The sequence below is a fragment of the Drosophila biarmipes genome, chromosome X, assembly GCF_025231255.1.
Source record: "Drosophila biarmipes strain raj3 chromosome X, RU_DBia_V1.1, whole genome shotgun sequence".
NCBI lineage: Eukaryota > Metazoa > Arthropoda > Insecta > Diptera > Drosophilidae > Drosophila > Drosophila biarmipes.
Genome location: NC_066611.1, coordinates 17,115,694 through 17,238,812, shown reverse-complemented (window position 1 = coordinate 17,238,812; position 123,119 = coordinate 17,115,694). Strand labels below are relative to the sequence as shown.

Sequence of the window (123,119 nt, the reverse complement as noted above, 5' to 3'; positions counted from 1 at the left end):
ACTCAAATCGGAGGGGGGCTTTATAGTGGGGGCTCGCTGTACCCAGAGGAACCGAGAGGGAAAGGCGCCGACGAGCGACCGAATGGCGCGCCTGTCGTGGTCGATCAAAATCAATGCGCCCCATGGAATTGCGAATCAATTGCCGGGGCCCGAAAGCCGAAAAAGCGTTGAGCATCGGCGACGTTTCGGTTTCGGTGTCAGATGCAACCTTAGTCTTAGCCACGGCCTGAGATGCAGATGCAAATCCGAGGGATACGGCGATACAACGGTATCGCCCAGACGACGTCGGATTCAGATTCAGCCGCAACTCACTGGAGTTTGAGCGGTCGTTCGGTCGCTTGGTCGTTCAGTCGATCAAAGACAAAGTCCCGGCGCTGCGATCCCGATCTGATGATCCGCTGTTTTCCAGCTCACAGCATCGGGAGTTGCGCGAGTCCCTGCTCCGAGCTCCCCACTGTACGTGTCCCCGATCCCCAGTTCCCGAGGCTCCGGCCGAGACAATGAGCCCTCCGATTGGGGCTGCGATGAAGACGACGCTCTTTTTTTGGCGACAGCGACAGCAACAGCGACACTGACAGGTCAACAAGGGGCTGCACTGAGGGAAACAGGGTGTAGTTCACAAAAAAAAAAGGTCCAGAACTTAACTATAGTATAGTATAGTAGTATAGTAGTAAATTCGCAAACTCAGGTAAAGAGCCATCTTTGAATTGACATTTTAAAGTTAGATAGCATTACTTAAAGATACTTTTAGATATTTTAAGATACTTTTGAAATCTTTTTCAAATGCCTTTCAAGAAACCCCTTTCTAGTTTTAGTTTTTGAAATAAACTAATTCAAGTATCTAACTTCCAGCTTTATTTGTTTTTAATAACTAAGAAAATGTTTTACACCTTAAAAATTCAATTTAAAAATCTGAATATATATTTTTTTAAATCCTAAAGAAATTTATCAGTCTCATATTTATTTAAATTTATATTTTATGACTTAGGATCTATAAATTGAAAGGTTTACCATTTTGAAGAACCAACTTTGGCTGAGTGCAGAGCTGGCCAAACAAATAGCACTGCGAATGCGAGTGCGAGTTCGGGAGTATTCAAATGGAGTCAGAGGCAAGATCTCAGCCTGGCGATTGTTTTTTTCTGGTATTCCTTTTTCAAAAAGTTGTTTCTTCTCTGTTTTTTTGTTGTGTCTGAACCCGCAGCTTCTGGTGCCTCACGTTTCGCCTTTCTCGTCGTGGCGCTTGCAACTTGATCGATGAATGGCCATTCGGCCGGTCCACCTCCTCCAGAGCCGCCGGAGCCTCCCGGTCCTCCAGGTTCCCCATCTCCGTCTCCAGAGACTGCGGCCGCGACTGCGTCTTCAGCGCCAAGTTGCGAATCCAAGCGCCGCTTTTGAGCCCGGCTCAACACAATCGCAATCACAATGGTGAGGCGAGCGCAGTCAGTGTCAGTCTTTGGGCTTGGGTTCTGGCCTGGCTCTGGCTCTGGGTTTGGGTTTGGGTTTCTGTTTTGGCCTCGTCTCTGGGCTCTGGAGCCAGTCTTAGCCGCATTCGCGATCTCTTTTCCATCCCAGCGCCAGTTGTTTTAGCCTCATTTTCGGAAGCGATCAGGTCGATCGGCACAGACCTAACAAAGCCCTACAGATACTCTGAAGAATAAGAAGCTTTTCGGAACCTTGAAAATAAAAATATACCAAAACCATCTTCCAAATAAAACCACATTTATTGAAAAAATATTTTATTAAATTTCTCTTTAATTTATAAGTAGTAAATGCATCATGCTTACATCCTTTATAATGTATTTATTGATACTACCTAAGTAACTTTATCCAACTTAAGTTCTAAACACCTGAACTCCTCCACAAACACAGCATAAATCATTTGCTAACCCTTTCCTCCGACCACAGCCGCCTTGGTCAACTGATCCCCTAATTAGAACGAGGTCCCCTAATTTTTGGGTGGGTGATTAGGCCTCATTAACCTGTTCTGGATCGCCGCAGGGTATTTGGCTTGGTGTCAGGCTGAGGCCCCTTTTGCGCCAAAGTCCGGGGAGCGGCGCAGGCGGGGCCCTGGTCATGTCCACTTTGTTTGCCTCCAAATGACAGCTGATTGCCTTTCAGCCTTTCGGGATCCGTTCCTTGAGATGGGATCGCCTCGGATCGGATCGGATCGGTTCGGTTGGGCTAGGCTGCTCCGGTTCCAGTCCAGTTCGATCGACCGTTCTCAGGTTCTGTGTAAGCCGGCGCCTTTAATTGGCATTTGAATGATGTGCACACACGCTGCCCGCTCCTTGTGCACTGGGAAAAAGTAAGAAAAACAAATTATAAAAAAAGATATTTGTTATATAAAATGATAATATAGGGTAGGATATGGTAGGATATGATAGGATATGATAGGATATGATAGGATATGATAGGATATGATAGGATATGATTTGAAAAAATATAAGTAAGATATAATAAGATATTATAGGATATGATGGGATTTCATAGGATATGATGTGACATAAGAGGATAGGATGGAAAATGATAGGATATGAAAAGATATAAAAAGATAATATAGGATTTGATAGGATTTGATAGGGTTTGATAGGATATGATGGAATTTGATAGGGTATGATAGAATATAATAGGATATGATAGGATATGTTAGGATATGATAAGACATGTTAAGATATGTTAGGATATGATAGGATATGGTAGTTCTACAAAGATATGAAAAGGTATAATAGGATATGATAAGATATGTTAAGACATGACATAATAATTCTGGACATCATATCACCTACAAGCAAAATTATAATAAAATGGTGCTGGGAAGTAAATATTTTATGAGTTGTATATGAAACGCTATGCTAAAGACAAGAAATTGTTCACTGTTTCTTCTGAGTGCACCTCCCTATAGCCGTCTCGCTCTTATCAGGCAGCGCCTTATCAAACTTGTCGATCGCCTCTGGCTGGCGCTTATCTGATGCTCGTTTTGGATAAACGCATCATTATTACTGTCGCCGCCACAGCGACGACGTTCTCAAAAAAAGGAAAACAAAGAAAGGGTTAAGACCGGGGCGGAACCACTGAAAAACCACTCGGAACAGTCGGTGGTCGCTGGTCGCTGGTCGGTGGCTCGGTGGCTCGGTGTTTCGTGTGCCTTGTGTGTTGTTGTGTTGTCATTATCGAGCGATCTCAATCGCTGCTAATTAATTTCTAGGGTATTTAAGTTAATTTACATACGGACAACAAGCACCCGCGTACAGCTGCCGCGAGCCACTCCAAAGGAATTCAAGAATTAAAATTTGGAATAATACAAGAATATTTTTTGGGGAAAGAGAGGCCCCGAGTGGGAGAACTTATGCCACGCACTGTGACCTTTGGTGCGTAGGCGTCGTCGTTTAATTTTCGTTAATTAAAACAAATGTCCGCACATTCCCTTCCCACGGACAACAGGGGAAAGGGATGGATATAGGGCAGTGCGAGTGAGAGGAAAAGCGCTCAACGATTTTCATTTCCGTGCCATTAAACAGGCCGTTAAACGGAACCCGCGATCGCAGCACTTTGAAAATTGGGAAAAACTACTCAATTGCATTTAGGGTGGGCGGCATTGAAGGGGGAAAATCTAAAGAAACTAGGTAAAATACAAAAAAAGAAAAAGGAGCTAAGAAGGCAGGGGAAATATCATCATTGCGAAAATGGGTCAAAAACAAAATTTTTTAGCTGTGAATGCCAATTGATTGCAAATTTTATTACGAGCTCAGCAAGGTGCGGCATTCTGTTTTTGGACCAATACTTTTCTTGTTTCGCCCAAAATACTGATTATTTTTTGGTGGAAAAAAAGAATCTTAGTTTTTTGGCGAAAATTCGATTTTTTTCGTTCACCTTTTTTGGTATAACTTAATCAAAAATGGTCCGAAACCTACAAGACGCACTGTTTTGGTCAGCTAACAAGCTAGACAATTAAACGCAGTCATTTTCTTGCAGATTCTAAAAAATTTTAATTTTTTCAAATTTTCGATTTTTTGGCAAGGGGTAGCATCGTCAATTTTTGCGAAAATGGGTCAAAATTATTTATTAGTAATTTATTACTAAAAAATGTATTTTAAATATTGATTTTATTAAATCAACTTAAAGTGCTTTATATAGACAAAAAATTATATTTATTTTGCCCAACTCCCTTAAAGTCCCTTAGATAGTGCCAAATCTTGGCCAAGAATTAAGTTGTACTGTCCTTGAAAGGGGGTCCGCAAAGTGGCCAAAACACATTACTGATTCGATCGAATCAAATCAACAACAACTACTTAATAACCAACTGCCAGACCCGCTCCAACCCCCTCGCAAAATAAGCAAATGCTTTTTTTTGGTAGAATCTTTCTCCATTGCGCGACGTTTGCGATAAAAACTTAATAAATAAATTGACTTTATGGTTATGGGGCGCACACAGCCTTGGCCATGGATAGATAGGGCCACAGATGCAGCCTGGGGTCGGGGTGGCGGCTATAGCCGCAGCTATAGCCAGGGCTATAAACATATGACGCTGCGGCGTACAAGGTCCTCGATGTCCCATCCTCACTATCATCCGAAATCCCCCTCCCGTTCTCATCCTAGTCGAGTCCTCGAGGCTCGTGGCAGGCTTTTGTGATGCCGCAAATAAAACCATAAATAAAACGCAAACGGCTGTCCGCTCGCCGTCGCAACGCACCCCCTCCGTAGCGAAAGGCCCCCGCCCCTGGAATTTCGAGCGTTCACTTTTATCAGGCGCAAAATGTATTCATGAGTAATTGTCACGCGGGGCGAGTGGAGGGGGCAATGCCTACGCACGGAGAGAAATTATTAGCAGGTCAATTAGCTGATTTTTCAGTGCCTAATTCACGCCGAGAAATTAAAAAATACCTATCTAAATACGAAATAATGTAATTAACGTTGAGTTCGTGTTCGTATTAATCAATTAAATGAGTAACTATGAAATATATATTTTCCATATAGCACATCCTAGTTTTATATTATATTTATGAAAGGCATACAATTTAAATAGTATTAAAAATGATTTTTAATTGCGCATATGAAACGTAAAAATTCTAAAGTAAAAACAATTAAATAAAAACTGAAAAAAAAATATATTATGTTATCCAAAATGTTAAATGAAATGTTCAAATATTTATTCATTTTATTTATTAATTTGAGGTTTAAAATTATGTTCTTGTAAAGGGTTTATTTCTCATAAAGCTAAAATTTCAAAATAATTTAAAGATGTAATAAATGTTTTTCAGTATAAAATATGTGCTCAAGATCTCTCAATATTTCCCTATAAATAACGTTTCTAGTTTTCCTATTTTTCTTTCACGCCAGACATACAGTTTTCCCAAGTGCCAGCGGACACTCACTAAGATGGTGAGCTGGTCAAACGGATGGATGACGGGATGGCTGGGGAATTGGATTCCGATTCCGAATCCGTCTCCGACTCCGAGTCCTCCTCCGCTTGTTGTTGTTGGCAGCGGACGGAAGCTATCGGCCGGGCGGAAGTGAACGGCCGCCGCTGGCGTTTTGGCCACGTGATCGGAAGGAAGCGCAACTTGCGAATTGAAACATCCGATGCAGACGACAAGGACATCTCGATGTCAGCGGCAGCGTGCTCCGTCCTTCGCATCCTCAAAAGTGCTCGGCCAAAGTGACACCAAATTGTCGGCTAATCTGTCGATGACTTTTCACCCCCGAAAACCCAAAAACCGAAAAACCCAACCCCTCAACTGTCAGCTGGGAAATTTAATTTGCACAGAAACACCCAACAGCAGTGTGACAACTCCTCTGAGTCGGAATACACTCCGCACGTTTTTAAATTATATGTCAACAGCATTAGGGTAAGCCGTAATCAACAACTTGAAAGTTTTTCAGAGATATATGGAGTGGAGTTAGCATATGTCTCTGTTTTGGGAGGACAGCCAATAGTTAAAGCTGCAATTTTTAATCACTTCATAGAAAGGTACATTTTTCAAATAAGTCAAAAACTAAATTCTCCTACAAGTGATGTAGATCGTTAGCAAATTTAGCAAGCTTTCCGAAACAGTCGGTCTTTTAGTTCTACGCCTTGATTTGGCTGAACTACCATCGAAAAACCGCCAAAAAATGCGTTTTTTTGACTAAAATCTGAAATTCAAAAAATTACGATACACCCCCTTAAAAAAATGAAAAATGGGTCAAAAAATAAATTTCCTTTTAATTGATGCAGATCGTCAGCAAATTTAGCAAGCTTTCCGAAACAGTCGGTCTTTTAGTTCTACGCCTTGGTTTGGCTGAACTACGATCGAAAAACCGCCAAAAAATGCGTTTTTTTGACTAAAATCTGAAATTCAAAAAATTACGATACACCCCCTTAAAAAAATGAAAAATGGGTCAAAAAATAAATTTCCTTTTAATTGATGCAGATCGTCAGCAAATTAAGCAAGCTTTCCGAAACAGTCGGTCTTTTAGTTCTACGCCTTGGTTTGGCTGAACTACGATCGAAAAACCGCCAAAAAATGCGTTTTTTGGACTAAAATCTGAAATTCCAAAATTTACGATAAACCCCCTTAAAAAAATGAAAAAATGGGTCAAAAAATAAATTCTCCTACAAGTGATGTAGATCGTCAGCAAATTTAGCAAGCTTTTCCAAACAGTCGGTCTTTTAGTTCTACGCCTTGATTTGGCTGAACTACGATCGAAAAACCGCAAAAAAATGCGTTTTTTTGATTAAAATCTGAAATTCAAAAAATTACGATACACCCCCTTAAAAAAATGAAAAAATGGGTCAAAAAATAAATTTCCTTTTAATTGATGCATATCGTCAGCAAATTAAGCAAGCTTTCCGAAACAGTCGGTCTTTTAGTTCTACGCCTTGATTTGGCTGAACTACCTTCGAAAAACCGCCAAAAAATGCGTTTTATTTACCAAAATGTGAAATCCAAAAAATTACGATATACCCCCTTAAAAAAATGAAAAAATGGGTCAAAAAATAAATTTCCTTTTAATTGATGCAGGTCGTTAGCAAATTAAGCAAGCTTTCCGAAACAGTCGGTCTTTTAGTTCTACGCCTTGATTTGGCTGAACTACCTTCGAAAAACCGCCAAAAAATGCGTTTTATTTACCAAAATGTGAAATCCAAAAAATTACGATATACCCCCTTAAAAAAATGAAAAATGGGTCAAAAAATAAATTTCCTTTTAATTGATGCAGATCGTCAGCAAATTTAGCAAGCTTTCCGAAACAGTCGGTCTTTTAGTTCTACGCCTTGGTTTGGCTGAACTACGATCGAAAAACCGCCAAAAAATGCGTTTTTTTGACTAAAATCTGAAATTCAAAAAATTACGATACACCCCCTTAAAAAAATGAAAAAATGGGTCAAAAAATAAATTTCCTTTTAATTGATGCAGATCGTCAGCAAATTTAGCAAGCTTTCCGAAACAGTCGGTCTTTTAGTTCTACGCCTTGATTTGGCTGAACTACGATCGAAAAACCGCCAAAAAATGCGTTTTATTTACCAAAATGTGAAATCCAAAAAATTACGATATACCCCCTTAAAAAAATGAAAAAATGGGTCAAAAAATAAATTTCCTTTTAATTGATGCAGATCGTCAGCAAATTTAGCAAGCTTTCCGAAACAGTCGGTCTTTTAGTTCTACGCCTTGATTTGGCTGAACTACGATCGAAAAACCGCCAAAAAATTCGTTTTTTTGACTAAAATCTGAAATTCAAAAAATTACGATACACCCCCTTAAAAAAATGAAAAAATGGGTCAAAAAATAAATTTCCTTTTAATTGATGCAGATCGTCAGCAAATTTAGCAAGCTTTCCGAAACAGTCGGTCTTTTAGTTCTACGCCTTGATTTGGCTGAACTACCTTCGAAAAACCGCCAAAAAATGCGTTTTATTTACCAAAATGTGAAATCCAAAAAATTACGATATACCCCCTTAAAAAAATGAAAAAATGGTCCAAAAAATAAATTCCCTTTTAATTGATGCAGATCGTCAGCAAATTTAGCAAGCTTTCCGAAACAGTCGGTCTTTTAGTTCTACGCCTTGATTTGGCTCTTTTCTGCCACAAAAAGTATTTTGTTTGGAACAAGTTAAACGGTCAGAATGCAGGGTGTCGCACCTCGTTGAGCTCGTTGTTTGGTGTCCAATCTATTGGCATTCAAATCTGAAAATATTGCACTTTTGCCAAATTTTCTCAAAAAACCTGATGTAACCCTATGCTGATACAGTTTTAGAGCCACTAGTTGCTGGTCGGTGGTTCTGCTCCTTAGTTCTGCTCCCTTTTCCAGCGGAGGCCAGTGTGTGTGTGCAGCGCCATTCATTGTTGTCTTGAAGGCCCGAAAGTTGTTGTATTCACTGCTGTTGTTGTTGCTGCCGCTGCTTACTTGCAGCATTTTGTTGCTGTTGTAGTTGTTGCACAAAAAATGTTTGACTGGCGCCACTTGAATAACTTTGCCGAAGATGTCGCTGGACGCAGGAAGAGGAGGGTTCCAAAAAAAAACCTCCGGAGGAAGGGGCATCTTTGCCGGCGTCGTTGTCTCAAAATAAAGACGATCCAATCCAAAAAAAAGAGGAAAAAGTACAAAATCGAAAGAGTGCACACTTAAATACAAAAGGTCATGAAATAAAAGCGACTTAAGGATTGCTTGAGTTGCTCCGGAGTGATCTGTCCTCAAGGAAAACCCTTTAAATTTATGTTAAAATATATTTGATAAATTTTAAAATATTTTAAAGCCAATAAATAAAATATATAAATAAAGTTATGTTAATCCAAGCAAGGTATTACAAGGTCTTGCTTACCTTTAAATAGAATAATCTAATTTTTATTAACCGTATCTAGTGCTATAAAATCGAATTTTCCCTGAGAGGACCACACATTTTCTTGCCGTGTGAAAACTCCACCTGAAAACTCCTCCTGAAAACCCCCTGAAACCCCCTTTTTATGTGGCTTGCTGGCTGCCAACGCGCTTTTGTCTCAGAGCCCTGGAACTGGCCGAATGTTGCTGTTGCTGTTGCTGTTGCTGCAGATGTTGTACCAGTGTTGTTGCCGGGCATTGAAGACGTTGCTTATAAACGTTTGATCAGAAGCCGATGCCGCCGCCTCGCTGAAGTTATGCGCTCCACAGTCCTTTTGGCCGCTCCGTTTTTTATTTGTCTTATTTTATTTCCCCCATGCCCGGCTACTTGAGGCGCCACCAGGCTTCTGGCCGGGCTCCGGGAAAAAAAATGCCATGTTCCTGCACTGCGTCGCCCCGTCTCTTTCGCGGCCGCACATGCCGTCTCTCTCTCCGCCGCCGGCTGTGTGTTGGCCGCAGCGCCTTTCGTTGGCGCTAAGCAACGCAGGCCAATTGGCGTCATCCTTCATGCCAGTGGGGATATATTTACTTATAGCATATATCTGGGCTATTGTTGTGTGTGTGGCGGCACTTGCCGCCTTCATCCTCATTTTGTGTGGGAGCACTGCGGAAAAATATCGGGAGTATCTATAAAAGGGGTGGCTAAAATGGGTAGGTTTGAACGTAAACTTTTCTAACTTAAATTAGAATATATGTTTCTTATTTGTTAGGAAAATTATGGTGTAGTTCCTAAGATGGGACTAAAATAATTTGTAAAATTGCAAAAGTCACTTAATCTTTTTGTATAGGATTTAGAAAATAATTAAAATTAATTTCTTGATCAAGAAAATGAGCAAATATTCGATTTTAGCAAGCTAAGATATATTTTTCTACCTCAAATTTGTTAGAAAAATTAAATTTACTTCTTAAGGATGAGGTACAATGTTAAATAAATGCAATTTTAATAAATGCAATAATAACTTTGTCATTTTATAAGTAATTTACAAATAATTAAAATTTACTTCCTGTTTAAAAAATTCTTAAATATTTAATTTGAGCAATTACCAGTTTATTCATAGCTATATAAATACAGTTTATTCATAGCTAATACATCTATTTTGCAAAATACCCCCTTTTGTATTTCCTTAAAAACTATTTCATACTTTAATAAATTTTTTGTGCCGTGTGCTCGCACAGGCAACCTCAGTAAATCAAAAAGCCGCCACAGCCGCCTTATGGGCAGGGGCGGTGGGCGGCTTGGGTCCAAAAACCTAGGCGGTGGTCCCTGGGATCCTTCGCTTGGGGTCTCCATAGCCGCTATACCTTCACAGCAACACAGAAAAGAGCAAAAACTGTCGGCATATTTCTTGTTTTCATTATGCCACATTTCATTTTTGTGAAACCCGCGCGCCTCCTGCGCATTTTGGCAATTTATTATATTTTGCAAGCAGCGCGATTATTATTATTATTATTATTGTGAGTGGTCCAGTGCTGCACAAACTATTTGTGGAGTTCTCACGAGGTCAAGTCGCATCAGTGGCTTTCAAACTGTGGAAATAATTTGATTTTTAAAGTTCCGTCTTTTTTTTATTAAATTGCTAGTTGACGTATTGTTTTGTATTTTATAAAAAATGTAAAATAATATTTTTAAGGGCTTTTACACTTTTTATTTTAAGTTATGAACGCAACCTGAGAGTAATAATAATATTAGTCAACAAATTTGGTTTATTTTTTTCTTAAATAACTCTTTTCATTATTTTCCCATATCATATCTCTTTTTTATCTCATTCAGATGACTTTTCCGGAAAACTGAAAGCAGCCGACATTCTTATCTTTGTTAGCTGAAAAGTTTATGGCAAACGAAGTGGAAAATATTTTGAGAGCCCCGGCTCGAATGTGTGACACAATCAGGTGCACTTCGGAATGGGCGGTGCTTTTAGAGGGCGGGGCAGGCGGTCCTGGGGGTGGGTTGGTGGTTCAAGTGGCAGAGTGGTTCGTACAGGAGCCGGGATAAATATTCTCCTGGCAGGCAGGCAATTAGCTTTGTGCCACACGTAGCCAAAGCTCCACGAGGAGCTGCAGCATCATCGTCGTAGTCGACAAAAAATAAAAGAACCAGGTCAAGTGCTGCTCCACGAAGAAGAAGCACAAGATGTCACCACCAGCAGCCACCCCCTATCCCCAGAACCCCCCTCACAATTCGGACAAGTGCGCCCATTAGGCAGCGACACAGAATTTTGAGGGGGAGCAAACAGCAGCAGTGAAAATCAAGTGGGGGGGCGAAAAGGATTCAGGATCATGGGAGGGGACAGGAGGGGGCACAAAAGGGTGGAGCCCCAGCTACATGACAAACATGGCAGGGCTGAAAGTTGGACAGGCGGCCGCCTCTAATGGGGAATACAATATGCACGGCAAGGAGCAGCCCGGTCGCCCGCTAGGTGGCGCTGCCACTGCCCTCGAGCTCCCTTTCGGACACAGAAGCTACATCCTGGAACACTGGACCACTGGAGCACTGGCCACGGCACCACTGGACCAGGGAGCCACTAGAAGGGATCCCCTTTCGCCCGGCGGCCAGCACATGTTTGCCTTCAATTAGAAGTTTTTCGGGCTGGCCAATGCCTTGGGCCTGTTTGTCTTGTCAGCTGCGAAAAGTGGAGCAGCAACACGGGTGCACTCGCAGAAAGTAGGAGAGCGGCAGTGGCCAAATTAGCTTTAAAAAATGTGTAACAAATAATAATTAAATTAATAAAATAAATAGAAATAAAAAAAAACAATAAAATTCAAATGCCAAGTACACCCAAAACACTGCGTTTTCTTTAACAAAATTATGGGTGACTCGGGACATAGTTGGGGAATTCGTCAAAAAATGATTAATTTTTTTAATTTATACTTTAAAAAAAAATTATAAGAAATTCGAAAATGGGCAAAAGAATGTGGTTTTGAACTAGTAAAAAGATGTAAAGCAAAATAGCAATGACAAATTGGTATTTAATACCAAATATATAGTTGGTATTAATACGTTTACACGTTAGATTTTATGGGTAATCTTAAGTACTTGATTTCCAGCTAAGCTTGAATGGTTTAAATATTTTCTTAAAATCCTAGCCATAGTTGGAAGATGTATATAAGGAAAAGGATTTTATGGAGATGCAAAAAAAAAGCAGACCATATTCTTTTACAGCCAAATTCTTAAATAAAACAATTTGCTTTGAAAGCAATGTCAAGGTTTCCATTTTTCTATTAAAATAACACGAATATCTAAATAATTTTTATACACCACCAGAAGAAACAGCCTGAGTAGGAGAATCGCAGACAGGTGCAAGAGCCCCAGGTGGGTGGCCCTTTGGCTCGGTTTATTGAACCTTGCGCTGGCCAATTGAGATATTAGTGGCACTGCCATCAAAGTGGAAGAAGATGCAGAGCACCACTGCCCCCCACCTCATCCCCGGGACCCCCCTGGACCGTCTTGACCCCCCTGTTGGCGGCCACCCATTAACCCTTAACTGGCCGGCTGGCAAGCCAAGTTGCAATTTGGCCAACACTCATTCATTATGTCTCACAGTTATTTGGCCCGACTCGTCTGCAATTGGATTCAATTTAGTTACGAGTCCGCTGATGGGATCGGCCCCTCCCACTTTTTTGGGGCGCGGCGGGGGAGGGGGTGGTGTGCGCGGGGCGGAGGGCGGTGGTTGGGCAAAACGTCCGAGACACGAACCACGCCAAAATCGATATGACTCGATTAACGTGCTCGGATCCTCTTGGTCTTGGTCTGGGCCTTGGTCTTGGTCTTCGTCGGTGGTGCTATTGATGCCTGTGGTCGGAGTGGTTGCAGTGGCTGGAGTGGAGCTGCAGCCTGGACCTGTGCGAGTCGGAGCCGATCTGCAGCCGCCGCCCCAAGCTGCTGCTGAATGTTGGTGGCGCCAGCCCAAGGCAGCTCGAGAAGTTCCAAGATACCATATAATACAATTCAATTTTTCTAATACATTATTTTTATAATTATTAGTTTTTTTAGAATTTTAAGTTATTATATACAAAAATAAAAGTGTCTTCAAGGTTTTAAAAATCAAAAATCATCACCAAATATTTTTTTTATTATGGTTGGTTGGTATATGTTGGTTTTTGCTCTTCTAAATAAATATTTATCTAATAAATATCTCTCTTACATCTTTTTTATAGCAAAGTAAGTGTGTTTATTTATCAAACAAATAGCTTTATTTTATTCCCCATGGTATATTATATATGTGATTTACTTAAAGTTCAAACAATCATGGCTTACAGCAGATAATAGAGTGTTTTTAAAGGCATGCACATACCAAAGGTTGGGTTATTAAATCAAAATAGCAGGGAAATATTTTTAAAAACAGCAATTCCCACCTTGTTCAGATCAAGTGTGCAATTAGTTTTGTTAACTATATCATTACGAGACATTGGTTGATATGTCAAAACCATTTTGTGACATCCGGCTGACATATTTTTATAATATCTTAATTAAAAGTAACCTTTCACAGTCAGGGATTGCGGAAAACAGTCAACCTATGTCTTTCTATTATTCCCCATTTTTCGATGTGAATAATAATATATTTTTTGATGTCATTCAGCAGACAGGGCCAGAACTCTTGGAGCCCCCCTCGCTTGCGAGGGCTCTCGATCGCACCGTCTGGAGCCAGGGCCCAGACTCCGACCTCGACTCCCAGATCGGGCAGCTACTTCTACTTTGCGTGGTCGCGTTCATCATTTTGGTGTCTTGTTTTGTGGGTTTCATGGCTCTCGAGGCCCCCGATCTGCGAGCCTCCTCCGGCGGCTCCTGCTCCTCGCCGGTTGTTAAATAGCTGGGCGGAACTTGATGAGATGATGGGCAATTATCTGCGGGAGGTCCCGCACACACGGGCACAGGGGCGGCGGCGCAGGGGGGGCGCCGGGGGTCTTACCAGCAACAAACTATGTCTTACAACGTTGTGCCAGCTCAACTTTATTTTTTCATTTTTTTTTTTTTGTATTTTTTTGCCTTGTTTTTGTTGGTTTTTGGCCCCGGCAATTGCGATTTTGTGGTTGCGTTGCGCATGCGCGCCAGCTTCAGCGCCATCGCCATCAACGCCTCACGATTCGCCAGCGAGTGCGAGCGAGGGGGCCGGAGGAGCGAGTGAGAGGTGGCTACTTTGCTCCTGTCCCCCAGTGGGTGCGACAGAGAGGGGCACACACTGGCTGGCTGCTTTTAGAGGGAGAAAGACACGCGTGCGCACTAACTAGCGACGACAGCTGAGATCAGTGCGAACGAAACGCAGCGAGGGGGGCTAAAGGGGGTCTTAAGGGGCTCCAGGGGGTGGTGCAGCGGGGGCAGGGTGGTGCTGGCATCTGGGCAGCAGCGGCAGCCAATCATTGCCTCAAGGCCAATTTGGGGCAACGCAAGAGCTGCAGTTGCGTAGATCCACTTAGCCATTTCGCCAGCCAGAGATGTCGGCGACTCACCTGGGGGACAGAAATCAGCTTCTAAAAATAAGTAAAATCTAAAAAAAATATTTATATTATTTTTTGCAACATTTTTTAGCACAAAGTCCAAAGCAACCTTTAGTTTATAGGATTTTGTACTAAAAATTCTTAAAGATCACAGTCCCATATGACCATATTTTGTACAGATAGTATAGTATTTTTTATCTTTAGTATTTTTTATTTAGTATTTTTATCAAAAACATAAATTTTACAGGTCCTTTATGGTAAACCCAGTCTATTATAAAGATAAATATATAGAATAAAGGTCAAACGATTTTTCAAACAAATGATAACCCATACAATTTCAGTTGGGATACTGGTAAAAAGGATTTTTAAGGGACTCTGCATTATAAATCTTATCTTTATATTTAAAATATAGTTTAAGTTCCATGTAAGACCTTCGGAAACATACCTACTTTTATAAGCAGATTCACATATCCTAGAGATATCTTGCCGGAAAACAGGCCAAATGGGCATCACTGTCACTCGGAGCGGCGGGGATCGCGTGGTGGTAGTGGTGCCGCTGGAGCTCGTGGTGGTGGTGCAGGCGGCGGCGGTGCTGGCGTCGCTGCGGTGGCGGCTCTGACGGCTCTGGCGGCCAAACAAACACGATGAGGCGTTGTTGGCGTCAGGGAAAACTGCAAGCTGAAACTGCAGACGGACCGAAAGTCCCGCTTCTCCCAACCGGCGGCGACGCCCTGGCGACGCTGGAGCGGTAGAATCTGCGAAGACTGCGGCCCGGGAGAAGCGGCAGAGTCGGAAGAGTCGGAGGGACCCGGAGAATCGGGAGTCGAGGCTGACACGCTGGCATTCGATAATTGCCTTGGAAAGTATGCGCTTCTCTCGGTTGCAGTCGCAGTCTTCGGGGCCGGGGCCCAGTCTTCCGTCCGATTCTTCTGGCCTCTCGCTTCGATTGGCTGTCCGTTTGGAGAATCACACAGCCGGGGACTGGGGGACCGGGGCACCGCATCCACTGGCAATTAATTACTTTTGCCCGGCCAACAATAGCTGTGAGAAATGATTTCATTTTGTGGCAGCGGCTAATTGGCCGCAGAAGGCGAGAGCTGGCGAAGAATCGGGGGGAGAATAGAGTGATCTTCATTGCCGATCTTTACCGTTCTCCGCAGCCAATATCGATCCATAATGGCCGAGCTTCATGAGATAGATTTAATGAGCTGGCTTAGGGGCAAAAGTGGGTTTTTATCGTTTATCGCCGGAGGGAAGGAGCTTTGGATTTCAGCGTGCCGAAGATTTAAGTCTTATATCTATAAGCTTGACTTGGGAACTAAGAAAATAATAGTACATTCTTATAATATATATATTATTTGTTTAATATTTAATATTTTCTATCATATTCAGCTTAGGTAGTAATACTCTTAAGAGTCCTTTTGGTTTCCTTAATGCACAGATCTTAAGATCATATATCCTTTTAATTAAAAAATCCCCTACGAAAGCAATTACCACAGGATCACAATTATTCAGATGTCAATCGGTGAGGCAGTAATTGCCAGATCCCGATCCTGCGATGCTCAGACGTCAATCCAATTGCCCCGCTTGAGGGACAAAGGATCGAAGGGTACTGCTTCCTTGCGATCATCCTGGGGGATTATCCCTATCCTGAGCCCATTGCTTATCTGGAATCAGCTGGGCAACTTCAACTTAATTACTGCACGCTCGAGCAACGCAAATCGGCGAACAAAGCCACTGGGCCACTTGAGGATGTCAACCCCGACTACCTTGCCCCCGCCTCACTTTACTCTAACCCCGTTCTACGAGATGCAGATGAGATGTAGATTCGGGAGCTGGAGAAATGGCAAGCAGCCAGTACGGAGAATGATGAATGACAGTCGCAGATTCACCGATTCGCGGACTCTGGTTCCCGAGAGCCGGAAGCCCGAGCAGTTGGCCATGTGGCAGCGCCGTCGGGCCTGTAGAAAGGAAGCCAGGACATGGGCACTGAAAAAAAAACCGATCCCACTAGCAACTGGTATAGATTCTTCCTTATTGTCAACTAAAAAATAATATGAAAATAAAATGTAACTTAATTTACTTTTATTTCAACTTTAAATTAAAATTTAAATTGTAAGTTCAAAAATCAAGATATATAAAAATGTACAACAGTTTTAGAGCAATTGTGCTTTTTTTGGCCCTGTTCAACACTGTGAGACTAGACTTACTCATGAATAACTTGGTTTTTTATTCGTTTTACAGCACATTAGTTACATTTTAAAATGAAATATTTAAAAAAAAAAATATCAAAGGAGTATACGGATATAATATAATTAGTTTTTTTTGCCTTGGTTATCACCATATAAAATGGCTTAGAAATTGCATTAATTTGCAATTTGATAATATTTGATAAATTACTTACCAACAGTTGCTTTAAAGCTGATATACTTTTGTATAAATACCCCATTTCTCCACGTGTATTTATCCATTTCGGCCAGCCTCGAGTGTGTGATTGCTATCAACAGCTTGATTTTAATTTCACCTCTCTTTCGCTGGCGGCAAACAAAGGCCTGTCCTTGTGTTTGTTTTTATTTTTGTTGTTCGGCTTGCTGTGTTTTTCCAACTGCTTAGCCAGCGTTTCGAGTCCTGCACTCTGCATTCTGCGTCCTACGATTTGGGCCCTGCACGGCACTTCCTTCTGGCGGCGTTCAGCGGAGCGGATGAGCCGCATAGTTGGCCAGCAAGGTGGAAAAATCAGAGCGCCAGGGGATCAGGACGGACTAAGGTCTAAGCACTGAGCACCGAGGACTGAGGACTGCGGCCTAAGGATGCAGGATATAGGATATGCCGCATAGTTGCTGCACAATGAGCTAGCTGAGGCTCAGCCCGAGGATAATTACTTTTGTGCAATTATGCGATTAGTTTATAGGCCAATAAGTTTGTTAGGAGCCTCCTGGCACAGTTGATGCCCTTAAAAGCGGTTAACAATGCCCGCCAAAGGAAGTGACACACGGAGAAAAACCAGAGGCCCTTTATCTGGGGTTTTTAGAAAGGTTCCATTGGGGGACAAACAAAAACATAATGGTTTTCAAATAAATTTGAAATTTGGAAAAACTGCGTTTGAAAAACCGCGAGAAAAGGAGTTTTTTTTGCTAAAATCTGAAATCCAAAAAATCATGATGAGACCCCTGAAAAAAATGCAAAAATGGGTCAAAAAATAGATTCTCCCAAAAATGATGCAGATCGATAGCAAATTAAGCAAGCTTTCCAAAACAGTCGGTCTTTTTGTTGTAAGCCCTGATTTGGAAAAACTACATTTGAAAAACCGCGAAAAAAGGAGTATTTTTGGCCAAAATCTGAAATCCTAAAAATCATGATGGGACCCCTGAAAAAAATGCGAAAATGGGTCAAAAAATAAATTCTGCCAAAAATGATGCAGATCAATAGCAAATTAAGCAAGCTTTCCAAAACAGTCGGTCTTTTTGCTGTACGCCCTGATTTGGAAAAACTACGTTTGAAAATCCGCGAAAAAAGGAGTTTTTTTTTGCTAAAATCTGAAATCCAAAAAATCATGATGAAACCCCAGAAAAAAAAGCAATAATATGAACCTTGGAAACTTAAGACAATGCTATAAACTTCTTATAAAGAAGATAATCCCTAGCCATTAACATTTCTATTTTTAGAAGGCCTATAATAAATCTTTATATTATTGTAAATAAATCTTAAAAAGATTTAATTTTATTACTAAATAAATCATATTACACCAATCATTTATTTATGAAATATCTCAAAATATCTCATATTCTCAATGCAGATCCCACGTTTGGCTCCCGAAAAGCCGTGACTCATCTGGCCAAGGATACAGCCCATGGACTGCAGACCTCGTCCTGGCCATCGATCTCGTCCTGGTCCTCTTTTTCATCCTCAAACTCATCCTCGTCCGCACTGATTCAATCAGCAAACTCGAGCGAGACTAACGCACAAATCGCCCATCGCTCGACCATCAATAAACCGCTATCAAAATTGGCTTAAGTGGTGCATGTGGGCGGTGGGTGGTGGGTGGTGCTCGGTGGGCGGAGTGGTGCAGCCACCTGCCTGGCGCCCTGGCATCCCGCCGCCGCCGAGTGATATATTTTTCACGCTCATAAAATAAATGTCAACCATAAACCGTGACTGAGTCGGGAGACAAACAAATTACTAAATAAACGCGCAGCGCAAACTGCATGGTGGCCATCCGCCGGTCGGGGGATTGGTGGTCCACTCTCATGTGGGATGGCAGGGGCGTCCTCGGAAGGGGGTTCAGCGAGTAGTTAGCCCTGAAAGATAGGATTTTGATATATAGGGGATGTTTAATATAATACAACAAAATACTTTGAGAAAATATGAAAATGAGTAAGTAGATTTTTAAGAAATCTCTTATATTAAATCCTCGCTTATATCCTTACAATATTATATGTATATCAAATCACAAATGCTAAAAAATCAATGGTATACTACATATAATTAGAACTAAGGCTAGGACGTTTAAAAACAATACATTTTGACTTATTCGTATTAAATAATAATAAAGGAATAGTTATATAACTTATTATAACCATTTAAAATATTTTTTCAAAAAGGATTATTATCCTAAAATCCGTAAAATTAAAAGGAAAGTTAATTATATAATAACAATATTGGATTTATAAACCAATTTTATATTTGTAACATATCCCCCTGAGTCCCTCGAAAACCACGTCCCTGTCCTCGACAAGTGTGCATCGCCAGCTGACGGACTCTCAGCCACCACCGATTAGATGGCCAGTAGCCAGTATCCAGTATCTAGATGCCACCATCTCCACCTCCACCTCCGCCTCCACCTCCAACTCCAGGCCAGCCAAAACACCCACATGCGAATCGAGACTCAGGCCTCATGCCCGCCGCATCCGCATCCAAAATGTAAATATTTAATTTTGAAACAGTGTAACTAAAGGGATTTGAGACGCGCGTGGCTGCAAATCAACGGAACCCGCAGGATTCGACATGGTCCATTTTATTATGGGTTGGCGAATCGCCCTCGTTGTGACATGTGAAATGTTGCAATTTGCTCGGCTGGATGGATTTTTTCTCAGGGCTGGAGGATTCGGTTTCAGCCGGCTGCAGAGTCCCCAAGATTGTACGGGCAGGGCATCTCGGTGTCGGCTTTCTTGGGGTTTTCCGGCTCCCTTGGCTTGTTTTGCATTCCAAATCCCTTGTTACACTCTGGAAATAAATAAAAAATATATATATTTAAAAAAGATATTAAAAAGGACAATTTTATTGGGATTGGTTTTATTTTTAGGTAAATATTGTGTTGAATTTAATTTCAAGAAACCATTTAAAAAATATATAATTTATGTAATAATGACATTATAAAAATTGAGTACTTCATCCTTCCTCTTAGGACTTTTCTTTAGAACACCTATATGATAAATAAAAAATATGTATATTTTAAAAAAGATATTAAAAAGGACAATTTTATTGGGTTTGGTTGTATATTCAGGTAGATATTATGTTGAATTTAATTTCAGGAAACCATTTAAACCCATTTTTAATAAGGACTTATAAAAATTGAGTACTTCATTCTTCCTCCTAGGACTTTTCTTTGGAACTTCTATGACTTTTCTGCGAGTGCTGTCCACTCCCTTGCCTAAACTGGCCAAATAACAAATGACATGTGTCCGTGTCCTTTTTTTATGGCCAAATAATATCGAGATAAGCGGCGCATTAGACAAAAGCCAGCCAGGCGACATCCTCGAGTCGGCTGCGGGTCCCTGGGGCGTCCTTCCGGCAGGACCTCGGCCTGGACACCATAGGTGGGCCACCATCATCCACCTCCACCTCCACTGCCACCTCTTCGACTTCCCTTTCAGACTCTAAACTTTGCCCTTTTTTAATCGATTGATTGCTGCGTGTTTAGTTTTTTATGCGGGACCTGGCTCAAATCCCCGTAGCCCGGGTGTTCGCTTGCCTCCGGATAAGATCTAATTGCAAATTGACTTGGGTTGCCGGTGAAACTTCCAGTTTGAAATCGAAGATTGCCCGGGCAGCTGACCACTGGAGGCCACTTTCTGCTGAGGGAAAACATTTTAAAGTAAAAGAGTTCTTAGTATTACAACATGTGTACACAACAAATACAATTAATACATTTATAAATTACGTTTTAAATATAAGTATCATCTTGCATATAAAAAATATAATATTTAACAATTCAAATAAAAATATAAATTGATAAATACTTAAAGAGTTTTTGTATTCATGTATTTGAAATGCAGTCACAAGCCTTGCAAGTTCTATGGGAAATTTGTAAAGAATTGGCTTAATTATGGTTTTTAATGATACTGAATGTTTTACGACTTGTTAAATTGTAATAATTGTTTGTATATAAATACAATAAAAAAATACTATACTACAAAAGTATAAATAAATAAGTCTTTTTATTTAATATATATTTTTTATAGTTAGCCATTAAAATATTTGAATATCTATAAGTTTATTGATTTTCTCTTTTTCTCTTCGATTTTCTAATACAGTTTAATGGATCTGGTTTTATTTTTCGAAACTCTTTAAGGCGAGATCGCTTCATTTTGTGGGAACCCCTTTTGCATGCCTGGCTTTTGTTTAAAATAAACATTTATTTAGGGCCCTCGGCCCGCAACTTTATGGAGATGTGATACTCCTCCCGGGCAATCAGAGCCCAACCCGACATCCTCGCATCCTGGGCCTCACCCTGCGGTATTATCCTGATGGCAATCAAATGTTTTGCTAAATGTTAAAGACCGCAGGCCCAGCGGGTGATGTGGCGGCTAAAGCAATAACATCGCTGGCTATATGGCTAGGTGGGTGGCGATGGCTGGCGGTGGGTGGCGCTGGGGGTTAGAGGTCACACCTCTCGGCCGGCTATGCAAATGCCACTGCTCTGGTTAATTTTGTATGCGATGACAACAATTTAATTTCCACAAGCCATAAAAATGAAATAAAATTTTCAATTGTAGCTGTTGGGCGTGGACTCGCCCCTCGCTTTCTGCTTGCTTTTGTTAGACATTCGGCGGATCTGTGGGGTGGCTGTGATTTGGATATGGGATTCGGTTCTGGTGGCTGCACTTGGCAGTGAGCAAAGTGACGCCGTCGACGCTGCCAATGACACTGTAATCGCAACCCTCGGCTCATCCTTCTCCCCCCTGGCCACCCCACTTTCTCCTGTCTCCACCCACCGCCCACCGCCCACCGCCCAGCGCCCTCCGCCTTCGTCCTTGGCATCCTGTTGACGCCTGCGACCGCCTGACTGGCTCAGCTTCCTCTGCTCGGCTGCCTTTTTGACTGCCGCTTCTATTCCACTTGCACGGCTCTGTGTGCTCGCTTTTTTGACTATTCATCGACCCCACCCGCCGCCCACCACCCACTCCCCTCGGCGGTGCGGCGGTGCAACCCTCTCGGGCATAAATCACAGTGACAAACTCGTCGCATGCAAAGGCGCGGAAAGCGAAGCGTGCCCTGTCACGGTGGTGTGGGTGGTTTGGGGGAGGGGGTGGGTCTGGGTGGTGCTGGTGGCGTCGCGGAAGCGGAGGTGGCTCACTTGGGTGGCCACAGTGTCCTTGAGCTTTCTAGAAAAAATTACAGATTTTTTAGGCATCTATAAAAACACTAAATAAGGGTTCAAATGCAAGTTGATTATGAGTCGAACTGACTTTAAAAGGATTTTTTAAAAATATTATATTATTATAATATTATTAAAAATTAATAAAATAATTAAAGAGTTTTGAAAAATAGTTGTGTTACTTGTAGAATATCCAATTTATAATTGGATATTGTATACATAAAAAATCTGCAATAAAGCCAGACACTTAAATTAATAATAATTAAAATTTTAGAACCAATCAAAAAGTTTGTAGAATTTAGTTTAAGGTGATTGGTTACAATATAAATCCAGGGAAAAAATAAAATAATACTTGTACTAAAAAGTATTTAATATAATGATAATTTGATAGTGTAACAGTAATTTTCTAAAAAATAAATAGAAAATGTACAAAGAAGCCAGACATTTAAATCAAAAATAAATTAATAAAGTAAAAAGGGTTTAGTAACCAATTAATATTTTATTAGGATTTCCTTTAAGGTGATTAGATGCAATTTATGTAGCTCCAAAGAAAATAGAATAATACTTAAACTAAAATGTATTTAATATAATATTAATTTAATAGTTGAACAGTTCAATATTAAAAAAAAAAAAACAAATAATTTAGGAATGTTAGGAGACATTTTAAAACATTGTAGACTTTTATTAACCTAACTTAAAATAAATTTAAAGAAATTTGCAATTTAAAAAAATGCAAATGAATGAATACAAACTAGATGTGGCAATGATTTTTAATGATTTGCGACCACTTTAAATATTCCTAGTTATTTCTTTTTTAATTTTTCTATTAGATTTTCTGACTTTTAAGGCACAGTAGGCAAAACTTTCGCGTTTTAAAATTTCAAACGAAAGTGGCTCGGCCTTGTCACCACATCTTCGCCACCCAGCCAAAGGAACCAATCCCAGGAGCCAAGATTCCACCGAATCCAAAGGCAATAAGAATGGCATAAACAAATTAGGATTGATTTTGGCAGAGAGAGAGATAGAGATTTTAGAGCCGGGTGGCTGGGCAATCAAAGGCTTAGGCACGGTCACTAATAAATTCTCGGAACGTGCCCGGCACTCCAAAGTTGTAATCCCAGTCCGAATCCCCCAGGAGCACCGAGTGGGGGGCATTGTCGCCGCATCCCCAGCTCCGAGCTCCGAGCTCCGAGGCCCGGACTTCTATTGACAGACAATCAACATCAACCACTTGAGCGACGGCAAACAGAAGGGAAAAATCAAAGCTGAACCGCAGATATCACAGATTTTCATTATGAAGCATTTAAGCCAGCCCAAAGGCCACCCACCCCCTGAGCACCAGCCGCCACCCACCCACCGGTCGTCCCGGGGGTTGACTTTTCCACTTCTTTTTTTTCGCCGGCTTCAGTTTCCCTTACGGTTTTTGGTCTTCGGCTTCGGCAAATTAAATTAGATGCTTAATATGCGGCGAACGTTTCATTTGTTTTGCGGCTAGAAAATCAACGTGGAAAATTAGGCAAACAAAGTCCGGACGGCATCCACATGGCCGAAGGCGGCGGAAAACCACGGAGCCGGTCGCCGGCAGCCGGGAGCTTAACCTCTAATGAGGCGCATTACTTTCGGCCAGAGATTTGAAATCATTATCCCATCGAAACTAATCCGGCCCATGGAGCCGGGCATTTGTTAATTTTGTGCAAACATCCGAAACCGAGACCAAGGCCCAGTGCTCCCCCTGACCTCTGACCTTCTGCATCCCCGGGATGGGCAAATATTGGGGCAGTGGACACGAGGACATGGGCACTGATTGCTGCGAAATGATTTGGCTTGGGTTTCGGTTGGGGAACAGGTCTCGATATGATTGGCATCGCCAAGAGAAGAGCCAAGAAACAGAGTTCACTTTTTAAACTTTACCAAAATAATTCAACAATTATGTATTCTATTTACTAAATCAAATTTGGGATGATAAAATGTACCATTTACACAGATACTTATTTATCAGATACAAGTACATGGAAGATTGAAGAACATTTATTTAAAATTTGATTATGATTGGTAAAGAATTTGCCCTATTTTGCCTTAATTAAAAATTTCCTTTTTTTACAATGACAAATATTTTATTTATAAGCATTCAACAAATAATTTACAAACATCATTAACTTCAATAAAACATTAGGTCTACAATCTTTATATCTCATTACTCAGGGAAAAATTATAACAAGGAAAATATAGGAAAAACATTTATCTATAATATTAATTGCATATAAATTGAGTACATAATTAGCTTTAGAAAAAATGGAAATTATTTTTAAGCAAATCTTAAAATGGCATTATCAAATAAATAGCAGAGCTCTGATATATAAAAACAAAGTTTATTGACTTGCCTATAAGTTAGCACCACCTTTCTCATTCCAAGGTTGTTCTGTCCGTCTTGGGGGGTCTAGAAAAATATTTAATTAATAAGTTTTGTTATAAAAAGATGGCCACTTAACAGCTAACTTAATAGCATGCAAAAATAAGAAAGGATATACCATTTATTGGTAGATGATGATGGTCTCCTCTCTGATATTATTTAAAATCTCCTCCTGTCATTTTGGCTCTTCACAACTTAACTTACATTCACAAAAACATTTTTAAACCCTTTGTAGCAATCCAATTTTGTACACAAAAAATTACAAACGATTCATTTGTAAACTTCAATCGAAAGCAGAAGAATTCCAAGAATTGTAGGACCATCACTTCAAATGTGAAAATACTAATTTGAGTTGCCAACTCTCAAAACGTATAACAGCGATTTTTATATATTCCGACTTCTGGTCTTATTTTAGGGATGGATTTGAGTTACTTATATATTTTTATTCTTACGTCAAAACATTAAAACTATTTTCCCATCGGATTATTTTATTTATCTGCTACTTATAAGAAGTATAAATATCTTTGCTTTAGGGTGTCTTAGAAATAAAATCATATTTTTCTATTATTATTATATTGTTTACATCAAAAATATGAATAGAACAAATATTGAAGACCATTTTCCCTTCCTTTATTATTCTGCAGGTTCATCAAATAGTAAACTATTACAGGTTTTTATTTCCCCAAGACAATTTATTTTTAAATCGTTAATTTATATATAGGGAAGATACAATAATAAGCTTTTTAATACCGTGACTTTGAGTAAACCATGGTAATCGATATTTGTAGAGTAGCCCGAAAACGGTGATGCCCATCAAATTCGAAGTAATGCCAATTAACTCCTGGGCTCTCCTCCCTAAGTCTTTCTTTCTGCGTCTGGCACTGGCCTCGTCAGGAGGTCTAAGTTTTCAATAAAATCAATTTAATTAACAAATAGAAATATGTCAAGAAAATGTGAGAGATATTATGTGGTAAGAAGTGGTAAAGTTCAAACAAAGAATTAAATGAAGAATGGACCTAAAAGAACATTTATCCTGATTTTATTAAACTGAAGTTCCAAGAACGTCAAAAAACCGCGTGTTAAACTTACACACACACTTACAAACGAAAATTTCTAGAACTATTCATAAAATTGAACATTTTTGAGTGCTTTTATACCGTTTCTGCAAATAGTAAAGGAAAATCGTAAAATTTCAATCGAGGCACGTGCGCCTGCGCAAAAACTTTTCCCTGCCATTTTTCATTAGCCAAGTGTCGAAATTTTCACATACAAGTGCACAAATTCCTGGAATCGCGTTTGACCAATTGATATTTTAACATTCGCATTCAACCATTGCCAAGAAGTTTTATACTATTTCGCAAGGGAAATCAAAGAATTTCACAACGACGTTTCTAGAACGTCGAAAAGCAACATACACAACCACAGGCACATTTAAGTGTCTATAAATAAAATGAATTAAAAATTTCAATTTAAGACAAATACAACCAAACTGTAAATGCTTTTATAGCGTTTCAGTAAATATTAAAAAGTTTTTAGAAGGATAAATAAGAGAAAGTATTTTAATCAAAGCACGTGCGCATGCGCAAAAGATTATGCCCGCCATTTTTCATCGAAATTATAGGGACAACATTAAAGTGAGTTTCAGTTTAAACTGAAACTAAAAGGTAAAGAAAAATACCTAAATTTTTTCGGCAGAATTTTAACGAAGTGAACATGCGTCTAAGGTTATGTCTGCCATTTTGTTTCATCGACATTTCTAGAAGAATAGTTTAGCACATTAGGTTATGTCCGCCATTTTTCATCTGTCAAATGCAGAATGTCAAGGAAGCAAGTAATAGTTATTTTTTACACACACTAAGTCCCTACAAAAGAATAAAACGGAGAGTTTTTTTTAAATATACGATTTTTCAAACTATTTCGTCAAATATTTTGTGACTAAATGCCTCGAATTTCATGCACGTTCTTGTGCATATGAATGGGGTTTTTCAGTATTTAAAATTCTAGAACATCAAGAAATATATATTGCAAATAAAAACTATTACAAAATAAAAAGTGTTTTTAAAATATTTTGCAAGTATGTGACTAATAACAGATCGCAAGGATAATCGCATAATTCCGAGCACGTGCGCGCATGCGCACAAGTTTTTCCCCGCGATTTATCATCAGTCAGAATTTTGATTGATTGCCTTGCCGAAATATTCCGTCCGACAGTATTTTTCCATATGTATAGCCCCGAATGGAGTCTCAAGCCTGCTTCCATTTTCCAGACCACAAATTGAAATTGACCCCAGACACGCGGTCCGGCCAGGAATTGCGACGACGATGGCGACTGGAGCTCAAAGTCGAAATCCAAATCAGTTGCTGCATCTGGAATCGCAGTCTGGATGGACCCAGGATGCCATGGGGCTGGGACATTTGTATGCAAATGTGTACGGTGATTGCTCGCCGCAGAAGACCGAACAGCCAAACCACAGGCAAGACGGTAGGAGCGACCACAATGAGCATAAATTACACGACCCGAAGGAGGAGCCACCACCAGACGGTGAGTACTTTTTCGGCGGGAGGGGCCCCCCGAGGGGCAGGGGGCCACAAAATTGATCATTTCTTGCCGGGATGTGGATGATGAAGAGCTGGCTAGCCGGCGCCATTGGAGTGCGGCGTTGCCACTTGAATTTTTGATTTAACAAATGCTCATTTGTAAAACGGCCCTTGCCAGTTGGGCTCCTCAAACCCATCCCTGCCCACACCCAGCCCCATCCTGGCCAAATTCAAATGGGCCACAGCCTGGGCCGAGCCACAGCAAACGCTCCAAAGTCCCTCGGATCAGAGCCAAACTTCTGCTCAACTGGCTGGCAACAATAATAATGTCACGTTTATCGTGTGCAGCTAATTACTAACAAAAAGATAGTTTGTAATCCTACACAACTGGGGGATTGGCGACTGGTGAACGGCGAACGGAGAACTTGGCCAGAAGAGTTAGCCAAGCGTGGCCAAAAGTGCCTCCAGGAGGAGGAAGGAGGAGGGTTAGAGCAACACAGACCGACCACCGGTAGCCTGTGTTCGGCATTCAGTATTCCGTATTCTGTATTTTTGGGGGAGCAAACTTTGCTAGCAAAGCACAAGCAAAGCAAAGGCGCAGGCCATCCCAGGCAGCCGTCGAAACTTGGCCAAAACATGTGCTGTGCAATCTGGGGAGCTGGGTTTTCTGGGCATTAGCACACGCCTGCCTGAATGTCTTGGCCGACCACCAAGAGCCAGCCGAATTCCAAGCGGAAAAGCCAACACACCCCGAGCCACGCAGCAGCTGCTCAACTTTTGCACAGCTCGGGGGGATCAACGTCTTACGCAGCTTGTGTAAACAGTTTATGTATTTGTATAAATATAGTACAATATGATTTATATAATATGGCGTGTGGCGCACACACTCGCACACCATAGTTTACAAAGTCAATCGTCTGGGTTAGTAAAAAAGTCAATCAAAACGTTCTCAAAAACTGCTCAAAAACATTACTCAGCTTTCGCTTATCTCAAATTTCATAAATCGTTTTTTTTAGTTAATTTATATATTTTTTTAGTTGGCCAAGTGAAGCAAAGCCAGCTTTGAGCAAAATTCTTAACATTTTTTGTGCAGTTTTCGCTTAACAATGTGCAAAACAATCTTCAATTATTCCAATATCACGGAAGATTCTTAGATATACAACGCTTTTATAGCCTATTTGCATATGTTTAATTGACACAACGCCTGACGGACGAACAAAACCGAAAATTAGAAGATAACATCATATAAATGGAACTCTCTCGGGTTTTAGTACGCATCATTTCGATGTTTACGTTAAAGCTTTTAGATTTAATGGTAACAAATATTTTAAATTATTACAAATATTTTTTCGATTTTAAAACCCAAGAAAGTCCTGTTTATCATGTCATATCCTTTAACAATATTTCATCAAATCAATCAACTTAAAGATTTTCCGAGTAACCATCACAAAATACACTCCTTCTAATGCACAAGAAACACAAAGTCCAGTCTTATTTTATAGGTTTTTGAATTCGTCGCGGTTTTAGGGTCAAATGCTCATTATAAAGTAATCTTATTGGCTAGAGGACCAGGTCTTGTGCCTCAAAGGCATCAGAACAAGTATATTTCGTGGCCTTTTCCTTTGGTTATTATAAACCATTTGCCTATCTCATATTCGCTCGATTTCCCTATCGTACTAAATCGAATAATATCGCTTTGCTTCTGAGACTCTCGAGTTGAACTAGAAATGAACGAAGTGCCTCTCGGCTTGGCACAGCCAGATGGCAGATGATGTGGCTCCGAGAAGCCCAGCTCCTGCGGCCACCTACAGTCCGTGCCCGTCAGTTGGCGTTCCAGTGCCCTTCACCATGGTCAAACCGCCGCCGAAGGACAGCAGGTCCTCCTGGTCCGGCTTGTCGCGCGTGGCATGGTAGGCCTCGCGTTCCCGATCCGGGAACTTGGTGGGCAGATTGGGCGAGTGCAGATTGACCTTGGCCTCAAAGCGCACGCCGGCCACCTCCACCTCGTAGTGGCCGGACAGCACGTACTCGTTGGTCACCGCCAGCTCGCGTCCCTCGGCATCAAAGTTGCGCACAAAGCCGAGGCAGACCTGCTTCTCGAACGTGTAGCCATAGCCGGTGGTGGTGGTCATGCCCACGTACAGGCCATCGCGATAGATGGGCTCGCCGCCCCAGCACCACATGTCCACCTCGTGGTCGTGGTCGTTCAGCAGCAGCTGCACATACATCCGCTTGACGCCCTCCTCGCGCTGCTTCAGCAGCGCCTGGCGGCCAATGAAGTCGATGGGTTTCTGTAAAGGCATTGTTCGATATTCATTTTTGGTCTGGCCGAACTTCGCTGGCTGTAACCCACATTCAACTTGACGCGCCAACTGCGTCCGCACTCCAGCGGCGTGGTAAAGGTGTCCAGATCCTGGCCCCAAAAGGCATAGAACTTCTCGATGCGCAGGGCTCGGGTGGCGTAGTAACCTGAAGTGGTCAGAGATGATATTACAAATGGAATAGAGAATTGGAAAATCTGTTTGCCACCCACCGGCATGCTGTATGTTGAACTTCTGGCCCGCCTGGTAGAGTCGCGAGTACACATGCAGGGCGTATTCGTTGGGAATATAGAGGACGTAGCCCAGTTCACCCGTGTGGGTGATGTTCAGCACTCGGATGCCGTCGGCCAGGCCCACATCCAGTTCCTGCAAGGGATTTGGTCATTGGTTATCAGCATTATCGACAAGCTATTCGAAGAAGGGTGGAGTTTCAGGGAAGTAGTACCCAGGCACTATATCACTAGGTGAAAACCTAATCTCCGAGAGACCTCCTTTGGGAGTAGTCACCTTGTAGGTGAAGAAGGGGAAGCTCTTGGGCGTGAGATCGGTGTCGGTGAGCTCGGAGAGCAGGATGCGCGAGTAGGGCCCCAGGATGCAGATGGCCGTGTACATGGAGGTCACGTCCGCCACGTTCACCTTGGCCCGCAGGTGGTCGGGCATGTGCTTGCGTATCCAGCACATGGAGCGCGTCTGCTGGATTGTGGGGGCAATCATCATGTAGCTGCGGGAATAAACAGCGTTAATAACCGAACATAAGGAGCCGTGGGAGACATCTACGCACTGCCGCTCGGAGAGACGGGCCAGGGAGCAGTCGTTCTCGTAGCCACCGTTGGGGTTCTGCATGCCCGTGTGTATGATCGAGCCCACGGCCACGTCCACGTCGTTGGAGCAGAGGTACTGCAGCAGGTCGACCACCTCGTTGCCCTTCGACCAGAAGTCGTACTTGGTGAAGGAGCTGTAGTCGGCGATGCCAATGCGCTCCCTGCAGGCCCGGTACTCGGAGGCCACGTGGTCGAACCACGGCGGCTTGCCGAAGGTCCGCGTTTGGGCGATCCGGAAGCGGGGCAGGCCAAATTCATCTTTAAAACATGGTGGGAGAGGAAAGGGATTAGTTAATCGGCTGTTAAACGTGACGATTAATAATTTAATGATTTATTTTGCCATATTTGTTAACATATTCTAAAAAGATCAATTTTTTTACAATATTAAACCATATTTCTTGTAAACGTTCCATTGATTTTATGATTGGTGCTGTACAAACTGTTGCAACAACTTAGTTTTATAGTTCCAATTATTGAATCAGTGCTACAATATCAACGCAGCACTCCCAAGATACAATATATTCCAGAATTTTTATAGGATACAATACAAAAAGAATATATCAACATCAACAGAATATATCAATATACGATATTTAGGACTTGTTTATATGTTTAAAAAAATAGTTAATTAAGTAAACCTATCAATAACTCCCTAGTTCCGATCACGGTCAACGCACAGTTCGAGAGTGTTTTATCGCGGTTGGAACTACTGAGTTATTGCAAGCAGGCAGCAAGGATTTATACATCTTATTAATGATATTTCAGAAGTACTTTTTAATACTTTAAAAGTCCGTTCCGTACTATTGCTTGTTTCAAAGCGGCAATACTGCGTTTCGGGCTTTTAAATTGTTGCTAACGATCAGCTAGATATGCAATAAAACAATACATTACACCTGTGTTCCAGGGATTTTATAATACGAATCACTTGTATGTGATATTACAGTCCATAAAATGTTTCGTATTATTAAATTGAGGTCAACATATTGCCATCTTAATTAGAGACCCTAAAAGTTCTACCAAGTAAAGTATTTACAAGTCTGTTGTTCCAGTTATTTAATAATGGAAACCCATTTTGTATAGCTTTAGATTTTATAAAAGGTTTTTCATTATTAAATTAAGGGTACATATTGCCATCTTAAATTGTGTGTAGTGTTTCAAACGCATTTCCAATCATTAGAAAGTTCGTTACGTACTATTTGCTCGGTTTAAAAACAAATAGTACGTGTCGGATTTTCAAATTATTGCTTACAATCAACATGCTCGAGAGCATTGAGATCTTTAAAACAAAGTGTTGTGCCTAAGTACCAGTGATTTTATAGCAGGAACCGTTCTTATGTGGTTTCAATAATTCATAAAATGGCTCGTACTATTAAATTAATGGGAACATTCGATTTTTGAGCCGCTTATAACACATACGCACCCTGCTTGTCCTGCTGATCGAAGTAGTTGGGTCGCTCGTAGCCCATCGACTGGCCGAAAACGGCGCCCGCCTCCTTCAGCTGCGGATAGATGGGCGACATGCGCAGGTTCCTGCCCGTCTGGAACTCCTCGAAGGGGTAGTTGATCTCGAAGTGCTTGCCGGGCGCCTCCTTGCAGCGGTCGCGCAGGAACTTTCGATTGTTGTGCAGCCCCAGGAACCGGCTGATGTCCAGGATGTGCAGGTCGAGGTAGGTGGAGCCCTTGGTTATCAGGTCGGTGAGCACGCGTCCAATGCCGCCGGATGCGGACACGCCCATGGTCTTGTTGCCGGCGGCCACATAGTAATTCTGTATCTCCGGTGCCTCTCCCAGGATCCACTTGCAGTCGGGCGAGAAGACCTGCAGCGAGTTGGTGAGCCTGTCCAGCGTGGCATCCCTGAAGGAGGGAACCCTCAGCAGCAGGGCGTCCAGCAGCTCGTGGAAGTGGTCCCAGTCCGGCGGATGTTGGCGCGCTGTCTGCGACAGGGGTATCACACCGTCCTCGTAGACCATCTTGGCCTCGCGCTCAAAGCCGCCGGCCAGGATGTGTCCCTCGCACTCGCGAAAGAAGATGCGCCCGTCGAAGTCCCGGACGAAGGGCGTGTCCGGACTGAGGCCCTCGATGGGCTTCGTGTGCAGATAGTGGTGCTCCACCGCCTTGAGCGGCACCTTCACCACCGGCTTGGACAGGGTGCCCACCTCGCGGGCCCAGAAGCCGGTGCAGTTGATAAAGTAGTCGCACTCCACATCGCCGGCCGTGGTCTCCACACCACGCACCTTGCCGTGCTCGCTGTGGATCTTCTTGATGGCGCAGTGCTCGACAATCCGCACGCCCAGTCGCTGGGCCTCGCTCATGTAGGCCTGGCACACCAGCTGGGGGTCACACACCCCGTCCTCGGGTATCCACAGGCCGCCTTCGATGCCGTCGAGGGACAGCAGCTCGCAGTGCTGGGCACACTGCTCCGGCGAGAGGATTTCGCAGCGCATGCCCCAGGCCAGGGCCTGGGATTTCATTCGATTGAAGGCGGTCATGCGGTCCCAGCTGCGGGCAAGATTGAGGCTGCCCACTGGCCGCCAACCGGTGGGCAGGCCGCTCTCCGCCAGCCGCTTGATCAGGTCAATCGAGTACTCGGCCAGCTTCAGTTCCGTGTAGCTGGGCTCGAAGCGCCCGGCCAGTCCGCAGGCGGTCCAGGGCAGCTCGCCACTCACGCGATCCTGCTCCACGAGCAGGGTCTCGCCGCCCCAGCCACTCAGGCCCAGGTGATAGGCCACCGAGGCTCCGGTTATGCCGCCGCCGCAGATGACGACGCGCGATTTGGTGGGCAGCTGGACGGCCAGCTCATCGCTGAGGTCCGCCGCCTTTTGCGGCTGGAACCTGCGCTTGCGCAGCACCTGCTCGTCCGCGGCATCCGCCTGACTGCCAGCCAGACGCACTGCGTCCGGAAAACCAGGCGAGCACCGCCGGGGAAGGCCAGCAACCGCACTTCCCGAGCGCCGCAGCACTTTCCACATCTTGTCCACCACAAACGATACGTGCGTATGAATCACAACCTCATGGAACACACCTAATCCTCTGCAGCTCCACAGGAATCGGGAAGAAGGCTATGTGGCTGTGAGATTGGGAAATTGGCCTTCGGAACAATAATATTGACGACAATCGGTATCGGAAGATGCAGTGCGACCGAGGTCTATCGCCAGTCGATAGCAGGTGGCCCGTCGACAGTCAGCTGTTGCCCTGCAGATGGCACGGAAACCGATAACACAGGGGTAAGCGTTATCGAAAATAAGCGGGGACACAAACCCGTGGCGCCAAATTCAAACTAGGCCTCTGCCTTTGGGAATAATTCCTGATTGCGGGACCTCTGTAAGAAAAATTACTCGTGCCTGGCACCCAATGTCCAGGGATTCTTATTTACCCATACACATAACGATCTTTGGACATTGTGAAGCGAATCGCGAAAACATTGCTGCGGTGCCGAATTAGGCCAAAGAAGAAATTTTAAAACTAAAAAAAGCACCAGTCATGTCTTGGAAATCATTTCTCTCATATTTGTTTTTTTTTATAATATGAAAGCTTTGGTTTCCAACTCGCGGTTGCGTAACCACATCTACATAAAATAAATTTATATAAACTATATGACTCAAATTCAAAAACATCTGCTTAAAAAATATGAACTTAAAAGACTACTTCGGAACACAACGATTCACTAATGTTTTAAGGGTGATCATCAAACAATTTGAGTTTCAATAAAAATTCTTTGACGATAGCCCTTAGATCACGATTGAAAACTTTCAGTGTTGTAAACTCATGTATGTGCAAACTATATATGATTTATTAAACCGCACTAAGTGCTCGATTCAAAGTGTTTAATCGAAATAACATACTTACGTTCCACTTATTTGATAATGCGAACCATTTCTATGTAGTTTTATAATTCATAAAGTGGGTTGTATTATTAAATTAAGGGGACTCATTGCAATCTTTGGTTCCTAATAATATTATAGTGCGATCCGTTTTCAGTGCTTGTTTCAAAACTGTTATTCGTGGAATTTTTATTTAAATACTTAAAATTGCTTTTTTTATAATATGATAGTTATGGCTTTCAATTGACGATAGCATACGCACTTATTAAGTTAATATAAATTAAATTTAATGTTTATACTATATACTGTGAAACCTTTTAATGTGATTTTATAATTCAATCTAATTTGCATTATTGAAATGAGGGAACCTATTGGTTTCTTCAATTGTGCTTCAAAAATATGTAATGTTCCAAATGTATTTTCCAATCATTTAAAAGTTCGTTACGCACTATTTGCTCGTTTTAAAATTGCAATAGTCCGTTTCGAACTTTTAAGTTCTTGGTATCAGGCAACTTGTTTGACAGCATGAGTATCTTTTTATTAGAACTTTATTTTATACGTATGTTTCAGTGACTTTTTTCTGCAAGCAAAATCACTCCTGCTTTGTACCCATTGTCCAGGGGTTGTTATTTGTAAATTCATAATAACCTCTGGACTTTGTGGAACGAATCATGATCATCACCATCAAGTTGCTACTGCACAAAGTCACCTCAAGCTAATATTGATAATAACAACCTCAGAAAAATAGCCCGTCGCGTTTTGAAAATCATTTGCCTTTTATTTTGTTTTGTTTTTAATAATAGGCCCCATCTATGGTTTTCAGACCACGATTGCAAAATAAATAATTTTAGTTTTACGATCTTTGCACACGATTAACCTATCTGTTATGTTTTGGGGGCCATTGTCAAAGAATTTGTATTCTAATCGAAATACTTTGGCACTGGCTCTTAGAGCATGACTGAATATTTTCCGCTAGTGATGTTGCCAAAAAGGATTCGCTTATTTTTTAAAGTGCATTTCCAAGATTTACATTTTTATTTGTGCAAAAATCTATCATGCATTAGAAAATGGAATCATCAGCTTGTTTTCATACATCAATCTCTTGGTTTTTAAATCGGATTATAAATATGTACGATGTACTGTAATTCCAAACACAATCAAAAAAGAGACGTCTTACCCTTTTTCATGTCTAACAGATCGTTTTCTTTGGCATGCTTCTATAGTTCATTCTAAGGACTATGATCTGTGGAACAAGTTCATAAGGTTCCGGCGAGAAAGTGCATTTATATTAAACATTTGTGCGAATCAATTATGCCTTGGAAAATGAAGTAATGAGACTTGATTGCAATGTTTTTTCACCTTCATTCATGTTTTACAGAACATTTTCTTTAGAATGCTTTTAAATTGCATGCTAAGGATTATGTTCAGTAAGAGAAGTTTGTATTATTTCAGCAACAAATGGATTTGCGAAATTAATCGTGAAATTTTTCGAAAGAAGGTGATATGGTCAAACATGTCTTACAGGGCATTTTTTGCAGAATGTTATTTAGTTTCTTCTGCGGATTATGCTCTGTATTACAAGTTTGTACTAATTTAGCAACGACCAAAGAAGCCACAAAGCCACAGCCATCGTGTCTAGGAAAAGGTAGTCACTAGATTGCTTTTAGTGCATCAATCTGGTGGTTATCTTTTTTCGAACAAGATGGCTTTCCCGCTGCAAATACAGATATTAAATATGTCACCCGAATATCACCACCTCCAAGTCCACCCATCGAGAAGACGAGACGCTTTCCATTTGAAGATTTATTTCCAATAACCACCAAAACACCCAGTAACTTCTTAGTTGTTATATCTTTTGTTTTGTTTTTACAATTCTGACGCAACCCGAAGGCCCTTCGTATTGAGTTGTATTTAATGTTTATTAACTAGTATGCCTATGCTCTCCGCCCGCTCCACAAGATCAACAAACGCACTCAGACCGAAATCATAGCAATCGGGAGTCCAAGTCCATCTAATCGTAGCTCTATATATTGGATATATAATGCATAGTGTGTGAGGCGCGCTGTTCTAACATTTAAGTTACATTTGGTATCGTTTCGCGTGAGGGTTCGCTACATCCGTTTAAACTAAACTAATTTTTACAGGGGACTCATAAGTAGCACATCCTTATCGATGGAGCTAAGGAGGGTACAGTGAAAGGAAAGATCAAGCTAATCAGGGAGAGTCTCTAGTCGCTTTAGAATAGAATTTATTGCAATCGAGGTTACGCGCAATCGGCAATCGTAATTGTAATCATAATAAGGATAATAATGGTAATCATAATAGTTTAATATATAGTTTATAGTATATAATCATAAGTTCATACGCAGCATTTTTAATATAAGTTAATTTCATCGATCATCGATCATTGATCACTGATCACTGATCAGCCGACGACCTCGCGACCTCTTTAAACTATTGATATAACATTACGTTCTCTCTCTATAATCATATTTATGCAGAGGTCCCTGTTTTTCCGGGACCTCTGCTCACAAAAACATAATCAATAAATACGTAGATAGTAGATACAATTACGAATTATCTCGCTACTGGCTACCGCTATTCATAATCATCATCTGGGGATTTGCTCTCACAGGCGTGCACATCCTGTAACAGTTTCGCTCTAGCGATTCTTCATAGACTACAACTTATTTAGACTAAAAAAAAAGAGAACAAAAACGAACAAAATTGACACATTTTTTCTCCCAGTGTAGACATCCTTGCAATTGGCGGGGTAAAACAGTTTATTGAAATTGACCTCTTATTTTTACTTCCTTCCTTCAGCGGGGCAATTCTCACATCGATCGGATTGTTTGGGCAAAAGTTATAGAGGATTGAAATTATATAAAATTGAAAAAAAATTCGTAACTCCTTGAAGCTTCTCCCCGAACAACTTCCTACCCTCGCCAATAGTATTTCGACTTTGGTGAGTGCTCTCGCCTTGGGGTCGAGGGTGTGCCAGAATTGAGGGCTTTCCGACTAAGAGGCTAGGCCTCTATCTAATGTATACATTATACATGAGAGTAAATAAATTAATTGCGATTTCAGTTAGACGAGGCTCACGTCACTTTCTTACTTTTGTTTTTGGTTAACATTGGGATTGGCACATTATATTACATATCATACAAAGCTTCGCATTCGTTTCGCTCTCCGCTCAACCTTCAACTCGTGCCCTTAGAAGAACAGAACAAAAAACCAGTGTTGGGTAAGGCGAAAGTATTGGGTTTGAAAAATAGTTGGGATTCGCTTTTGCTTGATTTCGCGTAATAAAATGTAACCGCTTATCACATTCATAAAACTTGATCGATTCTCTAAATACATAGTCGTAGGCGTAGGTTAAATATAGTACATCGTTAGTACAGTTACCTTGTATGAGTTAACTAAATGTTTTCGATTTGTTAATAGCACAGTGTAAACGCTTCTCCGTCCTCGATCCTTAGGGCACATATTCAAGTTTAAATTCAATTTAAAAAGGAAAGGGAAACTATAAATCTGCATGGAGTTTCTTTATCTTTGCCTTTCTCCCTATCATTTAGTTTTCTAGGTTTTTGGTTTTTCACTTTAATTCTTTTTAAATATATATGGTTTTTTTTTTGTTTTTTTTTTTGGTATTTTTGCAACAACTACAATACATGCAAAAAGCAACTTTCGAGTGCAACATAAACGGTCTTGACAGTTCGAACCGAAACTATCCGAAGTTCCGGTTTGTTCCTCTTGCTGTGGTATAATATTCACTAGATCTATGCATTACTTCGTGTTTCCGTGTATATAATGTATGTATATCATTTTTTTCGCTACTCTATGTGGTAGTAAAAATCGTAAAATCTTTATCTCGTTTTGGTTAAAAATTAAAAATTACATCGCAACTAATACGGAGCGGAAAAAGTTCACATTTCATGTAAAGTTAGGCCAATTTCGCCTTGGTATTCTCAGCTCAAAAATAATGAATATTCTTGGGTGTGTGTGGTGTGTATCTGTGTGTGCACATATAACTGCCGGTAGGGGTGTTTCATTGTTTGAGTTACACACTTAATACCTAGGTTCTCATAACTCTTGCTTTATAGACTATTTATTACTTTATGACTGAATGCTGTTCGCGGTTTTCGAGCAGTTTTTGGGTTTTGCTCCTCAAGTTTGGCAAAATAAATGCTTTTAGAAAAAAAACATGACGTTCCCCAGGTGCTATATATCCCGAAATACATAGATCTGCTGGGTTTTCTTGGTTAATTGTTAGTTGTGTGGGCTCCTCGGATTGCTTTGCTGGTTAATGGTTTCGGCTTACTGGTTAGTTAGTTGGCTAAGCTATTAGGTGGAGAATCGGAAACTCATGTAATTAGTTCTCTTGAAACGTTCGATTACGGGGGGCAGGGATGTGGGGCTCGTGTTATGTATACATTAGTGCTTGTGCACAGTGCGTTTCACCGCCCGAACGACCCACGGATGGTCCTTACAGCTCTGAAACGCACTGCCCATGTGGTCTAAACTTATCGGTGTACCGTTGTTATTGTGTTGTTAGCACAAAATACCTTTGAAGATTTTTGGTATTCTTTTTTTTTTTTAGGTTTTTCTTTAGTTTTTCAAAATAAATTACAATGGATTCGAGCGGGGAAAGTCCCCGTAAAATACACACATTCATGTGTGTGTGTGACCTTCTCACTTCAACTTGAACTTCATCTTCGACTTTTTCTTCTTCATCAGAATCTTAAATAAATATAAAGCACAAAGTGTTGACTTCTCAGTTTTGGATTCTAGTTAGTTGACAGGTGTGTGTAAGCCTATGCTCCTGCACAAAACACATAGGTAAATATTTTGAAGTAAAGTTAATACCTTAAAGATGTGGGCGAGTGTATGAGTGTGCTCGAGTTCTGGGCTGATGAGTGTGGTGTGTGTGTAGCGTGTGTAAATTCAGTATATAAAGAAGTATATATGTTAGCATCTTCATCTTGATCAGCGCTTTCCCGCTGGGCTTGCTCTAGTGTTACTTTAGTTTGGGTGTGACTTTTTGGTATCGCGGTGCTCTCCCTCTTTTGACCCTTGACCTGGGAGGCTTAGGCATAGAACTCCGTCTTTCCTTGCGTCTTATAGGCCTCCTCCTCGATTTTGTACATGTCCATAAGCTTTTTTTGGTTTTGGAAGCGTTGGCAGTTGGATTTTGGATGACAGACGGCAGCGTGTGAGACAGCAAATACAAAACATTTCGCAAAGTAAACAAATTGTGTGGTTTCGTGGTTTAAATGGCACAGAAAGAGACAGAGCATGGGCATGTGTACGTGTGTTGGAAAGAGAGGGGGAGAGAGGGAGAGAGAAAGAAAGAGCAAGAGAAAAATATAGAATTTTGTTTAGTTTTTCTCGGTTATTATTTTTTTCTTAGCTTTTTTGGGTTTAGGGCGACACAGCAAACGATAAATGACAAGGCGTTAGGGGCGTGTTGGATTGGGTTTTTAGACAGAGACAGGTTTAGAGAGTGAAAGAGAGAGAGAGAGAGGTATTTATATCCATAAAGTAGTTCGATAGTAGAGCTGCGAGCTTGGGATCTGGGGAGTTATGGGATTCAAGCCAAAAATTCGTAACACACACATAGGAAGGCAGAAAGGGGGACAGTCTGACACAGAGGGTTAGGGGACAACGTGAGTTCGACACCAGAGCACACAAAAATCACTTAATAAGCACATAAAGGCATTTTAAAGCGGAACATGTAAAGCCAACTAAGAAATCAAATGAAGATCAATGTGAAAACTATTCCAAGTGGAATGCATTTGACATTAAAAAATATTTGTAAGAACTTAAATTAATCTTTCTACATATAATTGTAAGCATTTCCTGTCTAACCGAAAACTTTAGTTCTTTTAAGGATATATATTTTCATTATTCTGATGTTTAAAATGCTAAAAAAAAAATTCGAAAGCCACAATATTAAAGTTCCAACTTAAAAGCGCAAAGCGAAACAAAGGAGCCACTTCGAACAGATCGCAAAACCATCGAAACAAGTCGAAAAGAAGGAAAAAATAGAGCACACGATGGAGCAACAAAATGTACGAGTACCAATAAATATATAATACATATATAGGAAATAGTAGATAATTACATCTTAGCAGTTAGTGTGAAAGATTAGCAGCTACTGACTGATCGATTACTTTTCAGGTTAGTACGGATGGGTACGGTTAGGTTGGGTTTTTGTTCGTGATCGGTTATTGTTTATCGGTTATCGGAAGATGCATCACCAGGCGATACTCTCTCTCTCTCTCGCTCACTCTCTCGATTGACAAGAAGGGGTTACGGCAACTACGATCGTATCTGGGATGCATATCTTCATATTGATTTCAGTTTCATTTTCTTTTTTTTTGTTTCTGGTTTGCTTTCGTTTCATTTTATCGGTTTCAGTTATCGGTTTTATCGTTTATCGTTTACGGTTTATCGCTCTCTAGCTATACAGGTGTGGTTGTCTAAAGTACAGTCTCAATACTGGTTATAGTGTCGGTCTGCGGCCGAGTTTCGTTCAGTACCTTTTGCACGTCGGTACTGAATTCCTCGATCTGCTTCGAGTGCGCCAGCTTCAGTTTCTCCATGGCGCGGCCCTGCTTAACACCGATTTGCTGTTGGAAATATAGACATGGATTAGATTCGTTTCAGAATTACGGATTGTAAAGAACGCACCTTCTTCTCCTCCATGAAGCGCTTGACGTTGTTCTGGCGCTTCTCACGCAACCGACGATCCTTCTCGTTCTTGGTCTTCAGGGTCTTGTCGTTCTGCACCTCCTTGGCGGTGTCCGCCGACATCTTAGCCTGCTTGGCATTCAGATCCTTGATGTCCCTGCAGGAATAACAAATTAAAATGGTTTTAGAAAACTAACAAATTATTTATGGGGCAAGGGGTTAAACCAAGCATTTGTTTGTGCGACGTTACGCATCTTGTCCGTTTTTTATAGTGCTTGCTTAGCTAATCATATCACCTGGCATGGCGATCCTCCAGCTGCTTAATCTGCGCCGCCTGCACGGTGAGCATCAGCGCCTTCATGGCGTCCTGCGAGTCCTGGACGTGCTGTCGCAGCATGTCCCACTCCTCCTTGCGGTGGCGGGCGATCATGTCCGTCCACTGCTTGGTCTGGTCATTGATCGAGTTCTTGATGTTGGCATCGTTGCGAATGTCGTCTTTGCTCTTGCCCTTGATCAGCTTGTCGATGGCCGCATTCTGGGTCTTCTGCACCGAGGTGCGCTCCTTGGCGTGCTTCTTGCGCAGCGTGTCTAACTCCTTGATCTGCTTCTTGCCCACCTTCTGGAAGCCCTTCTCCTGGCGCAGCGACTCCAGCGTGACGGGCTCGAAGACCAGCGGCGGCTCCTTCTTCTCCTCCTCCTTGGCCTTGCCAGCATCTCGGGCGGCACCGCCGCTCTGCTCCTCAATGCCCAGGGCCTTCATCTGTTCATTCTGCTGCTTGGCGGCGCCGGCGAATCCTCGCGGATCCGATAGCATGGCCATGAAGTCCTCAAAGCCATCAGGTACGTAGATCTTCAGCTCGATGTTCACAAACAACATGGGCAACGACATGGGGAAGTTGGCCTCCGTGCGCAGGGACACATGGCGGTAGCCAGCCTGCAGGCCGTCCAGCGGCAGGATGCGCTGTCCCAGGATCTTGCCGCTCTCCTCATAGACGCCAAATCGCAGCACCGCCAGGTCGGGCAGCACCACCTTGCGGAACACGAAGGGATCCTCGTTGTAGACCGGATTGAGGCCATTGTTGGCCACCAGACGGGTGCGGAACTCCTTCTTCACCGTGTCCGAGGGCAGGCCGAACATGTCCACCTCCACGTAGGTGCCCACCTTCTTGTCCGACAAGAACTGGCCGGCTATCACCTTCACGGAGCACTGGGCCGCAATCACACCGTCCACCGGCGCATCGGCGAATGGATCGAAATCCTTGTCGGCGCGGCGCATAAAGTCCGGCTTCAGCAGATAGCCGCAGCCGCCGTTGTACTCGAACTTGCCCTGGTTGAGCTGCATGGGCAAATCGGAGCTCTGGAAGTTGAGGGAGACCATCTGGCAGCCGGCGTTCCAGAACACCTGCGGCATGTAGTTCGAGGAGTCCGCCCGCGTGCCCTTCGGATAGATCCGCGACATCTGGCGCTTGTTATAATTGACGAAGTCGATGGAGCTCTGCTTCAGGTAGTTCATGCCCGCCGATTCCGCGAACGAGGACATGTTGTGGGCAATGTTTTTCTCTGTGTACGGACAGGGTAAATGTATTAGTAAATGAACTTACAAACATAGGAAAATATATATTCAGTTTTTATTCCTATGAGAGCTAATATATAACACCTTTTCCTAAAAATTCATTACATTACCTAAAATAAAATAGTAACCTATTTTCATTGTCTAAAATATTTAAAATATATATACAAATTTTAAAGAAACTTTCAGTATTTAATGTCCCTGGCAGCTATACCTATAAGTTCTATGGTTGATTTTCTTATTTTAAACATCTCTAACATAAATAAATAAATAAAATGTATCCCCCTCTCCTATGAAATCTTAGATTATATTTTAAACTTATAATGTGAAGAGAACTCTCAGACTGCAGGTGCGCCTGCAAAATCCTACTCCCACTTCTTAACAAAGGACCCGGGACAACCATGACCGCCCACTCTATGGCTTTCCCCCTCGATGGGAGTCTAAAAATAGGCCACAGGCACAATGGGCCCCTTACCGATTGCCTTGTCGAAGCCCTGGAACTTGATGGGCTGCGCGTAATTGACCATGGATGAGAGCCACGGGTGCACGTTGGTGGTGGAGCCACTGTAGTTGGCGGCGGCGGCCTCGGCCTCCGCCCCGCCACCCCCCTCGGCGGCACCCTCGGCGGCGGCGGCCGCCTCCGGGACGGGAGCGGGGGCGGCGGCTGCCTCCGGCGGCTTGCCCGCACTGGCGTCCTCCTCCGGATCGTCGTCCGTCTTCAGCTCGCCCTTGAGCCACAGCTCCAGCTCGACCTTCTCCACCTCCGGCTTCATCCGCTTGTTCTTGATGAGGATCTTGCGCTTCAGCTTGCACGGCGGCGGCAGCGGTAGCCCCGGATCCAACTGAAAAGGGATATCCATTATAATAAAATCAGGATAGAGATGGGTTCTGGCGGACGTACCGGGTGATCTGGGAGCGGCTCTTTGAGCAACAGATCGCCGAAGAAGTCATCACAGTATTTGGCCAACTTGTATTGCTGGGCGCGGTTGCAGTGGTTCTCGAAGGACAGGATCACCGGGTACTCGGAGGAGACGAAGGCGCAGTCCGCAATCGCCTGGATGCAGTCCTGCGGGATAAGTTAAAAAAATGAATAATATATATTATATTTCATGTGTAGATGGATACCAGCCTTATAAAATGAAGATAAAAATGAGAAAAGGTCTGGTAATTGTGTTAATAAACTGTATTGAATTGACTTTTCAAGAAATATATATTTGATATTTTAAAAAATTACAACAAATGTGAATGCCTAAAGATCTAACCTATTTAACTATTTTTTTCTTTATTTAGTTATAATAACATTTGTACCAGCTCACAGGTGTCTAAACTTTTTAAATGAAACCTATTACCTTTAATAGAAAAATCCAGTGTAGACATCTAAGCCAAATCTAAATGATTTCACCTGTTCAACGTGCCTTTCCGAAGCAATAGTTTTCGAACAGTTTGGTCAACAAAAACCATTCCCCAAGCTGTAATTAAGGCAAATTTGTATGTAATTTGTTTGCCACCCCAAAAGCTTCTAAACAATGCACCCATTTGGCCGGACGTACTGCATACATTAGATGCACGAAGCTGATTTGGGTTGACAATTAAGATTGCCGGCATAACATGCAGAGTTGAATGTTTCAATTAAAAGCCTATTTTACCAATTACCAACATTATCATCTAGCCTGTGCTGGTATTTCCAGCGTTTGGCTGCATTAAAATTACTGATAAATTAGAGGCTCGAATGTGGATTAACAATTTGGGAGTACATCAAGTTCTCTGTAGCAAAGCGAGTGAATTAAATGATTTTCTGCCCAGAACATTCCCAGAAATGTAATAAGGTGATTAAAATGATTTCCTGCCTAGGGAGTAACTCAGAATTTCTCAGAAGCCAAGGCAGCTCAGGATGCCCACCTTGAAGAGGATTTCCGTGCAGTAGGCGTGGCCGTGGGTGACGATCGGCTCCTCGTCCTCGCCCTTTCCGTTCCAGCAGTCCAGCTCCACGCAGCGACATCCCGCCAGCAGGGTCTGGCGGTACATCTCCACGGAACTCTTGCCGCCGATCTGGCGGCCGGAGAGATAGGTGTTGTGGGAGCTGTTGATGTAGTAGTGGGCCAGGGGCTGGTCCATCTCCATGTAGAAGTCCAGGCGGTCCAGGAACACCGGAGCGTTCTCGTCGGACATCAGGTAGCGCTTGAAGCCATCCAGCGAGAGTTGGACTGGGCGTGGGCAAAAAAATTGAATTAATACGAATATCCAGGGAATTATACAACCATATGCATATATGTTTTTGTAAAAATATTAGCTTTTCCAGCAAATAATCACATTCAAGCCCCAGAAGTGTTCTAGGAACATTCATAAAAAAAGCTCTCTACTCCTTGCAAAAATATATTTTAATTAATACACTTCTCCAGAGAATATTCACATTGAAGCAGCAGAAATGTGCCATATTGTCCATACTTTTTGGAAACAAATATTTTCATAAATATACTTTTCCAGACAATAATAATGACATTCAAACCCTATAAAACCCACACGTTAAAAAGAATGTTTCTAGTATTTGAAAAAATATTTTAATTAATTAACTTTTCCCGCGTATAATCACAGTGAAGCACCAAAAATATTCCAGCTCATGTGGTTTTTATACTTTTTGTTTAGAGTTCCCATCAAATTACAGAACTTTACTAATTGGTTTATGGTTAGAGCAAAGTAAAGTTCATAACCACCATTATAAGGCAAACTTTCTAAATTAGTTGTAAGCCACCTACAGTTTTTATTATTTTATTAAATGTGTTAGAAACAAACAAGCTTTGGCTTTCTAATGGGGCTTAACTAACATTTTGAGGACTTTCTTGGGTACAAAGGAATATTGCATTTATAGGACTCCTTACCATTCTTCTTTTTCTCCTCCTCCAACTCGTAATCGTTGATGATCTCAGTGCAGCGCTTCTCCTCGTAGAGAGGATACAGGATCTCATTCATTCGGGGATCGCGCTGTTTGTCGTTCATAAACTGGATGAACTGCTCCAGGCTGATAAAGTCCTGCTTGCCCTTGGTACTAAAAAGAAAAAACCAGACGTTTAATATAATGATAATAAGTAAAAAATGGGTTTTTATGATTCAGCTTTATGGTATTATATTATATGTTATTTTATTTGGTGGTAAGTGAAATATTATTCCATATATTATATTATATTTGATTATATTAAATATTTTATTAACTATTTTACAATATAACCCACACACTTACATGGAGGTGAAGAGCTCCTCGATGTCGTTGCGGGGACAGACCTTGTGGTACAGGGCGTAGAACTTGTCGAAGGTGAACTGCTCCTTGGTCATCGTGGCGTTCTTGTCGTCCGGCAGGCCGGCGTCCTTGATGCACGTGTACACCAGCTTCTCCGTCTTGCCGGAGGCGAAGGTCTTGGCCAGCGTTTTCACCGGAATCTTGCCGCTCTTCTCCACGCAGTAACTCAATCGCATCCAACTATTTTTGGGTTACAGAACGCCCACGGAGGGTCGGAATCAGTAATAATTGCACATTTCTCGCGGAATGAAACTGAGTCGTTTTCGGGGGCGTTGGGAAGATGCAATTAAAACGAGAATAGCGAGGGCAAAACGTTGGCATACAACAAATTTAACAGGAAGCAAAACAATCTCACCTACCTGCAGATTGGATTGCGAAATTCAACTGAATTTGTATTTATAACTACGGAGGTGTATTAAATGATGTGGTTAGTAGAGTTTTCTTCAATTTAAATGTTTTCCAAGTAAAATGAAACATGCAAGATGGGAAATATTGTTCCAAAAAGGCTTGCCTCTGACCTTGTTGCCTGTAAATCTAATTGAAAACCCTCCCACAAAGTGAAAAGTGAACTCAAATTCAAATGAATATTTCCCATTAGCAGCGGGAAATTGCCATGCAATTGCCCCGAGACCATGTCAGAGGTCACTGTCACTTCCTCTAACGACGGTTTGGCGGGCCAGGCTGACCGGTAATCGAATTAAATATTGATTAGCAATCAAGTTCAGGCGATCCATTACGCAGATGATTAACAACCTGCACTCTGCGCCCTGCACCCCATACGGAACCCATAACTAATTGAATCGAGTGCCCATCGCCTTTGTGGGCCCACTTGCATGGATCCGTGGGATACTTTGCACGTGCATCCTACATTTTCGGCTTCGGTTTGGGGTCAAGTGATTGCCAGCCCGTACTGCGCCGAATGACGCATAAATAATGCAATCAGAAACAAATTGCAAACTAGGACAACTAATTTACAATACAAACATGCAACTGCTACCGTGCCACGCCCACTCACGTGGCCGTAGCCACTTCCGCCGCCCATTTGGCCAAGGTGTTGGCTCCGTCGGTGGTTAACACGGTTGTTCGCCGAATGCACTTTGCAACTTTTTGCCACCCACCCCCGAAAGAGCACTAAAACATTTCGAAACTGAGAGAAAATATTGGTGGGAAATGGGCCTTTTTTTAGGGTATTAAAAAAAGAGTTATATAACAAATTTTAAATATGTAAAGAAAAAATAAAACGAATTTTCAAACAAATTCTAAGACTTTTTATAAGTATACCAACTTTTAAAAGTCCTAAACATAAAAATGTCTAAATAATACCACATAAAAGTGTGACCTTTTTCACTAACATTTGTAATAATACCTTTAATTTTCAACTCAAAAATATGCATATATTTTATTTGAGATATAAGAAAATATAATTTTGGTAAATGCAAAGTTTAATAAAGCAGGAAACTAATGTTATATTTTGAATGTGCCTAATACTGCTTTATTATTACTGTGCTACTACTGTTTATTATTTTACGCATTATTCCTCAGTGCATTCCCCATAAACACACCCATCAAGCCACCCGAAACACACTCGACTGGGCAGAGAGTTCACCGCAAGGCAACGCATATCCAATGAACCGCAGTTCAGTTGCCGCCTTTCATCTGGCCCACGGACATCGACCATCCACCGTTCACCATCCTCCATCCATAGTACCATCGACTATCCGCCATCGACCATTGGCCATGGAATGCATTCGTTTCACTTGTCTTTGGGCCGGGAATCGAGCAAACTTTTGGGCGGTTTAACCCAATTTCGGATGACGCGGCTGGAATTTTCATTGCAGCCAGCCATTCATTTAGAAAACACTTTAGAAATGGAAACGGAAAAGCCAGACATTTCGGAAATAAAATTCTGGAAAATCATTTATTAATATGCCAAAAATATTATACGATATGAAACTATTATATTTTGGATTAAAGATTACTATGGCACCAAAAACTATGGCACATTTCCCATTAGTTTTCCCATTTTCTCGAAGATTTTTCAAAGAGTCCCAAAGCTAAATATTTATTTTCGTCACTGCCGGATGCGAATTTCTTTGTGAATAATGATTGCTTTTATCCACGCTGTTTATGCTGTGGCACTCATAATTTCCTTATTTTTCAAAATGTGCTTCGCATAAGGTACGAAGCCCTTTGACCAAGCACACAGCACACACACCACTCCTGGAATTTTTCACGCTGACTTCGGGGGGAAAAGCCAAACGAATTTCCCGCCCTTCACATCGCTCTGTTCCTTGCCCATTTTGTGGGGCACAGGAAATGCAAATAAAATGAATTTATTTTGTGCTAAAAGTGAAGCGAAGCCATGAAAGGCAGCGGAAAGTCAACAACTATGGAATTGGGCGGAGTGGAAGGTCGGGTCCCTTGGCCAGGGATCGAATTGCAGCCGGGTTCCGGAATTCTGGGAATTGCGTAATCAGCAATCAGGAAATTAATAACGACAGAAGACGAGTAATTGACCCGCCAAAGCCCAGCGTTTTGGTGAAACAAGTGGGGAAACAAGTTTAACGGATGGAATTTCAGGCTTTCGATGTAGTAGCGGCGAATGGGGTTCCAATTAGTTATTTCTTGCATTTGATCGAAACGAAATTAGTGGCTAACTAATTATGGCAGTTATTAACGAGTGTGCAAGAGACATCACTTATATTATAAAGTTTACTTACCTAGTCAGGGAATATGCGCTCTGGCTTGAAATGCACTTCTGAACAAGCTCTCTTACTTATGACTGTATGACACTAGACCAAAAAGTGTATGATTAAATTTGTCTTACAATGTGGAACTTGAAATTATATTGTAAAGTTAACTAATATCACCTATATCAGAAGTATAGAATTAACCAAACTAAGTTGGGTTGTTTTATATATTCATTATAAGAAATTCTTGTTTCTTTCGAATTTTTAAAGAAATAATAGCAATTTTCAAATAATTTCCATGTCTGAACAGTTCATAACTATTTTTGTGTCTAGTGTGAGACAGGCATAATCGAATTAAGTGTGTGATCCTTTTCAGTGTGACCGTACTTACTGCTTCATCAGGTTGACGCGCGGGCACACGTTGGTGGCGCGATTGTTATGCGTGATGAGACGCAAGTTCTTCTGCCAGCTCTGTGCGAGTGAGACAGTTGAGCACACATATGCGTTTAGAGAGAGAGACAGTAGATAATCGTAAAGGACAAACGACACAAACAACAACAGTAACGAGTGGCAGTAGTAGTAGAAGAAAAAGAACAGCATGCAGAGCAGAGAGAACGGAACAATCGATGCAATTATGTACACAGTGTAATCGAGTGAGGTGCAGCCAGTGGAATTAATGTGGCCAGGCGAGAGGACATGGGACGAGGGACACAGGGTACAGGACATGGGTACAGGACAAAGGGAAGTACCGAGGCCGCTTGCCAAGCCGTGAATAAGACACAGCAAGTGGGTGAAAGGGCAAGGGATGAGGTAAGTGGTAAGTGGAGGCTGGTAAGTGGTGAGGTAAGTAGTGAACAGGCCCACTTACTGTTTCCGCAGACACATCATGGGGCAGATGTTGTTCGCTTTGACATTATGGGTTATTTTTCGTATGCCATCTAGCCAGATCTAAAAGAACAGAGAGAGTCGATAGAAGGATTGCTTGGTTGCGGTGAGTGATTTCAGTTTCAGTGTATTCGGGTGGACCTCAAAATATAATACATTTTTAAAATTTTAGCTCAGTATAGCATAGCTAATTTCAAAATAGTTGATTAAAAACTCTTTAACCTTAAAACAAATAATTTCTATAATTTTAAAAAATAATTTCTAAGTTTTTAACAGAACAGAACAAAATTTATTTTTTTAAAACTCATTTACGTTAGAATACAGTGTGTGAGTTTTCTTTTAAAACAGAGTAATTATATTTTTTTTACACTTTTTTTTAATCTACCAAAAATATAATATTTTATCTGTATGTGGACTACACTGCGTATGAGTGATAAATGTATATCAGAGTTGGTTCGTTTTTAAGATAAAACAAATTAGTTTAAAAAATTATATATGTAAAAAAAATAATACCTATGCAATAAAATACAAATTGTTTAATTTTTGCTTTACATTTATGTTGATACATTTTTTTAAATATCTCCAAGTTCCAATAGTGCCCCAGAGAGGTCCACCCTAGCGCTTAGTAAATGTGTCGGATAAATGAAATGCAGGACTCGGTCGCGATGGGGAATGTACGCTACGATCGCCGCTGTCACTTCCGCTTCCGGCCACTGTTTACCTGCACGACTCCTCGACCTTGACTCACCTTGGCTGTTGCCGCATCTGGACAAATAACATGGTGATATGTTATGTTGATATAGTCCGTGTTCGAGCAGATCGTCAGGGATCGCTTATCCAGCTCCGGTATGTTGGTTCCGTTCTTCTTCGTCACCTTATCGAGTATCTTTGGATCCTGCGATAGAGATAGATATACAGTATTTATTAGCTCAGCTTTTCCTCTGCCATTCTAGCCACCCTCGCGCATTACGTATACGCCCCGTCGTCAGCGATTTGACTGCAATTTGGCGCATCTCGGCTGTATTCAGCAACTGAATCGGCATCGCACAACATTAATCTCCAGTCGCATCATTAATCAAGGCTTGCACAGAACATTTATCAACATTTGTGCAGCACTCGCGGAGCCAAACGAATATATTTTCATTCTATTTTCCCTCTGGGCCGTCAGCAACAATTAAATGTTGTGTACTTTCCCACAACCTTGCCCTCCTGCCAGCCAGCCAGTCAGCCTCAGCTAGCTTCAATTTTGGCCAGCATTTCAATTTAATTGCTGCCCCGTCCAATAAAATGCAATTACGCAACTTTCTGAGCGCGAAAAAGTATGCTACAGTTCTTTTCGGCCCCCAAAACGAGTCGCAAACCTGATAGAAAACGTGGAAATAAAGCTGACAAATTGAATAATACGCCAAAGGTATATAACAGGCAAGTGGAGAAGCACTTGGAGATATTTTTAAGTAGTAGTCCCAAAGTTCTGAGCTAAAAAGCCTCACTTTGCCATATTTTATTCGATCTCAGGCAGCTGATTTTCCCAGTCTTCCCTCCACTTGAGAGCTGCAATTGTTTGGCCAAAACCTGTTGTTTGCCACCTTAAATGATGTTCCAAAGTCTTCCACTTAAACGGTGAATTTCTTAAAGGAAATTGAATTATGCAGAGACCCCTTCGAGGATTTTTCCTCACCTCCAGGGCACACCCACTTACACACAGGGGCGCGCACACACAGGCACAATAGCTCAATCAGTTCAAGTGCAATTTGTGAGGAAAGTCGGGGGAGGAAGGCAGCAGACTTTCGAGTGCTAAATAAGTCAGCCTTTCCCGATTTTATCCCCCAGCCGCTCCTTTGAACCAAATAAAGTGAAAGCAAATGTTATACAAGTTTTGTTCCCTTATTCTTTCCTTTTTTATATATATACATTTTTCTTCGTTTTTCCCTAAATGTTTTTTTGTTTTTCTTCTTTTTTTTTGGTGCTGTTGTGCCACTCGCTTTGTTACGTTTGCAGAGCTTCGTGCATTATTGAAAAGCGCCAGCCAAACTAAAAGCCAGGAAAAGTCGGGGGCAATAACGAAAAAACTGCAACCAAGCTCAAATTTTTCGTTTTCAATATTTCTTTTCGGCTGTGTTACTCACTTCCAGCAATCTTTCTTTTCTCCAGACGTTTTTTTCCTGCGGTTTTTCTCTGCCGAACGGAGGAACTTTTAATGGTTCATTGTGCAAGGCCTTTCGTGAGGCACTCTGTCTCTCTCGGACCCACTAGACCCGTTTCTTTCGCGCCCCAAAGTCGCACACTTTCCCCGCTTTCTCCGTCGGCTCCAAATACCCCCGCTCTTTCTTTCATTTGACTGTGTGTGTCGCTCACTGATTTAATATTGATGACCAAACATTTCAAGTGATGGCAGAGAACTAAACGCACACAAGCCCACTCACACACACCAAGCGCGCACACACAGGCACGCAAATCACACACATACACAGGGGAAAAGGGGCAAATCTTTGTTACTAAAAGTTTTCCCACACAAATTACCAACTAAAGTTCAAAAATAGTTGACATATTAACATGTTATTTCAAAAATATTATCCTGGCCAGTGTGACCTTAGCAACATAGTTTACTTTAGTTCGAATGGTCACACTTTATTTTGATGAGTCATTTCATGGTTTTAAGATCATACAAATTAGTTTACCTAGTTAAACCTGCTTCAAAGCACTTTTTAAGGCATTTTTTCTGAGTGCATAAAACACTCACACCCTGTCCCTTTTTTCAGTTGAAAACTTTTTGCATTTTATGTCTGCCGTTTTTACTCAGCTGGCGCTCACTTTTGCCCATCTCATTTGTGGTCAAAATTTTTGGCACACACGCACACAACTGCGACCATTATGCGAATTTCTTGCAACTTCTGCTCTTTGGTGTTTATTTTGCATTTTAATTGAATTTGCCCGAGGACAAGGGAAGGCCGGAATCAAAGGAACACAAAAGATGTTCAAGGGTTAAGCTAGAAGAAGGGTTAAACTGAAGGAAAACTGGCCCAGAGGCTTAGGTTCGGAACAAATAAATGACAGACACTGACAAAAAATAGCCATGGCAGAGCTATAGAAACCGGAAAACAGCAGTAATGAAGGTGTTTTCTTCCCATCTAAAGACATATTTATATAATTTAAACCCTTTCCTTATGTAATTTCGGTTCTTCCCGATTGTACTCTCCATAATTCCCTGTCAATGACGGACTATACTTTTCTGTACAATTCCTTTTGGGTCAGTTTCCGTTCCAATTTGTTTAGAAATTTTTTCCTGCTGCATTAATTTTTTTGGGCCGACTTAAGCCGCTTCCAGGGCAACCTGTTCACGATTGAATGGAGCATTACCGGCGACCGCACCTGGATGCCACTTAGTAGTCCCCCTTTCCCCGTTTCCCTTCACCCCCTACTTATTTTCATTTTCCCTTAGATGCACCTGCAGCCCACATGCAGAATAGTCAAAGGGTTTGCCCGGGGCTGAAATGTTAAGCGAAAGGAGGAGCTGGATTCAGTGTTGAGAAATGGAGCCGAAAATCTCCAGTGTTGCTTACTGAAGTAAGTTTCTAGGAATTACTTAAATTACCCAATAAATGTGTAAAAAACAGGAGATTATAAGCCCAAAAACGCAAGGTATATTTGTTATATCAATTAAAATTAAGATTTACAATAAAGTTTAATTAGCAATTTATGAAATTCGCTGAAATTACCCAACACTTAAAAAAAGAAACCATTAAAAAATTATCATTATTAGCATGGAGGAAAAGTGAATAAAGTATACTAAACATTTAAAAATGCATTAGCTAAATTACTAAGATAAGGACACCTCAAAAGTTCTTATAAAACTCTCCCCGAAAAAAGCCAACTATCCAACACTGGCTCAGACCTCGGGCAGTGCAGGATATGATGGAATGGGAGTGAATATGGGCATTTCTATGGGTATGGACTTTGGGCTTGCCAGTTGCCAGTTGGATGCACTCATCCGAGGCTCAGTTTCAGTTTCACTTTCAGCCCCCGTGCCCCTGCCGCAGCCCTTTGGGAAAGTGTGTCAAAGGAGGGGAAAAAGGGAAAACCAGAGAGTGAAATCTAAATTAGTTCGAGTCCCGGGGCAGCACCTGCATCGGCCATAATATATATATAGAAGACTATATCTATATATATATGGGACACTGCGAATGGAGGTTCATTTCGGGCTGTTGCTCGGTCATAAATTTCATTTAGGAGACGTCGACAGACAAACACAAATACATCACTCTATCAGTCCACCGCCCGCCCACCTAACCACCTTATGTGTATATAAACCCCTTATGTAGCAGGGATATGTGTGCCATATGTTGGGTTAGCTGGGATAAGTAAACGAGGGGCGTGGCCGGTCAGTGACAATAAATCTAGCGCATGGAACAAATGCGTTTCGAGTCGAAGACGGCGACTTTGATCCACAAATGGCGCTGGCTGAAAACAATTGAGAGCAAAAGTGACATATTGACACATTAACCGACACACACACACAGGCTAGCACACTCTCGCAGGCGACAGTTTTATGGCTTTGTGATAGTTCATCCTGCCAGCGAGAAAAATAAAGGAAAGACCAACTGCACTTAGTCAAAACTTGGCATGAAAAGCGGGGAAAATGTGGGGAAAAATAGAAAAATGTGCAAAAGTAGGCAATGAAAAGTGTGAGACAGGTGTCACGGAATAAGGCACACATTTCCATTTCCCCAGTTGCTCAAATTAAATTAAAACTTGACTCTAATAAATGTAATATAAAATGCGCATTCAAGTGTTACAGAAAATATTTATTACACTTATTTTCTCTGCTCCATTCATTGTGACTTTTTATTGTCCATAAATCGGCTAATTGAACAGCGTCATAAAATGGATTAAAATATTTGTCTAAGCCCAACTATTTCTGGCCATTTGAAATAAATCTGCGAAAAAAATATGATTTATTTCATTGTAAACAATAAATTTACCATTTCGGTGTTTGAAATGCTTTTGTTCAACCAACAATTCGGAAAAAGCTTGATTTATGGCGGTTTTAAATATTGACGCTTACATGAGGGAAAATTCAATTTTCCTATAATTACAGGACAAAAAAGCCCCTTTAAATATTTATATGGAATTACTCACCTTTGGGGTTCCGCCCGCACGAATGTCGCTCACTTGACACAGCTCGATGACATCGCCATCCTGTCGAGGAAATATATTTGTTATTAGACTTTTATACATATATCAACCCATTTAATGTCTTAGTTTTTAGCCTAATTTTCTTAATTTATACGCAAAAAAAATATCATTAAAAGATATAAACATCACTTTAAAAAATTATAAATTCCTAACATTATTTTAAATTTAAACATAATAATATAATTTAAAATGAAAGATTCTTCTAATAAAATGTAAAACTGTTGCAAAAAAATATTTTAAAATTTCTTTAATTTAAAGCCAAGAACTAAATAATTGTATTTTTATTAATGAGGTTGATTTTACTTACCCTCCCCTCGCTTTTCCAGTACAGGAAAAATCCATATTCGTCGACCTTGAAGAGGGCATCGCGCTCAAAGTCGTTCTCCTTCGTCTCCTTCTCGTTCTCGAACCAGCGATCGAACACACAGCCCGTGGTCAGTTCCGGCGGAACCGGAATGATCCAATCGAACTCGTACTTCTTGGTCATTATTGCTCACTGGGTGACGTTGCGTTAGCCACTTCCGTTGCCGTTTCTGCCGCTGCCGCTTCCGTTGCTGTTTCCGCTTCCGTTGCCGTTGCCGCTGACGCTTCCGTTTCCGTTGCCGTGCACATGCGATATATATCTAATCCAGATCTAGATCTGTACCTCGTCTCTCGCTCTCTCTGGCTATCGACTTAATTTCGAGACATATTGCCCCAACGGATGCGTGTGTTTATATACAATTGCATTTATTGTAGATCACATGGTCCGTTTCCGCTTCCGTTTCCGGCTAATTTAACCTGACTCGGCGGCAAAGGCTGCACTTCTGCCACGACTTCCCAACGGCAGGTTGCCTTTTATCCAAAAAACCTTCGACTCGTCTCAGCTGCAAATGGAAAAGAGAGATACAACCATTAGACATGACAGGCACAACGGGTTTCGGGTGGACCTGCAATAATAATTGTGCGGTTTGCCACACACAAAATGAAGACATGGACACGTTGCACTGGCAAAAACATTAGGTCTTCAATCAAAATACTATGGTCCCTAAAAAAAATTTAAAAGGTAACCCAAAACTGTAACTTTAGTGTATAGAAACTGAAAGAAGTACAGTCACTTCAAATTAATATATTCACTATACCAAATCAATTTAAAAAAAAGGTGACCCAAAACTGTAATTTTAGAGTACAGAAACTGAAAAAAGTACAGTCACTTCAAATGAATGTACTCAATATACCAAATTAATATACCAAATCAATATAAAAAAAGGTGATCCAGAATTGTATGTTTAGAGTAAAGAAACTGAAAAAAGTACAGTCACTTCAAATAAATATACCTAATATACCTAATTAATATACCAAATCTATATTGATTTTTCATTTTTTTAAAAAGGCTCATTTTCATGTTAAATATTATTAAATTTCCCAAGCCTCGGTGACAGAGGACCCAAAAATCATTGATTTCCTTCTAATTAATCTGACTTAAATTTCCTCAAAACATAATACTACTTTTCTCGCAGTGGACCAACAGGAAATCAGGAGTGTGGCTCGATTGGTCATGTTACAATGGGAAATGCAACGAAATGCATTTGTTTTGCCCCCCATTGTCCATCACGGCTTAGCTTTTAGTATTCTAGTGCATCCTATAATTTCCAATTTCGATTTGTGGTCAAATGTGTACATGGAGCGTGTGCCCTTTCATTAATTATACAAGGAATGCCAGGCCAGACATCTAGAACCGAAGACAGCAGTTAGGCTGCCCTTGAAAAAGCAAAGGTTTTCCGAGCAACGGAATTTTTTGCGAATTTTGAAATAAAATCCTTAGTGTCTAATATTTTTAGGTAAGCCTCATGCAAATTAAAGTAAACATTAAACACAATACAATTGCGAACGGCATCTGCCAGTTTGCCAACAAGTTCGCCATAAAGTTTAACGAGTTTCAGGCGAAACAGAGGAAAAAAAACAACTTCGAATGAAATTAGCATTCGAATTGAACTAATTTCACACCCACAAATCCGCTTGCCAATTTGCGATCTGCACACACTTTATGAGCCCGACACAATTTCAAAAACAAAACAAAAATCCACTCTAAAGTTGAGCCTTTGACACGGCGAAACTTCACACCCGACGGGGACCTATGCAAATTATTGAACTGGCGACTCACAGGAGCAGTTACTGGAGGCACTTGTGAGTTTTTCTTCTCTACGGATAGGCTACGGACGCTACGGAACCGGCTGATAGCCGACTGACAACTGAACTAACAGCGAGTCGTTGCAGCCGGAAGCCAAGAAACATCTAAAAACTGAAACTAATGGAATTAGCGAGTGACGACACTGCCAGGGCCATGGCCACAGGTTCTTTTGCTCAGCGATTCGATTTAGTCGCACTTTGGGGACTTCCCGACCCGTACAACCACCCATCGAACGAGCCACCTAGAACCACCCACTGAAAAGCCATGGCCATGGCCTCGTGCACCTGACTTTGATTCCAATTCGGGGACAAAACTCAAGTGGCTGGCATTTTCGCAGCTTGTTGCTGTACCTTACATTGTTGTCTTTTCAATTTGGCTACACGGAAAAAGCACGTTCTATCTGCTATTGAGTAAAATAACTATAAATAACTACTAAGTGGGTTTTTGCGCTAGCCTAGAGCACGTTTTAATGCTCAGCTTGAAGGCTTAGAAGTTTTGTTCGGGGGGTCTACTTATTATTGCTTTAAAATGGGGTTTAAATACATTTTTACAGATAGGAATATTTGATTTTGTATTTGGAATATCTAAATTAGATAATAAACAAATAAAAGATTGCCTTAATTATTACCCTTTTCAAAGTCTATGTTTGGTAAGTAAGAAAGTCTGTTCTAGAATTGTTCTCCGTGTACTTCGCACGCCGTCTTGGCGTCCTTTTTATTTATTTTATTTTTTATTTATACATAGTCTGTGACAGACGCTCTTCACGGGTGTCGGAGTCCTTTGTGTGACATTTATGCGCCCGCCCGTCCTCACAGCTCGCTTATATATGTATTTATATATATAGAGAAAGCTGACTGATTACTCGGGGTCCCGTGATTTCTTCCGCTTTCCTTTTTTTTCGACGGCGCTGTCGTGTTACACATGACTTCAAATTCAATGAGCTGCGAAATTTCGCTCATTGTTAAACTTGGAGAGCTCGTTAGCCAGACACACAAACACAAACAACCGCACGGGCAGGACTCTAAAAAAAAATAAAAAGCGTTAAGAGAAAATACTTTCACGCCCCTTTCACGAATGTTTAATGAATTTACGCTCTTTGCGCTTTTGAACTTTCGGGCTGCCGAATTAGCGGGAAAGGCAGCGCCAAGGACGAAGGATCAAATGGGGAAAAGAGCTCGAGGACACCAAAGGATGCGACCCTCAAATGCACTCCGGCTTAAATAATATGCGAATAATACGTAACGTTTGAAATCGCTATAAAGCAGCTGAAAAGTATGCAACAAGTATGGTGGACTCAGTTATGATTTTCATTGCATACTTTTAGACACTTTTATGAAGATTTTGAAAATTGTTCGTTTGTTTCGATTCAAATTTTAAACCAATTAAATTATTTTAAGATAATATCTTAATTTAAATGTAAAGGTAATAGTTGAAGGTATTTTTAATATAATTGTAGAACTAAAATGTACACTTCGGAACATCTAAATCACCTCAATCTTGCTGAACCCTTAAGTAACTTTTCAAAGGATTGCCTACAATAAATCGGAAATTTAATCGTGCCCATTAAAGCGCCGGGTGCCAGGTTATAAGGCCATATTATAAAGCACCTCCTTGGCTGGCTCAAAGCACTCGAACACAACACTTTCCGCGAAATCGAAGCACTTGAATTCATCTCTCACCGGCGACCATTAAATGCAGACACCAAAAGGGAAAACTTGAGCATGGAGAAAGTGGTGGAAGGGGACGATAAGAAAACAAGTGGAAAGAACAACACGGAGGGAAATCAAATCCTTCTTTTTCGCAGGGAGAGCCAGAGCGAGAGGCAGAGACCCTCTCCATAGTTTTTCCCTTCCCAGAAGTTTGTTGAAGGAGCGTATGACAATGGTCCTTTCGCATTTTTCCCCTTTTTTTTTGTTAACCAAGTGCCACGCCTCCACACCTGCGCCCTCGCCCCGGATTCGAGAGGAAATTCGGCCAGCAGTTCGAAGGTTCCCGGTGCCGTTGCCGACTTTCCGGGTTACAGAGTAAAAATAACTTGCATAAACTTTCCCTCAAAGGACACACACGTACGCGGAGAAGTGTGCTACAAATATGCTCATTACGTGCGCGCCAAGTGGCAGCCTCAGCCCCAAAGGACAGCCCACACTGCCCATCCCGCCCACTCACCACCCACCGCCCCCATTTCGCCCTCCACGCCCCCCATATCACCCTTTACCAGCGACAATTGCTCAATTTATTATTGCATACTTTGCGGCCATAAAACTTGACAGGCATCCTTGCCATCCTTTCGCGGCTTCTGTTGCATGTACTTATGGATATCTATGGCGAGTATATATGTAGGGGTATTTCGTATATATATGCTTCGTATGTATATGCAGGGCTACAGGTGTATGGTTGTAGCTTGCATTGCTATCATCAATTTTGGGGTTTTTTGGGGGCATTACTCGCCAGTCGCTCGGACTGGAAAGTTTGAAAAGCTTTCACAACATTATTAACTATCCTTTATAAATATTCATACCACCTTGAGAGCATTGAATAAATGAGAGATAAATGTTATCCCAAGGTACTCAAACCCAAAATTAAAGCGTTAATGCTTGAAATCATCATTTAAAGTCTTTAAAACCATATTATAAATTATATTATTGTTTAATTTCTCTATAAAGTACCCTCATACATGCACAAAGTATATTTACTTTTTATACATCAAATGAAAACATTTAAACAGCATTTTATTGTTTTCAAAATGATGCGTATTTGCCCAATGAGTTTTTTTTATGGTTTTTCCTGACCGTTTGTCATATCTGCAGTGTTTTAAATATGACATCCACATTTCCTCGCAAAAGCTGTTGTAGTTTTTATGAACATGTTGGATTTCGGTGTGGAGCCCCATGAAGTTGTAGATACTTTGCCCTGGCCGGCTGTGCCTTGAATTGAAGTTTACTAGTTGTTGTCATTGCTATTCCCGCTCTTATTGTTATGGATGTAACAATTGTTGATACAGCTTTTATTGCTGCGTGGCATTTTTTCATTGCTCTATCTGGGTATCTGTAAACAATGTTGGAATTGCAGTTATTAAAATTTCTTTGTCGACGGCAAGGTTGCTGCGATATTCAGACAGGTTTTTACTGCATTTCATTGAAACGCTTTTCGATTTCAGCTGTAAGTTGGTACAAACTAATACTTTCTATTGTCACTTGTTTGAATGTACATTTTATTTGGTTTTTATTTGCTCTTATTGATTTATTTTTTCCCTTTTATCAGACAGAAGTTGTGTTTGCAAAGTACCATATCTTGGGTTCTAGCAGTCCGATTGCTATGATTTTTTTGTTTAGTAATCCTAAAACTATTTTTCTATACCCCAAACTCCATATATTACTCCTACTTTGACCATTGTTGCTGCTGCCGGGCATTACACTTACGAAATTGAATTTGCCGGCTATACAATATTTGTGAAATTGGCATTTAAATATTTGATGAGACAAGCGAAGGGAAATGCGCAGCGAATCGCAGGTAGTAAAATATTTGAGTGTCTGTTTTTTGTTTTATTATTTTTCGGGGTGCTAGCCAAAGGGGAGACATAAGGCAGCCGATTCGCACAGTGGGCACTGATTGCACCAATGAAGTATGGAGGGTCACACAACTTGACCTTGCTGGCGCCGGGCATCGATCAAAATTGATGGCACTGCACACTCGCCTCATGCAGTCAGTCGGTCAATCAATCAAGCGCCCCGCACAATTACATCAATCAAGCGGGAAAGGTAATCCAAAACCGAAAACCAAATGGGTTTTCTCTCCCCCCCACCGTCGTCTCTTGACTTTGAGGGCCAAAAGTAATTACGTCTGATAAACAACTCCTCTGTTATTATATGCACAAATTGAAAAGGCATGTGTGCCACAGCAAAGAGATGGCCAGAGTCCTAGTTGGACTGTCAGAAATGTGAAAGCGAGGAATTTGCTCGAAACGCATTTGGCAAAAGTGAAATAAAATGACAGGAAATATGCCAAAAAGCTTAAGAAACAGCCAGATGAAAGTTTCCCTCTATCTCTCTCCCTCGGTTTTTGTGGAAATTGCAAACTTTATGCATACTTTCCCCTTGCCAAATGAACAATTTTCATTTAATTATATTTATTTGGCCAATGCTTTATGCATCCTGCATCATGGAATTCTGGTTGAGCAAAGGATGTGTGTGGGAAAACAGAATTCAGTTTGTTTTCCGACTTATTTCCGCCTCGAAGAGGGGTTTATAAGGACAAGTAGCTTTAAGATTTCTTAAATTTCACTGAATTTAAACAACTCTATTTTTACTTAACAATATTATTACCATTATATATTTTACATTGTAAAGAGTAGCAGTAACAGTAAATATTTATTTCTTAAATAACCCAAAAGGGAACTTTGAAACATGGTTTTAATTGATTCTAATCGAATAAAGCCACTTGTCTTCCTCGAATCCATGCACATAAATACACCCAAATATATACAGACGTCTTCACCCAGGTGACCCTGTCGTATACGTGATGTGTGGGAATATGCAAAGTCCTGCGGACAAGAAACTCGCTTAGGCACGCACCAGCCGGTGGAAAAAGACAAAAATGAAGAAGACCCAGGGAACCCAGAGGCGGGAGGCGTTAAAGGAGGCGTGGCAGTGTCAGGGGGCAAAGGACAGGGCGGCGGGGGCCGGTTTGGCGGTCCCAAAGGGCAAGGGGGCGTGGCACAGGCAAATCAAAACCGAATGATGGGCGGAACGACAGCACGGGCATCCTTCAAACAAACTGTCAGCAACTGTCAGAAGAAGTTAAACGAAACCAAAGAAGAACAAAAAACCGCCCGAATAAAACAAAGGAAAGTGGGTGGCCAGGCCCAAAAAAAAACACAACATTGACAGCAGATCGGGCCAAAAACCTTAACAAAATCAAAAGAATAAAAAAAGAAGGGGGAACGGAGGCTTTGTTCATATGGCTTACAGCTGTTGGCGGACTTTTGCGGCACGTAGCTCCTCTCTTCTGGCGGCGTTTTCATTTTATTTTTAGCCCCACAGGCCGTGAAAAACTTCGAATTCCCCGAATCAAAACAATACATCATCATGGGGCGGACGCAACTCGGAAAACCGAATGCCCTTTCCTTTTCGGTGGTCCTTTGGAGAAATTGTGCATATTTAATATGTGATGGTGCGGGAATAGGAACAACAGCAGGCGAAGAAAATAAAATGAAAATCATCGTGAAGGTTTTTCCTTGCTAAAATCAAGGGCAGCTCGAATGCTCTTAAACTAGTTTATAGTGCTCTTTTTAACTACAACAATTATTTTTGATTACTTTATATTTAAGGGTTTTGGAATCACTTTAAAAGCTGCCTAAGTGTATGCAATGAAAATCCAATAGAATTCTCTATTAAACATATACTGTTGCATACTTTTAGACGATTACTTCAGAATGATTACTATAATAGGTATTAGAGGTACTCAAAAAGTAAAAAACGACTTAATTATAAGTTGTTGAGTAACAGAATTGATTGAATAAGCTAGTACACCTACTCAGCGTCCCAGTGAGAGCATGCAAATATGCAAAGAAGAGGACACAATTGGCGTGTTTTGATTTGACAAAGGTTTGTGGGACCTTCGCCCTCCATGTGGGTTATCAGTATGGGAAAGCCGCCCCAAAAAATCCGAATCTGACTCCAAAAACCCAAAATACAGAGCTACGATTCTGCCAGGTCTTCGCAGGTTTCTACGCTCAACGCAAAAAATTCTTTCGATAGACGGATTGCTTTATGTGGCAAATGGCAAATGGGGCACGGGCATGGGGCATTTATACTAATTTGTCGATAATTTCGTTGAGCTCGTAAAATGTTCGCTTATGTTTATGGGACACAAAGTGGCCAGAAGGAATGGCAATGCCAATTGGACATGGGAATTGAGCTGCCTGTGACTAAGTGAGCAGGTCTAATAGACATTTTATCGATTGCCATCTACAATTATATTTGATGAGCTTTTAATTGAATTGATTTACTTTCCCTGTGCCGTATAAATAGCAGGCAGCAAGGTCGAAGGAACCGCAGGAACCACAGGACATGCGATATGGCCTAGATATCCGGATAGATAAGTCCTCGATGGCGAGAGTCGGGTTAATTCGTGGAACAGGGGTAATAATAGAGCCAAGGCAACATAAGTAATGCCATTTAAAACGAAAATTACACGTCATTAATTCATGACCAATTACTTGGATATTTAAATAGGCGCGGTCTACATTTTTCCACTTAGGTGCAATTGAAATATCCTTTAGTGTTGTGAATTTACAATGCTTCCTTGCAAGTTGGCACATTCGTAAGTTTAAGTACATATATGCACTTTCCTGCTTTCCCGTTTGCGACGTTAGCAAACTAATTGGGGTACCTCTTCAAACTCGGACTACAATAACTTTAGTTATCTTGTCTAGAAGTTCAGTTTTGGATCCCATTCTGAAAGCCATTTTTCAATACATAAATACATAAAAATTTAGAATTACAATGGGCTTAAATTTTGACCTTTTTGTAACTGAATTATTTTAATGTAGAATATTAGAGAATTCAACCACGAACTTATAGAGATGTCAACCTTAGAAATCGGGATCCAATTACCCAAGTTATGGATTTTGGAAATGCAGTTTTGGGTCCCCAGTCGGAAAGCCATGGGAAATACGGAAAAATCAGACATGAAAAGGGGCTAAAATTTTGACCCTCTTGTAAATCGAATATTTGAATGTAGAATATTAGAGAATTCAACCACGAGCTCATAGAGATATCAACCTTAGAAATCGGGATCCAATTACCCAAGTTATGGATTTTGGAAATGCAGTTTTGGGTCCCCAGTCGGAAAGCCATGGGAAATACGGAAAAATCAGACATGAAAAGGGGCTAAAATTTTGACCCTCTTGTAAATCGAATATTTGAATGTAGAATATTAGAGAATTCAACCACGAGCTCATAGAGATATCAACCTTAGAAATCGGGATCCAATTACCCAAGTTATGGATTTTGGAAATGCAGTTTTGGGTCCCCAGTCGGAAAGCCATGGGAAATACGGAAAAATCAGACATGAAAAGGGGCTAAAATTTTGACCCTCTTGTAAATCGAATATTTGAATGTAGAATATTAGAGAATTCAACCACGAGCTCATAGAGACATCAACCTTCGGAATCGGGATCCAATTACCCAAGTTATGGATTTTGAAAATGCAGTTTTGGGTCCCCAGTCGGAAAGCCATGGGAAATACGGAAAAATCGGACATGAAAAGGGGCTAAAATTTTGACCCTCCTGTAATTTAAATATTTTAATGTAAAATATTAGAGAATTCAACCACAAACTCATAGAGACATCAACCTTCGAAATCGGGATCCAATTACCCAAGTTATGGATTTTGGAAATGCAGTTTTGGGTCCCCAGTCGGAAAGCCATGGGAAATACGGAAAAATCGGACATGAAAAGGGGCTAAAATTTTGACCCTCCTGTAATTTAAATATTTTAATGTAAAATATTAGAGAATTCAACCACAAACTCATAGAGACATCAACCTTCGAAATCGGGATCCAATTACCCAAGTTATGTATTTTGGAAATGCAGTTTTGGGTCCCCAGTCGGAAAGCCATGGGAAATACGGAAAAATCAGACATGAAAAGGGGCTAAAATTTTGACCCTCTTATTATTGAAATATTTGAATGTAGAATGGTAGAGAATTCAACCACGAGCTCATAGAGACATCAACCTCCGAAATCGGGATCCAATTACTCAAGTTATGGATTTTGGAAATGCAGTTTTGGGTCCCCAGTCGGAAAGCCATGGGAAATACGGAAAAATCGGACATGAAAAGGGGCTAAAATTTTGACCCTCTTATTATTGAAATATTTGAATGTAGAATGGTAGAGAATTCAACCACGAGCTCATAGAGATATCAACCTTCGAAATCGGGATCCAATTACCCAAGTTATGTATTTTGGAAATGCAGTTTTGGGTCCCCAGTCGGAAAGCCATGGGAAATACGGAAAAATCAGACATGAAAAGGGGCTAAAATTTTGACCCTCTTATTATTGAAATATTTGAATGTAGAATATTAGAGAATTCCACCACAAACTTATAGAGACATCAACCTTCGGAATCGGCATCCAATTACTCAAGTTATGGATTTTGGAAATGCAGTTTTGGGTCCCCAGTCTGAAAGCCATGGGAAATACGGAAAAATCCGACATGAAAAGGGGCTAAAATGTTGACCCTCTTGTAAATCGAATATTTGAATGTAGAATATTAGAGAATTCAACCACGAGCTCATAGAGACATCAACCTTCGGAATCGGGATCCAATTACCCAAGTTATGGATTTTGAAAATGCAGTTTTGGGTCCCCAGTCGGAAAGCCATGGGAAATACGGAAAAATCGGACATGAAAAGGGGCTAAAATTTTGACCCTCCTGTAATTTAAATATTTTAATGTAAAATATTAGAGAATTCAACCACAAACTCATAGAGACATCAACCTTCGAAATCGGGATCCAATTACCCAAGTTATGGATTTTGGAAATGCAGTTTTGGGTCCCCAGTCTGAAAGCCATGGGAAATACGGAAAAATCCGACATGAAAAGGGGCTAAAATGTTGACCCTCTTGTAAATCGAATATTTGAATGTAGAATATTAGAGAATTCAACCACGAGCTCATAGAGACATCAACCTTCGGAATCGGGATCCAATTACCCAAGTTATGGATTTTGAAAATGCAGTTTTGGGTCCCCAGTCGGAAAGCCATGGGAAATACGGAAAAATCGGACATGAAAAGGGGCTAAAATTTTGACCCTCCTGTAATTTAAATATTTTAATGTAAAATATTAGAGAATTCAACCACAAACTCATAGAGACATCAACCTCCGAAATCGGGATCCAATTACTCAAGTTATGGATTTTGGAAACGCAGTTTTGGGTCCCCAGTCGGAAAGCCATGGGAAATACGGAAAAATCGGACATGAAAAGGGGCTAAAATTTTGACCCTCTTATTATTGAAATATTTGAATGTAGAATGTTAGAGAATTCAACCACGAGCTCATAGAGACATCAACCTCCGAAATCGGGATCCAATTACTCAAGTTATGTATTTTGGAAACGCAGTTTTGGGTCCCCAGTCGGAAAGCCATGGGAAATACGGAAAAATCGGACATGAAAAGGGGCTAAAATTTTGACCCTCCTGTAATTTAAATATTTTAATGTAAAATATTAGAGAATTCAACCACAAACTCATAGAGACATCAACCTCCGAAATCGGGATCCAATTACTCAAGTTATGGATTTTGGAAACGCAGTTTTGGGTCCCCAGTCGGAAAGCCATGGGAAATACGGAAAAATCGGACATGAAAAGGGGCTAAAATTTTGACCCTCTTATTATTGAAATATTTGAAAGTAGAATATTAGAGAATTCAACCACGAGCTCATAGAGACATCAACCTCCGAAATCGGGATCCAATTACTCAAGTTATGTATTTTGGAAACGCAGTTTTGGGTCCCCAGTCGGAAAGCCATGGGAAATACGGAAAAATCGGACATGAAAAGGGGCTAAAATTTTGACCCTCTTATTATTGAAATATTTGAATGTAGAATGTTAGAGAATTCAACCACAAACTCATAGAGACATCAACCTTCGAAATCGGGATCCAATTACCCAAGTTATGGATTTTGGAAATGCAGTTTTGGGTCCCCAGTCGGAAAGCCATGGGAAATACGGAAAAATCGGACATGAAAAGGGGCTAAAATTTTGACCCTCTTATTATTGAAATATTTTAATGTAGAAGATTAGAGAATTCAAGCACGAGCTCATAGAGACATCAACCTCCGAAATCGGGATCCAATTACTCAAGTTATGTATTTTGGAAATGCAGTTTTGGGTCCCCAGTCGGAAAGCCATGGGAAATACGGAAAAATCGGACATGAAAAGGGGCTAAAATTTTGACCCTCTTATTATTGAAATATTTGAAAGTAGAATATTAGAGAATTCAACCACGAGCTCATAGAGACATCAACCTTTGGAATCGGGATCCAATTACCCAAGTTATGGATTTTGAAAATGCAGTTTTGGGTCCCCAGTCGGAAAGCCATGGGAAATACGGAAAAATCGGACATGAAAAAGGGCTACAATTTTGACCCTCTTGTAAATCGAATATTTTAATGTAGAATATTAGAGAATTCAACCACGAGCTCGTAGAGATATCAACCTTCGAAATCGGGATCCAATTACCCAAGTTATGGATTTTGGAAACGCAGTTTTGGGTCCCCAGTCGTAAAGCCATGGGAAATACAGAGGTATCCCACAACAAAATCGGAGTTCAGCTACTCAAGTTATGGATTCTAGCAGTGCACTTTTGGGCTCTTCTGTGAACGAGAAAAATCGAACATGGAAATGGGTATATTAGTATCAGTATGTGGAACAGAAGTGCGATCACGTTACAAATTCGAGCGGCCAAATGGCTGGGCAATTGTCAAGGACAGAGGCGGAAAACTTTTGCGATGCTTTATCATTTTCCCGTAGCACTGCCTCGTGTATCGCTGTTTTTAGCAGGAAGAGTTCATCTGATTTTGGGCTCCTGGCTGAATTTTCCTGTCTGAATTTTCCATCCACCGAAAAACGCACGGCTGATGGAAATGCCAACAGCAGCCGAGAAGTTTTCCATCAGAGAAAGTTTCCATCCCGTCGCAAAGTTGTAATTCCGTGCACGCCGCCTTTGGTTTTCCGAAAAAGGAAACAAACAAACTTTTCTCTAGCTGCCTGTGATGACTGCATTGGAAAAACAAGTTTGTTTTCATTTTTCCCGTTTCGCATTTTCTCTCCTTGTTTTCGTAACAGTTTGTTCTTTATGTTTGATGGCCTTTGGCTGCTGCTGTCTCTTTCTGCAGCCCACTATCTGTCTCTTTCGTCATCGGCTTTTTGTCCCATTCCGCGCAATTTTTTCCCGGACTTTCCCCGCCATTTTTTCACCCTTTTGTCCTGACTGCAAGCTTTATTTGTAAGCTGCGAGCATAATTTCATTTTAATACTTTTTAAGCGCATTAATTACACATACACAAAAAAGGGAAGAGGAAGAAACGGCAAGAAAGAGAGGGGAAGAGTGGGTGCAAAAGAGACGGCTGCATTGACATTGGCCAACCCCCTTAACCCTTGCCATCCCTGTCTCTCAACTTAAGTGGATAATATGCGAGGTAATAACATCAAATGAATTGTGAGAACGCTCTCGGGAATTTTCCCCCTTTTTCCACCCATCTCGCTTCATTTTTTATAAGAATGCAAATAGTATATACGCATGTATATGTATATTTCTGTTTATTCAATTTGTAAGCTTTATTGTCAACGTCGTTAGTACTCGTCGCTCATTCATCTCCCGATTCCCAGCCAAAAGGGACTTTTATTTAATACTTTTGCTGCACATTACGTATACGTACATGTGTACATACGCCCCTTGTAAACTGGAAAATGTCGTAATGGCAGGGGATTTTCCTCAACCTTGGGAACCAAAATTGGCTGAGAAGTAAGAGCCATTGTGTTGCATAAACAAAAATGTATTATTAACTCTAGCCACAGCTTGTTTTGTGGGGTTTGCATAAAAAATAATTATATTATTCAATTTTCTAATGATAAGTGTGATTTTTTATATTGTATAATTTCATTATTTATAATTATTTTAGCGAATTTTAATTAGCGAACTCGATTATTCGATTTAAACCGTATCCTGCTTTTATGGCGAAAGCCTTCTAATGCCCTTTACTATTTATTGCTGAGTCTTAGGTGCATTGCTAAATTACTTTTCCGCCAACGTTGCATTGTAACGAATTTTTGGAAGTCCTACAAGCTGCACAAAAAGGAAAACACTCGCCATTAATCCAAGAAACTAATTCGCTTTTAACGGCCACCTTATCTAGATGGGTTGAAAATCCCAGGAAAAAACAGCAGCTGCTGTTGGCAACATCGAAACGTGTCAATGCCATAAATTTGGGCCAATCCATGAAGTGCAGCGTATTTACGACCAGCTACTCCAATTGCACTAATTAACTGAGTGGAAATGTGGGAGGGATTGGCGGTGGTTGGTGCAGGGACAAGTGCACATCCCTTGGAAACGGCGGACGGGCAACCTTCACCTGAATGGACAAACAGTGACGCCATTGCGACATCCGACACCAGAACCATTTTGCAATCGAGAGTCTGCTCGCAGACCAACACTGAAAGAAAAAACAAGCACAAAAAATGCACAAAAAAGAAAATTCAAAGCCTGAGCAACAGTTCAAGGTTTGAGTTAAATTACCAAAGTTAAATTATTATTTGACGAAAAACATAGCCATATAATCGTACAAAATCAATGCGAAATAAAATTGTATTTAAATTTGTTTATAGAATATATAAATTTATAAGAAATAATTTAGACCATATGTAATAATAATAAAATGTTATATTGGGAGTTCTTTAAAAATTAAAAGAAATAATATATGTTGTACTTGACATTTTTTTATACTACAAAATTAATTTTAATTTTTTCAAGCCACTTTAAAACTGTTAACTAATACCTTTGATTAACAAAGTTATTGCTTAATCTTTTCTTTCTACCTTTCGTAGTTTTAACATAATTATATTTATAAGAAATATTTTAAACTATATATACCGATAATAAAATGACAATATTTGGGGTCCTTTCAAATAAATAAAATAATATCTGTTGTACATTCCCATTTTTTGTGTATTAATAATATAGTGATGATTTATTGTTAAGCCACTTTAAAGTTGTTAACCTGCGTAGCCATTGCTTAATCTTAGGCTGCGTAACAGCTTCCAATGCGACTCCCTCTCTCCGAGTGTACCTGCTAATGCCACCCACCGCCCCCTTTGATTAGCCGTGTGTTGTTGAGTGCACCCAAGTTGCGAGAGGTGGCTGTATTGCATTACGTATACGTAATCAGCTTAGTTGCTGTCGCTTAATCAAATAATCATTGCCCGCTCCTTGCTCCCCAGCGCGACCTTCGACCCGGGGAAACCGAACCGAATCGTATCGAGTCGAATTGGAACTCCCCTGTCCTGGTGATAGCAATTGGTCCAAGGATCGACCGGTCGCCGCTCGTCAGTCCGGTGACAATTGAGCGATTAGTGTGTTTGGGGAGCCGGGGCACCAGCACCCATTACACAGGTGCTCCAAATAGGTCATGAGCGCCTTGCGGATGGGATTGAGTCACCTCCCATTAGTGGTAATGTCACCCAGTTCAGTTGGTCGCTCGAGTTACTTTGCCAAGCAGAAACAACCGAGCAGGCAAGGCCATCGTAAGTCATCACACTTCAAACTCCAAAATCAGAATTCAAACATTTTAGACCGAAACCTAAATTGAACTCCGGGTAAACTTGGTTTTCCAAGCATGGAAGATGATGGCTGGTCTTCAGATAAGGACTTTTACGAAGTCCTAATAACGACCCAGAAGATGTCAAGTAAGCTGGCCGACACATTGGGCAAGCCATCGGAGGCAGAGGCAAAAAGTAGGGATCAGGGGAAAAGCCTACAGGATGCGCCTTTCTTTCAACACATTCTGAGGATGGTGCAGACACGTCTTCTGGAGGAGACCCAGAGGTACGCCGCCATGCAGGCGGAGGTCCTCTCGACTCGGCATCGCTTGCTAGCCGACAAGGAACGCATCGAGAGGATTAGGGAGAAGCTGGGCTTCATCTGTACCATGAGCCAAGAGGCCAACCTGTGGATGGACAGCCTGGAGGTCAGCGAAGATAGCAATGTCAACCCCTAATCAGGGTGTTCTTCTTGGGGTCTAATATTTCAAGTTTTTTTTTGGGGAGTACAGAAAATAAATCAACAAAATATATGTGATTTCAAGTCGATCTTTTATTGGAAACTCAAGTTTGTCCACCATCACCTCCGAAAATTATATGATACTGTATTGTAGTAAATATATAAGTAAGCTAATTGCAAGTGTATATAATCAAAGAGAATATGATATATCCACTTATAAGCAAAGACCAGAGGATTATTCAAGTAAGAGATAAACATGGCATGACTTGCACCTTGTTTTTAGGGAATAATGTCAGGAATCATAATTATAAAGAAAATATTGTAGACAACAACTTGATATATGGCAAAGACCTATACAAGCCTTGGGTTCTCCATGAAACTTGAACCTCGGCTGATTCAAGCATTGTTTTAAATGGCAAATACCAGGAATTGTACGCCTCCTCTTTGATTATTGCAACTCTGACATTTTGCCAGCGGTTTCTGCCACTGACTCTGTTCCACCCTCCCAGTTTCATTTTTTTCCAAGGAGCTGCTGCTGCTGCTACTGCTACTGCTACTGCTGTTTTTTCAGCTGAAATTTGCTGCCGTTTGTCGGCCGCATTGTTCTTCTGGGAATTCGATTGCAGTCACTTTAGCCAACTTGTTTGTTCGACTGCCTATTTATAGTCTGTCATTTGAATGGCATTCCGGGCGGGCGGCTTGCCCACGCATCATTTAAAAGGTATGGGGGAATGTGACGATGGGGATGGAGATGGGGGTGCTCTCTATACGGACGAATATGGTATATCGTAAACACATTTCCCCTTACACGTGCGGACATTTTGTTTAGTTAGTCAATTTCAATAGCCGCCTGTGTATATGCGCGCATCGTAATTACATAATGATTTATTTTCGCATACAATTCGCTTGATTTGTTCTTTTTCCCTCTGTCTGCCCGAATCAGAATGTATTTACACTGATTGCGAGGCCATCGCATCGTAGGATCTTGGCGCACAGGAAAAAACAAGGTGCTAAACGCGACGATCGTGGATGGGGTTGGGATAAAAGGAAAGCTTGGGATCGCATCTGGAAAGCGCTTTGCTCTTTAGTGCCGGCGCACTCTAGTGGAATCGAAATTAATTTGATTTATTTATTAGCTGTCCGTTATTTGTTTATAAACAATAAAGGCCCGAAGAATGCGCATTTGAGGTTTATGAACATTCTCGTAGCGCCCAAAGCGAGCCGAAAGCCACACCACCAACAATTATTTTTATGGCAAATATTTATCTAACAGCATTTTGGGGGCGATGGGTGGTTTTTCGGTTTCGTGCGATTCGCCCGGGCTTTCGGCGGGGGCTGTCAAAGGCAAACAAAGGCATCGAAGGTTGTTAATGCTGAAATATTAATGTGCGTTAATTACCCGCAGACGGGGGGAAAAACTGGGAAAGTGGGAGGAGGTGGAAAAGTTTTCCAGAGGGGTCAAGGGGCAATCTGCATTGGCTCTTGGGATTTCCTGCTTTATCGCTCCTTTTCGTGCTTTAAAAATATCAACACTATTATCTGCAGTGGAATGGGTTAAATATAATGAAATGACATTAAAATTAAGCTTTTCCGGTATGAGATATATTTATTATAGTACCTATATATATTATACTTTATTATATTATATATATATATTATACTTTATTTTATCATATTATATGTTTTGTATATTATATATACATTTTTCTATAGAGCTAGTGGATAACTAAAATCCATCGAAATGCTTGAAAACTTAGGGCTGAGGTTTTTGTCATCTGGGGTCCATTATTACCACCAAGTCAAAGGTGGCAATTTAATTGCTTAGGAATTTCAGACATCTGCCTGGCATAGTACTGAATGTCATTGATTTTTTATAATTTTACACCAGCTGAACCACCTATGGGATATATACCATGTGTTCGGGATTCCTATAAATATTTTGCTGCTTTGTAAAAGTTTCCGCCAGTCGTGGATTTCTACGATTTTCCCAATAAAAAATGTAAGACCCCCTGCACTGTACATATGGTCACTAGAGAATGTTTAAAAATTAATAGCTCTGGGCTATAATGTAATCAAAGTCGAAAATCTCGGCCAACGGAGAGAAGGCAATTAAGCTAATAGAAATTCAAATTTAATTTGCCAGTTTATGGACGATGTAGTGAGTATATAAAATCGAGGGAGATGGAGATGTGTTTGCCTCGTTGGTACACAAGAATCGCCTTTGAGTCCATTTGTTCTGGTCCGAAGACTACGCATTTTGTTTGTTATTTTGATGAAGTGATGTTGCTGCCATTGTTCCTCGGTCTGTTATTGTTATTGTTCACTTATTTTTACCCATTTGCGATTGCCAAGGTGACCAGCGAAAAGGTTAAACGCATCGTATTACACGTGCGGTGCGAAAACATTGAAGATCAAATTAAATAAATGTAAGCCTGGAGAAGTGGATACATTCCAGATTTTGCTAGAACTTTCCAGCTTTGCAATATATTTTTTATAAAACTAGTTGTAACATGCTTTATTATGAAGCATATTTATTAGATAAACAGGAAAACCATCGCCAAAGGAAAATCCAGTTAAAGTTGACAGTTTTCTTCAAAGAAAAGCGGGCGAAGGAAAGGTCAAAGAGAGAAGCGTGGAAATAAGTAAATATAATCAAATTTGGAGTTAATGAGCGACCCGGAAATCATTTTCAGCACCATCAACAGGGAAAAACCAAAACAGAACCATAACTGTAGCATAAATTTAGGGGAAAATTCTAAGGGAATTCCAGGCGACGATTTTTTATTTCGGTTCCTCGTCATCTGTTTTTCGCTTCCAGCAGGACAACGAACTTTCCGTGGGAATAGTCGGAAAAACCAAGGAGGTGGGCAGTGAAAATTAAGTGGAGTGGGCGGAAGCGGGAGCGGGCGACCAACGGCAAACAGAGAAAGCAGGGAAAGCATCCAAATATTTTGGCTTGGTCAATATTGAGTTGAAAATGAATGCCAAGCGCCTCTACCTCCCCTAAAAATGGACGGCACAATGGTGTTAGCTTTGTTCATTGGCAAAAAATATATAAATATATATGTACAAAAATAAAACAGAAAACTAAGAGCGGAAAAGTTTCCACAAAGCGTTCAGCAAAGCCATCATCAATTTGAAATGCTCAAATGACGGAGAACTTGCTTCAGCCAACACATTCGCGTGTACAAATATATACCTATGGAATATAAGCCCCGGTTCAATGACCCTTTTCGCCATATTAAATGGCAAGCAATTGAGCTGCTAAGCTCGCGAAATGAAAACCAAATCGAATTGAACAAGTCAAAGTGTGACCAAACTCGTAAATACTTATGTGCCTATAGAAAAATTCCTAAAAATAATCACGAGTTCAATACCTGTATTTTCTGGTTTAAATAAACAGTAATTTAGCTACTTAAACCAACATAGTGATTTTCGTTTGCTAATAAATTCTATATACAATTTCACAGAATTTAGTCACTTAAAGTGTGACCAGACTTGTCATTTTAATAATTGTCAATCAGGTCATTGTGTAAATAGATATAATGTTTATAGAAATCAAATTAAATCATTGTTTATACTTTTCAAAAGTGCCTAAACCCTTTCTCAAAGGCCACAGGACTTTAACCGATCCGATAATTTGCTACTCAAAACGCCTGTCCAGGGGGTTAGAAAAAAGGAAACGCCAGGAAGCGGGGGAAACCAATGACAAATAATTAATTGCGCACACTTTGACGGGACGGGAGGTCCTCGTCTGTCTGCCTGTCAGTCAGCCCTCCGCCTCGTCCTCGTCCTGTGTGGAATCCTGTATCCATTTATAAACAGCACACAAATATGTCTGATGTGCGAGAGGAGGCTTAGTGGAGACGGGCACGGAGATGGGCATCGAGCTCATTCTTCGGCCCGGCACCAATTAACTTGGGCGTATTGTGTAAATAATGTGTTGGACATGGTTACACATTCATGTGCCGGCCATAGACACGTCGTTGGCATCGTCATCTCCGGATCCCGAAGACCGCCGGAGGATCCACGGGGGCTGCCCAAACACCCCCCGAGCACCCCGGGCAGCTATACGATTTTGATTGCACTTGGCGCTCTAATTGAAGACCCAGACAGGGCCGGAGATGTCCCACCTCCGAAACGGGGCCGTTGACATTGATCCATTCCGATTAGACGTTGAATTCTGATGCCTTCGATGCTTGTTGGTAATTGCCATCAAATCGAGGAATAAAAAGCCAGAAAGGAAAAGGCTACAATGTGACAGCACTGGGGAAAAAGCAAAAACTCTTTCATATTATAAAATAAATAATTCGAACTTGAAAGGGCATTAAAGAAAATGTAACCATCATTTGTATGACACAATAACAATTTAGAAATCGTAAGGTACTTATAGCTATGCATTTCCATAATATTATTAAATTAAATTGGTAGACCAATAACAGAGCAAAATGGTAAATCGCATGAAATTAGTGTGAAACATACCATTTCACAGCTCAAGTCGATTGATTTTCATTCCAGGAAATTTGTTCTATTTTATATTTGCGTTAAATTATCGGAAATATATTTCCCCACATTATTTGCGTCCGAAAACAGTTCCAAGAAGTGCACATCTTTAGTCAGTTAGGTGGCATTAGATTCCGGGAAATGGTTTTCCAAGAAACCTCTGGGGCTTTCATTACTACACCTATTTTTGCGAGTGTAGGGCGAAGCCAAGTGGCGGACTGACTTGTGTGCCATGCATGTGACGGCAGCTCAGCAGGATATTTTGTAAATCATTAGTCAACAAAATGGTGGCGATGGTGTGTGTGTCTTCGTGTGACTTTCCTGGTACACTTGCCAGTGTGAGTGTGAGTGACGCCATTATTCTCTGCCCCCATTTTATACCGCCCTGTCGCAGAGCCCCGATCTCGTGGGTTTATATGCCACATTCCTAGTCTGATGAGATGCGCCGCCTGCGCAAGATTGCCCCGAGTTTCGCTGCTTTGAGTGCAGTCTGCCACCGATGTCATCAGCATTACGAGTGGGTGGTTCTAGGGTGGTTCAAGGGTGGTCCTTGGCGGTGCTGAAGGTGCCAAATGCCACACAAGTCCAGTCAACTCAGTCACCAATCATCCGCCACCCATATTAGACCCGTTCCGGCAGTCCAGATCAAAGATTTTTCTCTCTTTAGGACACCCCAAACATACATAAATGTAATCCAAAATAAACCAAAATTCTATTTATCTTACTAAATTTGGCTCTTTCCCTAGTGTTGGTCAGGGAAAAAAACCTCTTAATATTTAAAAAATAACAAAAATACTAAGAGAATACTAGTAAAAATACCAAATAACACCAACATTAAATACTAACTTCAAAATATTTAGTTTAAAAAACTCTTAAAGTCCTTTATATATATACCTTTATGATTTTCTCAGTGCATTTATTAAAATTTGTTTCTGTTTGGCCAATAATTGGCTATGAAACCTATTTCGAATCCTCGGTCAAGTGGAAAAGTAGTTTATTCGCTGGAAAGTTCGAGCAATATCTCAGTGCACAAATTGCGTGGCGAGAGTTCAGTCAGAGGGAAAGTCTTGCTAAAGGCATGAAAATGGTGAAAAGTTTCAGATGGAGGTGAAAGTTAGACGGGTTGGGGGGGGGGGGGGGGGGGTGGCAAGTTGGGTGGCAAAACTGGGCGTAGGTCAGGAGGAGGGGAGGGGGCGTGGTCTCCCTTTTTTTGGCTGGTGGCGCGGCTAATGACGCCAACATTAGGCGGACGTTTAATGTATGTGCACGTAGTCAGGTCCATTCCACACACTGTCTCGCCTCCCCTCTTGCTCTTGCTCTTGCCCTGTGTGGCCATCACTTTCTCCCGCTTTCTCCCTGGCCCGCACACTTACGCACGCATGAAAGTCAAGGCAGACAACGTCAGATGCTCGAGCATTGCATTACATAAGCGACGCAAAACTGTATGCTACACTTTTTGATGGCCACCCATCCATCTGTCTGTGTGTGCAGGCGCGCGCGCGTGTGTGCGTGTGTTATTTCTGGCCATGGAAAACACTGAGGAAAACGGGCAGGGGGAAAGGGACAGCGGTTGAGGGTCGACAAGGATACGCACGGCACGCCACTCAAAAGCCATAAGCCCGGCAAATTAACATGCCCAAATTATGACAAAAGGAAAACGAGGCTAAAACAAAGGCCCCGAAAAACTAAGGCTGCATAAATGTGGCAGGGGGAGGAGGTGGGCGGAGACCGGAAAAGGCAAAAGTGAGATTAGAAAACTTTCCGGTTAATAACACTTCCCAAATACTCTGCCAAAAAGTTGCTCCAACTTGATAGCGACGGCCAACTATCGTTTTGTCAATGATAGTTTCACATTAATCATTGTAACTACCAAAGTATTTAAGTTTATTAGGGCCCTTAGCTGTAATACTATCAACTTAATTAATACAGATACAGATGGATACATGTAGAAATCCTATTCTTTAAGAATGAAAACAATAAACTGCTTGGAAATATTATAAAAATTCGAATAGATCTTACTCAGCATTTAGAATCCCCCTTTTTTTGGGGTCTATTTCCCAAATTTTTTAAATTCCATAAAGAACAAAGAAATCACCGAAATCATAGAGCCACTTAATGGCTCTTGGTGGGTCATTAAAATCAGTTTAACCCCCTTTTTTGGTGCTGATTTTTGAGGTTGCGGGAGCTTCAAGTGCAGATTACTCATACGCCCCGTGAGTCGAGGGGAAAACTGAGCATGAAAGTGAAACTCAAATTGAAACTGACTCACCAGAGCACCCGCACACGACATATAGCTGTCATAATCAGGGATGCGGACACGGTGGCCAACAAAACATCAACTGGAACATAATGGCCAAGTTTCGGCAGGGCAGGGCGATCAAGCCCCTTTAAAAAAGAAGGTACATGGAACCGCAGTCGCCGTAGTCATAGTTTAATATCCATTTAACATGCTCGTGTTGCTGCCTCTGCCGGGCACTGCGCGAAAAAATGTCTAAGGGTTAAACACATCTGCTTTTCGGCAATGTAAATATAACCCCTTGTTGTTTATTTATTTGTTTATTTCAATAAGCAGCGGAGCGTGTTTGTTTACCAAATTCACCATAATCGATGGTAAATTCTGTAGTTTACATTACTCAATGCTCTGAAATTTATGCACTTTGATTTTGCCATTGCATCGGGAATAAATAATGTGTTTTAAAAATACGGAATAATTTAGAAAACTAAAAAATAGCTCGTTAGAACATATTATTACTCTTTAAGATTTCTTTCAGTGCTCTTGGTAAGTCGGGGAAAATTCCCAAAGTGATTATATTAATACAACATGAGCCACAAGTGTGTTGCATACATTGAGGCGTGCCGACTTGAATCCATGACAAAACTTTTGGCCCACTCTATGTGTATCTGTATCTGTATCTTTTGCTGTAGCTGTAGCTGTAGCTGTATCTGTGTGGGTGTGGTGTATCTGTGTGCGTGTGTGCCATTCATGGCATATGAAATATACATAAACCAACGGAGCCAACGAACCAGCTCTAATAATAATAAAATAATAAAAACCAAAACAAACTTTTCACCAACTCAAAAGTTGGGGGTGTTTCGCCCAAGGAGCTGGAAAAAGTCGTTCCACATAGCTGAAACTTTAAAACTTCGATTGCACACTCAATTGTGGGATAATACTTTGAGTTTTTTGGTGAAAACTAAAGGGATAAACTCTAATAATTAAGTAAGTATGTGACACTTTTTTCGGGGTAATTTACTAATAATTTTAAAATACTTTACTTACCGCAGCATTTAGTTCGAAGCGGTGGGCGTGGTTTAAAGATTTAACTGTAAGGAGAAGAAAATACATATATTATTTATAATTTAAAATCTGAATAGCTTGCAGAAGGCTTGCTTCGCAACATAATATCCACATATTTCAAGTCCCCTGGCTGCTGCTGCAGTTTTGGCCTTAATTTTCCAAATCAAACAAAATAAAGCAAGAGAATGGAAAGACGAGCACCCACACGAGCACAAGTGAAATGCTTTCTTCTGCCGCCTGTGTGCCTGTGTGTGTGAAGGTCATCCATGTTGCATCTCCAAATGATGCCACCACCCACACACCAAGATAATAATAAAAAAAAATAACCACACACGTGCGCGGCGGTGCCTAATGAACTAAATTTCCATTTTTCTGTGCACTGTGCAGTATAATTATTAAAGTAAAATAATAAATAATATATATATAATATAAATATAGGTTAATTATTACATTTTGTAAACTAGAAAATATCTTTACACTATTTTTTATTATTAAATGAATACAAATTTGTTCAACAAAATTATAAATAAATTATTTAGCTATGTTAAAAATACTCAAAAAATTAATTTAATTTTTGAAAACTGCAGAAAACATTTCCAGTGTATTAATCTTGATGCCGTGTATTTGCTTTGCCGCTCCTCCGGCTGCCAGAACCCCTTTCTCTGCCCCGCCCCCCCAAAAACCACCCACTGCCTTGCCCTTGCCTTGGAAAATCCAAAATAAAAGCACGGGAAAAAGAAGGAAACTCAGCTGGCGTTCCCTGCTCGCTGTTTATCTCGCTCGCTGTGCACATTAACCTCTTTGTTAATCATTTACAAACAAATGCAAATAAAATAAAATACAGCAGCCCAGGTGGGCGGCGGCGGGGGGCGTGGCGGGGCAAAGGTAACGCAGGCGGCAGAGGCAGCGAGCGGCGATGAAGACGACGGCTATGCAAATAAAAAAGCTGGCAAATGAGCAGCGAAATTGCAAAAGGGGCAGGCCGTAGTGGGGGCGCAAGGGGGAAAATCCGGGGGTTACGGCCTGGGATAAGCTCTCGAGCTTTACGGCATACACAAAAATACGGGGCGGTGCCACGCCCACACAGGATTTCGGTTAAGTACACGGGGAAAAAGAAAGGAAATTGAAAATATTTCAATAACTAATTAATGCATAAATAAAGGTTTTTTTTTAAATATAAATAAATTGCGAATTTTATTTTATTTTTAATATATTTATTTTATTTTTTTGTTTATAATATATATTTCATATTTTATTTTTTTATAACAAATATAAATCGTTAAGAATCTCATTAAAAAAAGAAATTTCATTAAAAGTCAACCGATTTTTTTAAAATTTTTTTTTGCATATTTTCTAGCACCCCATTATTTCATAACACATAGTTTATTAACATATTTAAAATTTAAATATTTTTAAAAAATAATTTTTGTAAACCCTAATATTTTTTTAGATTTATTACTTTTCGGTTATAGTTGAATATATTAATTAAGACCTACAAAACATCTCCCTACTTTAACACGTATTTTTTGGCTTTGCACATTTCTCTCCGTGTAGATTCCCTTAGTTTTCCTGGACATTCAAAAAATGATTCCACAGTTGAAAAATTCATCTCGAATCGCTGAATAATTCAGCGAAACTTTTGTGACTCTTTTCACTGCAAATTGCATTTCGGTCTGGTCAAAAACCAGAGCTCAGAGCTCCTGTGTTGACTTTTCAGCAAACTTTAATCAACGGCGGCGCGGGGTGAAAGGGGATTTTCCATGGCGTTCCAATTTCCCAGCTGCTTTCATATGCAAAAGATACTCGACTTTATGCTGCCGCTGCCACTGCCGCTGCTGCTGCTGCTGCTCGGCTTGTTCATAATTAGTTTGATGATGTTTGCAGTCAACCTACTTCCTCTCCGTCACTCCCTTTGCCACTTTCTTCGCCTCCTCGGCTTTTCCCCGCCCCCTGATCGCCCATTCCAGCCCTCACTTCCCGGGCTTCCCTTGGTTTAGTGCGTTTCCAAGGCTCTGAAAAGCATTCATTCGGCCGCCCTAATGATATTTTAATTAAAACTATGCCATATTTTCAGGAAAGCAGCGGGTAAATACCCCTTTTTAGCATTGCGAAATTCTCCTGAATATAAATAATACAAATTTGAAAACCTTTGCCTTTTTGGGAAAATCTAATCACCTTTAAAAATTTGTTTTATAAAAGTTCCCAAATACCATTCAGCTATATCTAAGGGGTACTAAAAAATGTGTACCCTTGTAAATAGCCACCCAGGTACTTCCCTGTCCGCTGGTCAATTGGTCATTCAGTCACACAGTCACTCAGTCCCTTTGCCACTTCGTCAGTTGGTCAATCAAGCGAAAGCAGCGGTCTGGGGGGAAAACCTTTTGGCTTTTCACGCAACACGGCTGCTTTAATAAAATTGTTCACTTTTCCCCTGCCGTCGGCTGTGTGTGTGTGTGTTGGTGTGTGTTGTTGGGCCTGATTCGATTTTCGTTGATTTCCCAGAAAATTCCACATTTTCCACCGCCCCCGCTTTTCCAAGACGTTGCCTGTGGGTCTGTGGGTTTGTTGAATTTATTCGCCAGCCTCCTTGTTGCGGCGGCAATCTTTGATCAAATCGAAAGCGAGAGCCAAAGCCATGAGATACTCCTGGCGGCAGAACACCTTGAGATACTTTCGCTTCAAGTGCTACTTGTATCTCTCGGATAAACACGGTGAGAAGCAGTAATTACGATATGCACTTAGGCATCTATCAGTGCCCAGGCATTGACACGGCCTTAACACGACTTCAACGGCTTAATTAAGCCAAGATAAATAATCACAGCTATCAGGCATGGATTTATCTTAAGCACGTAATGCGGTGTGTACTACAAATGGCAGTATTTCGAATAGAAATACTTGGCCTAAATTTACAAATTCAACCACAACTTTATAGGACATTTTGTCCCTGCAAATGCGCTGTGTAACCACAGTTGCAAGCTGCAAAGTGCAGGAAATTCCATCTGTCAGATGTAAATGTATCCGCGAGTATCCCCGGGTCCTATCTAATCTTCCCTGCCATGTATCCGCCGCCGTTTGTGTGCCAGGTAATTGCCCAGCCGGAAAAAAAGCATGCTACCCACGACAGGCAACTCCATTCCCTAAGCATTTGCAGCCCAGCCATTTTTTGCCCCCATCTTCGCTGATATCATGTCCCGTCCAGCAAACCTTTATCAAGACACGCAAAAAAATCGAAACAGTTTAATTTAGTAAGATGTACAAATATTATTTGTATTATTTTACAACTAAGAACACTAGAATCTTCAATTTAAGGCGCTGATTCGATTAAAACGTAATTATTCTGAAGAATTCGCTTTGCAGACATTTTTTATTACACTCAATACCACTTATATATTATATTAAAATAATAAAATATAACATTGGGGTATTAAAGTAACTAAAATTTTATTTAATTTATTTTTGAAAAAATTGTAAATAAAAATACTGGAATCTCTATTTTAAGGCGCTGATTCGATTAAAACGTAATTATTCCGAAGAATTCGCGTTTTAGACATTTTTATTAGAAACAATACCATATTTATAATGTATGAACAAAATAATATACAATATTTGAACATTAAAGTCATTAAAATTTTTTTGGAATTAATTTGTAAAAACTTGTAAATAAAAATACTAGAATCTTTGTTTATAGGCGCTGAATTCTGAAGAATTCGCGTTTTAGAAAGTTTTTATTAGACTCAAATCCATTTATATACTATTTGGTCATAATAACATATAACATTTGAAAACTAAAGTAATATAATCTTAAATTCTAAGCGCTGATTCGTTTGAAACGCAAGTGACTGAAGAATTCGCGTTTTTCGTAAAAATTAATTAAAACGCGTACTTTCTTCTTTAAAAAACTGGTGTCCTAACTCCTAGAAGACCCTATCTTGGATCTTAAAGTCCTGTGAAAATCCCCCAAACTATTGTGCCGTTTTTTCTCGCAGTGGAGCGTCGGGCGTCGCGACGTCCATGCTGTCAACGCCATGCCTCCTAACGGTTTATTTGCAAAGCGTTCAAACTGTCAAAATGGCGTGCGGTGCGCGCTGGCCATAAAAAAGAAACCCCAAACCAAAACCCCAAAACAGAAACAGAAACTGAGCGAGCGGAGGAAAACTGGAATGGGAACGGCAATGGCAACGACGTCAGTGAGTCAATAATGTAATTTTCTCGTTTGATATTTCGACTACACACACACACACACACACCACCGAGTAGTGGGAAATGAACGAGGAAATGAGTTGAAGGCGAGCCATTAAATGAACCCAGCAGCATTCCCCGAAAGCCAGCCAAACGAGGTTAAAGGTCGCCAGAAGAGCCGCAAAACAAATGCAGCCAGCCAGGCCAAGCATCAATCTCAAGGAATGCTGTTCAAATTTCCCTGTAGGAACTAGCATTCTGCATAGCAGCCTCTTAAATATATAGTAGACGGCTCTGAAAACTCTATCAATCAGTGCCTATAACATGCACACACCTACATCGAAGTAAAGGTTTAAAACAGTTTCAGAAAAATTTCCATTTACACTTAAATATTTCGGCTTGTTTTGAATATCAACAGATTTCCAACATATAACACTGCTTTATCGCGGGGTTTGCTTCAATAAACCCATCTCAGGATAGGTCAACATGTCGTCAACAAAACCATCCCATGATCCCGACCCGCAGGCGAGTTCGCGAGACTGTCAGGGATTGCAGGATCTGGAGGAGCTGTATCCCATCGATAAGGCGACGCCCAGTCAGTCGATGAGTTCCTCCTGGCGCGTCATGGACCAGGAGTTGGAGGAGGGAATGGGTAAGCTAGTCGGTCAACTTTACAGCAATTATTCATAAAAAAAATGTTCAATTTTTCAATATCGATCATGCACTGTTGTTATCGATAACACTATCCGATATTTCTGAACGTTACGCATCCTTAGGTGAGCTGCAGCGCATGTTCGATCGTCTGGCAGTGCCACCATCTCCGGGAAGAGAACAGCCCACCCATGGTCGTCGCAATCTCAACAGATCCAATTCGATATTCTACGGCTCGAGGGAGAGCCCACTGCCGGCGGGCAAAAGATCAAGGGGACAGATTAAGAAGACCCATACACGTAATCCCATCCTGAATCCCGATGAAAGTGATGCGGAACTCGAGGAAAAAGGACAGCAGGCGGTGCAGGTTTTCGACGAACAGGCTGTGGATCTGCCGGACGAGCAGCCAATGGATGTGCAAAACCGTCTGCTGGCCATCAGGTTCTTTAATCTCATGTTGGGGAAGCTCTGGCGCCGTCGCAGAGCCGAAGTCTGCGAACTTCACACCCTGGTACGCAAGTACCAGGCTCACGTGAGTTAAGCACTACTTCCTTAATATATATTTGAACTTGATATGTTGAAAACATGAAAATATTTGTATCGATATTTATCGATATTACATCGATTATCATATTAATTTCAATTTGTATCTATATTAATATGACATAATATACCTAATATTAGTTATTTAAAACTCAGTTTAGTCAAGTTTAAACAATTAGTAGGTGAAATATGGAACCTCATTACAATGCTAACCAATGCATTCCCTAGGCCGCTCGCACCCAAACCGAGCTCTTCACCCGGAACCAAATGATCTGCTTGGAGCAGCGTCGCGGCGAACAGCTGAGCCACCAGCTGAAGAGGGCCATCAGTCGCGCCCGCGTCTCCATGGAGAGCTGCACCGAACTGGACAAGGAACTGAAGCAGTCGCGCACCCGGGAGGCCGCGCTGCACCAGGAACTGGCCGCCAAGTCGCAGGAGTGCGAGTACTGCTCCGAGATGCTGAGCGCCTGCCGCTCCGAGATGTTCCGCGAGCTGGCCAAGTACCGGGAGGGAGCCACCGAGTTGGCCAAACAGCAGAGGCGAGCCCTCGAACTGGAGCGCGAGAATGCCCAACTGGAGGACCAGCTGCTCACCATAAAGGATAGGTTTCTGCTGCAGCACGACCAGATGTCGGTGGCCCTGGGCGAGAAGCAGCAGCAGCTGGACAGCGCCTACGAGACCCTGAAGCAATGCGAGCAGGAACTGGCCAAGCTGGAGTTGTGAGTTCTCAGACCATTTGATACTATTTAAATTATATATTTTTTTACCTATTTTTACTATTTCTATATATTTCTACTATTGTACTATAGTATCTCTACCTATCTCTATATGATGTATGTTATATCATATGTATGATGTATGTTATATCATATACCTTCTCTTTGAAACACAATTTTTGGACTCCTTTCGGAATATCTATTGTAAAATCCTTAAGAAATTCTGCTTGAAATTTAGTATCATATATATAGTATGGTTATGGTTCCAACCTTAAGTTTTCTTATATCTATGTTTAATTTCAACCCTGTTTTCATGGTATGATCCCCACTTTCAGAATAAATATTGTAAAATCCATTCGAGTTTCGGTTTTAAATTTAGGTTTTTATAGATAGTAAGGTTAGTTCTGACCTTAGGTTTTCTATATCTATACTAAACATAAATTTTGGACTACTTTAAGAATGAATTTTGTAAAATCCTTTAGAATTTCGGCTTGAAATTTAGTTTATATACAAAGTATGATATGTTCTAACCATAGGATTTCCTATATCTATGTTCAATGTTGTACAACCCTGTTTTCATGTTATGATCCCCGCTTTCAGAATGAATACTGTAAAATCCTTTAGAATTTCGACTTATAATTTGGTTATATATATATATAGTATGGTTAGTTCTAACGTTAGGTTTTCTTATAACTATATTCAACTATTGACAACCCTGTTTTTCCCCTATGATCTCCAATTCTCCCCCAGGAAGTACAACGAGGCCCTGCGTCAGAACGAGATCGATGTGGAGTTGCAGAAGGAGATCTCGAGGCTGAAGAGGAACATGGGCGTGGCCAGCTGCCTGATCTTCTACCTGTCGGCCCACAAGTGGGGCAGCTTCCAGGGTTGCCTCTACCACCTGGTGGCCGGAGCCCTCGACTGCCTGGCGCCCTCGTTTTCCACTCCCCCGATGGCGGACAACACGCTCCGCATCACGCTGGCCGCCGTCTTCCTGCTCTTTGCCATGCACTAAATTGACCCGATGAAGCGATACGGACACCGAACGGACACTTTTAGGGTTGCCAGGGTTGACCAAGTGTCCGATAGTCGGGCAATGGGGCTGCGGGATCTCGTGAGAACATTTAGGACACGCGAACACAAATTTGTTGCACACGCATATTAGATGTATTTTCGTTTTTTTTTTAATTCGTCGCAGTATATCTCTAAAAAAAATTAAAATAAAAATTTTCCCCTAGCCTCAGAGTCTGACATGAGTTTCTATAGCGATGTATACGATTTTGGGATAGTAAATAAAATGAAGTTGGGCTGCTATTCATAGGAACTGTGTTCTGACACAGCCAACTTGGTTGCGTGCACGTCCACGGCCCATTTGTATTTTCCACCTCAATTGATTGCAATACCTGAATGTGACTGTCCAAATCCATTATTATTTGGCCTGCGGTCGACCGCGAAGCACACATTTCATTCTAATTTCGAAATGGTGCTCAAACACGATTGACAGTTCGTTAGTGAATTACTGGTCAGGGCATTCAGCCAGTCTGGCTATAACAATGAATCAAGTATTAATCCAGCAGTTCTCCAAAGAGCAGAACTTTTGCAGAAATATCTATTATAATTTATATCTCTCTGGTTTTTATGGTGTTATGGCCTGCCGATAGCGAGTCCATAAACCAAAAAAATTGCAAAATAATTACCCCGGCCGTTGAATGGTAAATAAAACTCTATAAAACGATTTTATGATGGGTAATTCCATCTTTTTCGACCCATTCGAGGGCCCAATGTCATCCGGATTGCCGCGTTGCTGAATCGCTGACTCAAATCAAGCGAGGTGAACTGAGTCGGGAGCACAAAGGCCTTAACTCGATAAGTGCATAATACAATGCGACCCGTAATTGTCGCCCTGGGTGTGAAAGTGCTGTCTATAGGGTGTCCCGGAGCACCGGAGCACCGGAGCTTCAGGGTTTTGTAGTTCGATTCGACGGATATAAACAAAAACACTCCAAGCTCTATATATAGAGCGATGCTCTAGATCCCCAGAAAAGTGGGTGGTGAGGGGATGATATCGTGTTTGGCCTTCCAGCGCTTTATCTGCGAACCGGTAATCCTCGGCGATTTTTGATAATTTACGATAATTCAAGTTTATTTACTGCATACAAGACCATAAATTGTTACCAAGCCATTTCCATGCGAGAGATAAGGATATTTCCGGAACTGGCCCTACACACAGACATTATCTATTGCAGAACGGGCCTATCGAAAGCCTTTCAAATCCTGGATTGGGTTTCCTGGGATCCCCAATATAACAAAGTGTTAAAAGTAATCCTCCGAAAAAAGTCACTTGCATGATGCGGAAAAAGCTAGTTAATAATAATCTTATGAGTCAAGGGATGAGTTTTGAGCTTTGAAATTCCCAGAATTATAAAAGTGACTTTGGGTTGAGTTTAAATTTGGCTACCAGAGAATTTTAACACTTTTTAAGCACCGTAAAAAAATGTTATTTTTTTTTACAATTAATTAATAACAGTAAAATAAAAAGCAAATTCCCAGAATTATTAAATTTTGCTACCAGAAAATTCTAACACTTTTTCTGCACGGTAAAAAATTTGTATATCTTTTTTAAAGGTTCAAAATAATGCAAGTCAATTAAAAAGAAAATTCCCAGAATTATAGAAGTGATTTTAGGTTGAATTTTAATTTTGCTGCCAGAGAATTTTAACACTTTTTATGCTCTGTTAAAAATTTGTATATTTTGTAAAGTAAAATTAAAAATAATAAAAATAAAATTCCCAGAAATATAAAAAAAAAAGTTAACTTTTTCTACACCGTAAGAATTAGTTCTATTTTTTGAGGTTAAAACTAATACAATTTATTGAATTTAATTTATATAAGAGAATTTAAAAAAATATGAGAATTTTTTAACTTAACTTTTTTAACACCGTAAAAAATTGTCCTTTTTTTGAGGTTTAACTAATACAATTTCCAAACCCTTCTTCGAGTGTACTCATCGTAGTTGTTGCCGCTCTCTCGAGTGTTTAACTTACGTATTTAATTAATTGGCTTCGGCTGCTGCTCTCGCCGTTTTGTTTTTGTTACCTGTGTGCTTTGTTTGCTATTTCTGTTTATTTATATTTGTTTGCCTTTTCCCGCCTTGCGAATTTCAGTTTGAAGAGCACTGCTCGATTTACAGTTTGATCAGTCGGCTTGCTCTCCGCCTCCTGCGCTCTCACGCCTTTCTCTGCCGCCCTCACTCTCGCTCTCTTTCTCCTCTCACAACAGGTGACAGCCGAACGTTTTTCGTTGCACTTTTGTGGTATTCATCACTTTGCACAGAATAAAAGCCATTGCAGAATAAACGCCGATCGAAATCGCAATGAAAATTCGCACAGAAGAAAGAAAACAAAAAGAGGGGGGAGCACGGTGGCAAAACTTAACCTGTGCGAAACCAAACGAAACTGAAACCAAAACCAAAACGAAACCGCGAAACACGTTGCTTTCTCCCTCCGTCACTCTCTCCTCTCGCGCTCTGCCCGTTCTCCCCCGTTTATCGCGGATTGTTCTGTGCGAGCGGAGCGGACTAACGGGAAAAGCTCCGGCGGACGACCACTGACCAACTGAGAACGGAGAGCCAGCGACGGAGAGCTAGGCATCCGAGGCGGAGAGGGTTTATCTCAAGTACGGTGGGGCCCCGGCGAGAAGTACCAGTTGGCAAGAGTGGTACTTGAAAATTTACAGGAGTGTAAACACATAGGACTTTGCAAAATACAAAAATATTTACATTTTTTACACATATCACTCATACGACACGTAGGCCCATTAGCATTTAGTTTTAAATGATCATTTGCCCATTTCTTGCTTTCTCAAGGTATAGATTTTTTTGGAATATTTATTGAAATTGCAAAAAGCTGGGAGCTCTACGCCGCATAAATGAACCAAACTTTTGGTCAGAGGCAACAGTGCGTATGATTAATAAACTTTGAAGCATAAGCTTTGATTTTAGAAAACAATATGGTAGAAGCAGTAGAAATTAAAATAAAATGTTAAGTTTAAATTTAAATTCCCTTATTCTTTGATCAGTGACTACTGTACCGGCTCTGCTCTGTGTTGCATATCCTCTCCCTCGCTCCCTTGCTCCCTAACTCCCTGTCCCCATCTCTCTCCCTCTGTTTGCGTGGGTGCCGATCGTGCGAGCGGGAGAGCGCGTGCAAATATGATTATTGTTCTTTCGCCTGCCCACCGCTCTCTCCCTCTCCCTGCCACCCACCGTAAGTGCGTTTGTGTTTGTGCGATGAGTGTGCGACGGCGGTCGCTGTAACGGTTTGTTTGTTATTTTGTTATGATAGCTTTATTGCACAATCCCATGCCACCCACCGCCCACCGCCCATCAGCCCCGCCTCTTCTGCTCGGTTGCAGGGCAAACAAACAAAAGGAAATGGGGGGGGGGGGGGGATGTAAGAGAGAGGGAGAGAAGAAAGCTTCTGATCGCCACACTTGCCACAAAAAGTACGCCACTGCAGTACAGTAAAACCACGGTAATGCAACGGCAATTCACAGTGAAAAAGGGGAGAACGAATGGGAATTTTTATATGCAAATCAAATAATTTTTGTAAGAAACTCAGCTTTCAGATGTGACTCATTGATGATTATTATCGCCTTATAAAAAAATTTTAGGAATTTTTTTATTTACACTGGTGACTGACTGGTAATTTGAATCTACATTTCTTGTTGAACAGTAAATCAGATTTATAATCAAGTGTTTATTTAAGCATTACCGTGAAGATTCGTTGTTGAATTAGAATTTTTTTTCGACTTTATAATTTTATATAATATTTACGAATTTTTTTTACACGAAAGCTATTACTCATTTGAATGACTGTTAATTAGCATTTATACTTCTTGTTGAACAATTTAATCAGATTAAAATATTTAATAGTGAGTCATTCTTAAATTTCATATCAAACCGCTGTGGTACTACGTTAATGGCAAATAATTTTTTTTTTAAATAAAAACACATTTTAATCTGGAAATAATTTAAAAATAAAAACAACCTAAAAATCAAAATCGTTTTAAAAAGTATCTGCTTAAAAAGGTGCTAAATAGGTATACAACAATTTTGGAGGCTTATTTTACATAGGAATGAAAAATTAAAAAAAAATAAAATATTTACGTTCTAAATGTGCTTTAACTGTGACTAATTTAAGCTATCTTAAATATTTTCAAAACAAATTAAATTTGGTCTTTAGATTCTTATTCTTTTTCTATGCCTTTTCTCGCAGTGCACTTCATCTGCGGCGACGTCGGCAGAGAGCGAAACAAGTGGCCACCGCAGGTGGGAGCGGGACGGGGCGACCAGGTGACAATGGGTGCGAGGGAGAGGGCGTGCGAAGTTCTGTTTGCGCTGCCGACGTCGTTTTTTGCGTGTGTAAGTTTCAGCGCTTCAATTTTGTGTGTGCCGCCCCCGCACCCGCCCCCGCTTCATTATCGTCCGCCCCGCCTCTCCCCACCCCCCGCATTCGTGCGCGCAAGTAAATTTCTTCTAATTTAATATTTTGTTTACATTATTTATTCATTTACTTATGTATTTGCGGAGCTTCCTCCGCGCGCGCTTGTTTGTTTATGTGTTTCACCTGGTCCGCCCACCCCCCCCCCCCCCTCCCTCTCGCCCCCTCTCCGCCCAGCCTCATGGCCAAGTTTACGTTTTGGCTAATCATTTACAATTTGGACCACGATCGCCCTCCCAAAGGGGCTTTTTCGTAGTGCCAGCAAGCAAGAATTTGAATGGGTGCACAGGAAGAAAAACAGTGGATAGAACGCACACTAAAATGGCTCAAAGTCACGGTTTCCTTCTGGCCAAATTCTAAACAATTCTAAAAACTTTGGAGAAATATAAGATCGCTTGTAAAACAAACAACAAGTTCCGCACTAAACAGCAGTTCTTATTACCGCCCATAAACAAAAGGTTTTTGTTGCTTTTAAGCAACTTCCCCTGACTTACAAGAAGCTCAATTGTTTGTTATTATTTAGAGGGAGAACTAACCGCCTGGCTCCCTATATGAACCCAGTAATCAGATTTCCTTCAGGCTGGAAACAAAATAAATAAACACTGACAGCACTCACATGTCTTTTCTAAAATATTACACGATTATCCGTGGTTTTTCCATAAAAATTTAAGATATATCGTAGCATTATAATTCTCAAAGTAAAGGGTAGTTTTCTAAAACATTTTTGGAACTTGGTTTAGATTTTTGTTAATTAATCTCTTATTTTTTTTTTCATTTTAAAAAGCTCTTATTTTCTTTTCTTTTTATAAAACTTTAGTACTTTTGAAGACTTTTTTTAAAAAGAAGTTACTATCCAATAATTTATTTCCCTTGGCTATTTTTTTTATATAAATAAATAATAATAATAATAAATATAAATAAATGAATCATTTCATTTAAAAGGTTTCAAATTGATATAAAATATGTATTGTATTTAAATAAGCCTTAAATCTTTTTAGAAAAATAACTTTTCAAGCGCTTTATAAGAAAATTAATAGTAATACAAAATTGAAAAAAGGTATGTGTTTAAAGGTTTGGAATTTCCTATTTAACATCTTTTAATGCTTTTTCTCTTGTTTATCCACCAATTTGAGTTTGCAATACAAGTTACTGCTTAACAAATTATAACCCTTAGGTATTTTTTTATATAAATAAACTAATGATTTAATTTACAAGGTTTCAAAATGATATTTAATTTTTATTTAAATAAGCCTTAAGCCTTTTTAGAAAAATACCGTTTCAAGCGCTTTATAAGCAAATAAATATTAACAACAAAATGATAAAATATTTACACTTAAAGGCTTGGAATTTCCTATTCCTACATTTCCTACATTTTTTTTAGTTTTTTTTTTTAATTACTTTTTATCCACCACTTCGAGTCCGCACTGTAGCTGCCTGCGACTCCTGTCGCCACGGCAGGATGCTGCCTAAGAGCGGCGCCCAAAAGAGGGCTTCAAAAACTAATTTCGCTCGGCAACCCCCACGAGCGCGGAACACAAACTTTCAGTATGCAAATCGACAACAACAACGGCACGCATTTTTCGCAATGCTCTGCTTACCTTTGATTCGCCCCTCGTCGCTGCGCCTCCCCCTGCTTGCCCACCCTCGAGCCTCCTTCGCGTCTGTCTGTCGCTGTGTTTGTTTTTGTGTTTTGGCTTCTGTTTTTTAACCGCTCTGTTTTGCTTTTTGCACTTTAAAAAACTTACACCGCAAAAAAAATTGGAGTTGTTTGCCACGCGCGAATGCAAAGTTCTCGGGAAACCAAATCAAAAAAAAAGGAAAACAAGAGCGCAAGGCAAAAAGGAGCGACAAAAAGCGCGTGTTGCGCTGATTTTTTTGTTGTTTGGCTCCGAAACGAAGGACTCGACTTGCGCTGTTTGTTTGTTTTTTTTTGCGGCTTTGGCTCTGGTTTTAATTTAATTTTCACCGCTTCCGACTTTTACCCGGAATTCGGCCGTTTCTTTTTTGTTTGTTTTTATTTTGTCTGTTGATGTTGGTTTCCGCAGCACAAATGAAAAGTTTCGCACGATAACGATAACGATATGGGGCTTAGTGTGACCAGCGCGGTGGGACCGTTGGCTCGCCTAACGGAATCTGGAAAACGGGAATTCCCACCGGGGGCACAAACCACAGCGCGGACTCCACCCCCTTTGGCGGGTCGTTAAAATATTATTTTCCCAGTGTTTTTTCTTATTAAACCTTATTATGTTTGATTCAAATTCTTATTTTTTTAATAATAGAATGTGTGCATAAATGTTCAGCAACTTAAGCACCAAATTGAATGTTTTTGATTTAGAAAATCCTGAGCTTGAAACTTCGCTACAAAAGAGCAAGGACTCGCCCCAGGATAAGAGAGTATTTTCAGGACCTGTTTCTCTTACGAACTCAGAAGCGCAGAGCTTTATTTCCGGGATAAAGGAGTCAAAGGGACACGAGTGCTTTTCATCTGGGAATTTAAATTGCTTCATGGAAGATTTATCTTTATTTTTAGCACATACACATTTAAATGCCAATAAATTCGAGATTATACAAAGGGCTTATCAAAGAACGATATTCTTCATTTTGTCCAATATTTACCTTATTCCTTATGATTATTAGTTCTATAAAAAACCACAATTTTTTGGGGGTTTTTTAATTGTAGTTCATCCAAATCAAGGCGTACAGCTAAAACACCGACTGTTTTGGAAAGCTGGCTTAATTTGCTATCAATCTGCATCACTTATTGAAAAATTTATGTTTTGAACCATTTTTAGTTTTTTTTAAGGGGGTGTATCACGATTTTTTCAATTTCAGATTTTATCCAAAAAAACACATTTTTTCTAGTTTTTCGATCGCAGTTCAGCCAAATCAAGGCATACAGCCTTTTGGACAAAAAAAAACTTTTGAACCATTTTTCGGTTTTTACAAGGGAATGTATCATGTTTTTGGCCAAAAATCTCAAAAGTTCAACATTTTTAGGTTTGCATGCCATTGGATTGGAAATGAAAATAAGAGCTGTTCGAGGTATAGCATTCCTTATTCCGACAATTTCCTGAAATTAGGCGGCAAAAACAGTGCTTTTTTAGGCAGGCAAATTAAGTTCAGACCCTAGTCAGAAATATTCACAATTTTATACTTCGTAGCTTATCCAAATCAATTCGATTTACTAAAAACCGACTGCTTTGATAAGCCAACTTTAAGCTCGCCAAATTCAAACTGCGCGCGTTGTAAGCTCCGATTCACCCAGTCTGGTAACTCCGCTGGCCGGTCGCCTGCCTATCGATAGGCAGAGTCAGCTGTTTCCGCATTTATCGCTTAGCTTGCACAACAATTTTGCGGCGTTTTTCCAGAAATTGAAGGAGTTTTCCCCCGTTTTCCTGAAACAAAATGCGTCTGACGAACGTTTTATTCAAGAAAGTGAAGAGCAAGTAAGCAGTGCACACTTTTAAGTCGGATTTTCGCTGATAACACAGGGCTTTGCAGGCGGATCATGGTTGTGCTGGAGAGTGTGGTCAGCGGACACCAGTACAATGCCTTTCGCGACCGTCTGGCCGAGAAGTTGGAGATAATTCGCTTCGACCCGTACAGTGAGTACTGCCTACGAGATCTGCACCTTGAATTAAGTCAATAAAGGAGGCAGCTTCAATATCTGTAATAGCAAACTAGAACATTTCTGAAGGACATGCCACAATATCTGTTAAAATAGCATATTTTATTGTAGATTTTATGCAAGATTATATAATGTAATATTTTTATAGATATAGATTTTATTGTAATCCCTAAAACACTCTATATAAGTTGCCTTATCCTAGCTTCTTTCAGTTTTTTTGGAGAGACAAATAAGTAAATATGATCTTAAAAGTAGTTTGTTATATAGGGTTTGTCCTTAAATTAATACTTTTAAGACAAAATTTCTTACAATTTGTTTAAAAAATAAACCTTATCTTGTATTGTTTTGTATTATAAAAGTATAAGTACCATAGCATAGCTCTTATTTCGATTGTATTGTATCAAATGTTTGTATTTTCCTAACTTAAACACTTTATTTCCATTTTCCAGTTCAAAAGGAGAGTCTCTATCGCGAACGCAAGAAAATCCGCAGCGCCTAAGGAAATTGCCTTGAATGTCCCGCTTTTCCCGTCTTAGTTAGTGCAAATAAAATACAAAACACTTAAACAAATCGATATATTATATATAGTACAAGTGATTGGGCTTCCAGCAAAACTTGAGGATTACAAAAATAATTAAAACTTGGCCTATGGACTATGGATATCAGTTGAAAGTTTTTTTCTATTGACTTTATGCTTATTTTTTTAAGATTCCTACTGATTTGTTGATATTTGCCTTTGTGGCACCCTCAGCAGACTGCCTTCTCCTTGGAAAATGATCTGAAATCTTAGAAATCTTCTCCAATTTCCTGAGGCCCTATATTCCTAACGTTCTCCAGGGATCAGCCCTTGACTTTCTACAAACTAAATGGCTTTTCCGTCATCAGGAGACCGCGTTCCCACAGCGCAGTGACGACCTCCACCTTCCGCTCCGCCGTCTCCAGCGGCAACTGGCCGACCGCGAGGTAGAAGGGATAGGCCGATATGAGCAGCTCCACGGCGGCCGCCTCCTCCGGCAGGATCTCCATGAAGATGGGCTCGTACTTGCAGTACTCCAGGGCGTTGTCCACATGGTGATAGATGCGCACGCTGCCGTCGTCCTCGGTGACCAGGCGCAGGATATTGGCGCGCAGCAGACGCACGGAGGTCTTGGCGTCGAACTCGTAGTCGCAGATGCAGTTGCCCTGCTCGTCGGTGGAGCTGCGGGAGCCGAAGACGGTGCGCAGCTTCTCCTCGGGCAAGATGGTCGGCGGCAGTGCCTCGTGCTGGAACTTCTTGGCCAGCTGATCGGCAGCCTTATCAATGTCCTCGGCGGAGGGAATCACCAGCTTGCCCACCAGCTTCTGGATGCCCTCCACCAGCTGAGTGCGCGATTTGCTCTGATTGGACCTCTGGGCCTCGCCCAGCACGTGGAACGTGTGCAGCGGCAGGCCGCGGCGCAGGGCCACACTCTGCTCCACGGTCTTCTTCAGCACAATGGGCATCAGCTTCTCCAGCAGATTGGCGTAGGCCTGCTGCTGGTACACACTCAGGGTGATGTGCAGCGAGTGCTGCTCCTCCTCGGTGACGGCCTGGTGGACGGTGCCCCTGGGGAAGTACAGCACGTCGCCGGCCTCCAGCACCTCATCGAGTATGGGCTCGCCCAACTGCTCCTGCTCGTAGTTGCCCGACGAGATCCTGGCCAGCTGATCGGACTGCTGCGGCGGCTCGTACAGCCGCCAACGCTTGCGTCCCTCCACCTGCACCACAAAGGCCTCGATGTCATCGTAGTGCGGGGCAAAGCCCTGGCTATTGGGCGGCGTTAGGTACACATTTGCCCCCACCAGGCAGTGGAAGAACTCCTGCAGTATGCTGCACACCTGCCGCAGGCCCGGCAGATAGGTAGACGGGTTCAGGATGCGAATGCTGCAGCCCTCCGAGTACAGACCCCAAACGACCGGCGGCATGGCCCTGCCCTCGGGATTCAGGGTCTCGCGCTTGCCGTTCTTGTAGCTGGTCACATCCAGGTTGATGGTGAAGTCCAGGCGATGGCGGATCAGCATCTCGTCGATCATCTTGAAGGAGATGAGGTCGCTGTAGTACTTGGGATTCTTGCGCTGCACCAGGCAGGCGTTCTTCTCCCAGAAGTCCTCGAAAAAGTGCTCGGTCTTGACGGGATTCAGGATCCACTGCAGAATGCGACGACCCTCTTCGATGCTGTCGGCCTTGTGGATTTCAATGGGCAAGGCCGGAGGCTCTGCCTGATGGCCATTACTGCTGCTGGTGGCAGTGTCCACCTCCATTGCCTCCTCGTCGAAGTCATCTTCCTCCGGCAATTCCTGCTTAATCTGCGGGCTTTTCGCTGCATTGTCCTTTTTGGGCGGCAGAGGACAGGACTTGGCCAGGCCCGCCGGCAGGGATTTGCGTTTCTTTGGCAGCGGGCAGGATTTGGCGGGTGCTCCGGATGCGGTGGCACCTGTTTTGGCTGCTGGGAGGGATTTGCGCACCAGGGGACAGGCCAGAGCCTCGCCGTTGACCTGAATCGGCGAGGTCTTCTCCAGGCCCTGACTGCGGCGTTTGTTGCGGCTGGAGGTGGCTCCCTGGGCAGGCTCTTTGGCCGCCTTGGGCTCCTTCCTGTTGTTGTTTGTGTCCGCTGGCGGGGAATCCTCGGCTAGCAGGCGTCTCTTGCGGTCCGTGGGCCTGGCCGCCTTGGACTTGCCCTTCAGGGGGCGGGCCTCCTCTGGCGAGGATGGGCTGGTCTCGCCCTCGGAGTCCCCAGAGCCGTTTTCCGTGGCCCCCTCAAACTCGGCGGCCACCAAGTCCTCCAGCTGCCTGCGCCTCTCCTTCTGCTCCTTGCTCAGCTTGGCGCCCGGATTCAGCAGCAAATCCACGTCCGCCATGTTGATGTCCGATTTGGCGGACTTCTTGGCCTTAGCTGTGCCGTTACTCGGGCTCTTGGGCTTCTTGCGGCTGCCCTGGGCTTCCGCCGTTTTCGGCATTTTGCGAGGGGCTTTTGAAACTATTTGGTCTTCAGCAAAGGGTGTTCACTGTTGCCAGGCAGCTACATGAAAAACGAGACGAACTACACGCTCTTGCGGCTATTTTCTGGCACAAAAGCCAACATTTAAATGTCTTCTGCACGTGCTTATTTCTACAGCTATTGTCGCCGGTGGCCTATCGACTTATCGATAGACCCAAGAAGCCGCCATAGGGTTGTAAGTACAGTGGAAAGTTCAACGTTTTCAAAGTGCACATATATACAATGGCGTTCTAAGGTTTCAAATTCATAAACTTTTTATTTATTTTCATTTTATTTCATTATGTTGACGTATATCTTTATTTTTTATTCAACTTTACGCCCAAGCTTTAAAAATAGATAATCCAATTTTTCATGTACAATAAGCGAAGATTTAAATAAATTTAAATTCTAACCAAATTATTTTTATATTATATATATGTATAGAATTTAATGGGAACTTATAATTTATATATATATATATATATTGATTTAAATTTAAAAATTAAAATAAATAATGTAGAGTGCAATACCTTTCTGAGCTCGTAACAAAATTTCCAATAAATTGGCATTCACACCTTAAAAAAAACGATGCTACCCCTTGCAAAAAAATCGAAAATTTGACAACATTTTTAGTTTCAGAATCGGCCAGGAAATGACTGCGCTCGGTTACCTAGTTTGTTAGCAGTCCAAAACAGTGCGTCGTTTGGGGCTCTGGCCATTTTTGACCAAGTTACACCAAAAAAGGTAAAAGGAAAAAATCGGTTTTTCGCCAAAAAACGAGATCATTATTTTTCGCCCAAAAAAATTCAGTATTTTGGCCGAAACAAAAAAGTATTGGTCAAAAAGTAGAATGCCATACCTTGCTGTGCTCGTCACAAAATTTCCAATAAATTGGCATTCACACCTTGAAAAATAATTTTTTGAAAAATTTTCGCAAAAAATGACGATGCTACCCCTTGCAAAAAAATTCGAAAATTTGACAAAATTTTTAGTTTTCAGAATCGGCCAGGAAATGACTGCGCTCGGTTACCTAGTTTGTTAGCAGTCCAAAACAGTGCGTCTTTTGGGGCTCTGACCATTTTTGACCAAGTTACACCAAAAAAGGTAAAAGGGAAAAATCGGTTTTTCGCCAAAAAATGAGATCCTTATTTTTCGCACCAAAAAATTCAGTATTTTGGCCGAAACAAAAAAAGTATTAGTCCAAAAGTAGAATGTCATACCTTGCTGAGCTCGTAACAAAATTTCCAATAAATTGGCATTCACACCTTGAAAAATAATTTTTTGAAAAATTTTCGCAAAAAATGACGATGCTACCCCTTGCAAAAAAATCAAAAATTTGACAAAATTTTTAGTTTTCAAAATCGGCCAGGAAATGACTGCGCTCGGTTACCTAGTTTGTTAGCAGTCCAAAACAGTGCGTCTTTTGGGGCTCTGACCATTTTTGACCAAGTTACAACAAAAAAGGTAAAAGGAAAAAATCGGTTTTTCGCCAAAAAATGAGATCATTATTTTTCGCCCAAAAAAATTCATTATTTTGGCCGAAACAAAAAAAGTATTGGTGCAACAGTAGAATGCCATACCTTGCTGAGCTCGTAACAAAATTTCCAATAAATTGGCATTCACACCTTAAAAATTAAGGGTTGTAAGTACAGTGGAAAGTTCAACGTTTTCAAAGTGCACATATATACAATGGCGTTCTAAGGTTTCAAATTCATAAACTTTTTATTTATTTTCATTTTATTTCATTATGTTGACGTATATCTTTATTTTTTATTCAACTTTACGCCCAAGCTTTAAAAATAGATAATCCAATTTTTCATGTACAATAAGCGAAGATTTAAATAAATTTAAATTCTAACCAAATTATTTTTATATTATATATATGTATAGAATTTAATGGGGACTTATAATTTATATATATATATATATATTGATTTAAATTTAAAAATTAAAATAAATAATGTAGAGTGCAATACCTTTCTGAGCTCGTAACAAAATTTCCAATAAATTGGCATTCACACCTTAAAAAAAACGATGCTACCCCTTGCAAAAAAATCGAAAATTTGACAACATTTTTAGTTTCAGAATCGGCCAGGAAATGACTGCGCTCGGTTACCTAGTTTGTTAGCAGTCCAAAACAGTGCGTCGTTTGGGGCTCTGGCCATTTTTGACCAAGTTACACCAAAAAAGGTAAAAGGAAAAAATCGGTTTTTCGCCAAAAAACGAGATCATTATTTTTCGCCCAAAAAAATTCAGTATTTTGGCCGAAACAAAAAAGTATTGGTCAAAAAGTAGAATGCCATACCTTGCTGTGCTCGTCACAAAATTTCCAATAAATTGGCATTCACACCTTGAAAAATAATTTTTTGAAAAATTTTCGCAAAAAATGACGATGCTACCCCTTGCAAAAAAATTCGAAAATTTGACAAAATTTTTAGTTTTCAGAATCGGCCAGGAAATGACTGCGCTCGTTTACCTAGTTTGTTAGCAGTCCAAAACAGTGCGTCTTTTGGGGCTCTGACCATTTTTGACCAAGTTACACCAAAAAAGGTAAAAGGGAAAAATCGGTTTTTCGCCAAAAAATGAGATCCTTATTTTTCGCACCAAAAAATTCAGTATTTTGGCCGAAACAAAAAAAGTATTAGTCCAAAAGTAGAATGTCATACCTTGCTGAGCTCGTAACAAAATTTCCAATAAATTGGCATTCACACCTTGAAAAATAATTTTTTGAAAAATTTTCGCAAAAAATGACGATGCTACCCCTTGCAAAAAAATCAAAAATTTGACAAAATTTTTAGTTTTCAAAATCGGCCAGGAAATGACTGCGCTCGGTTACCTAGTTTGTTAGCAGTCCAAAACAGTGCGTCTTTTGGGGCTCTGACCATTTTTGACCAAGTTACAACAAAAAAGGTAAAAGGAAAAAATCGGTTTTTCGCCAAAAAATGAGATCATTATTTTTCGCCCAAAAAAATTCATTATTTTGGCCGAAACAAAAAAAGTATTGGTGCAACAGTAGAATGCCATACCTTGCTGAGCTCGTAACAAAATTTCCAATAAATTGGCATTCACACCTTAAAAATTAATTTTTTGAACAATTTTCGCAATTTCGATGGTACCCCTTGCAAAAAAAATCTAAAATATATATAAATATATATATATATAAATTGATTTAAATTTAAAAATTCTAAGTCCCCAATAAATTCTACATAAAAATATATCACACCAAATAGAACCTAATTCTTTTTGTACACTTAAATGTGCCCACTGTATTTGTTTGCTTGCTAACCATTTTCTGGCAGTCTGGCAGCTCAGCCACAGGCACTTATCGATAACTCTACACAGCTGATCGAACCGGCAGATTTGTCAAGTTGCGAAATCGAATCCTTGGGCTTTTTATGCTATAATGTCCGATTCGGGTGCGGAAAATGCCGAAACGGCGGCGGAACAGGAGCTGCCGGCAGAGGTGGACACAGCCAAGTTGCTGGAAACCTCCACCGCCATTCAGGAGGACGAGGATCTGGCAAACATCGTGACCGCCGAGGAGTATTTGATGTGCAAGGATGTGGTCCTCCTGGAGTACGAAAAGCAAATGTTTCTCGACCAGGTTCAGGCGGATGGTCTCCTGGTCTGCGCCAAGTAATACCTCAAAACTGTAGCTATAAGACGGATTAATCCTGCTTTGTAACTCCCTTAGGGGCCTGAGCTACGAGCGCGTTCTGATCAACATCCTGAAGGCCTACAGCGATTCCGGGAACCTGGTGCTCGTGATCAACAGTTCCGACTGGGAGGAGCAGTACTACAAGTCCAAAATGGAAGCCAAATACGTCCACGATGTGGCCAACACGGCCACCGAGAGGTAAGCCTGTGATCCCCCCACCAAAGATTAGGGATTGGGGATATTAATGATCTTAATACCTTAAAATAAAGTATACTATACAGAGTGTTATTATTATTATTACCTTTACCCTACTGAGCTTCCCTCTCACTCTGTTTAGTGTTTATTCTATTTGAACTGGAATCCAACTTTGTTGTTATAAAGATCTCCCTTTATTTATCCAGGGAGCGCGTTTACCTGGAAGGCGGCCTGCAGTTCATTAGCACCCGCATCCTGGTGGTGGACCTGCTCAAGCAGCGCATTCCCATCGAGCTGATCAGCGGAATCGTCGTGCTGCGCGCGCACACCATCATCGAGAGCTGCCAGGAGGCGTTCGCTCTGCGATTGTACCGCCAGAAGAACAAAACCGGCTTCATAAAGGCCTTCTCCAGTAGCCCCGAGGCCTTCACCATTGGCTACTCGCATGTGGAGCGCACCATGCGCAACCTGTTCGTCAAGCACTTGTACATTTGGCCCCGCTTCCATGCCACCGTACGTGGCGCCTTGCAGCCGTGGCAAACGCAAACGATCGAGCTGCATGTGCCCCTCAGCCAGACCATGACCTCCATACAAACGCACATCCTGGACATTATGAACTTCCTGGTGCGCGAGATCAAGCGGATCAATCGCACTGTTGACATGGAGGCTGTCACCGTGGAGAACTGTGTGACCAAAAAGTTCCACAAGATCCTGCAGGCGCAGCTGGACTGCATCTGGCATCAGCTCAACTCGCAGACCAAGCTGATAGTGGCGGACCTCAAGATTCTGCGGAGTCTAATGATGTTAGTATGGGGCCTTTTATTTGATTTATTTTTATTTACTGAATGTGTTCTCGCAGCTCCACCATGTACCACGATTCGGTGAGTGCCTACGCCCTGATGAAACGCTATCGCAGCACGGAATATGCCCTGAGCAACTCGGGATGGACCTTACTGGATGCCGCCGAGCAGATTTTCAAGCTCTCCAGGCAGCGCGTGTTCAATGGCCAGCAGGGTAGATAAATCTCTGTGTTTATAAACCTTTAACTCTCTGATTAATTATATTTTTACACAGAATTCGAGCCCGAGCCCTGTCCCAAATGGCAGGCTCTCACGGATCTGCTCACCCAGGACATACCCGGTGATATGCGACGTTGCCGGCGAACGGAGCAACCAAAGGTGTTGATCCTCTGCCAGGATGCTCGCACTTGCCACCAGTTGAAGCAGTACCTCACGCAAGGTGGACCACGTTTTCTGCTCCAGCAGGCGCTGCATCATGAGGTGCCAGTGGGCAAACTGAGCGACAAGTACGCCAAGGAGAGCCAAGCGAAGGGAGCTCCAACAAAGGGCGAGGCGGCCGCCAAAAAAGAACCTCTCAAGGAGGAGCTTTCTGGCTCTCAGCCCCCGCCTGCTGGCATGGATGAACTGGCTCAGCTGCTGAGCGAATCGGAGACCGAGGGCCAGCACTTCGAGGAGAGCTACATGCTCACCATGACGCAGCCGGTGGAGCAGGAGCCATTGCTGGACATTAAACCCGATCCGGATGCCTCCATTTTCGAAACCATACCGGAGCTGGAGCAATTCGATGTGACAGCTGCCCTGGCAACGGTGCCTCATCAGCCGTATATATGCCTGCAGACCTTCAAAACGGAGCGGGAGGGCTCCATGGCTCTGGAGAGAATGCTGGAGCAACTGCAGCCGCACTATGTGGTCATGTACAATACGAATGTCACGGCCATTCGGCAGCTGGAGGTGTTTGAAGCCAGGCGCCGCTTGCCGCCAGCAGATCGCATGAGGGTTTATTTTCTGATCCATGCGCGCACCGTGGAGGAGCAGGCTTACCTGACCAGTTTGCGTCGCGAGAAGGCAGCCTTTGAGTTGATTATAGACACCAAGAGTGTAAGTTGTACAAGGCGCATCTTATTTTTCTGTTTAAAATATAATTATTGATATTTTCCCACAGAAAATGGTGATACCCGAGTACCAGGATGGCAAGACCGATGAAGCCTTCTTGCTGTTCAAGAGCTACGATGATGAACTGACGGCTGAGAATGCCAAGAGTCGCCAGGCAGGCGGTCAAGTTCCGCAGGCCTCCAGGGAGACGCCCAAGGTTATTGTGGATATGCGTGAGTTCCGCTCGGACTTGCCCTGTCTGATTCACAAGCGCGGACTGGAGGTGCTGCCCTTGACCATCACAATTGGCGACTATATACTCACGCCGGATATTTGTGTGGAGCGGAAGTCCATTTCCGATTTAATTGGATCCCTGAATTCGGGGCGATTGTACAACCAATGCGTGCAGATGCAGCGGCACTATGCAAAGCCCATTCTGCTGATCGAATTCGATCAGAACAAACCCTTCCACCTGCAGGGGAAATTCATGCTCTCCCAGCAGACGAGCATGGCCAATGCGGATATAGTGCAGAAACTGCAGCTGCTTACGTTGCATTTTCCGAAACTCCGCCTCATCTGGTCGCCCAGTCCGTATGCAACGGCCCAGCTCTTCGAGGAACTGAAGCTGGGCAAACCCGAACCGGATCCCCAGAAGGCGGTGGCCCTGGGCAGTGACGAGCCAACGGCCGGCGAGCAATTGCATTTCAACAGCTCCATCTACGATTTCCTGCTACGCCTGCCCGGCGTTCACACGCGCAACATACACGGCCTGCTCCGGAAGGGCGGCAGCCTGCGGCAATTGTTGCTGCGCAGCCAGAAGGAGCTGGAGGAGCTGGTGCAGTCGCAGGAGAGCGCCAAACTGCTGTACGACATCCTGCATGTGGCCCACTTGCCCGAGAAGGACGAGGTGGCCGGCTCGACGGCGCTGCTGGCAGCTGGCAAGCAATTTGGCGCCGGTTCGCACAATCGCTTCAGGAAGGCGGCTGCCGAGTCGCGCAGGGGTCGTCGCTAGAGTCCTTGCCAGCGGAAGGGGGGCATGCCAGTGAGCTGCAGGTGCACTATTTAAGCCCCGCACTGTGTACGTGCTTCTTGGAGCTGCATAAACCCACTTTAACTTTATACATTATGCATTAATTAATTACAAATTTGTGTATTAATAGATCCAGAGAGCGGCAGTTGGAGGAGCGCAAACTGCGGCAGCGGAATCGGGAGCCGGACAACCAACCAGTGCTCCCTGCGCCGAAGTGCCGAGCAAACAGACAGCGCGAAATTATGGAAATTTTTTAAACGATGCAATTAAGTCGACGGGGGATTGGGATGCGGATGCGAATGCAGGAGAGGATTGGAGGGAGGACGAGGATGAGTTGACTGTCTGGCCGTCAGACAACGTTGACAAGCGGCCAGGCAGTGACCGCTGGGGATGCGACAACTCCGCGCCGTCGGGGATGAGCGCTTAAAAATCAATTTTCAATAAATTTTTAATTGCCCCCGCGCTGGCCGTCTGTGCCACTGCTGGCCCAGCCCACAGGATGTCCCTTCAGCAGGACACCTGCAACATTAACAGCCAGACCATGTGATACAAGCGGCTATAAACGGAATTTTTCATCCGCAATGCACCTGCAGCAGAGCCCCAGTGCAAGATGTAACCTATAAACGTTTTCAGCAGGGAAATACAGTTTATTTTTATAAAAAGGATTCCCTGGAAAGTGAATGGTTGATGTAATTGAAGGATAGTAATGTTAAGTTATATAAATAAGTATTGTATAAGGCCCATCTATGTGTACTGATATACTGAAAACGAAATCATTATGGGCCCTAAATTGTTCATAAAATAGTACACTATATTTCCTATTAATGTTAAAGTTGCTCAAAGGGTAATTCAACTTTTGTTTAACTTTGCCAATTGTACTTTTGTTTGCGCATTATGTTTTGTGAACCATCCAAAGCCAAGAGAGCGAACTGTAAGCGTTACGCCCATTGCACATCCAAATCCTTCGCGGATTCGGTGCATAATTTCAAAAACCGCAATTGGTTGCAAACTGAAATGACGATAAGCGAGGTAATTGGCATTCAGATTGAAATGAAGTGGAACGAGGCGAATTGTAGTGGGTTTCGAGGGAGTAGAGCCCAGCATGGGGTCCAAATATGGCTGCTCGTTAAGTGAGGAGAACTTTGAATAGCAATTCTTCGCTCTGCAGAGGAATTTTATAAGCACAAGATTTTACCATTAAAAGAAGTGTTTTGTAGAAAAAGCAATTATAATTAGTATTTAGCTGTATTATTATATAAACATTTAATTTTAAGAAATTAACATAAAACTAAGGAGCTCAAAAACAATTAGGTCAACGTTTTATATTTTTTACCTATGTATTTTATTTATTATATATTTTGGAAGGGGAAAAGTATTGGTATAAAGAGTGGCACCTTCTGTGTCGTAACTTAAGCATACATTTAGATATTTTGTAGGGTATCCTCGTGACCGTAGGCACTCAATGTCATTCCCATCCGCCTGATTTCCTTTTCATGTTTGCCTGGCTCTCGCTTTTTGTTGCGGCTCATTGGGCAAAGCGCGCTTAGAGCGTGTTTCTGATTGTTGGCATTATCTCCGGGTCCGGTCGCCACCTCCCCGGAATGGGGCGGCACCCCCCCCCACACACACACACACCAAGAAAATGTGTGTGAGTGAATGCTGCGTACACTGTGAAAATATGTAATGTTCTTTATTTATTTTTTATGTTAGCAAATAGTTAAAAAGTTTGTAGATAATATTTATATTTTTCAAAACTATATTTCATAAAAGATATTTTTTTTAATATTAAAACAGCATTTAAAAATTCAAATTAAATGAGTGTAGAACTAAAATTCAAACTAATTTAATTTGATAAAAAGTCTTGTATTTTTATATTTTAATGAAATCTTAGCATTACCATCAATTATTAATTAACCTATCAAAAATTTAAAATTGATTTGATGATTATGACACTTTTGATAACACTGTTTCATTACTTTAAAGATAATATTTTTTAGGACTCAATTTTTTTTTGTAAAATTTAATTTTTTCTTGTAACATCCCAAAAATTCTATTTATTAACGTAATTAAAGGTCGTAAAAGTTCAATTATTTACCCTCAAAAAATGATTATTAAATGAATATATTCTTGTTTTGTAATTTATGATATTTATTGTTAATCTGCGAACTTCGAGTGAATAACCTAGCATTTTCGGTCTGTGTACCTTTCAGCGCAAGTGATTCCAAATCCAAATTCGGTCCCTGGACTTTGGGACTGGCTTTGTGGCCTTTCGATCTGCAGCGATCCGCTCCGGTGTGTGTCAAAGCATATTTGCCAATTGGCTGCGCTTTGTGTTCGGGAAAATCGGAAAATGCCAGCGGGCCGAGAGGCGGCAGTGGGTGGTGCCGGCAAAACACAAGGAGTGCGAGTGGGAGCAAGAGGCGGCCGGATGGGGCACAATTAAAACTCCATTACAGCACTCTTGTCCTGCCACTGATTTTTGTTTGCCCCGGGGTGTCGGTTTCGCCCGCCGCCCCCTTGCGCCTCTTCACTTTCCGCATTTCCCCAGTTTTCCATTTGCCATTTGCCATTTCCCTTTCCGACTTTCCCAGTTTGGCCGCAACAAACGATTCAATCAATGGACATTGGCGAAACCTGAACCGAAAAACTCAAAATACTTGGCCCCCGGCCCAACTTTTTTCTCCACCCACAATGACAACGTTAATTTTCACTCACCGAAAGCCGAATGGATCTTTGATTTGGTGCACTTTCCCCTCATTTTTTCTGCGGCTGTTTGCTTTCGCCGAGGGATTTTCCAGGGGCTTTGGAAAATAACAAAACGCCGAGGGGCTTAATTCGGATTTTCGGGATTGTGATTGTCATACAGGGGAATTCGGTGAAACGAATGTTTCACTGGGTTCTACGGGCTTTATGGATTTTAAAATAATTTTAAAAATTTATTTTTCGACAGAAAGAATTTAAAATAAATATTAAGTAATGTTTTCTGTCTCCCGTTTTATTTTACCTTTATTTAACCTAATGAACACATTCTATTTACCCCAGATTCCACTCAATAATCAGCAAATCTGGCCTCAAGTGCGCTTAAAGTGGGCCAAATTAGACAAGACAAACAAGTTCAGTGGAGTGCAAAATGAAATTAGCTGAAATTCCTAGAATTTAATTGAACAAAGTTGCCTCTACTAATGCGATAATTGATCGGAATTAATTGCACACTTTTTGCATACTTCATTCGAAAGCCAGTACAAAGACCATTATGGATTGGCTTTGGCCGGCAAATTAAAAGCCGCATCGTTAACCGCAGGCATCATTAAATAATGGCTGTAATGGTGGCCGAAAAGGCCTGGTTACAGGGGCAGTTTAAAGCTAGAAGGTTCTTATAGTCCGCTCTCCATTTAATCTGAGCCACGGCTCAAAGGCCCATTCATAAATAAACATCATAAGCAAGCGCATGATGTCCCGAGGCAATTAGTTAATTTGGCATTCAGCATTTCTCACTTTCATTAGTCAAAGTCAAAGCCAAAAGAGGCATTATTTCCGGGGCGTTCTCCATCGATTTTGGCCCAATTCCATTAGGGCAGCACGGGCAGGCAAATTGTTGGCCAATTTGACACATTTCATGGTGCGCAAAAGTAAGGCCTTCCTCGGCCGAGACGGCGAGGAAAATGCATTTAAGAAATTCTGACAGCCTGTGCACAAATGCCTTTGTGCTTTGCATGCAAATGCACTGCAAAAAAATAATATTTTACAAAAAAAATTGTATAAATTATTTATAAGAAATATTTAATTGTTTACAAAGAAAGCACACTTTTAAAATATTTAAGTATATATTAGTTTGTGTTTTAATTTACTTTGACATGGCTTGAAGTTCTTTTTGGAATACGTAGATTCAAAATTAAATATAAATAAAATTTAAAAAAAATCAAAGAAAGTATTTAAAATAATAATAAATAATACATTTAATTATACAAAATATTATCTATAAAATTTCCTATGAATCCTATGTCTTAAAAATCTTTAATCGCATTATAAATTTTATTATATAAATGAATTAGTTATATGTAATGCTACAATAATTCTAGGAGCATATTTAAAATAAAAATAATTATAATTTTTAATTATATTGTATATTATTTATATAATTTCTTATAGATCCTACATCTTAAAAACCCTAAATATATTTTATTAAATAAATAAAAGAAATATAAATAAATCTAAAAAAATTCAAAAGTATTTAAAAAAATAATGAATAATAAATATTAAATTATTTTATATTATTTATAATTTTTAATTATATTGTATATTATTTATATAATTTCCTATAGATCGTATATCTTAAAAATCTTAAATCGTATTAAATATTTTATTAAATAAATAAAAGAAATATAAATAAATCTAAAAAAAATTCAAAGGTATTTAAAAAAATAATGAATAATATATATTAATTATATTTTATATTATTTATATTATTTCTTATGAATCTTATTACTTAAAAATCTTAAATCGTACTTTATATTTTATTATATAACATATGTATATTATATGAATATATTATAAGTTAGTTTAAAAATGTTTTTCCAGCAGAAACTTTAAGTTGTTTTTCTTTTCGATCCCTTTTTAATTAGTTTCCTGGATGATATGCATTTCCTTTTCAGATTTCACAGATTATCCACTCTCCACTTGAACTTCAATTTGCTTCCAAGCCAAATGCACCTCAGCTGACCGTGTTTTCTTGCCAAATTTACATATATGTTTGCACAGTATATCTGGATGGTACAGTGGTCCCTGGCTCAAGAGGGCGGAAAACAGGAGCCCGTCCGTGCCTTTTCGAAGGCAAGGCTGCTTATCATAAATGACAAATCTAGGAGTGAATGCGAATGCTAAACGACCAACAACTAAATGGGCCAAAAGAGCGGGGAAAATGGGAATGGTTGGCGTTCCAATTTTCCTGCATTTGGTGTAAATGTAAATGTAAACGATATAATCGCCCGTCTCCATCTTCTTTGGGGTGGTGTGGGTTCTTTGGGAAAATCACCGCCCAAAAGGGGGGGCCAAATGGAAAACACGGAACCGTAGAGCGGCCAAAATAAACGAAAGCCCTGAACCACAAGCTCTAAAACTTGCTTAAGGCGGAAGAGGGCGGTCCTTAAAGTCGTTTCTAATGGCCTGTATAGCCCCCGATCGAAGGTTTACCAACCGGAAAGTAACTATTTGTTTGTCCAAAGGAAAACTGGCAGTTTGGCGGGGAACTCATTTTGTTGTTACGCATGTAGAAAAATAATAGTTAAGATAATAATCAATTAATATAGAAAATCAAAGGATTTTGAAATCACCTTTAAATGTAATTTCAAGGGTCTAAAAGTATGCAGTGAATAAACAATTCAATTCATTGAACTTTCAAATATTGTGTTGCATACTTTGAAGCACTTAAAAGTACTACTTAACATATAATTTAAGGTTCCTAAAAGTATGCAGTGAATAATGAGTGAATTTGTTCAACTTCTGAGCTCAAACTGTTTTTGTTGCCTACTTTTAGACACCTCAAGCTCGCATTCCCAAACAAATTTTAAGAAATCAGTAACCCTTTGATCATTACTCATGCAAAATTCTTTTCTCTAGTCATACATTTTAGGAGCCTCCAAAACTGACAGTGGTGATGTCGCGCTACCAGTACGCCGATCAAATCTTGGAGGCCTTCAACGTGTTCCATCGTCCCCTGCTCCTCGAGGAGGTGGCCACCTATGTGGCCGAAATGCAGTCCAAGACCGTGGAAGAGGTGCGACTGGCGGTGGACAACACGCTGACAGCCGGCTGGATGCACGGATTCCTCACCATGAAGGATGGCCTGTTCACGCTGATCTGCGGCTACTGGGACGAGGAGCCTCTGGTTTCGGGCAAGAAGAGGACACGCCACTCGGCGAAAACTATGCTGAGGAGTGCTTAGCAGTTCATAAACACCTTCTTGCTTCTTATACACTAACTTTATAGGAAAAGTAATATATATTAAAAAAAAAAACTCCCTACTAATGAGCTGCTGTGTGTGATGTTAAAGACAGGCCCATTATTGCCAGCCCAGGGCTTTAATTTTTTCCGGCCCAAGTGCCAATCAAAAGCAAGGTGAACTCCCCAGCATCTGGCCTTTATTTGCCCCGTGTCACCAGATTTCATCCGATGTCCTTCGCCAGGACGACAATTGTCTGCTGGCCACCGGGGAATGGGAGCTAAGTGCCCGGTTCCGGGTTAGGTGACCGCACTGGGAGCCATTTGGTGACCCAGTTCGTATTGATTTCAGCGCCGGCAACCCACGTCAGCCACCTCCACCGCCCCGTCACACGTCCGCAGTGCGAACAGGGCCCAAGCCGTTGGCTTTTATTGTTTGCCAGCCGATGGCCGGAGAATTCCCCAAAGTCAGGCGACGGAGCCCAGTGCCCATCGAGATGGAGTCTCCGATAAGCTCGCACCTACATAGCCCCAAATTGGGCTGTCAGCTGCCTGTAATTGTGTGAGTCGCAGTGCACTGGGAGAATTGTAATTAGTTTTTGGTAAAATAAATATTCCCTGAATTTACTTTCTACACATTTTGGAGATAGATTTGCTTGCCTAAGCTTGGCATAAAAATATAGTTTAGTTAAAAATACATATTTGCTATATATTCATAAATTGCTTTAAAATTATCAAAGTGTCCATAAGTTTAATTATATTTAAAATTATAATTTTTTCAAATATGTTAGAATCAAAGAAAACCTTTTTTTCTGGTTTATTCTTCAAGATCTATAGTATTTAAAGGCTTTTTTAATTTTGTTTATTGAACGTTTTTTAATAGATCATCTTTAAATAATATTTATAATGAAAAATAACAAAAAAGTGTTAAGGTTTCATTTAGATTATTTAATTTTATTTAATTTTTTGTGTATTATTTTATACTTATTTTTTTATAATTTTTTATTTTTATTTTAAGGAATTGTATTTTAATGAAATGTAATGTATATATTTTTGTTTTTACCGGTATTCTCCTTTTTTTTAAGCCAAATTTTTCTTTGTACTATATATTTTTTTTAAATATTTTCAAATCAAGTGCGCTTTTTTCTGCGTGTGCTTGTGTTGCGGTTAAATAGGAACTGCGCCAACTTATAACGCAGCCAACTTCCACTTCCGTTTCCGGCGCTGCTCGGTCGAAGGACACCCAGCCAAAGGAGGCAGCCCCCCTCGCAGTGCGCCGTCCATGTACTTTTTTCCAAATCCTGCCCTTTGGCATTCGCCGAAACTATTAAATCACATTTTACGAGCGTTAAGTGCACAATTAAAAGCATTTCGTTAATGTGGAAAATGTGGCGCTGTCTTGGCTCGGATGTTCCGAAATCCACCCCCCCTTGTCGCACCCGCCACGCCCCTGGACTGCACAATTGCCACCCCCTCTGCCATTGTGATGTAATTAAATTTTCGGCTGGCAGGCCGCGCATTGCCTTGCGTTCCACCTTGGGGCCACTTTTTCGGGCCATCTTACAGTTGGCAAAACATCGCATTTCGGGCACCCGAGGTGGGCATTGTCCTCGAGGAGGCGGCGGCCATTAAGCCGGCTCTCCTGCGTGTCCTTGCTGCGGGGAAAACAAACTAAATCGATTATGGTCTGATGTAAATTCCCTCTTCACGCCACCGGCCATTAGAAAGTTGTCCCGGGGCCACAGACTCCCAGATTGTTCTTTAATCTCGGCCCGAGCCAAAAATCGGATTATGTGAACTAATGCCGTCGAAAAGTAAATGCAATTTACCGATTTGAGGGGTGTCTATTAAATTTATTAATTAAAAGTGTGGATTTACTTTTGAGGCCTTTAATAAAATTATAAAGCTAAGCTATTTCTATTTTCCATTTCTGTTTCTCTAGAGTTTGATATATGTTTAATTGATTTTAAATAATTATATCAAACTACTTTAGACTCTAGATTAGAAATAATTATATAAAATTATATAAATAATTATATAAAACTACTTTAGACTCTAGATATTATAGATTATATTTTGCTTATCAAATATATTGTATTATATATTTCCTATATTTAGTCTAGATATTAAAGATTATTTTTTGCTTACCTAATATATTATATTATATATTTCCTATATTTTTTATTAAATATAAATACTCTATTTAAAAAAATATATATATATTCTATTTATTTTTATATATAAATATTCGTATTATTTATCTATAAAACGTCTTTAGAGTCTAGATTTTATAGATTACTTTTTTGCTTATCAAATATATTATGTTTTATATTTCCTATATTTATTATTATATATTAATATTCCATTTAGAAAAAAAAAAATATTCTTGTTATTATTTATATTGACAGTTTTTAAGGTTTCTTGATTAAAACTACTCTTGCACCTATAATAACCGAGGAATTTTGGAAGGAAGACTTACCTCTTTGCAGGGTCGCCACCCCCTCGTTAAGGTCACCAACCCCCTATTTTACCCATCTCTTTATTAAGAGTAAAACGCAAACTAAGTAATATGAGCCTTAGTAGGCGTGTGAAGTGCACACTTGATAAGGGGTGGTGGGTGATGGAATGCATGCCACTCACACCCTGCACCACCCACTCAGCCCACCCACCGTCCCCGGCCCACCCCCTCACGCACTCGCCTAAGTGCGGAAGCATGTTCAAGTGTGTTGGAAAATGGAAAGCAATGTGTTACTTTATTTTCTGTTCCACCGATTTTTTATTCCACTTTTTTATTCCTATTTTGCTTGCTTTGCTCATCTCTTGAGATGACGTCACGCGGGCTTAGCTGTGGGCGTGGTCGATTCGCGGGCGGTTGACATTTGATGGTACAAAGTTGCGCTGTCCCCCTGCTATCCAAAAAAAGTTAAAAAAAAGGTAGGGAGGGCAGGGCGAAGGTAACGAGGTATTTGACATTAGAAGGAGTGCAGCTAAGGAGTTTCTAATAAATTATAAAATATATTTTAGAACTGAAGTCTAAAGATGCCTAAATGAATTATTTTGGAGGTGTTTTAGAGGCTTACAATTTTAAAGAAATATTATTAATGCTTTAGAAAAATAAACAATTGTTAAATTGTTAATTGTTGTTTTTGTTGTTCATTTTTATTTTAAAAATACTTTTACACAATTTTTATTTGCTTTTCTATGGCTTATATAAAATATAACAACATTTGTTTAAACCAATTATTATTACTAATAGATAATATTAATATTTATTTAATATTTATATATTTATTTAATAATAGACATTATTAATAGATAATATTAACATTAATTGATAATATATATAAACATTATTTAAATGATTACGAGGTGTGCAGCTGAAAAGTTTCCAATGAATTATAAAAAAAGAAAGCATAAAGATGGCTAGTTCAATTATTTTGGAGTCCAAAAATGGTTAAAAAGCTTATAGTCTTAGAATGATAAATAGTAAAAATCTGTATAATTTTGTATAAAAAAGGATTTCTTTTTTAAAGATTTTGTAATCCAGGTTTTATTTAATATATTTAAAAATAACTTTTCCTTAACTTGTATTTTCTTTTCTATTTTATTACTATCTAAAATATAAGAGAGCGTAATGTTTATGATTAATATTCTTGCATAAAAATTATATAAATACTGTTTAAAAAATTAAGTATGTAAAATTTTTTTCAATCAGAAAATAACAATAAAGTGTAATGTGTATTATTAATATTTTTGTATACAAATTATATAAATACTACTTAAAAAATTAAGTAAGTAAAATATTTTTCAATAAAAAATAAAGAAAGCTGTATGTTATGGCGCATTGAACTCTACTTTTTTCCGAGATACACAACCTATGTTCGCTGCTCCTGGATAAGGAGGTTAAACTGAGTAGGGCAGCATCCAATCCTTCGATCCACCCTCGCTGCAGCTGCAGTGGGGGCACACACAGCCCCAAGTTCCGCCCGCCTCGACTTCTGCTCGTCCTTCTGCTTTTTGCGAATATGGCAGGGCTTCCGGCGCCGTCCTGGTGGCCCGCTGTGTCCTTTGATATTCGAGGATGAGGTGTCCGGACAAAGGGAGGAGGGCTCCTCAGCTCCGTATCCGTGGCGCTTTAAAGGCGAAACATTTAGTTTGTTGCATGTTTGGACATGTTGCTCGCTGCTCGCTCCTCGCTGTACGTGACATTTTGCGGAAATGGAAATTGAACTCGGCTGGAAGGCGGCGGCAAGCGGCGGGAGGCGGTGGCAAGCGGCGGGATAAGGCCAGAGATGAAGATGCCAGCGATTTCTTATAATTTGCATTGCAGTTTTGATTGCCACAAAGGGAGCAGCAAAGCGGAAATAGACGAGCAGAGCCCAGTGCACGCCCCAAAGGAAATCGACAAGAAACGCGGAGCACAAAGATCCAAGTCAAAGGGATATGATACTGTCACATGTGAGTACTTCCCAAATAAGTGTCATTAAACTATGCATCATATTCCCTTGAATTCCTAGACAATTTCCGCTGATTTAATTATTTGAAAAACACTTTTCCAAAGTAGATGTGCAAATAATTAAATTTAAAGCTCAACTTCGTAGTATTTAATTTCATTAGAGCCATAGTTGCGCAAAAAGTTTCGACAACTAATTTGAAGGTCTTCCTGTCCTTCCACCCACCGCAAAAAAAGGCTGGGGGATATAGAGAAAGGCCACAGAATAAAAGCAAATTAAAGTTTGCCTTGGCCGGACATCGTCAAAAGGTAAGTTTATGTGCAATCACGGATTGCCATAAAGCGTCTAAGTAATGAAGGAGTCACAGGATGATTTTAATCGAAGGGATCAGGCGGCACACGACCCAGGGAGAGCGTATCCAATTCGTTTTCCGGCCAGGTTAGTGCTGCCAGAGCGAAGATAACCGAGGCTAAATACATTTCAGTAGCTAGAAAATATTTTAAAAATTTTACTAATATATAAATTTATAAGTTTAACTCTTCCAAATTTTCGCTAGATAATATGCAAGGTACTTTAAATTAAAAGAATTATCTGTAAAAATAAATATAATATTCAAAAAATGTTATTTTTTTGTTTAAAATGTATCCATAAAAACACTGACAAAAACTTTACATTAAACAACATTTCGAAATAATTCAATTAAATAATTAAACGCCATGTTTAATAGTTTCATACAAAACAAATTAAACGTAAGGTTTTTATTGACTTTAACGACAAGGTAGAGAACTAAATATTAGTTTACTCATTCAGTTAATTAATAAATTTTAATATAAAAATATAGCTGCATCGTAAATAATATTTTTATTTTTTAGAAAAAATTATATTTGCTTAAATTACATTACAACACTAAGGGATGGAAAACAGTAAAAAATATTTAATTTGAGTATGCAATACCATTTCTTATTTTTATTTTTTAAAAAAATATTATATTTGTTCAAATTAAATTTTTTATATCAACACTTGAGGGTGAAAAACAGCAAAAAATATTTCATTTGAGTATGCTATCCTTCACAACAGTATTTTTTATGAGTGAATAATTATTTGATTTATTATATAAATTACTAAATTAAACTAGGTCTGCTTTTGGATTGAGGGAAGGTAAGTCCAACACTTTTACTGAACCATTTCAATCGAAGTAATATTTTCATATAGGTTTCTGATTTTTCCGAGACAGATTTGCACCTCTGGTGCAGGGCCTGCGTCCGCTTTTCCGACTCTGGATTTTCGTGCTTTTCCTTTTGCTCGTCAGCTACTGCTGGCATGCCTGGGCTTTCTGTTATTTCTGCTGTTCGTGTCTGGATTGTCCGGCGGTGGCTAAGTCTTAAGACCCATAAAACCCATGTAGCATAACTAATAGGTCTTTGGCCAGAGAGTTTTGTTTATTCTGGGCTCCGGCTTGCTTAGCAATGCTTTTCTTTTCTCTTCCTCTCTTTGCTTTTCCGCTTTTCCCCCTCGATTGCAGTTCAATGCACGAGCGTTGAAATTGTTTTCATTATTTCATTTCATTTGGCCGGTGCCATGTGCACCTGTGAGTTATTGGCCAGGAATCGAGCCGTGGATTAAAGCCGAGCTGGCAAGACCTGGGAAAACCCTGGGAAAACACGGGAAAACACCAGCATCCCCCACCACCCCCCCACCAGCAACCTGCACCCCTCTTTAGTGCATGCTGTGGCAAAAAGTATGAGCCATTAAATAAATACCCGCTCCAATCTGAAAGGGCAAAGAAAACGCGCGGCGGAAAGCGTAGCGAAATACAAAAAAAGAAAGCAAAAGGAAAATACCCATGGTAAAATGGAAAAACGTCGCCAAAGAAGTTCAAATAAAAATGCATAATTCAAACTTAATGCAAACCATGCGTGAGTAACAGTGATGTTACGTAATCACGTGCAGCTCAGGATGTGATTTCTTGTGGAAGTGCCTCGGGCAATTTATCTCAAATGTTCTCTTTGCATATTAAATATAACTCTCTAATTTATTTTAAAAAATATATTTTATTTCAAAATATATGTGCTACTTTTCTTCATTTTATTTTGATAAACTCCGATTAACAACTCTTAAAATTAGCTTTAAGGTATATATGTGGAATTTTATTTAGTACATTTTTAAATTACTTAAAATGTAATCCAGTTAAATATTTAATATAGTTTTAAATCAAATGTGTAACAGGTATTAAAGTGCAGTGATTTGTTCACCAAGTGGTGACTTAGCGATTAATGGCTAACGAATTGGGCTCGGAAAATCGTCCAATTTTCACCGTGATCGTCCGCCAAAGGATTTTATCATCGGCAGAGGGGCACACACACCTGGGTGTGTTTAAATCAAATATTGGCAGGTGTACGTGCATGTAAGCCCTGAATTATGCATGTGTGCGTGTGCCTGGCGAACGGCGCTTGAGCATAAATAAAATAATTGCATATGTCGCGTGACGCAATTCACCTGTCCACCCACCGGGAAATCCCCTCCCCCTACCACTCCATCAATTTCCGTTGATTTTCCCCAAGTATTTCGCATGTTTAACATATCTACATATGGAATGTGCAGCATGATGAGCCGATTATTACGGAAGGAATGTTAAAAAAAGCTAAATTGCATTCTAAACACATTGCTTGCAAATGGTTGAACTAAATGAATCAAATAAAATGTTGGTCACACTAACTATGTAAACAACCTGCACACGGAATGTGCCCATGTTGAGCCGATTATTATTATCTAATCTAAATAATTTTCGTTTAAATGGTTAATTTCCATTGATTTTGTACAAAAAATTCCTTTGAATCAAATAAAACGTTGGTCACACTAACTAGTTAAACCTGATTTTAATTATCACCACACCAGTTGCATTTAACTTAATTTGTGAGCAACTGGAATTTATTTCAACTCAATAAATTTCAACGCAGCTTACACAAAATGAAATAATACACAAAAAAGAGCCCAAATGAATGCCACAATTAAAATTCATCGTGGGATTCTGGCCATCTATCATGGATCGGCGCATTGTCCTCGGCTGCATTTTCGCATTTTCATTGCTTTCACTGGAATTTCGTGCATTTCCACTTGTCCCCCTTTATATATATTTAAATATTTTTTAAACTCTTCGTAATTTTGCTTTTCCACAATATAATTTTTTTGTGCTAGCTACTTTCATTGTTCCGGCACCATGGGCATAATAAATAAGGGCGGGGGCAAGGCGCATAATCGACGCACACGGATGGTGGCACTCGAATGGAATGTATCGAAATTCCGAATTCACGGAATGTGTATTAAACACAGACGGTTCCGTAAGCGGCTTAAGGCAAAAAACACCAAATCAGAATCGGGATAGGGATAGGGTCCCACGTCACTTGGCACCAATTGGACCAACTTTATCCGGTTGCAAGACCCTAAAATCAACCGAAAAGGTTGTCCGACTTTTCAATTGACTCTACCAACTAAATCACAATTTAAAACCAAATATAAGAGCATTGTATCCGAAAAATATAAATAATAATATAATAATATCTACAACTTGTATACTCAAAGATAAAGTAGATGGAGCTTTACTTAAACAATTAAAAATATAGAAGTAAGCATTTGATTCAAGTTATTTATAAAACTAATTAAGTGAAGTTTTAACTACAGCAAGGGGTTTCCCTTACCATTTATCAAAAAACTATCTTATCAAAACAAACGGAATTTTTATTTAATTGCTGGCAGAGGGCTTTGATGAATTTCCACCTGGCATGCAAATATACATTCATAACTCTCGGTTATTTAGCTTCAGTTAGTAATGCCCTCTGTACTTACTCCATCTCTTTCGGTTTGCCTGCTGCTGTCTCACTCATCCGGTCATTTGTATGGCTCTCTGTCAGACAGCAGCTCATTTCTCTTAGTCGCTGCATGAAAATTCATTTGAAAATATGAGAAATGCATTCGCTGGCTTGGCCACCACACACATGCACTGCAAAAGTATAACTCATCCAATACATGAATATTTAAATATTATTTTTTGTTGTACTTTAAATAATGGATTTTAAATATATTTTAAAATCTACATTGAATTGAAATCACTTATTAGCGTGCCTAAAAGCATGCTGTAAAAAACATTATTGCTTCTTGCAACGAATTCATCGGATTCAAATACATTACTGCATACTTCTAGGCTTCCGTTTTAGTGATTTCTTTACCAACTTCGGTAAATACCACAGGGTTAGAAAATTTCGAGTGGCTTAGGAAGTATTATTTTCATATAGACTGAACCGATTTGAAAGTGAGGAATGAGTCAGGGAGTGGATAATATTTTTCTCTGCATGGGCGGTGGTGCGATGGTGGTTTTCATGCGGCTGGCGCTCCAGTGGGTGTATGTTGACTTTGCCCAGAAGGTTCTGTTCTGGTTCTGGTATTCGCGATGGCATTCGGCTCCTTTATTTATTCAAGCAATTGCCACTGTCAACACAGCGCACATTGATAGGCCAATGATGAGGAGGGAAAGTGGGTAACTTGGCGGGGGAATAGAAATCGAAAATAAATTTTCAAACGACGACGATGGGGGAAATGGAAATGGCGACAACGATGGCAATGGCAACTTCTTAGCAATGTCTGTCTCCCCGCCTGCAATTGGACAATTCTATTTTTGTTTATCTTTGTCTGTTGCTGTGCAGCTCATTTTGTTCATTTACATTTCCCATTTTCCATTTCGCCAGTAAATGTTGTGCAAAGCAATAAAAGGGAATGTGAATGTGAATGGCGACAGGCGACAGGAGGCGCTGACACTTGCCGGGGATTGTCCCCGAGTCCTGTCTGTCCTGCCCTGTCCCGTCCTGAAATTCAAGCGAAGATTCGTGGACTCGAGTTGGGTGGCCTACAATATGCTCAATGTCAATTTGAATGGGAAATAACTATGGACAAAATCGCAGGATAGCGACTAGCGAGCACTTCCTGTTCTCAAAAATTGCACAAGTGAAAGTAAAAAAATGTACACGGATAAGGAACAGCTTTTAAATGGGTTAAAAAAAACTCTTTTGGAATATGTGTCAAAAAGTATGCAACAAAGAAAAGAAATAGTCACTTTAGGCTTCAAATTTTTATGTTGCATAATTTTGGACAGATTTTTTAATGATTTAAAAATAAGTTTTTTGTTTAGGGTTTTATTTATATATTTATAAGTTCTAAAAAACATATTTTTGTTTTCCATTGTAATAATATATGTACCTATCATAGGGTATCGGCTATCGAACAAAGCCCGAAATAGACTCTTACCGAGCTCAAGTGGAACCCGGCAAATTACTGCAAATCCACTTATTCATTGCCCAAATGAAAACGGAAAATGTGCTTTTCTTTTTTTTATGTCTGGAGGGTTCTTGCGGCGTTATGCGAACCATATCTATATTTCGGCTGCCAGTGACATGCATAAATTAACGCTCTTTAAAGACCAGGGCACATTGCAGGGCGGGAGAGTCGGAGAAAGCAGAAAAGAAAAGATGCCCGGGAAAGTATGCAGGAAGATTTGCCGGCCTGCCATTTACGCAAATAAATGCGCCAAACTTTTAGCCGGAAAAACTGGAAAAAAGAGCAGGGAGAAGGCGAGGAGCAAGGCAAGTGAAATCAACAAGGAGCTAACAGAAAGTCCGAATATCCAAATCCGAATCCAAGTCCAAAGTTGCCGTCTGAGCCAACTACTTAGCGTCAGCGACAGGCGTTTCGCTACCACCCCCATTTTTCACTTTTTCCCCAGAAGCATCCGCCCGGTACAAGCAATTACACGGAGAAAAAATCACGTAACTCATGCTCTTAATATAACCAAGGACTAAGTTTGACATTGATCTGGGCAATGGTTTTCAAGATATGGCCATAAATATAAGTAAATATCTATAAGCCCAGGAAATAGTTAAAAATAAAATTAATCTTGGTCTAATTAATATTATAATATATCAAAAAATTAAATATAATAATTAAATAATAGTTTTTCTTTGCATTATTTAATTTCTGAGGATATAATGATAAATGGAATTAAGTAATTATGCTAAAGTAAAATTAATTTTAACATCTTAATGAGCTAGCTAATATTAAAAAAAAATAAATATAGTAACTGAATGATAATTTTTTTCCCTGCACTATTTAATTTTCGCGGAGGTGGGGCGGTTGAGTGGCCTTGGAATGGCGCTAAGCGTCGCCTGAAATGGTGTGCGCCATTTTGTTTTAAATATATAAACACGATAAATATAAAAATATAAATAAAAATAAGAAGAACGAGGCGGGCTAAAGCGCGGCCAAATGTTTGGGCAGTAAAAATTGTTTACGACCACTAAAGGGAAACCGCGGAACACGACACAACAAGGACATCAGGCACAGGCACGGGCACAGGCTTTTCCGCCCACATTACACCGCCCAGCCCAACTTGTGGGAAATTCGCCCAGCCCAACGCCCTCGGAAACCGCAGGTCACCATATTGCCAATGTTTATGTGGCTGCCTGACAATTTTATGCTCATGCCCGGCGATGGCCAAGCGAATTCGAATCTTTTTCAATCCATCCCGTCCAAGTGGCACTTAAACCGGCCATGATTCAATTTTAAGAGCGGTACGCCTTCAAGTCCTAGACAAAGTTTAAGCTTAACCGCGTTTTTGTGGAGCCACTCCTGTCCGCTTAACCGAAATCCATCAGAAAGGGTGCTTGGGTCTACGTGTGTAAACAACAAGAGGACACAAACATCAATGAATTTTAGATGGTTTTAAGCTCGTTTAAGGTGAGTATTTTTTGGGATTTTTAAGGTCGTAGATTTATATTTTTATTGTATTTATTTAGTTAAGGTAGAGAAATTTCTTTGGGATTTTTAAGACCATGTTTAATGTCGATTTTTCCCCATTTCGTTTTTATTTTATTTATTTTTAGGACCATCTTAAATATACCAAAATCACAAATATTAATAAATTTTAGATTGTCTTAAATTTGAATTTATGTTAAGAACATTTTTTTGACATTACAAGACAACGTTTAATTTTCTAAGAACAGAAATATAAATAAATTAAATATCATATTACATTTTTATTTAGTCCATACTTTTTAGTCCATATGTTAGGACATTTGAATAATTTATTTAAATCATAGACTCTATTTTAAATTTTTAGAAAGTATTAAAAATACTAGTTACATTAATTGTATGGTTTTGTAAATTTTTAAAAGTTATTTTGGTTATTTTTTTGTAGTGATGTTTCGTGCCATATAAGGAGTTCAAGTGTTATTTAATCATTTTAAATCAGAAAACCTAAAATCTTAGACTAACCCCATGACCTGCTCGCAATCAGAGCAACTCAATTGGACCTGGGCCAACTTAACCTTGATCCGGCTGAGAGGACCAAGACAAATTTGCCTGTCTAAAATGATTTTAATAACCCTCCGTAGTGGCTGTGGTGCCGCCCTAACCCACCGCAACCCAGCGTAGCCCGCCCTAACCCACTCTTGACCCAACTGGCCAGGGAGCAGGGCTCGTCTCAGTTCCGAGTGGCTGCTTTATCTTCTGCCCCAGGAAGTCGTCCTGCTCCGCCCCCACCTCCCCGTCTCTGGAAGGCGAGGAGCAGCTCCCTTTTGGCCAGCTAATCCGATAGCGGGGATATCGGGCTGGCAGGGGCCAAAGTGCCGGGCAGGTGGGTCTCCTGCCTAAAATTATGCAATGCCCGGGCTTTAAAGTAGATTACACGAAATTTGCACACGAAGGCACAGAAGCCCACGACGGGCATTAATCACGGAAGGAAACCCCCTAACTTTCCCCACCCAGCCGAAATGGCCCAAGAAAACCTCCTATTGTGTGTGTTTTTAAATAGTTGGAGGGGGGCACAGGAGCAAATAAATTGCCAACGTGCCGGAATGCAACGAAAACCCTTTGGGTTTACGAGATTTTTCCATATTGCTTCTTTTGGCTCCGGTTCTATTAGACTTTCGAAACTGGTTATGTTCGCCACGATGCCCTCCCGCGAGGAAAAATGAAAAAATAATAGAACAGCGAAAACAAAGCCGGAAAATTTGCATAATTTTTCAGTTGTCTTTTGGCAAGCAGTAATAGTTTAAGAAATATTTTTGGGCACTTTTTTAAAATGTGTACATTAGTTTTTATGGATAGCTATAAATATATGTAATAGCTAAAAAATAAGCTTCCTTTGTTTTCTATTGAAATTTAATAGTATTTAGCCTTGCAATAATTTCTTTCTTTTGGATTTTAAGCCAACTCCTGGGATATATTTCCTTGCTCTTACAGTGGCAGCATGCCATATTGCTTTTCTTGTTCCTGTGACGCCTTCTCAAATATTTTCTCTTCCCCTTTTTTTTCCTTAACCGCCACACAACCCTATGACCCAAGGGTTTTTCGCTTTCCCGATTCGCCAAATATTTTTCTTAAGCTCAAAGTGGAATGGCATAAATCATGTTCAATATTATTTCGCTTTTTATCCATTCCATTCAGTTTTCGTCCTCGTTTTTCTCCTCGCATTGCGGTGGCCCGGGGTTAAATGATTTCATTTTGCGGAGGAGAGATGACAACCCTGGCAGGAGCTGAAAAGCAGCACTTGTTGCCCTGTTGATTTGATTTTATTGCCCAGGAAGCGCCAGAAAAGTATTGAATATACCCGGGCTGCGGCAAGGCGGAGCGTGGAGATCAGGTTAAGCAAACGTCCTTTGGCCAAAAGTGGGTGGTCGGTGTGCTGGCCAAAGAAATTGCTTTTGCGGCTGCTCCTCCTGGCTCCCTTGTAATTACCAAAAATGCCGCAGGTCAACAGCTCCGGCTGCCTTCTTCCTGTTCCTGGCACTTGGCATCAACGAATTACGAGCCGGCATTTAAGCAACACAACTAATTTGTGTTAAAATTCCATTAGCCAGGCCGGGCCCAAAAAATATGCTCAGCAGGAGTGATTGGACTTCCGTTGCGGGGTTGGCGTGGCCAAAATCAATCACCGAGTGCCATCACGCGCAGTGATGAATAGTCAGAAAATTCGGATTGGCCTCGGGGCAATGTCCTCCTCCTCCACCGCGAAATCTGTTTCAGCGTTTTGGCTTTCTGTTTTTCGTAGGCGGAGGATGCTCTTTATCGACGACACAGCTTGTCTTGCTTAGAACTGTGAAAGTATTTTCCAAATTTCCAAATATTTCAAATTCAATTGTAACTTTCCAGAACATTTTGAGTTTAAGCTAAAATTAAAAAACCATAAAAACTTTTTACTTTTAAATGATGCCGAATTAAGCCAGCTTTCAGAAACAGTCAGTCTTTTGGCTGTACGCCTTGATTTGGCTGAACTACGATTCAAAAACCAGAAAGAAAATCTCTATTTTTGGCTGAAATCCAAAATCCAAAAAATCACGATACACCCCCTGTAAAAAATCGAAAAATGGTTCAAAAAATAAATTTTCTTTTAAATGATGCAAATCGTTAGCAAATTAAGCCAGCTTTCCGAAACAGTCAGTCTTTTAGCTGTACGCCTTGATTTGGCTGAACTACGATCGAAAAACTGGAAAAACATGTTTTATTTTTGGCTAAAATCTGAAATTGAAAAAATCGTGATTACCCCCTTGTAAAAAATCGAAAAATGGTTCAAAAAATAAATTTTCTTTTAAATGATGCAAATCGTTAGCAAATTAAGCCAGCTTTCCGAAACAGTCAGTTTTTTAGCGGTACGCCTTGATTTGGCTGAACTACGATCGAAAAACTGGAAAAACATGTTTTATTTTCGGCTAAAATTTGAAATTGAAAAAATCGTGAATACCCCCTTGTAAAAAATCGAAAAATGGTTCAAAAAATAAATTTTCTTTTAAATGATGCAAATCGTTAGCAAATTAAGCCAGCTTTCCGAAAC

At 40.8% G+C, this 123,119-nt stretch overlaps 7 protein-coding genes across 13 annotated transcripts; 4 read left to right on the top strand and 3 right to left on the bottom strand.

The window, feature by feature from the left end:
• Positions 1–27,642: 27,642 nt before the first annotated feature.
• On the bottom strand, positions 27,643–33,117 carry LOC108021967 (pyruvate dehydrogenase phosphatase regulatory subunit, mitochondrial). Of its 2 annotated transcripts, XM_017090803.3 has the most exons (6): positions 31,393–33,117; positions 29,933–30,230; positions 29,659–29,872; positions 29,364–29,517; positions 29,184–29,299; positions 27,643–29,121 (listed from the first exon to the last, which is right to left on the bottom strand). In XM_017090803.3, the coding sequence occupies exons 1-6, from the start codon at positions 32,939–32,941 to the stop codon at positions 28,636–28,638; spliced, it is 2,817 nt and encodes a 938-aa protein (XP_016946292.1). In that variant the 5' UTR covers positions 32,942–33,117; the 3' UTR covers positions 27,643–28,635. The 2 variants fall into 2 exon arrangements, 1 of the variants encoding a protein (XP_016946292.1); XR_007764490.1 differs by lacking the exon at positions 27,643–29,121 and having other exon boundaries at positions 29,597–29,872.
• A 4,297-nt stretch (positions 33,118–37,414) lies between these two features.
• Positions 37,415–91,520, bottom strand: LOC108021952 (1-phosphatidylinositol 4,5-bisphosphate phosphodiesterase). 5 transcript variants are annotated; one of them, XM_017090779.3, is made up of 15 exons: positions 91,054–91,520; positions 77,848–77,891; positions 54,424–54,982; positions 54,060–54,119; positions 49,672–49,818; positions 48,430–48,509; positions 45,292–45,528; positions 44,933–45,099; positions 43,956–44,260; positions 42,958–43,122; positions 42,532–42,898; positions 40,783–42,046; positions 40,487–40,643; positions 40,336–40,425; positions 37,415–38,949 (listed from the first exon to the last, which is right to left on the bottom strand). In XM_017090779.3, exons 3-15 carry the CDS (start codon positions 54,601–54,603, stop codon positions 38,881–38,883), a joined length of 3,288 nt encoding a protein of 1,095 aa, XP_016946268.1. In that variant the 5' UTR covers positions 54,604–54,982; positions 77,848–77,891; positions 91,054–91,520; the 3' UTR covers positions 37,415–38,880. The 5 variants fall into 5 exon arrangements, with proteins under 5 accessions (XP_016946268.1, XP_016946269.1, XP_043949562.1 ...); XM_017090780.3 differs by lacking the exon at positions 48,430–48,509 and adding an exon at positions 48,907–48,986 and having other exon boundaries at positions 91,054–91,519; XM_044093627.2 differs by lacking the exons at positions 48,430–48,509; positions 91,054–91,520 and adding exons at positions 48,907–48,986; positions 86,999–87,536.
• Positions 82,345–85,199, top strand: LOC108021954 (uncharacterized). Its single transcript, XM_017090783.3, has 4 exons — positions 82,345–82,696; positions 82,821–83,227; positions 83,467–83,957; positions 84,705–85,199. Exons 1-4 carry the CDS (start codon positions 82,531–82,533, stop codon positions 84,967–84,969), a joined length of 1,329 nt encoding a protein of 442 aa, XP_016946272.2. The 5' UTR covers positions 82,345–82,530; the 3' UTR covers positions 84,970–85,199.
• Positions 91,521–92,758: 1,238 nt separating the features above from the next.
• On the top strand, positions 92,759–93,748 carry LOC108021971 (39S ribosomal protein L33, mitochondrial). The gene is made up of 3 exons (XM_017090808.3): positions 92,759–92,901; positions 92,957–93,060; positions 93,533–93,748. Exons 1-3 carry the CDS (start codon positions 92,861–92,863, stop codon positions 93,580–93,582), a joined length of 195 nt encoding a protein of 64 aa, XP_016946297.1. The 5' UTR covers positions 92,759–92,860; the 3' UTR covers positions 93,583–93,748.
• LOC108021969 (bifunctional lysine-specific demethylase and histidyl-hydroxylase NO66) lies at positions 93,645–96,250 on the bottom strand. The gene has a single exon (XM_017090807.3). The coding sequence runs from the start codon at positions 96,057–96,059 to the stop codon at positions 93,939–93,941; it is 2,121 nt and encodes a 706-aa protein (XP_016946296.1). The 5' UTR covers positions 96,060–96,250; the 3' UTR covers positions 93,645–93,938.
• Positions 96,251–99,408: 3,158 nt separating this feature from the next.
• On the top strand, positions 99,409–104,161 carry LOC108021977 (DNA repair endonuclease XPF). Of its 2 annotated transcripts, none has more exons than XR_001768024.3 (7): positions 99,409–99,715; positions 99,774–99,935; positions 100,139–100,735; positions 100,792–100,946; positions 101,007–101,830; positions 101,895–102,902; positions 102,985–104,161. XR_001768024.3 is itself a non-coding variant. In XM_017090818.3 (7 exons), exons 1-6 carry the CDS (start codon positions 99,483–99,485, stop codon positions 102,834–102,836), a joined length of 2,913 nt encoding a protein of 970 aa, XP_016946307.1. In that variant the 5' UTR covers positions 99,409–99,482; the 3' UTR covers positions 102,837–102,877; positions 102,985–104,161. The 2 variants fall into 2 exon arrangements, 1 of the variants encoding a protein (XP_016946307.1); XM_017090818.3 differs by having other exon boundaries at positions 101,895–102,877.
• A 4,266-nt stretch (positions 104,162–108,427) lies between these two features.
• LOC108021947 (uncharacterized) lies at positions 108,428–108,878 on the top strand. Its single transcript, XM_017090774.3, has one exon. It carries the CDS (start codon positions 108,508–108,510, stop codon positions 108,793–108,795), a length of 288 nt encoding a protein of 95 aa, XP_016946263.1. The 5' UTR covers positions 108,428–108,507; the 3' UTR covers positions 108,796–108,878.
• The last annotated feature ends 14,241 nt before the right edge of the window (positions 108,879–123,119 follow it).

Coding starts and splice junctions, on each gene's coding strand:
- LOC108021967 (XM_017090803.3), bottom strand. CDS start 32,941: ATGTGGAAAGTGCTGCGGCGCTCGGGAAGTGCGGTTGCTGGCCTTCCC. Junction 29,873..29,932: donor GCCCGTCTCTCCGAGCGGCA/GTGCGTAGATGT, acceptor TTATTCCCGCAG/CTACATGATGATTGCCCCCA. Junction 29,518..29,658: donor TCCCCTTCTTCACCTACAAG/GTGACTACTCCC, acceptor AATCCCTTGCAG/GAACTGGATGTGGGCCTGGC.
- LOC108021952 (XM_017090779.3), bottom strand. CDS start 54,603: ATGACCAAGAAGTACGAGTTCGATTGGATCATTCCGGTTCCGCCGGAA. Junction 44,261..44,932: donor GGAGGAGAAAAAGAAGAATG/GTAAGGAGTCCT, acceptor GCCCACGCCCAG/TCCAACTCTCGCTGGATGGC. Junction 42,899..42,957: donor AGCCGCTCCCAGATCACCCG/GTACGTCCGCCA, acceptor ATCCCTTTTCAG/TTGGATCCGGGGCTACCGCT.
- LOC108021954 (XM_017090783.3), top strand. CDS start 82,531: ATGTCGTCAACAAAACCATCCCATGATCCCGACCCGCAGGCGAGTTCG. Junction 82,697..82,820: donor GGAGTTGGAGGAGGGAATGG/GTAAGCTAGTCG, acceptor ACGCATCCTTAG/GTGAGCTGCAGCGCATGTTC. Junction 83,958..84,704: donor GAACTGGCCAAGCTGGAGTT/GTGAGTTCTCAG, acceptor ATTCTCCCCCAG/GAAGTACAACGAGGCCCTGC.
- LOC108021971 (XM_017090808.3), top strand. CDS start 92,861: ATGCGTCTGACGAACGTTTTATTCAAGAAAGTGAAGAGCAA. Junction 92,902..92,956: donor TTCAAGAAAGTGAAGAGCAA/GTAAGCAGTGCA, acceptor AGGGCTTTGCAG/GCGGATCATGGTTGTGCTGG. Junction 93,061..93,532: donor AATTCGCTTCGACCCGTACA/GTGAGTACTGCC, acceptor TCCATTTTCCAG/TTCAAAAGGAGAGTCTCTAT.
- LOC108021969 (XM_017090807.3), bottom strand. CDS start 96,059: ATGCCGAAAACGGCGGAAGCCCAGGGCAGCCGCAAGAAGCCCAAGAGC.
- LOC108021977 (XM_017090818.3), top strand. CDS start 99,483: ATGTCCGATTCGGGTGCGGAAAATGCCGAAACGGCGGCGGAACAGGAG. Junction 100,736..100,791: donor ATTCTGCGGAGTCTAATGAT/GTTAGTATGGGG, acceptor GTGTTCTCGCAG/CTCCACCATGTACCACGATT. Junction 100,947..101,006: donor CGTGTTCAATGGCCAGCAGG/GTAGATAAATCT, acceptor ATTTTTACACAG/AATTCGAGCCCGAGCCCTGT.
- LOC108021947 (XM_017090774.3), top strand. CDS start 108,508: ATGTCGCGCTACCAGTACGCCGATCAAATCTTGGAGGCCTTCAACGTG.